This window comes from Meriones unguiculatus, chromosome 10 (assembly GCF_030254825.1).
Source record: "Meriones unguiculatus strain TT.TT164.6M chromosome 10, Bangor_MerUng_6.1, whole genome shotgun sequence".
NCBI classification, from domain to species: domain Eukaryota; kingdom Metazoa; phylum Chordata; class Mammalia; order Rodentia; family Muridae; genus Meriones; species Meriones unguiculatus.
Genome location: NC_083358.1, coordinates 83,536,234 through 83,668,318, shown reverse-complemented (window position 1 = coordinate 83,668,318; position 132,085 = coordinate 83,536,234). Strand labels below are relative to the sequence as shown.

The window sequence follows — 132,085 nt, the reverse complement described above, 5'->3', positions numbered from 1 at the left end:
AATTGGTTGGACACGGCGCACAGTTTGGAAAACATGAGTGCAGCTCTCTAGAACGTCAAGGGGTCAGCAGTGGAGCACCAATTTTAATACAGGACCCTCCGAGGGCACAGGCCTGTGCGTCTCCACAGATACACACTCCTGAAGCCCCCCTCAGTGGCTGACTCTGACCTGACCACTCAGAAGCACCCGAGTAATTTAAAAGGCTAAGATGAGCGGAGACTGCGCCCACATGATGAACAGACAGAGAAAGACCTTCTGACTCCTTTCCTAAGAAAGGAGTCAGAATTGAGATCTCAGGCAAAATTCCTGGGGGTGCTAATTATTGAACAGAGCTGCCAGATCAGGGCCTGTTGTTCCCAAATTCTCTCTTGGATTCTGAACCCCTCAAACCTGTGTTTTGGGGTCTTTGGATCCATTTAAGCAGCTCTTAGATTGACTGGGTTCAAAATGAGCCACATCCATTATCTAACGGGATGGCATGCAGTTAGGAGGCTCAGGTAGGTACATTTTGAGAATGGGCTTAAGTAATCAGAGCCATCTCCTGGGATTCCAGACAATTTTATGTATAAGAATTATAGACCCAAACCTTTTGTAGATTAAGAAAAATGTCTTACTCCTAATAGAGACTGAATCGTACTGAAATTATCCTAATGGGTTGGACGTGATAGTACCCACCTTTAGTCCCAGCATTAGAGAGACAGAGGCAGATCTCTGTGAGTTCTAGGACAACAGGGTTACATAGAGGAACCCTGTCTCAACAAACAAACACACACAATATCATTATGGAGAAATTTTAATTGGATGAAACTGATTACTTTGGGAGCACATTAGCAAAAATGGACCGACAACCCCCACAAAAACAGGGCACATTTTAACTGGGATACAGAGGCATCTAAAAGATGGGATGGATCAAAAATTTTCTCCCCAACAGAAAAACAAATCTTAAGCAGCAAACCAAGGACATTATACAAATTGACAGCTTTGACTAAATCACACTGCTCATTTCGTCTGTCCGTTGCTACCTGTATCAACCTTTCTGCTCACCATTTTCTTTGCATTCTGAAGATAATGAACAGGAGAGATATACAAAGTGAACCTTCCAGTCAGTCAGGCTTGCGTGGCATAACCGCTTTTACTCTATAGTCTAGAACTGAGCAAAACTTCTCAGTTCAATCTTAACAGGTTTTTTTCTGTTTTGTTTTGGTTTTTAATAGATTGGTCAGGCTGACAGGATAGCTCACTGGTAAAAGGCACTTGGTGCCAAGCCTGAAGACTTGAATTTGATCCCTGGCCCTCACATGATTTAGGGAGATCTCAAAAGTTGTCCTCTGACCTGCGTGAGTGCACTTTACCAACCGAGCTATCTTCCAGTCCCTGAATGTGTGGGACTTAGCTGAGCATTTTCAAAGGACTCTAAAATAAAAAAAAAAAAAAAAACTATAAAATGCTGCCAGATTACATTTCCCCAACTACAACAGTTACAGAGGGCAAGGCCGAAGGGATCTCCTTGTCTACTATGAGGTCCTACCTAAGAAAGAATGGTCTTTTTTTCTTTGCTTTTCTTTTTCTTTCCTTTCTTCCTAGATAGATAGATAGATAGATAGATAGGATAGATAGATAGATAGATAGATAGATAGATAGATAGACAGACAGACAGACAGACAGACAGACAGACAGACAGACAGACAGACAGAGATGTAGAGCTCTCTCAGGGTATCCACCTTCATTGCAAACAGTCAGGGATAAATGGTCTGCTATTAAGTGAGTCTACCAATGAGCCCTCTCCTTCTGGACTATCCACTGTTGTGCCCCCTCCACTAGGGGGAGCACATGAGACGATCAAGCCTCCAAGGAACTCGGGGGACTCTCTGCTGATTTGTTTTCCATAACATAATATCTTTAAATAACTATAGAAAAAGGTAAGTTAAAATAAATGAGTACGTGTACCTGCACAGTTCTGGTGAAGACTAGAATCATACTATATACCCATTTTACGAAGTCAATAGGCTTCTCAGATTATTTCTGTGGTAGAGGTGTCAAATCAAGTATGAGAGAGTCCTGAACCAGCCCAATTGGGGTCATGTACAGAAAGGCACATGTTACATTATATGATATCGCTCCTGTAAACCTGCTAGGATGAAACTTATCTTCCAAGCCAAAGGAAGTATACTTTTAATACTTTTTGATTAACAATCAAGATGCAAGCCTATAGATCCACGGGGATAGACTGCCAGTGTTCTTGACCTCACACACCTTCTCCCTAGAGGGTCTTCAGGGTGATAACACACAGATCTGTCACCTCCTACGACAACAATGTCTTCTGCTGGAATCTCTCACGAAGGCCTCGCCTGGTGCGCTTCATGAGGGACACAAGTCCTTTCAATGTGCAGCAGGAACAGTTGGTCATGGTGACTCAGCTCTTCTCCCAAGATGCTTTCCTGAAGTGCCATGCCAGCAAAGCCTTGCTTGGAGAAACATCTTTCAAGGTTTTCCTCACTGTTGAGAATGTTTCCCCACACCTCGCCTCTGTAACGGCAAGGCACTGACGGCACACTACTGAAGTGATATCTTCCCTCCAAACACTGCTCTTTCCTTTGCCCAAGCCATTGCTGTTGCATAAAGACACCAGAAAACATCATGGCAGTCCATGATGCTTTGCTTCACTTGTCCTCTTTTCCCTGTCACAGATTTGCTTTTAAACAGGCAACACACCTTGAATATTCCTCTCAACTCATGAAAATGTTTTCTTCAGACAGAGAAATAATCTGAGTTTTTCCAGTTCTCTTGAACCACATTTTTAATGTTTCTTTATTGGCAGAAATCAGTAGATCAAAATGATATCCCAAGCTTTATTAAAATGCTTGAATGGGAATCTTTTATAGTTGGCAAGAAAAGGTTAAAACGTGGAGCCTCCATTTGGATCATTTTAAACCTTTAAAGTCTAAAAAAATATAAGAATTGCCACAGTTGATAAAGCACATAAATAAATAAGAACTTAGATATCTATGTACCATACTTAGCCTTCCCGTTCTACTATTTGAAAAAATAAAATAGATGAACTTAAAGTTCTATCCAAGATTTCTAGGTAATTAATAAAATTGTGAGAGGCTGGAGAGATGGCTCAGTGGCTGAAGCCTTTGCTGCAGTATGAGGGTCTGAATTTGATGCTCTGTGGCCCACATAGGACACCAGAACCCACTCAAGAAGCTGAGAATCTGGTGGAAAAAAAAAAAGCTGAGTGTGTTGGTATGAGCCCACAATCCCAGTCTGTGCTGGGGAGACAGAGACAGCAGGAAAACTGGGGCTAGCCAATCCAGCCAAACTGGTAAGCTTCCGGTTCAGTGAGAGACCCTGTCTCAAACAATAAGGTGGAGGCTTTCTTCTCCTCTCTATCCTTTTTTCTCTCTTATCTAGTGTTGTGGTGGCGGGGAGGGTGTGGTAGGGAGGGAGAGGAAATGGTTAAAAGGATAGAAGAAAGGGGATAGAGAAGGGTAAAAGAAAGAACACACAAAGTAACAAAAGAACAGTTACACCCTAATTTTAAACCTGCCATATTATGCCAAACCTGTTAACCTTACTTGTCTATAAACATGATAATCACGAGGTTTTATGCCAGAGCCTGAGGACACCTATGCCCTCATATATTATACTGTGCAATTAGATTGAGTAGCTAAGACATGTCTAAACTACTTAAAAGCAGTGTCTAAAGCAGATTGGTGGAAGTTTCATCCTCACATTCCATGGAAAGTCTATTAAAATCCAAACAGCCCTTTTCAGAAAGTAGACTAGCAGCCCCTAAAATTCTTCTCCTGCCTCCATCTGATCTCCATCTAAAATGCTGGGTCTTGGACTGCCTCTTTGTTGCCTCTGTGTAGACGATGAACCAAGTCAACCCAATAGCATCATAAGCAATCACTCAACCATCAGGGGTGGGGCTCAGGTTGTGATTATACGAGGCTGGAAAGCACATGGTATTGTTTATAGATGGTTCTTAGGTAGGTTTTCTACATCTTATTACAATTATGTTTTGTTTTTCTCTTTCTCAACCCTGAAAATCCAACCCAGAGCATAGCATGTGCTGGGCAACTGCCTTACTACTTACTGAGCCACAGCCCAGCCCATATTTGGATATTTTGTGGGAGTGTGGGAGGGTATCTGTGCGCACTGAATTGAGTCTTTTTTTTAATTACAGATGTGGTTCTGTACCCTTGCAGCATTCCCTAAAGCAGTAGTTCTCAACCTGTGAATTTCAGGGGTCACCACACATGAGGAACTGTATTAAAGGCTCACAGCAATAGGAAGACTGAGAACCAGTGCTATAAATGGAAAAGTGACTTTCTCACTGGACTTTGCTCAGGAGCTATCTGGACTCAGAGGCAAACATTCTTCACCCGTCTCTGTACTAACATCCTGTTTTCCACCGCTGTGGGGGCAGGTAGGGTGAGCAGAGAATGTGAGTCCCCATCCCACGTCCACACTGCATTAGATTTACTCCTCACCCTTGCCTCTGACATTACTGTTTCTGAAATGTTTTGTCATGTATTAAATGGTATATACTCTGAGGAATCCATTAGTATCCAATATTATTATATGAATATCACAGAGCATGTTGATATAAACCTACATGGGATAGCCTATAAAGAACCTAGAGTGCATGAGCTAGCCTAGTTTTTCCTAGGCTACAAAGTATACAGCATGTTACTGTATGAACACTGCCAGCAAATGTAACACAGGGCCTAGGGTGTGTTTGTATAAACAGGAACGTCACTGTGAAAGCGCAGTTTCAAACTTAGAGGCTGCCAAACCTAACGGGTCAGTGGGGTCCAGGACTTCTGCACTCTTATAGACTTTATAGACAACATGCATTATTTATTTATTTATTTATTTATTCTTCAATAATAAATTCATCTTTCCGTACATTTTGCCAAAACTTTTTTAAACTTTCAACTTTTAGAATTTGCGCAAAAATAGTTTCTTTACACTCTTATTCTATAAGCTCTTTTTTCTGTTTAAAAAAAAAAAAAGGGTGGGGGAGGCTCTCACGTAGTCCAGGCTAACTTCAAACTTAATCTGTAGTCAACAATACCCTTGAACTCCTGATCCTTCTTCCTGAGTGCTGGGATTACTGGCATAAACCACCATATCCAACTAAACTTTTTTTTAATTTTTAGTGTTTTGCTTTTAATACTTTTTGGTTAACAATCAAGATGCAAGCCTGTAGATCCGTAGGGATAGACTGCCAGTGTTCTTGACCTCACACACTTTCTCCCTAGAGGGTCTTCAGGGTGACAACACACAGAGCTGTCTCCTACGACAACAATGTCTTCTGCTGGAATCTCTCACGAAGTCCTTGCCTGGTGTGCTTCATGAGGGACACAAGTCCTTTCAGTGTGCAGCAGGAACAGTTGGTCATGGTGACTCAGCTCTTCTCCCAAGATGCTTTCCTGAAGTGCCATGCCAGCAAAGCCTTGCTTGGAGAAACATCTTTCAAGGTTTTCCTCACTGTTGAGAATGTTTCCCCACACCTCGCCTCTGTAACGGCAAGGCACTGACGGCACACTACTGAAGTGATATCTTCCCTCCAAACACTGCTCTTTCCTTTGCCCAAGCCATTGCTGTTGCATAAAGACACCAGAAAATATCATGGCAGTCCATGATGCTTTGCTTCACTTGTCCTCTTTTCCCTGTCACAGATTTGCTTTTAAACAGGCAACACACCTTGAATATTCCTCTCAACTCATGAAAATGTTTGGTCTTGCAGTCATGTTTCCAAACTTTTGAAGATTACAGATGGCTAAAACACTTCTGTTAAATTCTGTGACTCTTCTTGGCCACCTTCTCCTTTTTTGACTTCTTTGGTCTCTCTCTCTTTCTTTTTTCTTGTCTCTTCTTCAGCTATGTGCTCCTCTGCTTGTGCCAACAATTCTTCATTAGTCACTTCCTCAGGAGTTCCTAGCTGTCATCCTCAGCCATGCCCAAGTCCACTTTGTTGCTAGAGTTTTGCAAGCTCCTCATCTTTGGTAAACCCTTTAAAACCATGGGCAAATCTCGTCTTCTCTCAGATGCCATCCTTACACACCTCAAATCCAAGCAAGCCATGATGCAGTCATGGATGCTTTGATCCCCCAAGAATGCACCTGTGCCTTTATATTACAGCAATGGCTTGGGCAATTGAGAGACTTCGATATTGTGATGTGAGCGTACTGCCAGTAAAGGGACAATGTGTGGGAACATTATTAACACCAAAGAAAGCTTTCTCCAAGCCATGTTTCTCCATTTGGCCAGCATGGCAGTTCAGGGGAGCACTGTGGGAGAAGGGCTGTGTTTCCATGGCTTGCTATTCCTGCTGCACATTTGCAGTGAAGATGCAGTGACACTCTTGAAAGCCCTGCGCAAAGTCACTATGACAGGTCACAGAGGGTTTCAACCTGTGGCCTGCACCAGTACCCTCCAGCCAGACTGTGATCTCTTTGGAAGACTTTAACCCAGCACTGACATGCCCTCCTAAAGGTGAAAGTCCTGTCAGGCATTCTTTTCCAGTACGGGAGATTTTATCTACATTAAACATTTGCCCTAGTAAATAATTTTTCCCTGAGGTCAACTAAGGCAGAGTTTCCAAAATTTCCTTAACTGCTTTTACATTGGTATTCAGAGACTCGGCATTCCTTACACATTACATAGTGAGTAAATTTTTTTTTAACCGCTTAATTCACCTGGGGCTAATAGTAAACCCAGCACCGTTGCCTGATCTTGCCTTTTCTTTCAATGTTGAGGTCAGCCTTTGTGTGTTGGTTTTGATGACATGCTGCTGGCAGCGGTGTGCCTTCTGTGCCTGGTCTACAGTCCAGATCACTGGAGTTTCTCCTTGAGTGAAGCAGGCCCTAGTGCAAGCATCTTAATCGCATCGCCTTCCATGAAGCAGATTATGTAACACTTGCGTTGCTCTTATTCTTGTCCATCAGGATGATGGCTTTGATTGAATGGGACTCAACACCATTACTCATTTCCCACCCTCGTAGTCCTCACTGCTTTTAATCCTGTTTCCAAGTCTGTCGTTCCTCTTGGTCTCTTGATGGTAAAATTAGCAGCAGGTTTTGAGGTCCTGGTGAACAATAACAGATCAAATCAAGTATAGTGAGAACTGTTGTGATCCAGAGATATGCGCCGGAGGAGACATGTGAGGTTGTTGCTGAGTTAACATAACCCACCTTCTTACAGGAAGCTTTTTTTTTTTTTTAGTTCTTTTTTTAAAGATTTATTTATTATGTATACAGTGTTCTGCCGGAATGACAGGCACTAGCACACATGGCTAAAGATGATGCTTTCTGTCAATTCACTATATTTAATGAATTTGAGAATATATTATTCATTTCTGTCTATGTCATGATTAAAGAATAATGCATTTTGACCTAAAATGTAATGACACCAGAAGAGGGTACCAGATTTCATTATAGATGGTTGTGGGCCACCATGTGGTTGCTGAGAATTGAACTCAGGACCTCTGGAAGAACAAGCAGTGCTCTTAACCTCCAAGCCATCTCTCCAGCCCTACAGGAAGCTTTTTTTTTTCCAATGTAGAAACAGCACAACCCAAAACGATAAAAATGATATTATACCAAATTCATAAAACAGTAGCATAGTCATTTACTATCACTGTCAAGTATTATGTACATTACATAATTATGATTCTCTTCTTTTTTTTTGGATGGGCACAGTTTAGGTATTCATACAATATGTGAGCAATGTTTTCTGCTGCAGCCTTACAATCACTGTGAGATCACTGGATGCCAAGAATTTTCCAGCTCCAGTCTAATCTTACAGGGCCATTGTATGCATGGCCTAACACTGGCTGACATGTCAGCAGGTGGGGCATGAGTGCATTTCCCATAACCAGAGCCCACCGCTGTCCACAGCCAAAACTAGAACCAACTTTGAAACAGAAGAAAGTGTGTTAGACTCCTATTGAGGAGTCTTTTATTTTATTTTATTTTATTTTATTTTATTTTATTTTATTTTTCTAGTTGGTTAGTTTCTTTCTTTGTTTTTGAGATAGAAGCTTACTGTGTAGCTTAGGCTGTCCTGGAACCCACTATATAGCCCCAGCTGGCCTCACACTTGAGGCAATCCTCCTGTCTGAGCCTTCCTGATATGTTCTATTCAAGCTTGAGAATCTGGAAGATTTTTATATCAGTATCTTTTGTTCAGCAATGGTCTCTATGACTAGAATGGTAAAAATAGGACCAGGCATGGTGATGCACACGTTTAATCCCAGCACTTGGGGGGCAGAAGCAGGTGGATCTTTGTGAGTTCGAGGCCAGCCTGGTCTACAGAGTGAGTTCTAGGACGGCCAAGGCTACACAGAAAAACCCTATCTTGAAACACACAGAGAGAATATAGTAAAAATATGAAGAAAACACAGAATCGCTCAAGTAATTTGGTATGATAAATTCATGTGTACTCCATACTGAAAGCCAATGAGCCCATTATGACAGTGAAAGAAAGTGGTATTGGCACACAGGGTGTTGACTAATCTCTTAAAAACAGAGGGGTAAATGACAGATTACATTTATCCCCTCGCTGTCTTCTTCTGCAGCAAGGTGTGACCCAGGAATGTCCAGGCACACTTTAATCTAATCTGAGAATACATTCTTTAGCAAGTAGTTGGGTCTTCACCAACCATAGCAAAAGAGCTTTTAGTTGACTGTAGACTGCAAACCAGTACAGGATATTCAAATAAAGCCACTGCTGCCCTGTATCCAGGCAGTTCTCTCGCTCTCTCTCTCTCTCTATGTCACTTCTGTTTTCTGCCCAAACTGTGGAGTAGAACTCTCCAAACTGCCTTTATCCCGAGTGATTTCTGATAGTAACAGTTGTTCTGGTCAATGTGATGGTATTAAATGTAACAGGCCTGAGGGTTTCCTTCTTTACAAGCTGCCTCACTTGTTGAAGTTCAACAGAGCAAGCTGGGGGCTGCTGCATTGAGAACATTGCACTACAGCATACCTCGGAGATCTCTGGGAATATCCAGAATCCCTACTGTAAACTTGGAGCTGGCTCCTCACTGGCGCGTTCAGAGGACTTACTCTGGGTACTACAAGCAAGATCACCAGGCCTGAAAAGCAGCTGGGCCTTGTCAGATGCGAGACTGTTTATGTTGAAACTCCAAAGACGATGAGTTCCCACCAAGGCTACGAGCAGTTCCCTAGGCATCAGGCTACTCCCTGGATGGCATCCAGGGATCAACAGTCAGATGTTGCGTAACGTAGCGCATGATCTCCCAGCAGTGCACACACACACAATCATCCTTTGGCAACAGGCCTCGGCTTTCATAACCACATTCTTGGATTTGCTTGTGAACTTTTATTTTAACGGCCTCAGTAAATGAATGTCCATGCCTGGTGATGCTATGAATTTTGCTATGGAAAAGTGAATTGGCTAACTGAAGGTGCTCAGACACATGCGAATGGGGGTATCTAGCCCTGAAATGTTACAAAACCAGATAAAGACGAAGGAATTTGGAAATCTCCAGAGAACACTTCTATACAGCTAAGGAGACATTTTCAATATTTAGCATTTTAAGCAATATTTAACATGCTCTCAAGAGACAATGTAAACTACTAATGAGAGCCAGTAAAATAAATAAATAAACAGCTAAGTAAACAAAGAAATGTATGTTTAGAGTGCTAACCTGAGGGCGACAGAAAACTCGGTGCCAGAGCTGTGGTCAGGCTCAGGTGCTAACAGCCCCAGTCTTGTCTCCAGCCCACATTCATACTTTGCTCTCTTTTAATGAGAAAGAGTGGCAGAAACAGGCAGCAATTGAACAAGGGCCAACATTGCATGTGTCTACTAGTCAGGGTCTGCACAAAAGCACAGCATTTCTACAGCAGCGGAAAGCGGGAAGGGGAGACAGAACAGTGGCAGTGCTTACACAGCTGGGGCTGAAAGGGCAGGGTGGGGTGGATGACAGAGCTGAAGGAGCCTCGGGCACCAAGGGCAGGTATATCTTCTTCTGAGAGTAGGTGAGGGACCAGACCACAAGCTTTCCTGGGATTCTCCAACATCATAATTCTATGAGAAATCCAAGGAGTGAGCATTGTCTTATTGACTTTTCCATGAGGGGAAAAGACCTGTAGACACAGGCCAAGCTGGAAAAACAAGACAAAAGAATTTCCAAAGGCTCTAAGAGTAAACTGAGACTGCCCATGTCCCTGGGAGCAGATTCAGCCAGCTCAGAAAGGGCAGCTCTTGGTCTAGCTAAAACTGAATAGCCTGGAAAACACAACAGGAGGTGGTGTTCTGAGGAAGGCTGGCCAAGAGTTTGCTCTCACAGGCTCTTGAAGCATCAGAAAGGCTCCAAGCCTTAGAAGTATTAGTACAGCTTCACCAAGCAAACTCGCTGGCCTGCCATTGCATAATATAACTTCATTTTGAGACAGCAACAGATTAAAAAGGGGGGGGGGCATTTATAGTCAGTAAGAGCAGCAAGAGGGATGGTGGCCATTTTTTAAATCATAAAAAATTTTGAACCCTAGCAGGTCAGAGAGAGTAAGCTGGGATGGGTTTTTTGGTTTTTGAAGTTGTTTTTTTTAATTTATTTAAATATATTTTTTATGTTACAATGTATTCACTTTGTATTCCAGCTGTAGCCCCACCCTCGTCCCCTGTCCTCCCTCCCTCCTTCATCTTCTCCCATGCCCCAACCCCAGTCCACTGATAGTGGAGGACCTCTTCCCCTTCCATCTGGCTCTAGCCTATCAGGTCTCATCAGGCCTATCTTTCATAGTCTTCCTCTGTGGCCTGGTAAGGCTGCTTCCCAGAGATTCTTAACCTCCATGCCTTCCCTCCCATTGGTATATGTTGCCAGGAACACTCACCCAGATCTGCCCATTAATTGAAAGCCCCAAATAAGGCCTTCATTATAAACCTCATAATGAGTTCTGCTAAGTTGGCCCAAGAGCTCCTGAAGAGCAATGCTGGCTGTGCTTTGTTCAGCTCTTCACTGTTCTTTGCCCAAATTTTGTCTGATCCCTGACTTGTGGCAAAGGTGTTTTATATAACCATGAATCTCTCACTGCTTGAGGACTTGGTATGATTAATGGTCTTAGTAACACTGCATCCTGGCACTGTTGTGGCAAAAAAAAAAAAAAAAAAAAAAAAACAATAACCCACAACTCTCACCTTGAAGGGAATAAAAGATTTTATTCTGGAGCCAAATATAAGTGATCTTGGCCCAGGAGTCAGGTTTCCCCAGAAACCATGTTCCACAGAAGGAGTGGTTCCATGAGAGATTATCAGTTACAGATCAAAGTCATAAATCAAGGGACTTTAGGAACACATGGGTGGGGCCATGGGTACATCGAGTAGGGGACTGTTCTAGGTTGCAGACGCTATCTGATGACATTCTTAGCTTTTGGATTGTGGAAGGCAGTGGCTTCCTCAAAACATTGAAAGATTGTGGTAGACACAAGGATGTTAAGCCTGAAGCAGAGGTGGACAATAGAAGGTTTTCAAAAAATTTCAAAGTGGCCCAAGACATTTTGGCTCCGGCCTGCAAATCTCCCATCTGAAACACGCAGCTCTCCACTTCCAGCCAAGCCAATACTCCTCATAAACCTGCCAGTCTCTCTCTCTCTCTCTCTCATTGCTTAGGAAACCCCTCTTCCAACTCCTCCTTTCTCCTTCCTCTTGCTATTATTCTTTTGTTCTTAACAACTGGCTTAATTACCATTTCCTTTGCTTCTATTTTTACCTCATAGTGGTATTCAGAATCATAGCCATTTGGCTCTCTCTCTCTTTCTCTCTGGTTGGACTACATGCTCCACAGAATGGAAATCATGGCATAGGGTTGGTTCTACACCTTTCCATAATAAAGAATTTCAGTCATTTGGTCTCAGAAATCTTTCCATAATACAGATTTTCAGTCATTTGGCCTTAGAAATTTTTCTGTAGCTTCTCCCATCCCCCATCCCTGCTAAGAACGTCAATTGACAGTGCCTTTACCAGCATTGACCCTGCCCTCTGCCTCCTCTTTCCTTGGAAGCTCTAGGATATGATGACTCTCTTAGCTCCAACCCCACCTCCCCCTCTATCCCAAGTACACCACCCCACCAGTGCAACACTGGCTCTGCGCGTGTCTTTATCGCCAACAACGCCTCTATTTGTAGTTTTTCCCATGTATTATGTCCAGCTTAACCTCTTATTTTTTTGGTTGTGAGCCTGAGCCATCTCTCCAGCCCCCAGCTTGATCTCTAGTAAACAGTACCTGGTTCTTCTCATAGCTCGTGTTTATTTCCAGTTGATCAATGCCTTGTCCTTTAGAGACCAGAGTTTGAAATGACAAAGCTCCAGGGCCTCTCACAAGATCTTGGTTCATTCCCACCTGTCTCTGAGCTACTACTCAGGGCCAAGAAGCAGCCACACGTAAGGCATGGTTTTCATTCTCTGGGGCTCATAGTCCAATGGGAGAAGGAAGGAAGGAAGGAAGGAAGGAAGGAAGGAAGGAAGGAAGGACCAACCAAATGGTTATGATTCCATGTGTGTGTCACCCAAGAGATAATACAAAGGAAATACAAAGGAAATAATGGCTAAGCCAATTATTAAGAACCAAAGAATAAGAAGAGAGAGCAAGGGACTGGGGAATGGCACAGAAGCTGTTTTAAACCACAAGAGTGAGAAAGACGCTCAGGCAAACTGTCTGCGATGCGTCCGTGTGGCTAGACGTAGAGAGCTGTGGTTCATGGGTGCCTCCAGCACACACAATGAGGTGGTGACAAACACAACCACATCCTGCTGGGCTTTGGGTGCCGAGTTCCGCAGCTGGGCTTTATCCCACGGCGTACTTTACTTCTTAAACTGTATTGAATGAAAGAACAAAGAGGGAAGGTTGTGTTCGCAGCCGATTCCTGTACTGTGCCTGAAGAAGTTCAGATTCAACAGGTCAGATAATGAGCCAGAAATCTGCAGTTTCCACAGCCCCTTACCCTCTCACGGTGATTTGCACAGGGTGGCTTCGAGGTAACTTTCCACACACAGCTGTAGGAGACGTGGACCCATGAAAGGGTCGCATGATCAGATCTGCTTCAGAAAAATCACTCTGGCAGAAAGTTGCCTGCGTACCTGCTCACTCAGCAAGAGCCCCTAATCCTTTCATAATCCTCCTGTAGCCCTCTGTGGCTTATGGCCTGCAAAGCTCAGAACTGGCTCTGAGAGTAAATCTGCTAACGAGGCCTCTGAGAAGACCACATCTGAGTTGTCTTGAATTGTTTTTTTAAACCTTTTGCATTCCAAATATAAATATAGTATGTCGGCAGTGAAGGGAGTGGTTCTGAGCCTGATTCTCTGAAGAGGATTCTGCCTTGTGGAGTACGGGCTGTACTGGAGCCCTGAGCCTACAGTGGATGGATCCTATTTGGTCTAGCCTGGGCTGCAGGAATGCCTGGCAGGACAGAACCTGTGCCTGTTAACACAAGTCCAGGGGGTATCTGGATACAAGCCACAAAGCTATTTACCCTGAAACACCAATTATATCATGTTAGAGAGCCGAACCCACTTGGATTAACATAATCTAGTCTTTTGCAGCCAGTAATGATTAAACACACTGATATATAGTTTGTGGCTTTCCAACAAAGAGCCTGTATGTCCACTTTTTGAAACTGCATACCAGGAGTTTTCAGCCTTTTGCCACATGACTTATCATTTTTTTATACTAGAGAACCACACAATCAAGTTATAAAATAGAAGGTAAAAAAAAAAAATCTTATGTTTTAAGTAAGTTACAATTTTGTGTTGCGCTACATTCATAGCTGTCTGTGGCTGTGTGTAGCCCACGGGTCAGTCTGGACATGCTAACACACATAGCTAGATTCTTAAAAAACTTGCCTTCTTTTAACCTGGTCATTCCACTGGTAAGAAACACAGGCCACTTGACACTAACTAATCACATAGAAGGCAAGGTGACCAGCTGCATGAGTCTTCCACAGAAGGCCTCACCTCTTCTGAAGCTGGGCAGTGCTGTTGAAAGTAACATTCTACAACCTCAACGGGTAACAGTTACATTGTGAGATTCTTTTTTTGTGACTGGTTAGATTTCTGAGGCAGCAGGCAGAAGAGACAGAACGCAGGAGAGAGAAGGGTCTGACCTTCAACAGAAGAGGACATGTGTATTAATGCTCTCGGGCAGTCTCTCTCCCTTGGAAAGTTGAGGGATCTGTCAGGGGGGAAAGCTGGTTGTGACCCTTCATAGGGTGGGCTGAGGGGCTTAGGAATGACATTATTGCAACATTCTTTTCTCCTGCAGTCTTTAACCCCTGTCTTTTTCTTTCCTAAAGTTGTTTGCTGAAAGCAAGATAGGCTGTCCCAACACACAGAGAATGACGAAGTGAAGTCACCTGTAATCTTGTAGGAAACCCGTTTTACGATGAAAGCCTTCTATGACCCCGTGCTCAGGTGAGTAGGGCTGGAATAAGCAAGAGGCTGCACTGAGAGCCCTTGCTTTCTTTTTTCTTTCTTGAGTTGAGGATTTATTTCATTAAGCCTGGCAAGGTGACCCACAACTGTGATCCCAACTTAGGAGACAGAAGCAGGAGGATCTCTGTGAGTTGGAGACCAGCCTGGTCTACGTAGTGAATTCCAGAACAGCCAGGGCTACACAGATAGATAGATAGATAGATAGATGATAGATAGATAGATAGATAGATAGATAGATAGATAGATAGATAGATAGATAACGTGCAAGTGTGTGTGCCTGAGAATATGCCTCTACACCACTTGTATGCTAAGTGTCTGTGAAGGCATGAAAAGAACCATTGGGTGTCCAGGAACTGGAGTTGCAGGCAATGTGAGCTGCCTGATAGAAGTGCTAGGAACCAAATCCAGGTCCTTAAAAGAGCAGCAAATGCTCTTAATCATGGAGCCATCTTTCTAGACTTATCCATTTGCTTTCTAAACATTTCACAGAATTCTTTTTTATTCATATGCTTAAGAGGGTTACCCCTGTAGCAGCTGAATCCATACTGGTTGGAATGCCATGATATTGACTATCTGTGTGTGGAGGTGGTAGTGTGGTGTATGCATGTATGTGCATGTGTGTGTTCAGGCTCATGCACCCATGTGTGCATGGAATTAAGGAGCTTCAGGACTAAGATGAAAAAGTAGTCATATTCAAGTGCTTTAACAAAGCTATAAGGAAATTATTCGATGTAATTCAGCTCCAGGGGCCTAATAAAAAATGGCCTCCCTCCTTCCCCTCTGAGATACGGACTATGTAGTTCTGACTGACCTGGGACTCACAATTCCCTTGCCTTGGCCTCCTGAATCCTGAGATTCATCCTTAGACTAATTGTTAGGCCACCAACATAGATGATGGGTAGCAGAGGTTGATTCAGCTATTCAAAAGAAACCTCCTAAGACTCAACATTGACGCTGAGAACCCAGGGGCACCCAGACGGCAAAGGGTACCGATACACATGAACAAATGGCTCTTTGCCACATCTGCCTGGAACTCACTTCCCAATCTTGCTTACCAAAGACTGGAGATACCACCTGTGGCTTGGACATTTGGCTTCCATGAACTTTTCCAAGCTATAGACACAACTGAGTAGGATCAAACACATGAGAACAGAGAACAGAGAACGTACATGCAATCTGGGTACTTCCAGAATTTTGAGCCCTGAGGGGCTGGGGCTGGTTTCACATAACCAGATGGGGCAAGGATAATGCCATAGGAAATGACCAGATGTACAAAACCAAGCACTGTTTTGAAGTCCAGAGGATAATGTTTGGGGAGTGGGAATGGGTAGGAAGCGGGAGATTTTCCTTTCTATTGTATTCAATTCTGGGATGCTTAAGTTTTTGTAAGGAACATGTTTATGTTCATATAACGCGTAAGAAGATGGTCTCATTTGGAACACAAGAGCTACACAGGTTACTGCTTCTGCTTCCGCGGTCTGAACCTTTCTCTGCAGCAAGGCTCAAGCAGGAGCCCACAATTATGCCATGTAGTACACGGCAGACCCTTGAAGGGGAGCAAAACATAAAGCAGCAGGAGGCCCACGAGGTCCCCTAGCACCAGTGTCTGGAATGGAATCATGCCCCAGAACAAACATCGGTGAGGGGCCATGATAAGCTATTATCTCCAGCATAGACACCCTGCTTTCAGAGCTCTGAGCGCACGTCTTTGAATGTTAGTCCCCATACGATGGAGAAATTCTCGTTCTCATACGTTAGGTTACGAGCGATGGGACAGATGCAATAATATCTTGTGCCCTGCTGCTGTCATGAAAACATCTGGTCTTGAAAGAGGCTCACGTGATCTGCCCCACTTCCCTCCCTACTCCCTGACTCCTTTCTAGCTCTCGGGCCAGCCACTAAACTAGGTGTAATCATTTTGTAATCTGAAGTTCTTTGATCTACACTTATCCTGTGACTCATCCTCTCACTACCTCTGTGTCATTGCCCTTTGCAGAGTCCTCCCTGGGTGCCCTCTGGGTTAGACACCCTCAGCTCTGCTCCCAGAACACACCGGGGTCACCCCAGGAAGCATCTCTGTAGAGTGGTTCTGATTGCTCGCAGGGGCCCCCACCAGACTGTTGGCTTGTTGTTGACAAGGGCTGTAATATTTACCACACTTGCCTCTGGTTCAGGGCAAAGGGCTCAGAAATGTGCTCAGGGAATAAACTGTTGGCCTGGCACCCTCGTCAAGTCAGGCACAGAGCAGCCATGGCCATGCTCCCTCCTCCCTGCCTCTTCACCTAGAAGTGCACACTTACTCAGATGTCTTCTCCTGAAAACTCGCACAGGGACAGCGCAGGATGCCGGCTGAGGTCCTGTAGACTGTAGGCTCCCAGCACAAAAGTCTCAGAGTCAGTCAGCTGGGGATGAATAAGGGTTGCAAAGCCTAGCTAAACAGGTTCGAGGACTAAGGTGGAAACCTGACCGTCTCCAGAGTAAAATACAGGGCTGGGTTATTCAGTGGCTAAGACCCTGGGCAGAGGGGAGCAGGGAAACAACTGACTAGTCTCAGGATTACACAGGAGTCTTGCACTGAGTCCTGGGCTCAGTCGTGGATATAGCCCAACCCAACTACTGCCTAAAACAAGCTCTCTGTGCATCGTACAGCCACATTCTGGGTTACAAGGCAACATGTCACAAAGGTCCTCGCAGTTGGTGCTATTTATAAAACAAGCAAGTCTGGACTAGGTAGGAACCACTTTCCTGTGATATGAAGGAATCATGCTTCCCCTGGCCCCATTGGCCAAAGTTGGAGCCTTACTTGGGCCATGGTATTTTTTTTTTCTTCAATATCAAACAATGACCAGCCCCATGGTACTGGGATATGTCAGTAGCCTAGAGCCTGAATCCCTGGGATTTTTACTCTGGAGGACCCCTCCCCAAAGAAACAGTACTTAGAAGGCTTTTGACTATTATAAGGGGAAGCTAAAAAACATATTTATTAGGAGTCATATTTATTGACTCCTCTCAGCAAGGGAAGAGGAGGGTGTGTGTTGGCATTTTATTTTTTTATATATATATATTTACCTTGCTGCTCATTTTCTTCTTGACTGGATACTGCTCCCAGCCCCAACAACCTGAAGTTCTTGCCTGAGTATACTAGCATCTATTTTCAAAAGAATTTCCTTATGCACCTTTGCCACTCAGTTCTCATCAAGACCAAATCCTGCTCTCACAGTGCAGGATTCCAGGCTTTTCGTGTCACTCTTTACCACCTCAGAGTTCGCTCCACCTTTGCCTAGATAGCGAAGAATACAGAGTCCTCTGCAGAGACTGCCCAATCCCCTGATCACAGTGGCAGATCTCCTACAGCCCAGCCCTGCTGTCTCCCTCCACCCTGACAGCCCAAGCCTGGTGAGCAGGTGGCCCTCATTCATGGGCCTGGCTTTAAGTCAGCAGGAGCTCTCTGCCTTGGCAAGTTTTTGCTTATTCATAGGGAACCTTTGCAATAGTTATACTTTAATCTCATTAAAAAAAAAAAAAAAAACCTGTAGCCTGGGGGTGGGGTCAGGACTATCAGGAATGTGGGAGCAGCGGTCAGGGTAGTATCTGGAATGAAGAGGCAGGTCCTCAGGTGTCCCTGCCAGCTCTGGAGCCAATACACTTTATCATTCTGTTTGGATCGGCTTTGGGTTTTTCTGTGTTCAGAAAACCCTAAAGGATCTAGGTGGATCTGGCAACAGGGTAAGTGAAGATTAATGACCCAAATGTTAAGTTAGGGTCCTCAGCTAAAGTTTCCCTGACTTGGTTAATAAATAAGCGGAAGATTATGCTGCTCTAGCACATTCTGCCCAGTAGCCCAGAAAAAAAAAATCTTCCTTATTGCCAGCAGACACAAAGACTAGATTTAGTAACCCCAGTCTCTGTCCAACCTCATTGTGGCTGTGTCTGCTCTAGAGGGGCATGGCAAGGCCACTCTCAACTACATCCAGTGTCACCATGGGAATTCCATGGAGACTCAGAGGCTCGGGAGCTCCACTGTGTGGGACTGGCCCAGGCGGGCTTAGTGTGTGTTGGCCACAGTTCTGCCATTGTGCCCACGATTGTAGCCATTGCCTTCCATACATTTCTTCAGTCTCTCTCATAACAACCCCATGCCACAAAATTGCTGGCTGTGATCTTTGTAACATACAGGGAACTTATAGCTCAGAAAGCTTAGATAACAAAAGCAAATTGAAGCCAAGCAAGATGTGCATACCTGTAATCCCAGAGTCAGAGGTAGGCAGATCTATGAGTCTGAGGCCGCCTAATATAAAAAGTGAGTTCCAGGCCAGCCAGCGCTACAAAGAAAAACCCTGACCCAAAAACCAAAAGCCAAAAATACAAAAATAAAAGCAAATTGGCAGAAGCAGAGGTCCCAAGTCCCATGACCTAATGTTGGAGGGTATCATACTACTATCCTGACTGCATTAGTACAGATCACAAAGGCTACAGTGTTTTCCCCAAACAGTTTGACCAGTGAGTGGGGGAGTGTCCTTTGAAGTTCAGTGAGTCAAGAAGAATGTGGAGGGGCCGTGGGAAGGGAAGAAGGCAGGAACCTACGGGCCATGCATGGCATCTAACCTGTAGCCTGAGACCTATCTGAGCATGTGTGGATACACGCTGTGACCTGCAGCCAGGCCTCAGCACCCAGGGAGAGAGCTGCGGAGCAGGCAGATGGTGCCCGCATGCCGTAGTTCTTGGCCAGCCTTTGTAGACATTCTTCCTGATATCTGGGGCATAGAGAGAACTGGGCCAGCTCATGACACTTCTGCTATGAAAGCTCTTTAGACCCAAAATCCTTTCAAAAAGAAGTTGATCTTTCCTTATGCTTTGAACATTTTGTTTGGATAATGCTGCAAATTTCATTTTGTCACTTTTGAAGACAAGTTTTTTGGTTTTTTAATAAACTTCTTTTACAAATCAAATACATATTCTCTTAAAAGTACAGTCTTTTGAGTGACTTGTTCAAGATTCAAAAAAGATACATCCCAAGTGTTTCATTTAAAAACCAAGGGATCCAACCATGAAGTCAGAGCCTTGTGAGAGACCTCTGAGCTCATACATTCAGCCCCGACAGCGGGAGTCTTCTGTTCCCCCAGGACCTCAGCCCAGAAACTGTCCTAAAATCTCCACCTGATTTCGTATGCTCTCTCTGTGACAGGACAATGACGCTGACGTCTCCTTAGGTGGCCTGTGCTGCATCCACACTTCAGTGAACATGCATCCATGCCTGCTAAGAGCCAACCAAATCTCCCCACCACTCTATGAAAGCTGTTTGCATTGGAAAGGCATCTGCTTTGATCTACAGACTCTAGACAGACTACCTGGGTCAGAGTCCCAGCTTGCTAGACATATGCCCTGAGCATGTCATCCTGTATCTCAGTATGGAGGTGACAGCAGTATTTTCTCAAAGTGATGAGAACCGCCTGAGTTCACAGATGTAAAGTGCATCAACGGTTCGAGCTAGCACTAAGTAGGTTCTGTGTATCGGTCACTTGTGGGGTCACCCCAACACCACACAAGTTAGTGTAATGAGCCGACTAATAAATACAACAAAGAAAAAGCACTTCCTGTAGCAGTAAACACAGGATGCTTTAGGAAAGCACAAAGAGGCACGTGCAATCGAGCAGCTTTCCCAGCGACTCACATCCTAAACAAGGATTTCAAAATCAGTTATAACAGGAAGGAAGTGCAATGACAGGGAAGAGAAGGTTCCAGATTGCTTCCAAAGACACGTAAGAACGTATGCTTGCTTTCTATGATGTGTCCATACAAAATGCAAATCACTAAGAACCATGGCTACAAAATGTGTAATGTGCCTTGTGTTTTTGTTTGGCATTATGACTAAAACACCTTAGAGAACAATTTAAGAGGAGGGTTTATTTAATGTTATGATTTCAGAAGCTTCAGTCTAAAGGAACAAAAAACCCACAAAGGCCTGCCCCTATAACCTACTTCCTCCAGCTAGTCCCCACATCCTCAAATGACCACAACCTTCCAAAACAGCACCCCAAACTGGGGACCAAACATTCAGAACACGAACCTGAACCATTAATGTAAAATCCACAAAAAATTCACATTTAGGTGTCAAAGGTTAAGTCTAAATCACATTTGTCTCCAGCAAGGTCAAATGGATCACACATTCTCTTTGTCTTCAGTGGCAAACAAGCATATACTGGCCTCCAAATAGTAGGTTAATTTACTGGTTTCTTGGAAAACTTTTATGTTAGGATCCCTGAGACATAGTATGATTGTTGCTTTTCACCCAGCACAATGCATTACACATAAAAACTGCCCAACACTGCAGTTGTACTTAGACGCACTGAGTTTTTGTTTGCGTTCTCATTTTTATTTTTTAAAGAACAACTGCTTTTATGGCAAATGTTCAGATGAGTCCTATCAATACTCACTACTTCTCTCTCCATTAAACTCACAAAAGGCAAATTTGGGCCTGGCTCCAACCTACAACAGTCTGCTGATCTTCAAGATGAAATCGCCACTGAGCTGTGTTGTACAACCAGCCAGCAAATCTCAGCACAAGCAGAGCGAACGCTAGAAGGACAAAAGAAAACTGCATTGTGGACACCAAGAGTACAGGAACTCGCTGGACCTGTGATGAATGTCAATTTTTAAAGAAACTAAAGAAGAAGAAAATTTCTCAGCATGTAATAATTCTTCTTAGAAGGCCAATAAAACTTCTTTCTTAATTAAAAACAAAACAGAACAATAAAAAGGAGATTACTATCCAGGGAGGAAAGGGATTTTGTAATTCATCTGTCAGTAATTTTCAAACAAGTTTGGGCTGAGGAACCCTTTGTTTAAAAAGAGGTGTGTGCAGGCAAAAACACCAATTGCTCTGGGTGGAATTAGGTCAAGGTTGCCCTTTTAACCCCTAAGTACATCTAAACCCTAATTTTAACCTACTACGAACCAAGGAGGGAGAGGGGATGGTTTGCTCATTAAAGGGCTCAGGGTACAAGCCAAAATGAGCTCCATCCTGGACATCCATGTAAAAAGCCAGGTATAGTCACATGTGCTTGTCATCTTAGTCCCTGGGAGTCAGAAACAGGAGGATCTCTGGGGTTCACTGGCCAGTCAGCCCAATCAGCGAGCCCCAGACAACAATTGAACCAGGAGAATAAAGTTCATTTTACATACAGTCTCTCTCCCTCTTCCTTACCCTCCCCCACCCCACAAATACATTTTAAAACCTTTTTTTTTTTCCAGTAAGTGTGCTGTCAGGTTGCCTAAGCTTGTCTGTAATTCAAGTGATACTCTTGCCTCACCTTATCAAATGGCTAGGACTATAGGCTTGTGCCACCACACCCGACTCAGAAGATGTGCGTGTTTAAGGAGAAGTGCTGGGCAAGACAATTAGACTCCTTGACAAATCTGTGACCAGGTATCAAAGAGAATCTGTATGCAAGATCAATGGTTCTCAGAGATATAAAAGATATTTGTAAACTTGTTTTAAAAGTAGATTTCCAATGTATGTTTCCCCAAAGGTAAGACAATCCACGTGGACACAATCCACGTTCTCTGGTTCTTAGCATTCAAATTATACTCGGTGATCCACATCAGGGCTAGCTCAATATGTGAATGTTAACATCACAACTCAATACCTTCTTACGGGAGCAATTCCTTATCATACGTGTAAATATTAGGATATAGCTTATATCTTTTGATACTCTTACGAATATACCCCTTTATGAACTTTGAGTTCTCAGATGCCAGCTGAGAAGGAGTCTTTCTTTGGGGAAAGTGAGGTAGATATGGAAAATAGTATTAGGCAACCCGACCCCTTCACTTCACAAATGAGATTCTAAACATCCTTAGCCTGCCCCAGGTCCTTCTGTTACTTTCCATCTCTGTCCCTGTTATGACTCTGGCTTCTGCAGCCTGGGCTTTTCTCTAATAAATGATGATGATTCTTAATTTAATGACAAATATATTTTCTGACTTTGTGTTCATTGTGGGGTGAGGCCCTATTTGGGGACAGTTAATTCAGAATCCAGGTTTCCATATTTCTTGACCAATTTTAAATACAGTCGATAGTAATAATCTCTCTCTCTCTCTCATCTCCCCGCTATCCCTACTGTGTATCCCTGGCTGGCCTAGAACTCACTACGTAGACCAGGCTGGCCTTCAACTTCTAGAGATCTGATTGCCTCTGTCCCTCCAGTGCTGCTATTAAAGGGATGCGCCATCATGCCCAGAAATCTTTCTCTTCTTTACTTTAGCGATTTTAGGCAATGAAAGACAAAATACTCAATATTAATTATTAATCAATATTAACTATTCTGAAAATATTCTTTACTGTAAGGAGTGGTTTGACTTTGTTAGTTTTTTTCAGACAGGGTTTTTCTGTGCAGTCTTGGCTGTCTTGAAACTCAATCTGTAAGCCAGGTTAGCTTCAAAGTTTGCCTCCTAAGTGCTGGGATTAAAGGTATTTATTTATTAGTCACCATGCCTGGCTTGTTTGTCTGTTTTGAAACTAGATCCTATGTATCCCAGAGTGGCCTCAAACTATCTACATAGCCAAAGATGGTCTTGAATGCCTCCTTGAGCCCCCCCCATTTCTTGTTTGGCATGGTTGATCCCTATCACACAGCCTTTAAAAATTCTTTTTCTTCACAGTTTATTCATTATATATACCAATTGAAGCCCCCTCCCTCAACTCATCCAGTCCCACCCTCCCTCTCTCTTCCCCTCATCCCCTTCCCCTAGTCCACTGAAATGGGGAGTTCTCCACTATTGCCATCTGCCCTTAACTTGTTAAGTCTCATCAGGACTGCCTGGATCCTCTTCCTCCATGGCCTGGCAAGGCTGTATCATCAGGGGCCCTGTGTCCTGGCAAGGCTGCATCATCAGGGGCGAGAGATCACAGGGCAGTCACACACCATTAATTCAATAACTTTATATTGTAAACAAATGATTATGGTGTTGTTCGCCCAACCCTAGCGAACACCTTTAATCTGAGAGCTTTCTGTATACCAGATCTAATAAAGTTAACCCTAGGTCAAGAGGCAGAGTAAGAACCAGCTGACAGGGATCAAAGAGTAGGAGGGACTTTGAGTTGAGGGGTATTTAAGACAGCATGTAGACCTAGAAAGGCTTTTTAAGCACAAGCTCTGTCTTTACTTCGGCTTCAGCCCCTTGGCTCCCTGGCTTTGGGGCTTTGAGCTAGCAAGCCTTCAGCTTGGGATTTTTTAGCCTTTTCCTCCTGGGCTGTCAGTTTAACCAGTGAGCCTTTTGGGTTTTTTCCATCTGGACCTGAACTGAGAAGGAAGGTCAGCTGAGCACTTTTTCTGCCTCTTTGAGCTAGCAAGTATTCACCCCAGCATCTGGCTTGTAGGTTTTTATTGGTAAAATAGAAGAGTTGGGATTTTCTTTCTTTCTTTTAAACAACAAAGAAAGTGTCTTCTTCCTTTTCTATCGCCTCTGCTACTAAGAGACTCTTCTTGGGTCCCCCTCATATCCTCCCAGGAGCCTACCCTGACTCAGGTCTCCAGCTTGTCACAGCGATGTCCCCACCTGCAGTTTCTTTTTTCTCTATGGGTCTTCTGTCCTCTCGCCCCTGCTCTCCCTAGATCTGATCTCCACCTTCATATTTCTCTGCACTTCCTCTCCTACCTTGTTCCCTCTTTTCAGTCACTCCTCTGTCTATCCTATCTTCCCTCAGAGTGAGATTTATGCATCCTCCCTCAGATGCTCCTTGTCTTCTTTGGGTCTGTGCCTTGTAGTATGTTTATTCTGTAGTATATGGCTAAAATCCACTTATAAGTGAGTACATACATTCGGGGTCTGAGTTACCTCACTTAGGATGGTCTTGTCTAGTTTCATCCATTTGCCCTACAAATTTCATGAGTTCTTTTATTTTAATAGCTGAGTAGTAGTCCATTGTGTAAGTGTGCCACAGTTTCTTTATCCATTCTTTGGTTGAGGGACATCTAGGTTGCTTCCAGATTTTGGCTATTACAAATAAAGCTGCTATGAACATAGTTAAGCAAGTGTCCTTGTTCTTTGGTGGAGTGTCTTGGATATACACCCAGAAGAAGTATGGGTCTTGGGGTAAAGTTATTCCCAATTTTCTGAGAAAGCACCAGATTGATTTCTAAAGTGGTTATACAAGTTTACATTCCCACCAGCAATGGAGGAGGGTTCCCCTTTCTCCACATCCGTCCAGCATGTGCTGTCACTTGAGATTTTGATCTTAGCCATCCAGACCAGTGTGAGATGGACTCTCAGGGTCATTTTGATTTGCATTTCCTCAGTGACTAAGGAAGTTGAGCATTTCTTTTAAGTGCTTCTCAGCCATTCAAGATTCCTCTGTTGAGAATTCTCTGTTTAGTTCTGTGCCTCATTTCTTAATTGGGTTATTTTGTTTTTTGGTGTTTGATTTCTTGAGTTCATTATATATTTTATATATTATTCCTCTGTTGGATGTAGGATTGGTGAAAAATTTTCCCAATCTGTAGACTGTCGTTTTGTTCTATTGACAGTGTCCTTTGCCTTACAGAAGCTTCTCAGTTTCAAGAGGTCCCGTTTGTTATCTTAGAGCCTGAGCTATTGGTTTTCTGTTCAGAGAGTTGTCTCCTGTGCCAATGAGTTCAAGGCTTTCCCCACATTCTCTTCTAATAGATTTAGTGTATCTGGTGTTATAGTGAGGTCTTTTGCCACAGACCGACCCAGCCAGGGTCCCACAACTGTGGAAAAATCAGAGGTTCGGATATCAGGAAGACACAGGTTAGGCAGATTTGACAAACAGATGCGCACACCAGTTAGTGTTTGAATCTGCTGCGATTTACTGAAGTCAAGCTAACACTTATATAGTGATTACATAAAGAAGCACCTTGAAGTTGACATACTTTCCGGAACATTCAGACTTTTACCAACAATACAAAGTTTACATTTTAACTGAAAGGGCAACCTGATATAAAGCAGTGTCTACAAAAAATCTTGGCCTAAAAGCTTTTAATCAAATACAAAACTTTAAACTCTTGGCTATTTACGCAGTTCTACTGCTGCTAATTAGTGAGGAAAAGGCCAGGGGCTGTCATTGCCCTCCGAGCTAAGTCAGCTAAAGATTTACAACCCTCCCTAGAGATAAGCATTGTTGCGAATTCCTCCTGTTCGTCTTGCTAAGGATTTACAATCTTCCTTTATAGAGATAGGATGCTTGAGCTAAAACTCATAAAATCTTCCGACCTCCTATGTTTGCCTATCTTCTTTCTGCCTCATCATAAACACCTGTGTTTGGTAATGGTTTTGTAGTAGTTTTACTGCAGTGGGAATATCCAGAGCATTCATCCTGGCAGATCCTGATTAAATATTTTCTTTATAAAGACCTAAAACTCTTGCCCCTTTATTACCTACAATGTTTGTTTTTCCCACAAGCAATTCCTGATGCTGAATCTGATTACCTCTCCTAAAATTTTATTTTCCTTCCATTCTTATTTGCTAAAGCTTTTAGTAATCTATCAGAAATGTGTTTCCTTGAATAGTTAATTGTGCTGTTCCAAGAATCATAGAGAAACAGCAAAAAAGCTCATCAATCCAACCCTGCAATCAAGGAAGCATGGGACTCTCAGAATATGTCTTTTTGGCTGAGGTGGCCATGGTGGGATATTTTGCCAGTGACCTCCAGGGAGCCTATTCCCAAGGAAAACGTATCTCCCGTCTAGTAGCACAATCTATTGATATGCTACACTGACGACGCTGGAGAGGGTGTAGCAGTTTTTGATCCACTTGGACTTGAGTTTTGTCCAAGGGAGATAAATATTAATCTATTTGCATTTTTTACATGTAGAAATCCAGTTATACCAGGCCTATCTTTTTTCCATTGTATGGTTTTGGCTCCTTTGTCAAAAATCAAGTGATCATAATTATGTGAGTTTATTTCAGTCTTAAATTCTATTCCATTGATCAACCAGCCTGTTACTGTGCTAGCACCAGTTTTTATTACTATTGATCTATAGTATAGATTGAAGTCAGGAATGGAGATGCTTCCAGAAGTTCTTTTATTGTATAGGATTGTTTGAGCTATTGTTTTTCTTTATTGGTTTTGTTTTTGTTTTTCAACATGTTTAGAATTGTTCTTTCAAGGTCTACAAAGAACTGTGTTGGTATTTTGATGGGGGGTTGCATTGAATCTGTAGATTGCTTTTGGTAGCATGGCCATTTTTACAATGTTAATTCTACCTATACACAAGCATGGGCGATCTTTCCATCTTCTGATAGCTTCTTCAATTTCTTTCTTCAGAGACTTGAAGTTCTTGTTATACAGATCTTTCACTTGCTTGGTTAGAGTTACACCAAGATACCTTATATGATTTTTGGCCATTGAGAAGGGTGTAGTTTCCCTAATTTATTTTTCAGCCCCTTTGTCAATTGTGTACATGAAGGCTACTGATTTTTTTTTTTTTTAATTAATCTTGTATCCAGCCACTTTGCTGAAGCTGTTTATCAGCTTTAGTTATCTAGTGGAATTTTTGGGGTCGCTTCTGTACACTATCGTATCAACTGAAAATAGTGATACTTTGACTTCTTCCTTCCTGATTTGTATCCCCTTTATCTCCTTTAGCTGTCTTTTTGCTCTAGCTAGTACTTTTAAGTACTATATTAAAGAGATATGGAAGGAGTGGGCAGCCTTGTTTTGTCCCTGATTTTGGTGGAATTGCTTTGAGTTTTTCTCCATTTAATTTAATATTGGCTACCGGCTTGCTGTATATTGCCTTTATTATGTTTAAGTATGAGCCTTGTATCCTTGATCTCTCCAAGACTTTCATCATGAAGGGGTGTTAGATTTTGACAAAGGCTTTTTTTTTTTTTTTGCATGTAATGAGATGATCAAGTAATTTTTTTTTCTTTGAGTTTGTTTATATGGTGGATTACATTGATGGATTTTCATATGTTGAACCATCCCTGCATCCCTGGGATGAAGCCTACTTGATAGTGGTGGATGATGTGTTTGATGTGTTCTTGGATTCAGTTGGCAAGTATTTTATTGAATACTTTTTTGCATCAATGTTCATGAGTGAAACTGGTCTGAAATTCTCTTTGTTTGTTTAGTCTTTGTGTGGTTTAGGTATCAGGGTGACTGTGGCTTCATAGAATGAGTTTGGCAATGTTCCTTCAGTTTCTATTTTGTGGAAGAGTTTGAGGAGTATTGGTATTAACTCTTCTTTAAATGTCTGGTTGAATTCTGCACTAAAACCATCTGGACCTGGGCTTTTTATGATAAGCCCACTGTCTGGATCCCAAGTGGGTCAGGCAGATATGGAGCAGGCAGAAAAATCACCAAGCCTGAGACCTAGTCAGGTGCTATACATGCCCCTTTGGGATGGAGAACAATGGGACTTGGGTCCTGCACCTAGCTCACCTCACCTCGCCTGGGCTCGCTATCTGTGACTCAGATGGAAGGTAGGTGGAAAGATCTCCAAGCCGAAAGCTGCGCCGGTGCCCCACAGGCCTCGTCAGGATGGAGGACAATGGGGCTTGGGTCCTTCACCCAGCTCACCTCTGCCAGGCTTGCTGTCTGTATGGCCAACACTCTTTAAATTGTATGATAAGTTACTCCTAAGTTACCAAGCACCTCATCTAATAGTCTTCTATGATCAGCAGGTACAACAGCATTCTCAATAAAAATGGCCTACGCTATGGAAAGCACCTGTACAAACCGCAGTTACTAGCTCTGTAGTGCCTGCAGCTGGGCCACTAATAAAGCAGAGGCTCTAGAGCAGTGATTCTCGGCCTTCCTAATGCTGCGACCCTTTAATTACAGTTCTTCGTGTTGTAGTGACTCCCAACCACAAAATTCTTTCCTTTGCCACTTCATAACTGCAATTTTGAAACTGTTGTGAATTGTAATATAAATATCTGAAATGTGACCCCAAAGAGGTCAATTTTAACAGGTTGAGAAACACTGCTATTGAATGAAAAAAAAATTAATTTCAAACACTGACAGAACATATAATCTACTCATTTCTTACATTATCCCAGCGGAAGATCATCAGGCTCCACAAATAACAAGCTCTACCTGTTTACACCAAACAGAATTAAGATGCCCAGCAGTGAGTTTGTCAAGTCATACAGAGCTAATTGTGGTCAATCTTGGCCAAACATCATTAAGCTTTACTGGAGCCACAGTCCTGAGAGCCCACAGTCACAAGCCCTCCTTGCTCTGTCTCACAGAATTAAACAATCAACAAATCCATAGTCAAACTATACTATCGGTTTGTCTATTCCAGATTTCCTCCTTTCATAGCAATGTGATGATCTAACTTCACTATTGTCCCCATAGGACTTAATATACTAGTTACGATACTGCCTTCCCACTACATGTTAGTCACATGGTAAAGAATATTCACATACTACTTAATAACATCAAGGCAGCCACTGCAACAGACAATACTTTGATGGTTACACATCTACCTCCTTTACTTGATGCCAAACTGAATTCTGTGAATTATGAATTCAATAATAGAAGTTTAAAATTCCTAAGTAACTGGCCAACAAATTACGTAAGAACCACTAAGACCCTGCCTCTATTTCTAACAATATGACCAACCCAACTTTAAGAGCAGTGTTGATATTGGAGCCAAAATATCAGTGCAGCTTCAAACAAAGGTAATAAACTATTTCTCTATCACCTACTCTCTTAATATGGCCAAATACAACAACATAGCAGCTCTCCAGTCACTCTTACAGGGCCATGCTAGACAATGGATTCATTTATTAATGGTATGAGTTTTATTATACCCAAAAATATGTGATTATCAACAATTAATAAATGTTTCTTTTCAATCCCAAAGCCTCACACTGTCCTGCTGAACCAGTCTCCCTTTAAAATCCTGATTCTTGGGAAAGACTTCTTCTATTTTGCTTGTTCTAAGTCTTTGTACTTCTTTTTAATAAGCTGGCAGTGTTACTTTCTCCTTTTGAATAGGGCACAATGAGGACACACATGCTGTTTTGTGAACCTTCTTAGCCTTTCTTCACTGTGGTTCTTGTTACGTCATGTTGGATAGTTCTTGCAGGACTCCAGGTCAAGTCATTCCCCACGGTAATTTTACAAGCCACTTGTGGGTTTAATATATTTGTTCCTTTTCTTCGTACCAACGACCAGAGTATAATTTGCCTTGCTTCTATTCTATGACTTGCATCAGCTTCCTCCACCGGATGGCAAGTTACAAAAGAATAGGAACCAGCTGGCACTTACTGGGAATTTGCCTGCACAGCCTCATACTGACAAATTCTGGACACTTGAGAAGCATCTACTGAGTAGTGCTTTTAAACAGAGATGCTCTGTCAGTTTATTGATTTCTGTCAACTCTACCTTAATCAAGTATAAGAAGAAACCCAGTGCCTCGGCCACCAAACCTAAAGCCTCCTTTTGGTAAAGGACCTCTGTTAGCCATACTTTTGTTCACCCTGATGAAGGGTACAGCTGCTCAAGGAAGGTGCCTCTCCCTGTCTTTAGTCCTAATCAATTGCTTGGCACTTACCTCGCTCTGTCACAGAGCACATGCTTAGGATGGTTTCACTTAGAGAGTCCTGAGCATGGAAGCAAAACCTTCGTAATTGAGGGAATTAACAGTTGAGAATTTCAATCCACGCTACTGTTCTAGTCTAAGAATAGCTGCACAAGCCACTAAGACTTTGGTCTCAGTTAGATATGGATGATTTACTGAATATTGAACACAACAGCCCAAGACTGGTCAGACCTGGGACACAAAAAGGAACTCACACAACAGGGTTTCTATAGAAAGGACCAGTGCAAAAGACATGGGAATCCCAGCACTCAGAGGCAGATACAGGCAGATCTCTAGGTTTGAGGCCAGCCTGGTGTACAGAGTGAGTCCAGGATAGCCAAGGCTACACATAGAAACCCTGTCTCAAAAAACAAACAAAAGACATGGGGAGGGCAGCAGTAACACATTTTGGCTAAACATACAAAGCAATTGTTAAGTTTTCGGCTAACCAGACAAAGTATCATTAGCTAACCTTTAAGCTGATTTGTCCTAAGTGAGGTAAGTGAGGCAGGGCTTAGGGTCTTCTGGAGTCCATACGAAGCACAGCCGGGTGTATGGTTAAGGAGGGGCATAGTGCGAATAGATAGTAAAACATCTAAGGGACTAGACAATAACCCATGAGTTATGACTTTGCTAAAAATGACTTTACTGTAAATTATAAGGTCAGCTTGATCCTCTGGCAGGGTCTGCTAGTGGCAGCTATGAACAACCACTTCCAGGAAGCAGAGTTGAAAAGTTTAACATTTTGAACTTAATTTCACCTTAGAAACAAAATGGAAGTTTAATGGCTGCAGTTATGTCTCGGACCAAACCTCAAGTTAGCAGGCTGCATCACAAACCACTTAGACTATGGTCTCAGTTAGATATGGATGGTTTGCTGAATACTGAACTAACACCCCAAGACTGAGCACCCCAGGGACAAAAAATGGAACTTGGGAGCCTAACTCTGACATTGACAAGGTCTTACAGCAGGCTTTCTATAGAAAGAACGAGGGTGCTGGAGACATGCCTCAGAGGTCAAGAGCACTGACTGCTCTTTCCAAGGTCCCGAGTTCAATTCCTTGCAACCACATGGTGGCTCACAACCATCTATAATGAGATATGATGCCCTCTTCCAGAGTGCAGGTGTACATATAGACAAAACATTCTATACACAATAAATAAACAATAAATAAATAGAAGAGAAAGAACCAAATGCAAAAGACATGGGGAGGGCAGTAACACATTTTGGCTAATCACACAAAGCAATATTACATTTTTGGCTAACTAGACAAATTATGATCAGCTAGCCTTTAAGCTGATTGATCATAAGTGAGCAAGCCAGCTATGAACAAACACCTCCAGGAAGCAGAGTTGAAAAGTTTAAAATTATGAACTTAATTTCACCTTAGGAACAAAATGGAAGCTGAAATGGCTGCAGTTATATCTTGAAGCAGACTTCAATATGGCAGGCTTCCACATTTGCCTTCTAAGAAACATACTTCAGGTAGCCTCCTAATGCTAGAAATAAGTTTGAGGTCACTGAGAGAGAGAGAAAGATGAGGGAGTGAGAGAGGGGGAGGGAAGGAGGGAGAAAAGGAGGGAAGGAGGGAGGGAGGAAGATCATGGTTCCAACTGAAGTGTCTGGACAAATCTTTACTCTTGATGAAGAGGTGTGCTTGGGGAGAGAGAACACACCTGGACAAGAAGTGCACCTGGTTTTTATTCTCAAGAAGGCGGTGACTGTGTGTGTTTCCCCACAAGCTGTGGTCAGAACTCACTGTTTTAATGGGCTAGTTTGGAAAGAGCTGGCACACAGGAATTGGAGAGAGCCAAGGGTGTCACTGCTTCAAACAGAAAAGGGTCACTGCTCTAGGCCGTCATTTTCCTAGAATAGAGCAGTGGTTTTCATGGGTGAGAAGGATTAAAATGTTTGCAAGTTAAAAGAGTCCTATTTAGTATTTCTTACATTAATGCCACAAAAATAATTTTAAACCTCAGATGTTGTTTGTTTTCAAAGATAGCAAAACAAAACAACAAAACAACCAACCAATCAAACAAACCAAAACCCCAAAACAAAAACAACAAACAAAAACTGGGGATGAAAATGTTCTCTTTCTACTGCAAGAATTCACCGTGACATTTTTTTCTTGTCTCCTTTGATCTAAATACATAGAATTGGTGAGTCTGTTAGGCTTTCAGCAGTGTTCCGTGGTTGCATGCATTGGGGGCATGGTAGAGACTGTCACAGGTCCAGAGGAATGGGATTGAAAGGAAAGCATAAACAACACTATCAGGCTGGACAAATGTCAAGGGAAACGAAAAGCAACAATTGAAAAGCACTTCGTGTTGGTGACTCCTCCTATTTACACAGCTCTTGCAGGAGAGTGTTAAGGCACCTGAAGACAAAGGTTACAGTGTATCTAAAGGAAGAGGCGTGGCAAGCAGGCACACACTCTTCTGGAGGCAAATGGGAAGACTCACAATGACTGTGCAACCCAGTTCTTCTGGTTTGTACTCCTTCCCTTAGCATTGAGATCACATTTCACCACGAAGCTGTGGTACAGCAATGGTATCGCTAAGTAAAATGTGCAAGGCACAAAATGCATATCAATCATGGGCAAACACACTAAAGAATTTAAATTACCTGTAATATGGAATAGTAAAGTGTTTAAAATGACAAAGCACTCGGGTCCCCGCACCTTTTCCACTGGATTGTTTTCGTTTTGAAATAGATTTCTCGTTCTGTAGCCCATCCTTACACTGAATTCCTGATCCTCCTGGCTTCAGTCTGCTCTGTGTTGGAATCCTAGGCGTGTGCTACCACGAGTATTCTCAAAAGGGTCTAGGCTTTGATCAGCCTCGGGGGGATTTTTTAAGAACGACTTAACTGCTCATTGCTAAGTATATACAAGTTTACATATGTAAATCTCAAACGTGTGCTGCCTGCTGTGCATTCATATTCTGTCAACCTGTGGGAGCTAGGTGGTAGGTAACAGGAGACAGTAGAACAGGCTAACACAGGTTCCAGGGCTAGAGACTCACTGTCGGAGTGCCTGTATAAGTTTTCATCCGCCAGGACCACAAATAATAATCCTCACTTACTGAGCATTAGCCAAGTACTGAGCTAAGGACTCCGCATACCTTCTCTTATTAACTCGGCACACCTACCCAGTGGAGGAACTGGTGCCCTCCTCTGGCCTCCAGGGGCCCTGTACACATACTGTGCCTGTAAACTCATGAAGACACACATACACACATTTTGTTTCTTTGTTTGTTTGTTTTGAGACAGAGTCTCTCTACCTAACTCTGGCTGTCCTGTAACTCACTATGTAGACCAGGAAGGCCTTGGATTCACAGAGATCCACCTGCCTCTCTCTCCCAAGTGCTCGGATTAAAGGGATGCACCACCACCTGGGGGCCAAAGAGATTTAAAAGACCCTAGAAAAGAGAACTGATAGTTTAAGGAAATGCAAGCACTAAGATTTAACCAAATATTGTTTACACAGACTTCAGAGAATATATAAAAAGTCAAGTAATTCAGCAGAAACATCAGTTGTATTAAGTAGGTCATTCGAGGGGATGCTTTGGGAAAACCCTTCTCATCCACGGTCTCTTATTCATTCGGCCCACAAATATTTACTCAACATCAGCCTCACTTTTTCTGTAAGGATCTTCGAGCCTTTCTTACTTCGTAATAGTTTGCTAACTCAAATTCATTTTTCTTTTTAAAAGACTGTGCCCCCTTACAGTGAAAATCTCCTTTGGCTCTAACATTCCTGATTCATTTCAACAAAAGTGAAGATTCCTTGAGTAAAGCTTAATACACGCTCATTTTGATATTATACTCAGCCAACCCCAGTGGGGATGGTGAGGGATCACAGCTTATGTGAGTCGTAAAGCATTCAGTTAACAACTGTTCCTTACGCTTATCTTACCTGGAAACTAACTGCCTTGTGACAGTCTCATTATTTACTGTTTCGTGGGCTTAGGGCTTTGTCTCTCGAAGGACAGGCTTCTGAAAGGGAAAAATTAAAAGTTGTGGTCTCTGATTTCACACAATACCAGCCGACAAGCCGGAAGGAAAAAATGATAATGGGGGGGAGGGGGGAGGAAGGTCCTTGAGCGAAGCAAAGCCAAAAAATAAAATAATAAACAGCAGGGCGCGGGGAAGGTCACACTAGCCCGTTCGCATCGGCTCCCGAGAGGTGAGAGCAGGCAAGCTTCCAAAGCCCGGGCGGCTGGGCTCTCTCCGGCGGGGCTCGGCGCGGCGGCCATTGGCGAGCGGCGCTCCCCGGGCGCCGCGAACCGTCACGAGGCGCCGGTGGCGCAGGCCGCGCGCCGCGCTCCGGCCGGCAGGGGGCGCCCCTCCGCGCGCTGCGCTCCCCGCGGCGCCGCCCGCGCCCCGCCGCCCGGCGCCACGCCCGCCGCAGGCCGAGGGCCAGTCACCCGCGGGCCTGCGCCCCGCCGGCCCTCCCGCCCCGCCCCTGGCCCGGCCGCGGGACGAGTAACGGTTACGAAGCACTTTCTCGAGTGCGGTTTCTGCTTAGTCATTGTCTTCCAGGAAACGACTCGGTCGTCTCTCTGGCCGCTCGACCGGGCGCCCGCAGAAGCCGCAGCGGCCGTCCGCGCCGGCGCCTCCCTCCGGGCCCGCCTCCCGGTCACCGCCCGGCCTCCTCGGGGCCCCCGAGCGCACACCGGGCTGCGGCCGCGCGGAGTCGGCGGCCTCGCGCTCGCCTGCGGGGCCTGGGGCACCGCCGCGCCCTGCGAGGGGGCCCGCCGCTCTTCCCGCCCGCTCTCCGCGTCCCCGTCGCCCCCCTTCGGTCCCCGCTCCGGGCGGCTGCTGCCATGGGCACCGACAGCCGCGCGGCCGGGGCGCTCCTGGCGCGGGCCAGCACCCTGCACCTGCAGACCGGGAACCTGCTCAACTGGGGCCGCCTGCGGAAGAAGTGCCCGTCCACGCACAGCGAGGAGGTGAGCACGGTGGGGCCGCGGGTGGCCTCGCGGGTCGTCCCCCCCCCACCACCACTGCGGGCCGGTAGGGGGACGAGCGGGACAGGGCTCGGGCCGTCCCCGGAGGCTGTCTCCGGAGCGATCGCGGTGAGCTGGGTGCGGATCCCGGCGAGGGGTGCCAGCGCCGGCCTCAGAGTTGGTCGCACAGCTCTCTAGCTCACGGGGATCCCCTGCGCTGCTGGGGAAGTTGGACAGAGCCACTGCAGCGCTGGGTCCTCCCCTAGCCAGGTGAAAGGAATATTGGCTTGGTGGATGAACTTGATAGTGGTGCTTCTTAACTTGGATGCTGTTGACATTGGTTTCTCCGTTGTGCTGAATTTAGATTTGGGGGCCAAGTACTTACTGGAAGTTAACATTTTATTTACTTCCAAACTAACCATGGTGGCGCACGCTTTTAATCCCAGCCCTTGGGGGAGGCAGAGGCACAGAGGCCTCTGGAGGATTTCTGAGTTCTTGGCCAACCTGGTCTAGATGGAGAACTCCAGCACAGCCAGGGCTACCCTTTCTCAACCCGCATCTCAAAAAACAAACAACAGAAAAAAAAAAAAAAAAAAAACCTAGTCACTAGTTAGAAGTGACAGAGGTTCAGCTGGAATTAAAAACGTGTTACCTTTGTGTTAATGGCCCATTTCTCAGTCGGTAGTTCTCCACGGACTGTGCAGCTAATCGCAGAGGCATATTGGTAAAGTGGAACACGTTTACCGCGTAAACGGAACAGATGTGCGATTATTATGTGCCAGAAATAATAAGCTGGACGTGCTGGTGCGCCGGTACCCAGACCCTGTAAGCCGAGGCAATAGAACGTGGGATTCAAGGCCAGCCTGACTTACAATGGGAGAGGCCCTGTCTCAAAAAATGAATAGGGTAACTAGAAACTCTTTACATTTATATGGTTTTGAGATCCCTTTCCTGTCCATAGCTTTAACCTTGAATAATATACCCTCCCATCAAGTTGTGGTAAGTAAAAGAATGCTGTATGAAAATACTCGGCTCACAGGCTTTTCTTTTTATCAACTGGATTGTCAGAAAGGTAAACAAATCCTGATTAAGGAGTACCTTTTCTAAGTTATGTCATATGGTAACGTGAGCCTCTGTGGTCAGAGACAAGCCTCTGATCTTTTCATGAGGCAGACTATACCAGCAGCACCTGGAATCCTAATGGTAAATTGAGAGCCTGCGCCGGTCAGATTTAGGAACCTGAGTCCCTAGCCTGCGTTCAGGTTCCAGCTAGGTTTGCGCATTTAAACTGCCCACTTCCCCTGTTTCTCCCAAAGGTGTCACAGCACTTTGGTCCAGAGAGCCTTAGTTCCGCCCAGCGCTGTGTTCAGTGCAGCATTTTGACAAGAGTACTGGGTGAAGCGTTCTCCAACCTTATCTCACCACAACACACTTGAGTGGCTCTCAGCGTTTCCTTTTTAATGTTTTATTAATTCTTTGAGAATTTCAGTGCATCCCTCAGCCATCCTCAGAGAGGCTTTCAAAGTTTTTTGACTGAAAAGAATTCATTTTGTTCATTCAGTCCAGAGGTATCTGATTATGTGTGTGCATCAACATATTAGAAGCAGGTTGCATTAAAAAGATGTTATTAACCATTGCATACTGTGTGGTAGACATTTTTCCTATCCTGTTGCGCTTTGTAAAAATTGACTTTTTTGAGCTGGGTGTGGTGGTGCATGCTTTTGATGCCAGCACTAGGGAGGCAGAGGCAGGAGAGCTCTGAGTTCCAGGCCAGCCTGCGTAGTCTACAGAGCAAGTTCCAGGACATAAAATAAAAATATAATTGACTTTTTAATTATGTATGTGTGTATATGAGTATGTGCATGTATGTCAGTTCCCCTTGGAGTGGGAATTACAGGGGGTTGGGAGCAGCCTTGTGGGTGCTGAGACTCAAATTTGAGTCCTCTGTGATAGCTGTAGCTACTCTTAACCACTGAGCTATCTCTTCAGCTCTTTAAGAATTGGTTTTTAAATGCAGTAATGTGCACAGTTTGAAAAATGTTGTTCACAGAATTAGTTATGGTTGGTAGTGGTTTTTTTTCAGCGTATTTCATGAGTAGGATGAAAACTAAAACTAGAAAATATTGAGGAAAAGCCCCCAAATATGTCAGCATATTGTGAGGACCCCAGAGCAGATTAGTTGGAATGCAGTGGGGGTGTTCTGTCTCTACATAAAGAACTGTCTTCTGTGTGAGTTCAGAGGCCAGAGGTTGGTGTCTGATATTTTCCTCTGTTATCCTCTATCTTGTTTTTTAGGCAGGGTGTCTCACTGACCAGAGGTCAGGGATCGGCTAGAGTAGCCTGTGTCTGCTCCCTCCTGTCCCAGCACCATGCCTGGCTTTTATCTAGGTGCTGGGATCTGGATTCAGGTCCTCAGTTTATGTGGCCGGCACTTCACCACCTGAGTCATCTCCTCAGCCTCTGCATGAAGAATTTTCTAACACCCAGAGATCAAAGTGGGATGTGCTATTTGAAACTGTACAACTTCACTGAACAGAATAAGGAAGTTGGAAAACAAAACAAAAATAAACACTTTTTTTTCCCAAGGCCTGGTCATTTTTTTTTACTTACAGATTGTTATTGTTTTATTTTAAAAATTTATTTATTTTTTTATACAATGTATTTTTATCATATTTCCTCTTCTGTGATTCCTCTCAAGCCCTCCCCATCTCCCTACCCATCTAATTTTATGTTCTCTCACTTTCAAAAAAGCCAGAAACCCCACAAAACCTCAAAATGAACAAGCAGAAGACCAGTAAGACAAAACATAACAAGACAAAGCAAAACAAAAAGTCCACAGAAAAGCCATGGAGTTTGCTTTGTGTTGCCCGGCTACTTCTAGGCCTGGGGCCTGCCCCGGAGTATGATTGATTTACCCACTGACACTCCACTGGAGAAAGTGGACTTTTTTTCCCCCTTACCAGTCGGTATCAATTGTAGATAACGTCAAAGTTGGGGTGGGAACTTGAGTTCACTGTCCTCGCTCAGTGCTAGGAACCCATCTGGCTTGAGCCTGTGCAAATCTTGTGTGTGGGGCCACAGTCTCCGGGAGCCCATACGTGTTTCAGCCCTGCTATGTCTGGAGGGCACTGCTTCCTTGGAGTCATCTGTCACCTCTGGCTCCTACAATCTTTCTCCCTCCTCTTCTGCATAGATCCCTGTGCTTTGAGGAGGGGGTTGATGAAGACATCACATTTAGGGCTGTGTGCTCCAAAGTCTTTCACTCTCTAAACATCGTCCAGTTCAGTCCCAGTGTTAGTCCACCAACTGTCAGAAGCAGCTACTCTGTCCTAAGTTGAACAAGGCACTGATCTCTGAGATTTTTGTTTGATAGCCTAAGTTTTTCATTTTGAGTTTTATTTTAGTTTGGGTTTTCTTGAGTGGTTCTGGTTCTCTGCTAACCTCTTCTTTCGTATCCTGAACTGTTTTCACTATTTCATTCAACTGTATTTTCACAGTTGTCATTAAGGCATATATTCATACCCTGTTTAAGGTTCTTGAACAGTTACTATTTTTAAGTCTTTGTGCTTCAACAGATTACTTTTCTCAGGGCCTTTTGCAGTAGAGTTGCTGGCTTCTGGAGGAGCCATATCCTCTTTGCTGTTCATGCTTGTCTTTTTGCACTGGGATCTAGGCATCTAGAGTTAGGATGTTTGAGGTATTTCTTGGTGTAGTTATCCGTCCTTTGGGGGGTATATGTTTTGTTCCTTGGTTGCTGTTGCGTCCTCTGGATCCTTAAGCACAGTGTGGTGGCAGTGAAGTCTCTTTGAGAGAGTGTTTCTGTGGATTGGTGTGTGGCACATTGGTTCTCAACCTTCTTAATGCTGTGAGCCCTTAATACAGTTCTCCATGTTGTGGTGACCCCCAAATCATAAAATTATTTTTGTTGCTACTTCACAACTGTAATTTTGTCACTGTCTTGGATAATAAATATTTGATATGCAGATGGTCTTAGGTGAAACCCTAACCCCTGTGAAAGGGCAGTTAGACTCCCCCCCCCACAGAGTCTGGACCCACATATTGAGAACTGCTGGAAAGGAATGATGACGGGCTAGGAGGGAAGGCTGAGAGGAGCAACAGAGAGCTAGGTGTGTCCTGGGTCCTTGCCAAGAAAAGGCTTCTGCAGGCAGACAGGACTGAAGGACGTTTACAGAGTAGAGTGGAGGAGCTGAAGGAGAAGCTGGAGACTCTTACCTGAGTCTCAACCCAGTGTGGCCTCTGGGGCCCTGGGAGAAAAGTATTTCTGTGGGTCAGTGGCTGACACAAAGGAGATGGGCTAGAGAGGGAGACTCAGAGATTCTGATTTCTGTTGAGACTCAAGAAGCAGCTCTCAGCAGGACAGCCTGTGGCAGCTCTGAGCTGCCAGTCTGGCATTCTTTGGCTTCCTTCACTCCCTTGGCCAAAATTCTGCAGCCCCCTCCTTGTTTTTCTTAATACATTGTTTCTTCAGAGCACTATGTTGTTGGTTATGTTGCAGGACACATGGAGTCTTGGGTGCTTCTGTCTTCCTTGTTAAAGGGCTTTATGACAGCCTGTTGGTGGACATCATCCTCTGCAGAGGGACTAAAAGTTCGAGGCTCCTACCAGCTGTCTGGGTTCCAGCTGGCGAGGCACGGCAGTATCTGGCATACATTTCCGGGAATACATTTCTCGATATTATTATTTACCAAGTTGAGAACACTCAGATTGACATGCAGAATGCATCCCAAACACTTTCACTTTTTCACTGTAGTTCCTCTTGAACTAGGTCTATAGTAAGAATGCCCCGTGCAGGTACATGCTGCCGTGTGTCAAGACAACATGCTTCACAAAAGACTCATTTGCCATTCCCATCACTGACAGACCACATCACCTTCCACTCCTTACTCCGGTCATTGACAGTAACTCTGCGGCCATGTATTCCTCATAGAAAGCGCAAAGTTTGCATTCATTGTTAGTGGCTGGTCCACCTAGGAGAATCCATGGAAAAGAGGGAAAAAATTGCTATAATAATAGCAAATTTACATGTTGGTGGAGTTCAATTACATGTTTTCATTTTATTTTTTGTGCGGATGTTTAGCCTATTAATATGTCCTGTACACCACATGTATGTCTGATGCCTGTGGAGGCCAGAAGAGGGTGTTAGATTCCCTGAGACTGGAGTTACAGATGGCTGTGAGCTGCCACGTGGGCGCTGGGAATCGAACCGGGGTCTTTTAGAAGAGGAACCAACCATCCCCCCAGCTCCCTAAACATATGTGGCCCAACTCAAAACTGTAAATATACTTAAAACATTTATTTGTAACTCTGCTGTGTGATTCTGGAGCCTTGACCTTGGTAAATGACAGCACTGTAGTGTTGCAAAGTCAAAAGTTGGACAGGAAAATCAAGCTTGGTGGTGCTCACGTATAATCACTGTGTTTGGGAAGTAAAAGCAGTGGGGGCCAGCCTAGGAACTGCCCCCCACCAAAGGACATGCATGGTGGATGTTTGACCAATTAAATTGTGGGCTAGTTTCTATTGTTTTTTGTTCATTCTTTTGAGACAGAGTTTCTCTGTAGCCCTGGCTCACCTGGAACTTACTAGTGTTGACCTTGCCTCGAGATCAGCTGGCTCTGCCTCCTAAGTGCTGGGATTAAAGGCGTGTGCTACCACCGCTCTGTGTGCAGTAGTTTTTTAAAGTTGTTACATAATTCCAGATCTAATGCCTGGCTGGATTGTGGTGATATTTATCTTTAGTGATATTGTATGAGTACCCTAAAAAACGGAGAGAATAGGAAACCAAAAATGCAATGTGACTATTCAGGCACTATAGGTATTTATAAGATTAGAAATCATTGTGCTAATGGTAAATCTCATGGATATCTCAAGCAGTTAACTTTGGAAATTTTCTGTAATCTGTCCAGAATCCAAGATTGATTAAAGAAATGGTTTCAGAAAAGGGAACCCTACTTTGAAGATAAACTTATCTGCTTGGATTGAGGAATTCACCAGCAGAGCCCTAATATGTAAACTAGTCATCTTCCCAGAGGAAAAGACCTTAGAATATTTGCAAGATTTGAGCTAAAGTACTGCTCATAGAACTGTTAGCCTCAGTCCTGCTGCTTCAACATTTACTAGTTTATAAGAGAATGTTGACTTATTGACATACATACATCGTGTAAAGAAGGTGTTATGAGAATGAATAGACCATGAAACTAGATGGCCGTGATGGCGGCAAGAGGTGCTGAGAAGAGAGAAAAGGTCATGTGTATCAGAAAATGGAGAGAAATTGAGGACTGATGGAGAGGAATAGGATATAAGGAGGAAAGAAACAACGGATACAAATTTTGCTTTGAAAAACACAATAATGAAACTTAATTCTTTGTAACCTAAAAACTTACAAAAACTTACAAAACTTACAAAAACTTACAAAAGAATAAAAAACAAAAAAAAATATTGACTTGTGATTTTCATCTGACCACAGTTTAATTTATTTATGCTTTGCATAACAATGCAGATCTTGTAACTTGAATCCAGATGAGTTATTGTGGGTGCACATAAAGTACTGCTGTAGATCGAGTCTCTGCTTCCTTGAATGGGTGCCCTCTTGCCCATTGTCATTACCTGTACTAAGAACTGTTAAAATGCATGTATCAATCTTTATCATAAGCAGTCATAGTTAAGGTAGTGAGTTAAAAATGTAGTCCCTTACTGCTGTTAAGAAAATTCTTGAGCTCCATGCAGTGGTGCACTCCTGTAATCTCAGCACTCAAGGAGGTAGAGGCAGGCCACTCTCTGAGTTCCAGGCCAGCCTAGTCTACAAAGTGAGTCCAGGACAGCCAAGGCTACACAGAGAAACCCTGTCTCGAAAAACCAAAACAAAAAATAAAACCAAAAAAAGAAAGAAAGAAAGAAAATGCTTTTGCAACTCAGGGCCTTTCTGTTACTCATTTCTTTTTTTCATTGCTTGCCCACAGACTGTGAACCACTGTGTCCTTAGTTTTCTTTAAAGCAGTGATTTATAGCTGCCAGAGTTGGTTAATTAGTGATCAAAAATAAGTTTAGGGTCAGACTATTAAGATGGCTCAAGCAGGCACTTGCCTCCAGGCAGAACAACTGGAGCTTGATCCCTGAGACCTGTAACATCAGAGAGAATTGATTCTTGAAAGCTGTCCTTCCACTACCAACACACAGTAAAACAATGTAATGGAGTTCTTGTTTTGTTTTGTTGTTTTTTAATGAGTTTGTGAGGGGTTGGAGAGATGGCTCAGCAGTTAAAAGCACTTGTTGCTCTTGCAGAGGACTAGGTTTGATTTCCAGCACTGACTTGGTGGCTCACAGCCATTTGTAATTCCAGTTCCAGAGGATCTAATGCTGCTTCTCTCTGGGCACCAGGCACATACATGGTGTTCATACATGCACGCAGACAAAACACACATAGAATCAAATGAATACATCTAATAAACAACTTAATAAAAAAAAGTTTAGTGAGTACTAAAATGGTGTATTTCCCCTAATAGAATAGTAGCCACTAGCATGCTTGATAGATAGTGATAAATAGCATTTTTAAATTTTTTTCTGATATGTATATGTAGGTCTTCATTCAGTAAGTATGCGTCTTACATGAGACCACTATCACTGACATTGAGATAAATACAAATGCACATTTTAATTTATTACATACAATGATGTTAGTATAAGAATATTTTATTTCAAAAACACTGAAGATAAGGTAAGAAATGTACTGTGTGTATTAGGAAATGACTTATGGGTCGTCATTAAGTTGTCATGAGCCATGCTGATGGTTTTCACACTATACAGTTCTATAGCCGTTACTTGGAATGTTTATTAGCATTGACATTTTAAAACATGTGTCTGAGTGTTTCACTTGTGAATATGTCAGGGCGCCACTGAGCCCAGGTCTTCTGCAGGCGCTAATGAGCCTCCCCCATTACGCGAGCCCAGGTCTTCTGCAGGCGCTAATGAGCCTTCCCCCATTACGCGAGCCCAGGTCTTCTGCAGGCGCTAATGAGCCTCCCCCATTACGTTTGCTTGCTTGCTTGGAGGAATGTCGCATAGTGACATAGTGATTTATGTGAACTCTGTTCCGACTCTCCATGCTTAGGTCTTAGCTCAGAACTTGCAATGTTCCTTCTTCCACCTTCTGGATGTTGGAATTACAGCTTTGTGCCACTACGACCTGGCCTAAGTTCTTTTATAACCATATTCTTGAAATGATCTTTTGTTTCTTTGTGAAGACTTTAGTTGCCTTAAAGTTTTATTGATACAAAATCACCATCAGAATAACTAGACTATCACTTTCAGCAAGAATGAATTGAGGGCCAGGTATGGTGGTGCCTGCCTTTAATGAAGCATTCAGGAGGTACAGGCAGGTGGATCTCTGAGCTTGAGGCCAACCTGGCCTGCCAAGTGAATTCCAGGACAGACAGGGCTATGTAGAGAGACTCTGTCTCAACCAACAAACCAAAAAGGAATTAAGACTAACACAAAGTAAGGTTTGCTTTTATAGTGTAGAAACAAGCCTTACAGAATAAACTGGGCTTGTGCAGCATTTTCTGTTACTGCCCCTTCGCCTTCACTTACTGATGTGTCTTTACTGAAGTGCTAGGTTTTAAGAACTGTTGATTAACTTTGAAATGCTTCTTTCTACAGCTTCGAGACTGTATCCAAAAGACCTTGAATGAGTGGAGTTCCCAAATCAGCCCTGATTTGGTCAGGGTAAGTGGAATGTGAATGCAGAAATCCTGCAGGCCTAAGCAGATGTAAAGTTAACTTTCCATTTACTGAGTGAAGCCCAGCAGGCGCTTGGCCAAAAAGCTCTGTGGCTCTTTTGCTGAAATGGTGGTCTGGTCTAGTAGGATCGAGCAGAATATCTGGTCTCTAGTCATTCCTCATATAGTTTCCTCCTGCTCTGCTCCCACCACAATTTCCTCAGCCACCAGTGTTTTGTTCCAGTTACTATTTGGTCTAGTATAAGAATGATTATCAGCCTTAGGTTGCTTTGGTAAAGTATCACTCCAGTAAAACAGGTAGGAACAACTTTTTAAATGTCAGTTTCTCATGAAGTAACTATACTTGAGTAAATGCGAGTAGGTGGCTATTTTCAAAAAAAGTTAACGGGCACAGTTAACTGTCTGTAGACACTCTGAAATCCAACAGACAAAGGCTCCTGTTTGGTCATATACTACTTTAAAAGTATGGAAGAGCAACCAGGCATCATGGGACATGCCTGTAATCCCAGCCCTTCGGAAGCTTGAGGCAAGAGGATAGAGTTTGAAGCTAGCCTGGCTACAGCAAAAGTTCCAAGGTAGCCTGGCTACATCGTAAGACCCTGTTTCAAACAAAGAATATATGCTGGAAATACTGGGTCCTTTGGGCATACTGTTTTTAACTTGTAGCTGCTGTACAGAAATTGGTTGTTTTCTGTTGATGTGACATAACCATTCTTCTCTCTGTGCCTGACTTTGTCAACACTTTGTATTGATTTGTGCTTGTTGTAATGTATGCAGGAGCCACAAGGAAGATATCATTGCTTTGTTAAATCTCATGCAGTCTGTTTCTGACTGATAAATACTATCCTTTTATCATTCTTATTATTTTATCCTTTTGTCATTATCCTAACATATTATTTATTGAATGGCCCCTGCTTTTTAAAAATTAAACTCAATAACTATTTTAACATAAAATATTTACAATTACAAAACAATATATTACTGTCAAATGGTCTAGCAGTCTTCCGCATTGTTACCTGCTCAAATGACTTGAGTATTTATGCATACAATACTTTGTGCCAGTTTGGAGTAACTTTGACAAGTTTGAAGTAACTTAAATGCTCTTAGATAGCAAATGGATATTAAAACTGGTGCATCCAGGCAATGATATTTTACTGAGTTTTGAAAAGCAGTGAGCTCTCAAGCCAGAAGAGACATGAAGGAGCCTGAAATGTGCATCACCAAGTGGAAGAAGCCAATCTGGAAAGGGTGCATTCTAAGTGATTACAGATGAAGCTCTCTGATGGGATGTTGATAGTGGGGCAGGCAAAGTATGTGTGAGAGCAGGGTAAAGGGAACTCTGCATTCTTCCTGTTCGTATTGCTGTGAACCTACATTGCTCTTTTTAGGAAAAGATCTATTGAGGGGAAAGAAGCTATGTTACCCTAACAGATCAAAGCTTGAAGACCTTGAAATACAAAAGAGTGATAAGATGGTTTGTTTGTTTGTTTTTAAGTTGATGTATTGGTTTGAATGAGAAAAGCCCCTCATAGCTCATGTTTGCTGGGAAGGATTAGGAGGTGTGGCCTGTTGGATGAGGTCTGTCACTGGGGAGTGTGCTTGGAGGTTTCAGAAGCCCATGCCAGGCACAGTGTTTCTCTCTCTTCCTGTCAATTCATCATAGGGCCCATCGCATGAGCCCACAGGTCTATGCTTGAGAGCAGAAGGCATTGTAACAGGAGTAAAAACTATAGACATTTGGGCAACTTCTCTGTGTACTTGCTTGTGCCATCAGGGCCTGCTTGGAACCCACCATGTATATGCTACTCCATCTGAAAATGGATTGCTGCGGTGCATGTCCTACTCTATGGTTTGGTGGGTCAGATAATACTAAGCTCATGATGGGCAGCTCAGGTCACATGGTAACCTGGGGGCCCATTGTAAAACGTTCAGTTACTACTAAGGTTCAAAGCAGGCCAAGAGCCATCTCCCTGAGGGAGAACAGTTGTCTGCAGATGATGATAGAACCTTATTCCAAAATCCCAAGGATTTCCTTCGTTGTTCACTTGCAGGGTCCTGCTAAAGTCTCCAAATAACATCCCTACCTGCCACTGACACCTCAAGTACCATTGGGTCTGTGGAGCATGTGGTCCAAGTGTTAGAGCAGCCTGGACCTGTTTTCTAACAGGTCCTTCTTCTGTTCCAGGCTACACTCATGCAGCTTTCCTTGTCACTTAGTATATGGACCAAAGTCACACGCTCAAATGAGTAATGTAATGTCCTTAAAATCCAAAATGTTGTGCTTCTCTCTTGGTGATGGGAGGGCCAGGTGCAGTAACGTATTCTTCACTTTAAAAGGACTATCTGTGCGTGCCCCATACCACTGGACTCCTAAGAATTTCACTGAGGTAGAAAACCCTTGAATTTTGGTTGGGTTTATTTCCCATCTTCTGATGTACATATATGCTACCAACAAGTCCAGAATGGTTGCTACCTCCTGCTCACTTGATCCAGTCAGCATGTCACCAGAATGTTGAATCATTGTATTATTTTGTGGAAGAGACAGGCAATCAAGATCCCTTCTAACTAACTTATAACACAGGGTTGGAGAGTTAATGTATCCTTGAGGTAAATGTGGAAAGATATACTGCAGGCCTTCCGAACTGAAAGCAAATTGCTTCTGGTGGACAGGTACTGAGAAAAAAGCATTTGCTAAATCAGTAGCTGCCTACTATTAGGAAGTGTTTTAATTTGTTCAAGTAAGAATACAATCTTCGGTATAGCACAGTCTCATAGTTTGCTGGGAAGGATTAAGGAAGTACGGCCTTGTTGGAGGAGGTGTGTCACTGGGAGTGGGCGTGGAGGTTTCTAAAGCCCAAGCCAGACGCAGTCTGTCTCTTTGCTTGTTGCCTGTAGATCAGGATGTAGAGCTTTCAGCTACTGCTCCAGTGCCATGCTTGTCTGCCTTCTTACATGATAACCGTGGATAACCTCTAAAACCGTAAGCAAGCCCCCAGTTAAATGCTTGCTTTTATAAGCAATGCCTTGGCCATGGTGGCTCTTCATAGCAATAGAACAGTAACTAAGACTGTTGATAATTAAGATAGAAGGTTTGAACATGTCATTACTCAAAATACATAATTTTCATTGATTTGAAGGCCTCACATAACTTAAAGCTCCTCCTTTGTTTCTCTGTGTTTGTTTGTTTGTTTGTTTGGTCTTGAATTCTTTTGAATACTTGGTCAAAATGAAACTTTTTTCTCCAGAAAATAGAAACATACACATACACATTTAACCTTTATATGTGTACTAAGCCTGTCAAGTCCAATAGACCTCGCAAAGAATCTTGTCCTCTGAGTTCTTTGCTTCTGAAGTGCTTAGGACAATAAGAAACTTTACAGTCAACAGTGCTAATTTTATGTCCATTGTATGTTGTGTTTCCTGCAGGAGTTTCCAGATGTCTTGGAATGCACCGTGTCCCATGCAGTCGAGAAGATAAACCCTGATGAAAGAGAAGAAATGAAAGTTTCTGGTAAGCTCCGCCCTTTACAGTCACTTTCCCGTGCCTGTGGGGTGGGGGCATGGGGTACACACACATGAGAGTAAATCCTTCCTTCTGACAGTAAATGACTCTGTCACTAATGTGGAAAACAGACTGTAACATAATTCTAATGTCGGATCTGAGGAGGGAGTTACAGGACGTCAGAGCTGAGTGTTGAAAGTAAGTCACGATGAAACTTTGACTTACTGTTCCTCATGTGATTTGTGTTTACTTGGCAATAGAAAGTGGAAGAAGCAGAGAGGATAAAGGAGCAGTCAGGAGCAGTGTGTATGCAAACCAAGATAAATCCTCCCTTGCTGGGGTGCTGGTAAGCAGGGGCCAGGAGTGCAGAAGGCAACAAGCCACGTGGACAGAGAGACAGGGAATATTAGTATTCTGTACGGCAGCATATGTCAGTGACTGCTGCATTTCAGAAGCAGCAGTGAAAGTTACCAGTATCTGCCCTCAGTTTACAGACAGCATAGCAGAGTCGTTAAAATCCCGAGTTTACCTAAATTCAGGTTCCTGGATGTGGAGACTACTGACTAGAATACTCTAGGGTTAGCAAGTGTTCAGCCCCTCTGAGCCTCAATCTCCATAACAGGATACAATTATTTCACAGGTTTTTTTTTAATAATATGGTTGAACTAACAAAAGAGGCACATAGCTAGGGCAGTACTAGCCACAAAGCTTTAATGGGTAGCTATTATTTATTAACATGTTGATATGGAGTTGTATGATGGGATAATGAGATAAGAATGGCCTTTTCATTCCAATCGAAATATCATCTGTTGAGTCCTGTTTTATACTAAGCACTGAACTGTCCCTTTATGATTATATTTGCTTATATAGTTATCAAAACAAATGTGCCAGGAAGGACTATTTTCCCCATTATACCAGTGACGTTAAAGAATGTGGAAGTTAACATAGACTTGGGTGTAGCTACACACAGTAGTTCCAGCTACTTGGAGGATGAGACAGGGGGATCAGAAGTTTCAGCTGGCCTGGCAACTTAATGAGACCCCACCAGTTTAAAAGAAAAGAAAAAAGAAAGCTGTCTTTCAGCCAGTGAATTGATGAACCCACAGGCTGTGAAGGTATGCCTGACTCTAAAACCTGTTTCTTCCGTGAACTTCACGTCACTGCTGTGTAGGAAAGGAAAGCCAGTATTCTTGTGTAGCTTCGGTGTTCTCCAAGTTGTCCTCTATTCCTGGAACTGTTTGAGAATTTTGATAAGAATACAATTCTCACCATAAGAAGCTTTCCTTTTCTTTCTCAGTGCACCCCACATGGCAAAATTTAGGGAGCAGGGATTAGTAGTTGGAGGGTTTTATTTAAGTCAAGGAAAGGAGGATCAAACCCAGGGCTTCACACACGTGAGGCAAATGCTCTATCACCCAGCTGTACCCAGCCGTGGAAGGTTTTCCAGGCTGTGTTGTGGGAGCTAAGGCTGGACCTAATTGAACACTGATGTATCTGAGAAGGGAGCTGTAACGGCTGCTGTCAGGAGTACGTCCAGGACCAGAACGTGCTAGGAAGATCTAGTAGTAAAAAAGGGGACAGATAAACAGGGTCACAGAGACATTTGTTGCACCTGTTGAACACTAGTCACTGTGTAAATGTTTGTTATTTCTGTTTCCTTCCATTGTTTCTCACTGTTTTCTGTCATTGTTGTCTCACTACTCTCACATTTATTTAAAAATCTGAATGTACTCAGTGGACAGTGGGTTTACATGAGTATGCACATACAGAGTTGAGTTTAAGTCAAGCCAGAGCTTCAGCCTTTTATGTGTAAGTTTCCTTTATTAAAAATTAACTTGCTGGGGTGGAGAGATGGTTCAGGAGTAAAGAGCTTATGTTGTTCTTCCAGAACGCCTGACTTGGTTCCCAGTTCCCACATCAGGCACCCCGCAACCACCTGGAGCCCTGGTCTAGGAGATCTGACATCCCCTCTGGCCTCCGTAGCCACCTTCCTCTACACATGCATATGAACACACATACATATTAGAATTAAAAGAAACTAAATTTCCCTAGTAACCAAAGAAATTTCAAATAATACAATCCCAGGAGGCTACATTTTATATCTGATAAATTTTAAGAAATTAGTACAGATTGACTGCATGGAGCTAGAGATGTTTCAGGTCTCAGAGGTTTTCAGATTTTCTGTTTGTGTAGATCTCGCTGGCTGTGCACCCTGCACCGTAGAGCACTGTTGATGGTCTGGTACACTGGGACAAGGCAGATGGCAGATAAGTAGAGGAAGGCCCATGACCTACACCGATCCTTTTACTCAGAATCACATACCTAACAGCTCTTCTTTGGGAAATGATTCAGTATAAAGTTGAATAAAAAGTGACCAAGTTGTTTATGTAACAAAAATTAGAGCTGCAGCTGGAACATTTACTAACATAGCTGTTGAGTAGGCAGGAGCCCATTTAGTGAACCACACCCTGTCAGATTGCAGAGTAATGCTCAAGATGAGAAAGGAAAATTGGGTGTGCAGGAGGATTGTAGCTGGAAGGTAGACGGGACTAGAAAAGGAGACCCCGTCTTAAAATACATTCAAAACATAGTCAGGGGACCAGGATTTATTTACCTCCATACATACAGGTCTCATGCTCAGCACTGAAGGGAAACCAAGAAATGATTGTATAAAAGCTTTGGGTGATAAGACTGCTTGCTATCTTTTTTGGTCTTTGCACTTTTATTGATCTTCCTCATTTGTAAAGAAAGCACATTGTCACTAAGAAAACTTTAAAATAACTACTATAACTACTACGTAGACACACATACAAAATATTGACCATATGGGGCTGGAGAGATGGCTCGGCAGGGAAGAGCACATACATACTCCTTACACAGGCCTGGAGTTTGGTTTCCAGTACCCATGCCATGCAGCTCACATCCTCCTGCACCTACAGCTGCAGAGGGATCTGATGCCTTTGAGGACACATGCACTCACGCATGACACACAGGCACATAACTTAAAATTTTGAAAATCAACCAACCAGAGCTTTAAAAACATTATACCATGCTTTCTATTGTAGACTTTTTTTTCAGTTTTCTTCTCATTGCACACTTTGACACTTTCTTAGATCTGTCTTATTATAGAAGGTCTATGAAACTCTCCATTATGCTTAGCTTATAAAAATAGATATTTAAAGTAATTTCAGGTCCTGTTTATCTACCCTGCTCTATAGTGCATGGATTTATTTTATTCTTGAATAACAGACATGTTGCCAACTAGCATATAATTTAAAATATACAGTGAATGTCAGTATGTCTGTCTTAAAGTGAAGCTATGCAATTACAGAAGTAGGTTAAAAAACCAATTCCTATCTTGGTAATCCTGTACAATAAGATGTGGATACACATGCACAGTAAGGTGTGGACATGTGTATGATAACATGTGGACACACATGAACAATAAGGTGACAACACACAGGATAATCAGCCTTTTCTTTGTTACCCAGCAAAGCTGTTCATCGTAGGATCGAATTCCTCATCATCAACCAGAAATGCAGTTGACATGGGTAAGCAAAAATTTATCTTTTTCGGCCAGGTGGTTGTGGCGCACACCTTTAATCCTAGCATTCTCCAGGCAAAGACAGGCAGAGCTCTATGAGTTTGGGGCCAGCCTGGTCTACAGAATGAGTTCCAGGACTGCAAGAGCTACACAGAGAAACCCTGTCTAGGAGAAAAAAAAAAAAAAACAAACTTTTTCATAATAATGGGTTTTTAATTATCTTAGTTATAACAAATCTAGATAAAGAAAATAAGCTGATTTCAATTTTACCATTTAAAATTCTAGCCTAATTTTTAAAGACTTGAATGGAATCAGTTTTCACTTAAAAGTAGAGATAGTTTGATAGAAATGTAAACAATGTGTTAATGTTATGTCTGAGGATAGAAATTCCTGTTAATCATTATTAGCTCTTTAAGTGTTGAATGATAGATGAAATACTAAAAAAGATAACAAAATACAAATACTTTGGATTCATTTTCAGCACCCGGTTAGTTAAAAATAAAGGAGGGAAAACCTCAGAGAAGAGAGCAGGCCAGAGGCCCACTGTCTGCTGCGCAGGGAAGTAAAGAACACTCTCAGTGACAAGGAAACTGCGCAAAATCTGTTGTTCAGAAGACAAGTTAACGGCGGACAGGATTCAGTGGGGTATGCTGAAGGCACTGAGGGTTGGTTTTAGTGTGTAACACATTTTCCTTTTGTGTCTCCCTTTCCATCAGCGTGTTCAGTCCTCGGAGTTGCACAGCTGGACTCTGTGATCATTGCTTCGCCTCCAATTGAAGATGGAGTTAATCTTTCCTTGGAGCATTTGCAGCCTTACTGGGAGGAACTAGAAAACTTAGTTCAGAGCAAGAAAATAGTTGCTATAGGCACCTCTGATCTAGACAAGACACAGCTGGAGCAGCTGTACCAGTGGGCACAGGTAAAGGACATGCAGATCATGACACGGCTACAGCTGTGGAGCATCATGCGTCTAGTGCATGCTTGCCGTGGGCTGACTTCTAAGTGGGAGCTCTGAGACAGGCTCTATCTAAAGTGTCAGGAGCTTAGGGTTTTTGTTTAATGTTTAATTGAGTATTCATCCACTTAAAATGAGCAAAGAAAACACTAAACACTAAGTGTTTTCACAGCAAGTGAAATAAGCCATTCATTCAGTTTTACCTGTGATGAAAATATTACATTTTGTGTATTATGCCTCTAATTTCTTAAGTAAGGAAATGTATGTTAACATTTTTCTGCCAAGTAAAGATGTTTACACTTGGTTTCTAGATAACCTCATATTGGGAAAGGTATCATAAAACCATCATCCCCCCACTCTTGCTCTAAGAACCTACAGAATTATGAGGGAGGTAACCAGCACGTTACCTTTACTTTTCGTATTTTGTCTCTGTTCCTTTTATTTCATTTTCGGCTGCTTCCTCAGACCTTTCAGAATTGATGACAACCAGGAAGACCATAGAAAGCATTGTCCTTTCTCTCATTGACTTGGGTAGTAGTACGTGGCCAAGAAACAGCAGGAGACGTAGTGATTCAGAAGTACATAACCATTAGCCAGTGCAGCTCCTGAAGTCACCAGTCTTGTTAAACGCCTGATTAGCAGCCGCAGCTTATACCTGGACAGTCAGTGTCTGCCTTGAAGGTAGTTTCCCTATTGCTAAAACCATAGGCCTCAGAAGCAGATGGGCTAGATTGCTAATGGTTATAGCAGGCTTTATTTTGAGTCTTTATATTAATAGTGTAATTCTGTATTATCTTTCTCTCATCCTAAGGCTGTTTTCCTTGTTATCACTAACATGGATTAGAAAGGCATATATTAATAGAGATAGTCAGGCAAAAATATTTTATAAATGAAAAATTATCAGATATGGTTATATGATCTAAAGTTTATTGCTCTCTTCTAAAAAGTGGGGTCAGGGAAGTGGCTTAATAAGGTACTTGCTGTATTAGCCTGAGGATCTGAGTTCAATTTCTAGTATTCACAAAAGCATACATAAAAGTACCTAAGCAGTAGTCCCTGCCTCTGATATCCGGGCCTAGAGAAGGCAGAGATAGGAAGATTCCCTAGGGATTGATGGATGGCCAGCCAATCCAGCTGAATTAGTGAGTTCAAGGTTCAGTGAGGGTCCCTGTCTCAAAAATACGGTAGAAAATGACTGAGGAAGACACCTGATATCAACCTCTGGCTTCTGCATGCCCCAGTACACACATGCGTACAAAGGCACAAAATTAATTGTCTAACTAAACATGCAAAGCAGTAGGCTTCAGTATAGCATTTTATACATAGGTCATTATACCAAATTCTCATTAATTCTCTCTCCACTTTCAAGTGGCCCCTTCCTTTTCTCCTCATTGTGTTCCATTCTCTCTTCATTCATCAAGATGTCTTCCTTACTCTTTGTAGCTTCATGACCTAGACACACATGTACATGTACACAGAGTCTTCGATTGAAAACCTGAGAGAAACATGCAGTGTTACTTTTCTGAGTCTGGCTTATTTCAGTTCACGTAATAGTTTCTAAGACGATTTACTTATCAACCAATATCAGTTTTCTTTCCCTTTTGGTGACTAAAACTCCATTGTGTTCATGACTTTTTCTTCAGCCATTCTGTTGATGGACAGCTAGACTAATTCTGTTTCCAAGCTACTGTGAATAGTTGCTTAGTGCTTTCTACTTTCTTTTTGTGTGTGTGTGTGTGTGTGTGTGTGTGTGTGTGTGTGACATAATTTAATACAGTTCTCTTTATTTCCACATTTAGGTAAAACCAAATAGTAATCAAGTTAATCTTGCCTCCTGCTGTGTGATGCCACCAGATCTGACTGCATTTGCTAAACAATTTGACATACAGCTACTGACTCATAATGACCCAAAAGGTAAGACTGATATTTTTATTTATAGGCTTTTATCATGAGGTTTTGGAAGACAAAAGCTATTTGTTTAGTGGGCTGGAGGTGCAGGCCAAAGACAGAATGCGTGTCTACCATGCACATGGCCCAGTGTCATACACACAAATTTAAAAAAGAAGAAGACAATAAATGTTGAAATTAATTATAAGTGTGTACTGTGATATTAATTTAAAACATACACGCCTTTATATTTGTCTCTGTGTAATGATGGAGTGGTAAACCAGTTGGCAGGATCCTGTAAGTATTGTGCTGTGGTCAAAGCAAAAGTTAAAAGTAATAGAAAAACTAGATCTCCTTTTGCCAATGATAACGAATATGTTATGCTGTGTAGCTAGTATACTAATGGGGAAGCTAAATGAAGTGACTTCAAATCCTCATGTAGTTACCCTTTTTTGCACTTATTAATATTTTTCCATGTAATTAAATATAATATTGTATGAACATTCTCTCTGTCTCTCGTGTGTGTTTGTGTGTGTGTGTGTGTGTGTGTGTGTGTGTGTGTGTAGGTGTAAGTGAACCCATACCTAGGAAAAAAACCTTGATGAAATACACAGTAATAGAAATACTGTAAGAATACGGTTAGGATGATTTATTTTCTGTATATTCCCTGGTTGTACATTAGAGTTCTCAGGAGATCTTCAAAAATTGCAAATTTTATCTCCACTAACCAGAAGTTGGAACGGAAGAGGCTAGTGTACAGGGATGTGTTTAAAAAAAAAAAACAAAAACAAAAAACCATTTTAAATATTGTGGCTCAGTTTAGAGGATACATATATATTATATTCAATTTTGTTGTTAGGGTCTCCTGCAGCCATGCTGGCTTGGAGGTCATTATATAGCCAAGAATGACCTGAACTTCTGGTCCTCCTGCCTTGTGCCATCAGAGCTGGTTTATGTGCCTGGGGTAAACAAGGTGCATTCTCAGCAAGTATTCTACCAACCAGCTAACCCCTGGCCCAGTATTCAGTTCTGTTGTGTTTAAATGTTTACTTACATAGTAACAAGCTTTTGTCTTCAAACCTAACCTGTGGGGTTGCTGTTTTAGAACTGCTCTCTGAGGCAACTTTCCAAGAAGCTCTTCAAGAAAGCATCCCTGACATTGAAGCCCAGGAGTGGGTGCCGCTGTGGCTGCTGAGATACTCAGTCATTGTGAAAAGCAGAGGAATCATCAAGTCAAAAGGCTACATTTTGCAAGCCAAAAAGAGAAAGGGTTCTTAACTGCAACGCAGCCTCCCAACTCGCTGCTGACCCTATATTTATCTTGAACACAAGGTAAAAATTCATATGATAAAATTGAGATGTGTAAAAAAAGCTAGCTATTACCTACAAGAAGTGTCACTGAGGCATGTACTCAGTTGTTTTGGCAGTGTGCTATCAAGTTCTGAGTACTTCTCCCACCTCCGCGTCAGCACACCCACAGGAACCACTGTCTTGTTTTCATTAAACTATTGTTTTCTAATGGAAATTGTCTATAAAGAAAAATACTTGCAATATTTTTTCTTATTTTTATGAGTAATAGAAATCAAGAAAATTTGTTTTTAGATATATTTTGGCCTAGGCATCAGGGTGATGTATATACATATTTTTTATTTCCAAGATTCATTAATTGCTTCTTACTATATACTTGTATAACTAAGCAATTAAATTACAATTGTTAAATACTGGAAGAGATTTTTTTTCTGTCATTGGCAAAATAATCTATCTCAGAGTAACTATAACAGCTGGGATCTACTAGTGATGTAAATAAAATTCATTCTTTGATCCATGAATGGAAACTTAGTCTTGTGTGTGTTCTTGCTTACAACCTAGCTGTGCTTTTTGACCATATGTTCTGGGTCATGTTTCTTCCACCTCTTATTTACAAAAGCAAGCCAAAGTGAATCTGAGAAAGAGGCCTGCAGCCTTAATGTTATTGTTAGGAAGTTTCATAAAAATGGCTTCTGCCACCTTCAGATTCTTTGGAACTCTTGCTGCATTCTTAGTGTGTTGCTGCTTATTTGAGAAGCTTCACTAAGTCAGTTGCACTCAGCATGTGGTCTCTAGAGAGATGGATTAAGAATCATCGGAAAACTTGTGATTTCTGTACCTATGAATTACTGACAAGGAGGGAATAAAGCCAGAAAAGGCTGGGGGCAGGGAATCATTTGATTTCATACTAGCTTAAAAACCAGAAAACTGTAAAGAAGCTATGGTCCTTACAGCATCCTAAAGGGTCTTAATCTATAACTGTGTCTGCAACCCAGTTTCAGTTTTTCTTTAAAAGGCATATTGTATGCCAGTCTTTTAAACCATAGGTCTTTGTAAAGCAAATTTTGCTCAGAATTTTTCAACTTAGGTCTGTGTTAAGTCAGTGCAGTAGACCTTTTTCCTAAGTAAGGCTTTGTAGTTACTGATTGGATAGTTTTCCCAGTTAGAATTGTGTGAATTCAGCTGATTTGCCTACTAAAGCTTATAGAATTTTAAGTGGAAGCCTATACTCACATTGATTGTATATAATGCTAAATATAAATTTAACTTTTAAATCTGGCAAGGATACATGTTTTCATGTGGCATGAATTTTTAAATATGTTTTATCTTAAATCTGTAGTGAGCTGGCTGAGCTGCTCTGAAGGGAAAGTTTAATGTCACCCTTTTTATTTTTAAAACACAAGTTGGGGGGTAACGTTTTTTTGATGGGTTTCTTTGATGATGTGAAAAAACAAAAACTAACCCTTTTGCTAATGGATCCAGATGTTGTTAATTAGAGCTTGTTTGTGAATGTCTCTTCCACTCAACAGAGAAAGAAGCATAGTTAGGGTTCACTTTGTGAAGGGATCATGTACAGAAGAAATTTTTCAAGGGTAGAATTTTTAAATGATTTTGTTGTTTTTATTCCAAATCCTTGTGTTACTGGATGACCTTTAAAAATTAGTCTGTTGCTGTTAGTTTAAAGGTATGGTCTAATAATGTTTATTATTAGCCTATAATTATCATGGCGGTATATCTAACCTGCAATCACAATCAGTAAACGACAGTCACCTAACAGATTTTATAACAGCCTAATATCACCTCAGACAGGGCAGATACTGACCCTCTAAAACTACCTTTATGTCCCAACCCCATCCCAGGCTACCTCCCATCCATAGTTCCATAAATCCTTGCTTCTTTTTCAACGGGCTGCTTCCTCCATCCTTGTCGCCATGTGCTCTCACATTAAGCTACAGTGGCTCTCCCTTCCCTTCCCCTCCTCTTACCCCTTTTCTCCTGTGATCCTCTCCTGTCCCCCAAGCCTGCAAATCTCAGCTTTACCTACCTCCTGCCCTTCCCGGGTTTAGGCCTTTTAAACAGCTCATTAAGGATAATTGGTGAACAGTCCTCACGTGAGTAGAGGAAATAGTACAACCTTCACAACAACGCCTGTGGCAGGGATCTCAAAGCATTACAATCAGCATTTGAATGCATAGCACCAGACCAACCCCCAACATGAGTCTTTTGAGGGCTGGAAAGGTGGCTCAGTGGCTAAGAGCATTTGCTGTTCTTGAAGAAGGTCCCAGCACCAACATAGTGGCTCACATATATCCCTGACTTCAGTCCCAGGGTATCCAATGTCCTTTTCTGACCTAGAGGCACCAGTCACACACATGGTATACATACATACACACGTGCAACACACACACACTAAATATATGTATATCTATATCCTTCAGAAATACTCCCCAAGTAAACTGCTTAAAAGGCCAAGTTATCAATAGTTTGTATGGAAGATATATTTGAATGCAGTGACCCAAAGTAGAAAGGTTTTTGTGTATAATTGATTGCTAAATAAACATTGGAAGGATTTTTAGCTCATTACATTTCCAAAGTCAAGTTGCACCTTATTCCGCAGTGCTCTCTAACTTCCACAAGTTTACCTTGAATTTCCATCAAAGAACCTGTGACACCAGGACCAAGGTCTCTCAGAAGCTAGATTCAGGGGCTGTAAATTCTGAAGACCTTTTTGTTGTTGTTTGAGACAAGGTCTGTATGTTGTCCTGGAGCTTGTTACATCAACCAGGTTGGCCTCAGACTCATACATTTGCCTGCCTCTGCCTCTCCGGAGTGCTGGGTTTAAAGCCAAGAGCTACTACATCCTGCCCCTGAAGACCATATTGATGCTAGAACATTAATATAGTGTCCATGTAAGGATGACCAGCCTTGGAACAGGAATCATAAATAGCTGATCAGAGTTCAGCCCTGAAAACTGGTCACCTGGACATTTGAGTTGTGTGCTTTTATTTGGTTGTGTCAAGGATGGGAACATCCAGGACCTAGAGCATCTCGTTAAATTTGAACTATCTAAATTTAAACTAAGTATGAATTATTTTTTTAAAATATATAAATGTAAAATGAAACCCAACATTCTGTATTGTACAGGCATTTCAGGTTTTCTGCGGGGGGAGGAAGATAAAGCTTTTTTTGTCTACTTTCCTTTAGTAGTTCAGACTTTACTATGTCAGGGCCAAATAGTAGCCAAAATTGGGATCTTGCTTTTCAGAGATAAAATTCCTAAGGCTCATCTTAATTATATGTCTATTTATTCTAGGCTGCATACCAAGTATTTTAATCTTTGAAATGTAATGATCATTGATGTATATTGGCTGGTAATTCATCCCTCTGCCAAATGTACATATAGAGAATTGTGAAGTTTTTAAAAGAATTTAAATCGCTTGTACAATTTGTGTTCTTATTCTCAAATACAGCAGCTTTGATTCTAAACCTATTTTTCCAACACTGATTTCCAATGTTTCAAAATTAATTACCTCTTTTCATCGTAAAATTGATGGACTGTGTCAGTTTGATTTTTTTAGAAATATGTAACAATATTTTCATAGTTTTCAGATTGATGGAAGCAGAAACTGGCGATAATTAACTGTACTTATGTGTCTAGTATACTAAAGCAAAATACAAGGCATTGTTAAAAATAATTTTATTTTGTTTATATTACTGACATGTGAGTTTAATGTTTTTCTATATGGGTTGTTTGAATGATGGGAACATCCTGAAACATCACATTGATTTTGAACATTTAAATTCAAACAGTATGATCTGAAAATAAATTGAGTTACTTGAAAAATATCTAAACCATAAAGCTATTCATTCACTCTGCAGAGATGTGTACTGTGTGGGGTGGGTAATGTCAAGGTAAGCCTTTTGGAGGCCCACAGGGAACATCGAGTAAAGCCTCAGCTACTCCAAGACTCTTCAAAAGATCCTGATCCACTGCACACAGTTTTGATCTGCCAGGGACTCCTAACACACTAGTAAAGACTCAAAATGGATCTGAGGCTAGGGTGGTGACTGCTTCCCCCTTCTTTAAGGCAGTCTCCCAAGGTGACCTTACCCTCATCCCCTGCCCACTACATCTCCCGCATTTCCTTAGAGTTGCACCAAACTGATTGTTCCTGGTGCTTGAGGCTGGCATGGGGTCGTCTGACTGGCCTTTCAATCATTTAAAAGCTGTTACACTGGATAATAGTTAGACCTGCACCTTGAGTCTGGTCTCCGGAGTCTGATTCCTGGAATTCTACATGGGCTTGCATCAGCTCTCACTTCACCTTCCCCGCTGGTTTCTGATGCCCAACAGAATTCCAATTGCCCCTAAAAATGGTAGGGAATTCTGATAAGCCTGTGTGGGTGGATCAATGGATAGCAGAGGAACAGCAGGAACTGCTGAAACTTCTCCAAGAACAGCTTGACAGTAATCATATAGAGCTTCCTACTAGTCCTTGGAATTCTCCTGATGTATATATATATAAAGTCAGGCAAGGTTAGATTCTCTTATGACCTCAGAGCTTTCAATGCAGCTACCCAGCCTGGCCTCTGAGCATTGGATTGGATTGCACCAATTGGTAGTCAGTGTTTACCAATGAATAGATATCAGTGGAAGGTGTTGCCTCGGGGAATGAAATACTCCCACTATTTGTCAGATTTCTGTGTGGGAGGCTATAAAAATGTGGCCAGTGACTGTTATGTGATCCATGACATGGATGATATCTTGATTGGTCACCCTGAGTAACAAGCCTTACAGCTCACGCTCCAGGAGGGCAGCTGGTCCTCACATTGCAGCTGAAAAGGCACAAACTCAAGAACCGTATTTGTGTTTTGGGAGCACACGGTTACCTCCAATGTTATTAAGCCCCCCAAAATTACAGTTCTTCTTTCCCACACCCCCTCCATTGGCTTCCATGCAGACCTTTCTGGGGAACTTGGCACGGATCAGACCTTGGCTACCTGGTATCACAGGACAGCTCACTCTCCTCTTTCTCCTGATTCCTGGTGCCAAATGGCCAGAGGAGATTTTAATCATTGCAGAGGAGGCAAACAGGCTTTGCAAGATGATAGTGCAGGCCTTAATCAAGCTCTTCTACATCTGTTTGATTCTGCTAGTGAAGTTTGGGGCCTTGTGATGCCAACAGAGGGATTTCCTACTGCCCAATAAAATATTATACTGGATTCATATGGCATATTCTTCTGCTCCTAATGTTACACCTTTTAGAGATAATATTTTCACTCTTGCTCTAAATGTGATTGAATCATCCCTTTTATTGTTGGGTAAAAGGACAGATACAATCATTCTTCCAATTCCCCAGGACTTACTTGCCTGGATGTTTCCATCCCAGTGTGTTGCTCAGCTTTTCTTGTTAAATTTCCGGGGCAAAATAGATAACCATTTCCCTAAAAATAAAATCCTACTTATTCTAAGATTCACAGATGCTACTTACTAGAAAAACCCATTCCTAATGCCTCAAAGACATGTTTTGGCTATGTTATTTACTCTTACCATTCTCATAAACCTAAAGTGTTTACTAGTTGTTTTGAGGAATCTGTGCAGTTAGGAGCATTATTGGCTATATTTTCAGTGACAGCCAATGACTAATGTTGTTAAGGCTATACTTTTAGCTGTTGTTAAACTGGCTGAGAGTCTTCTGTGTTTCGCCATGACTCAACTTCAAATAATTATTGAACAGACAGGCCCCTTTCTTCATTCAGCACGTATGTTCTCTTTTGGGGCTCCCTGGAGCCATTTCAGAGGGAAACAGGGAGATTGTCTACTGATGGCCTTCCGTGAGAACAAGCCCAGTTACTCCGTTCTAGATTTCACAATTCGGCTCTACCACTCCATAAGCTTTTCCCACAATTATCCATAAATTCCTGTAAGCATTTACTGCATCCCTGTACTACTTGTGTGCCCTTGTTGCTTTCAGGTCTCTTTCAACCAGCTAGAACTAATCCTAGAGGTTTTTGTCCCAACGGTTGTGGCAAATGGTTGTCATCTGTGTTCCAGAGTTTAGTCTTCTTAAGCTAAATAATGACCTGTACACGTCATTATTAACACTTCTTCCTCATTCCTCTTTGTGGTGGCTCGGCCTAAAGAAAATGCCAAGATGGTTGTTGCTGCTTTTAAAACTGCCATGTTGGTTATGGGAGTGCCATATTCAATTAAGATTGACGATGGGCCAGCGTATGCTAGCTCTGCTTTTATAGCCTTTTGCTCTAAATGGAATATAACACACACCTTTGGGATTCCTTACAATCCTCAAGGACAAGCCATAGTGGAAAGAGCCCATGCCTCACTTAAAAAAATAATTAAAAAGGGGGACATCAGAGATACAAGCACAGGATAAATTAACTGAGGCTCCTTTACCATTAATTTTTTAAAATTTTGACAAAATGGTCTATCTCCGCCTATAAACACTGGGGAGTGGGGCTTCCCTGGATCACCCTTTTACCATTAGTCTACTAGTCGGAGCCTATGGATAATACATGGAAGGGTCCTGCCCGTCCCTCTCCTCCCCCTTAACCATGGGATGAGGGTTCCAGAAGGAACAGACAAATGGTTTGGGTTCCTGGTTGAGCCATAAAGCTGTACATCTTCTCCGAGGGAAATGATCGAACGGCTCCAGATGGCTCTGCTGAATCTATTCCTGGGTGAAGGAGAGGATGGCGACCACCAGTCCATGGTTCCAGAAGAGTAGTGCCATACAACTCCAGCGCCAGTATACAGAAGGAATTCATCCTTTCTCTCCTTCATAAGCTCCACCAGAGTGGATGTAATTACCTATCTGATCTGGGACATTTCTCCCAGGATGCGGCCTCCAAACTCACCACTTTATTTTCACCCAATAGCTTGTTTATGCCATGGTAATTGTAGCTTTACTTATTATAGTTTTCCTGATACGGTTTAAAGATTGTATACACCTCCAAAATCAGTGCACCAAAGTTCTCCAACTAGAGATTTTAACCTTGAAATTAAAATGGGGAACCTGTGGGGAATGGTGAGTGAGGTGTCACCTACTCCTACGGCTCCTAGAAAGATCCTGATCCACTTCACACACTGTTGATCCACTAGGGACTCCTAGCACAACGGTGAAATTTCTAAATGGATCTGAGGCTAGGGCGGTGACTCCTTCCCTCTTTATTGAAGCCTCCTAAAGTGACCTAGTTCCCCCTCCCCCCATCTCCATTTCCTTATAGTTGCACCAAACTGACTGATTGTTACTGGTGCTTGAGGCTGGCATGGGGTGGTCTGACTGGCCTTTCAAACATTTAAAGGCTGTTACACTAGATAGTAAAGTTAGACCTGCACCTTGGGTCTGGTCTCCAGAGTCTGATTCCTGGGATTCTGCTTGGGCTCCATTGTCACTCAATCCCCACCCCCACATTCCTGATCCCCACAGTGTGGTATGCAAGATGCTACACATAGACACACACAAACAATCTTGTCTCTAAAGAGCTTACAACGTATTCCCAGGGGAGGAGCAAGTCATGAGTGTTATACCCAGTTCGCGAGCCCCCAAAAGATCTACAGGAATCGACTCCATTGCAAAACACATGAGGGTCTTTTTATTGTAAATTACAAGCTGCAGCTTGGGCCCACAACACCCACTGCTTCGGTGGGAGCTGAGAGTGCTGTGCCCAGGTTAGTTGGGTGATTTAAAGATTCTGGTCCATCCCAGCATGCCCAGGGCAGGGGCAATTCCTGCCTGGCAAGCATCTATTGGTCAAAATGCTACATTTTGAATTGATTGGCTATAGGAAGGTCTCCAGACCATAATGATCTGGTGTCCCTCCCTAGGGGGATGGGCCAGTTTCCTAGCAACTGTTATCTCTAGTGGGTGGGGAAAGAATGCAGTAAGGCGGTCCTTCCCCTCAGGGCATTACTAGACTTCTTTCGGAACCTACTTCAGGTCTTAATAATAGCTGCTAATTTATCTTTTGGTCTCTCAATGAGGAGCAGCAAAAAGCTATCTTGGTTGTTGTCAGAAATGGAGGAAAAGTTGGGGGAGTGCTGAAGAAAGTGGCTTTGTGTAGAGGGTAAGAACAAGACTCTTCCTAAAGGAATCAACTTTCAGGGTCAGGTTGGGACAAGGTGTGCTGATCATTGTGGGTAAAGACCCTTCTCGGCCTGAGCTGTAAATAATCATTTTGTCAAACAATTAACAGTTTGTATGTAAGCACGTCAGTGCAGTGAGAGCATCTTCAAAATTGTATTCTGGGGCTGGGGAGATTGAGAGACCAAAAGATAAAGTAGCCGCGATCGTTAGGAAGTAGAGTAGGCGCGGTATAGTAGTAAATTCCCTGAGGGGAGAGCTACCTCGCTGTTTTCCCCACCCACTAGAGATACAGTTGCTAGGAAACTGGACCCTCCCCCTAGGGAGGGACACCTGGTCATTAATGGTCTGGGAACCTTCCTATAGCCAATCAATTCAAAATGTAGCATCTTGACCAATAGATGCTTGCCAGGCAGGAATTGCCCCTGCCTTGGGCATGCTGGGAGGGACCAGAATCTATAAATCACCCAACTAACCTGGGGCGGCGCGCTCAGCTCCCACCACTTCGGCGGTGGGGCTGTGTAGGCCCAAGTTACAGCTTGTAATTTACAATAAAAAGACCCTCATGTGTTTTGCAACGGAGTCGATTCCTGGAGATCTTTTGGGGGCTCTCGAACTGGGTATAACAAGATGACGCTATGGTTACCTCCCACAAAGGATGAAGTTTGCACCTCCAGCTTCTGCAGTGGGGCAGTGATCCCGGTACTGGGAAGCAGTCAGCCCCACCAATCGGCAAGCTTTAGGATCATTAGGATTCTATCTCAAAAACGAAGGCAGGATAGTATGTACTAGAGAAAGGCAGCTGCTGAAGAACTCCTCTGGTCAGTGCATGCATATGTATGGGCACACAAGCCCATAAACACACAGTTACACATAAAAAAAGGCCCAAAGGTCTCAGATAAGGTTGGAAAAGTTAAGTTGTATAAAAGAGACTAGCTGCATGGGGCTAGCACACACCTTTAACCCCAGCACTCAGGAGGCAGAGGCAGGCAGATTTCTGTGAGTTTGAGGCCAGCCTGGTCTCCAGAGCAAGTTCGAGGACAGCCAGGGCTACACAGAGAAAAACCCTGTCTTGGAGAGAGAGTATTAAAACTTGTCAACGTTCCCCCCGCCCACACACACACACACAGGATATGTATGTCCATTTCCAGACAATTAAAACAAGATGTGTTTTGTTAGCATGTAAGTCGTATATGATTTTGGTATGTTCACCTCCCATTATTTTAAGATGGTTCATATCTTAAAATAATGATTACTTTGCATCAGCTCTTTTTCCCTTTCTTTGCTCAGTCCTGATTCTTGCACTGTGCTCACTGAATTCACTTTTCCCCCTTATATTCTAATATGGTAATTTTTTTCACCAACGTCTTTGGAGTAGTGTTCTGGTTTGGCTCTTCAATGCCCGGCAAAAGCCTATGTGTTGGAGGTTTGGCCCTTCGCTAATGAGCTCTGCAGTGTGGTAGAAACTTTAGAAGTGGAAGTTAGGTCATTGGAATTCTTGAAGAGGGATGGGGCCCTCCTCCACGCACTTCAGCCACTATAACTTTCCACCATGATAGTTTGTCTTGCCGTCAAAGGGACAGAGATAAGACGCATGGACTGCAACCTTTGAACTATGAGCCTAAATAAATCTCTGAAGTTGTTTGTTTAAGTCAGAAATTTTGTCATAGTATCAGACAGCTTGACTAGCACATGCAGTAAACTTTGTGAGTTCTGCTTGTCTGAAAATGTACTTCATACTCAATCTTTATTTGTAATGATGCTGGAGATTGAACCCAGGGCCCCATAACTGCAAAGCAGGCAGTTTATTACTGACACTTTATTACCCATGCTCAAATGATAGTTTACATAATTCCCAGGTAGTTTTTCTCAGCATCTTCAAAATAGTACTCTACTTCTGGAATATACATACTCTTGCAGATGAACATCTGAATTTTTATTCCTAGCAGCAATCTGTCCTCTCTCTAGTTGCTTTTTTTCCCCAATTAACATTTTCTATTTATTTTGGTGTCAGTGGCTTTATAACAAAGCAAGGAAATGAAAACTTCAAAGCTTTCTCATAAAAACACTAACTCCAAAAGAATATACTGATGAATACAAATGAACTTAAAATTTTCTTCAACTTTTTAATTTCTTTGTTTGTTTCTGTGTTTGAGTTGGGATTCTCTGTGTAGTCCCAGCTGTCCTAGAACTCACTATGTTGTCCAGGCTGGCCTCAAACCCAGATATCCACCTGCCTCTGCCTCTCAACTGCTGAATTAAAGGTATGCACCACCACAGCCCTCTTTGACGTTTTAAACGAAAATAATGGACTTGGAAATATTTGGAACAAATTTAAAAATGGACACAATTTTCTGAACCTGAGCTTCAAAAGACAGCATCAAGATAACGAAAAGCTAATTCCCAGAATAAGTAAAAATATTCAGAGCTCTATCTGATAAGGCCATATACTCAGAGTATGTAGGGCTCTTTTAACTTGGTAAGAATGCCCAATTAGAATATATGAAAGATTAGTGCAGCCTGTTCTCAACAACAACAAACGCTGGGCAGCCAAGAAGACTTTTTAAAATGTTCAACATTTTTATCACTAGGGAAATGCAGATTAAATTATAGTGAGATGTCACCACTGAAAAATGTTGACATCAGCCAGTGTTGATGAGAACATGACACAGCTATAACTCTCAGATACTGGAGAGACTGAAATGATCACTACGGAAAACACCCAGGCATTTCTTGTATTGTTTGAGACACAGTTTCCTTATCTCACTCAGACTGGCCTGGGTCCTCCTGTCTCAGCATTACAAGTGCTGAGGCTGCAAGCCATGTATTACCACGCCTGGCTTTGGCATTTCTTATAAAACCAAGGGTACACTTAACATACGACATTATTCCATTCCTTGATATGATCCTCTCCTAGACAGTTCTTCAGGCTGAAGATCTCAGGCTCTCAACGGCTATTTTGGCCAGAAACCTCCCTCATAGTCCCCATCATAGAGAAACTCACATCGTGCAGTGGGCTACCCACAGATGGCTGAGAGAACCAAACTGAACCCTTTAAAACTCAAAACTGAAAAGCACGGCCCTCGCTGTTGTCATAGGGTTTTCACTAAGGCTAGGCTGTCTTCATGAGTGTGAAGACAGGAGGTGGACTCAAGCTCCGCCAATGAGGAGGAACTTGTGTTCTTGTTCTTCACTTTTTGCCACTTCCAAAACATAGACTGTATCCTCATGGCACAGGATGGCTGCTTGAAAAGACGGAGCACAAAATGGCTCCATCTTTTACCCGAAAAACAAAACTAAAAAAACTCAACCAGGCTTGGTGGCACAAGCATCCCAGCACTTGGGAGGCAGAGTAGGTATCTCTTGTGAGTTCGAGATCAGACTGGTCTACATAGTGAGTTCCAGGACAGCACCTTGTCGCAACAAAGTAAACAAAATTTATTCTGGTCAGTCGCTTCCTTCTTGTTGGAGAAAACAAAAACTAATCAAATCTCAATCTCTTCCCCCGTCCCCCGAGGCATTTTAGTTAAATAACAAAGCTTTCTAATTATTCCCCGAAATCCTGGGTGCATTTAACATACATCCTTGTATCCCAATCTTTGGCTTCAGTCAAGACTCACGTCAAAAACCTTACAATCACTGCACAGGGTAAGACGGATGAAAGCAGGGTAAATGATGCAACTTCCCATTTAATGTAAACCGCGAGGAAGGCCTCTAAGGCTGCGGAGAGAGCCGCGGGAGCCGTTCGGGACTAGAAGGGGGTCTTTTTTTCTGCACTCGGCTAACACGAACTGCAGCAGAGGCGCGGAAGGAACGATTCTCCCTTGCCGCGGTTTCCGCGGGGAATCGTAAGTGAGGCCCCTTGGCTGACGCATTTCCGACGCGTCGGGACAGAGGAAACCGCTCTGGCTTCCGGGAATACAGAGTCGTGAAAATGGTGGTCACCAGGTCCGGACTGACTGGGACTCCGCTCCAAAAAAGCCCCAAGTCGAAGGTGAGCGATCCCAGGTTCCTCGGATCTCCTCGCCGCTAGGCAGAGCGGCTCGCCGGGGTCGAGGAGAGCGAGGAGGCTCGGCGGGGCGGAGGAGAGTGAGGTGGACCCGAGCCTTGCGCACTTGGCACTGCGTCGGGCCCGCCCGGAACCTGATTGGGCCCCTGGGTCTTTTAGGGCACTAACGAGAGTTTAGGTAGCTTGCCCTGAGCAGATGAGGCCTTTTAAACTTACTGCTAAGACAATACCGGGGAAGGTTAATTTCAGCCACCGCACCCGAGGCTAATTTGAGGGATAGGAAGGAGCGTTAACAACTACACGTGGGGAGGCTGACTGTGGCCCAGCACCAACTCTTGTGGCATATGCAGGGCGGCTGTAGAGTCTCTCGGAGCCTGATTGTCTCCTGCTGTTATGCTCTTTATATTGTAAGGGATATAGAACAATCCTTTCCTGTATGTAAAAACCCAGGCAAGCAGCGGATTCTTTTATATACTCTCCAAAGATTATGTATACTGTGTTCTGCCTCCATGTACACCTGAAGGCCAGAAGAGGGCACCAGATCTCTTTATAGATGGTTGTGAGCCACTATGTATTTGCTAGGAATTGAATCCAGGACCTTTAGAAGAGCATTCTTTGCTCTTAACCTCTGAGCCATCTCTACACCGCCCCGCCCCCATACACTCTTAAACATACCTGCACAATTAGTACTTAACTCCCGAGACCCCTGGGCTTCTATGAATGATTTAATTTTTTTTCCTTTTCTTTCTTTTTTTTTTAAGCTTTATTTATATAACATTCTGTCTATGTGTGTACCTGTGCACCAGAAAAGAGCACCAGATCTCACTATAGATGGTTATGAGCCACCATGTGGTTGCTGGGAACTGAACTCAGGATCTTTGGAAGAACAGCTAGTGTTCTTATCTTAACCTCTGAGCCACCTCTCCAGCCCCCCTTTTTTTTCTCTCTCTTTCTTTAAGTGGAGAAAATTGTCTTTTCGCTTCTGCTTTCTGAAGTCTAGGATGAAGCAAGTAAAGAAAGAATTATTTTATTATGAATTTGGCTTTGTTTAGTACCTTCTTAACTTTTGCTCCTGGAGATCATGCCGTGTTTGGTTGCTTTTGTCCCAGCCCTATCCAAACTATGTTGTGTTTGTTTTTGGTTCGCAGGGTTCTGTTTCTAAAGGAATTGGGACACATTTAAAAAGCAAGAAAGAATCAGGATCCAATGGCAGCACCACTGAATCACAGACTGATGAGAAACGAAGTTCAGTCCTCTCTAGAAAGACAAAAAGCAGAACTACAGGCCCAGCAGAGATCACTGAACTGGCTACTGAGGGAGAAGCCTCTGAGGCGGAGTCTCATACTTCAGGGATTTCTTATGTGTCTGAGGTCCAGGAGCCCATTATAAGAATAACTAGGAAAAGACGGGTTGTAATTGCACCCACCCCAAAGTCCATTGTTAAGAAAAGGCAGAAAGTAACTCCTCAACATGAATCTCTTGATGGAGAAGTTGTTTCTGAAGCAGAATCTCATGCTTCAGGGGTTTCTATGGTTATATCTTCCACAGAGCGTGGAAGAAATAGGGTTAAATCTCAGAGATGTTTAAGCCAAGAGTCGCATGCAGAAGCTCTATCTGATGTTGAATCATCATGCTCAGGCATTTCATCACCTGGGATTGCATCTAGAAGAACAGCCAGGAATACGCAGAAAAAATTACAGGCCCAAGATGAGAAGAAGGATACTAAGATTACACCAGAAAATAAAAAGCAAAAGCAAATTGTGGATACATACATGGATTCAGAGGAATCAGATACTGAACAGATCTCTCAGTTAGCAGCAAGACCAGTTTCTCAGATAAATATGCCAAATATTTCTAATAATGAAACTTATAATGACTATGATTCCATCCGTAGAAATTCAAGGAAAAAACTAACAACGCAAAACCATCAAAATTCACATATACAAGAGGAAAAACAAGCTGATGATGTGTCTCTTACAGAAATCAGAAAGGAGAATTGTAAGAGTCTGGATGAAGAGGACACCAAAATAATAGAGGAAAAAGAAATTAATAAGAAAGACTTCAAGTTGAGTCTTTCTGAAGTTGAAGACAGCAGCCTTCAACAGTCAGTTTCTCAGAATCATTCATGCACCCTAAATAATTACAAAGCTGAATCACAGCCTTCAAGTCGACAATATGGGCCTAAAGTGAAATCATTAAAGGTCAAGTCTGCATTTGTGAAAATAGAACGATGGAATGAAGAGAGAGGGGGCAGCGTGGAAACGAATGGCTTGGCACAATTCAATAATCATGGTGATAGTAATGCTGAACCCACAAGTGTAGGTGTCAGTGAAGACCAGAACAACCAAAATGTAGTTCTTGAATGTGATACCAGCGTATGCAAGCCTGATGTCAACATGTCCCAGGATATAGATAGTCCTGTTTTATTATTTCTTAGCAGTGATGAAAGTGAACAGTCTGGGTACGGTGAGAATGAAAAGGATATTTTGTGTCCTGTTGAAAGCAGCCAAAAGGAGTCATCAAGTGAGGACTTGCAAGAGGCAGCATGTGATAGTGCGCTGTTTGTAATTGACAGAACTCCTGGATTGAGTTCTGATAAGACTTTTTACCTAGAAGACAAGGCTCCAAGTGAAGTTGCTAGTGAAAAAGAAGAGGAGGAGGAAGACAGAAACAGTGAAGACGAATCATCAGACGGTGATGAAAACAAAGATGAGTCTAGTGATGAGGAAGACTTACTAAATAACACGAAGTCTAAACTGTAAGTACTGCCTTTAAAGGTAAATAGGAGAGGTCTTGCTGAGGATTAAACCTTAGCCTTAGCATAACAAACCTGCCCTTTACCACTGAGTTATACCTCAACCCCAAAGTAATTTTTATTAGCATATATTATACATGGCAATGTTTCATTATGTTTTCGTATGTGTATATAATGTATTTTGAGGTTTAATTACCCCTCATACTCCTCATCAACACTGATGCCTCTTTTCCCACCTAGTCCTCTTTCTGCTTTCATGTCTTTGGGGGATTTAGGTGATCCAGGGAGTTTAATTGCTTACAGGACTGTGGATTAGGGGTTATTTACAGACTCGTGAGAAGCTTACTAGCGCTATACCATTGAAGAAAATCTGTCTCCTTCCCCCAGTAATCATTAACTTCCTGTAGGTCCTCAGGGAGAGGTGGGGCCTCATGAACTTCTGGACCCTCCATTACAAAATGCTGTGAGTTTCACATCATCACTCTAGTCCCTCTCATCTCCCAGCCCCCAGTGTGAAATTCACAAGGAATCTATAAAAAGTTAAAAATGCTGACTCATCTAGTCTTGTGCAGGTAATCAACACCGGCTGTGAGTTCTGGGTGCAACTACCATGTCATACACAGAAGACAGTTCCTTCTTATCACTGTTTCCTGTCCCCTTCCTCCCACTTTTACATTGTCTGACTCCTCTTTTGCAAGAGGTGAGATAAATGTCCCATTTAGAAATGACCATTTTGAGAAAATTCTCAGCACTTTGACCAGTTTGGGTGTTAGTAGTAACTGCTGCCCACTGGGGGGGGGGGTGTCTCACCTTACCTGAGCATAAAACCTACATATTTACAGGTTATTTTTAAAGGGTTCAGAGTGTCCAGCAGAAAAAGTAGTAGGTTCTCCACTAGGGCCTATGATCAACCACAGGCTTTTGTTGAGCTTTCCACTACCAGGTACGAATTTCAGTAAGTGGGCCTCAAATCCAAATAGAAAGTGGTTCGTTACCCCAATAAAAGTGCACCGACAGGCAGGTGTAGCTTCTCTGACAAGTCACTAGTATAACATGTAGGGTCTATAGCTGATTAAGACCATTGATGACTTTTCTTCCCAAGCAGCCTGCATAATACCTTCCAGCACTCGAAAAGTTAGCCAACAGGAAAGATGCTTCCAACTCAGTTCCAGCTTCATTTCTATATCCTGCAACCCAGAGTCTGTGATGCCTTCAGCAGTAGGGTTTTAACATCTAGTTCTTGGTAGGCAACCAAGAGTCGTGGTAATAGCCTTTGTTGTTTTGAAGGGTCTCAAGGATCCTCCTTGACCAACAGCTTATATGGAGATGAATCTATCCCTGTTCTGGGTTCAGCTTTATTCATCATTTACAACAGTCAGTTTTTGATATGTATGTCAAGTGGTTGATTTGCCCTAAAAGTACAAACAATAGTATATTAGTATACACATTGGAATGTGTATGAGTTCCACCTGGCATTTTCCTTGTATTTATTTGTGAAACCTTTGGCAGTTGTATTTTTCTCACCAGTGATAGCTGAAAGTATTCCTTTGGTAATCTGTTAGAAATCATCTGTGGGAGCTGGGGAGATGGCTTAAAGGTAAAAAGCTTGCCATCCAAGTATGAAGACTGGATTCAAATCCCAGCACTCACATAAAATGGGCCAGCATGATGGCCTGCCTGTAATGTCAGTGCTCCAGAGGTAAAAATGAGATGGGCAAGCAAACCAGCCAGCCAGACTAGCTGGGTCTGTGAGCTCTGGGTTCAAGTGAGAGACCTGCCTCAGTGTATGAGGTAGAGAGAGATCAGGGAAGGAGACCCAAGGTCACGTATGTGGATGCACAGTCACACATACATGCAAACACATAAATGTACAAAAGGTTAGTAAGAACAATCAAAACAGGAACTTTTTTTTTCATGTTAATTGTAGAAAGATCTAGAAATACAGAAAAATATGAGAGAAAAATCACCTGCAATACCATTCATTTTCTGTTGAAAGCACTAATGTTTGAGACTTCTTTAGTAGTCTTCCTGTTTTAAACTTGCTATTCCTAGTTTAGGCCCTGGTTAGCATTAGCCACTAGAAATGTAGGCAGCCATATAAGACTGTCTTAATAGGTACACTGCTGTGGTTGTGCCCACCAAACCATGTCTCAAAAAGCAAACAAAAAAGATGCCCTGTCTCTGAGGTTGTTTGTTGTTATTGTTAAGAGAACAATTGCAGGATGTAGGTGTCTCCGCCCTGGGAGTCCTAAGGATTGAGAGCCAGGTGAGTGTAGAGATACAGTGTGTCTTTCTGAACTGTGTCCTCTCCAGTGTGTGAAGTTGAACTGAATTGCTTTCTTCCTGTTTTAATGAAATCTGATCTTGGGACTCTGGATGTCTTCTCTGGTGGTGTTTAATTATTTATCCTAGACTTTCTTCTGAATGAACATAAGAGCTAAACGTGTTCATTCAGTGTTTCAGGAACTACATTGTAAACATAAGATGCTCGGGATAGTGTGTGTTTAAACATGCAAACTTGTTTCCATTTTGTCTTAATTCATCTTTAAATCTTTTCTTTCAGTCTGAAGTTGACAAGTAGCAGCATAGACCCTGGACTAAGTATCAAGCAGTTGGGTGGTTTGTATATTAATTTCAATGTAGACAAACTGCAGCAGCCTCACAAGAAAACGCTAACACAGATTAAGGAGAAAAAGGAAAACGAGGTAAGCTACATGAATTGCCACATCCTCTTTGGAAAATGACTACTCTTCCTACGGCAAAACTGCATTGGTCTGTTGTACTCTTTTTCCATTTTATTACAATAGTTACTCTGGATGGAGTTTTATTTGTAAGAGATAACACTTGAAATAAATTCTAGATCAGCATTATTTCTTTTTTATGCACCACTTAATGAATCCCAGAGGTCCTATTTTCTAGCTATATATATATATTTTTTAAACAAGGCATGTTTTTATTCTTTAAGATTTCTTTATGTATATGAGCGCTGTATTTGCACATATGCCTACATGACAGAAGAAGGCATCAGATCCCATTATAGATGTTTGTGAAACACTATGTGGTTACTGGAAATTGAACTCAGAACCTCTGGAAGAACAGCCAGTGTTCTTAACCTCTGAGCCGTCTCTCCAGCTCAGGAGCTTGCCTTCCAGAGGTCAAGAGCAAGCCATGAGGTTTGGCAACAAGTACCTTTAAAGGGCAAAAATCATCATGAATAGATTAGTGGATTTGCCTATACAAAATTTTAAAGCCTAACTTTAAATGGGGAATAAAGATAAATTTATTATTTTGTATTTTTATAGCTTCTGCAGAAAGCTGTCATTACACCTGATTTTGAAAAAAACTATTGTGTCCCACCATATAGTGAATCAAAGCGTCAACTTCAGAAACAGCGCCGGGTGAGTATAGATTGCTTACATTTGTTTCCATTTTTTATTTTCAGGTTTTAGAATCCAGTGATTGTGCAATTACACTGTATTTGTGTATTGATCTCTTTATTATACTAAGGGCCATAAAATGTGGTTCCGTCAGCATGTTTAGTGTGGTTTTTCATGTCTTTGCAGCCAGGTGGCACATGTAAATACACTTTTTAGTTTTGTGTGTGCTTGGGGATAAATACTAGGGTCTCATGCATGTTGTAAGCATGTGCCCTTATCACCGAATTATGCCTCCAGCCCACAAATACAGCTTTTGAAAATAGACCTTAAATGCTTGATGCCAGCATAAAGATTCACCATCCAAACTATTTGGCTTTTAAATACATTACTGTAGGCAGTGAGCTTTTTGCATAGGGTTAATGCAGCCAACTTAGAACTTGAATCCACTTAGTCTGGCAAAGAATAGCTGTTTTCTTTTGCTTTAGACATAATATAAAGTTCTGGACTTGTTGAGAGTTAAGTAGTGTCAAAGACCCTTATGTAACTGAATTAAAAAATAATGCTTATTTACCAACTCCTAAAATGTTTTTATACATTACCTCTTTCTCTGTAAGTCATTGCCAGGGAGCCTTCCTTTATAAAACTGATGCTATGCCAAAGAAATGTTTTGGGTTTTTGGTTTTAAGGATCCTGGAGGTAAATGCTTTCTGTAAAGTTGGGTTTAGGGTTGTTTGTTGTTTGTTTAGTTGGTTGGTTAGGTTTGTTTTTTTTTTTTTTTTTTTTTTGTTTTTTTTTTTTGAGACAGGGTTTGTCTGTGCAGCCTTGGCTGTCCTGAACTTTGTAGACCAGGCTGGCTTCAAACTCAGTGATCTGCCTGCTGCTGCCTCCCTGAGTGCTGAGATTAAAGGTATGCGCCACCATGCCTAGCCCAGGTTTTTGTTGGTTTTTTGTTTGTTTATATCCTGGCTTTGCTAGATACCAGGTGACCACCTTGAACTTCTGATCCTCTGACCACTAATTACCAAATTCTGCCATTATAGGTGTACATTACCATGCCTAGTTCATGCAGTACTGAAAATCTAACCCTAGGGCTTCATTTATGGTGGGCAAGAACTTTCCCAATGGAGTTACATTTCCAGCCCCTTGTAAATTCTCCCTTCCCAGAGTCTGAATGGGTAGTCCATGTTGGCATCCTGAATTCATAATCATCTAAACCCCAGTCTGCCCCACAATCACAGGTATAACACAGCCACACCCAAGTAATTCACACAATTTTCTGTTTTATAATTTTGGGGTGGTTACCTTTATAGCATAGTAGGCAATGTGTCTAATTTAGGGGAAATTAGTTTCTATACTCTTATAAAAAGATAAGTTAGAGTGTTTACTTTGGGCTCAGTGGTCAAGAACACTTGCTCTTACAAAGGACTAAAGTTTGGTTCCCAGCGTCCACATCAGGCATCTCTTTAACTGCCTATAACTCCAGCTCAGGAAATCCTGCACTCTTTTCACCTTCACAGGCATCTGCACACATATGCATACACACATACATATAAGCAAAACAAATCTTTTGCTTTTTTTAATGTTTATTTTTAACTTGTATTTCAGAAAGAGCGACAAAAAACAGCCGGTAATGGTTGGTTTGGCATGAAAGCTCCAGAACTGACAGATGAACTGAAAAATGATCTCAAAGCATTAAAGATGAGAGCAAGCATGGACCCAAAAAGGTTTTACAAGAAAAATGACAGAGATGGTTTCCCCAAGTACTTCCAGGTATGTTACAAAGAGAATAGTTGTTATGTTCTATGGAGAGTAGCATAGCAATGTTGTGTTTACTATTAGAATAAGAAAAAGTTTACACATGCATACCAAACCTGAGGTCACTGACTGCTTAGGCTTTATTATATTTAGAACACAACTCAGACAGCCACCATTTTGTAATGGCTCCTCAATACAGAGAGGCAAGGTTAAAAATGGTAGCTAGGATTAAGGTTAGCTGTACCAAATTTTGTTCTGACTGTATGGAGAGTACTAACCTAAGAGTAAAAGTTTACACAGTTTGTACAGAAAAGGGAAATTATTTGTTGCATTTCTTTTCTTTTTTTCAAGGTATGGGGTCATCCCTGGACAGGTGGTGAAAGATATTCAAAAGTTGCTTTTTGGTGTCTCCCTGATAAGCTGAGCATTCAAGTTGATCATGTTTCCACTCTTCTCAACCCTTTTCTTCTCATTTGGCTTATAAGCTTCCAATTTTCTTTCCCTCTGACTTCATTGTATCTAGTTTTGTATTCTATAATTTATTTAAATTCTTTTTCATGTTACACTTCTAAGAAGCTAAGTAATTCTTGGTGGTCTTTGGGGTAGTCTATTACTTCCTTTGGACCTTCATAATCTGTACCTAACCTAGTTTGCTAACTCGATATTGACTGCTCTTAAATTTTCCCACTCTCAGCTACCGAGCCTTCTCAGCCTATGTAGTCTTATCTGTTCTTTGACTGTACTCCCTTATTTGCTTGGTAAACCTTTACCTATGTAGAGCCAAGGTAAAGGTCATCTTTGTCATTCTTAACTCCTTTAGTAAGCCTAGTCACTAGGTCTTCAGAGCCTTGTTTAGTTTTTGTTCCATGTGTCATTTGTACTGTAATGTGTTTTAGTTTCTGTCTGCCTCTTCATAAGATTGTGACCCCCTCACCGGCCCGAACTAGATGTTCTTCTTAGTCCTTGTTTTCTCTGTCACCTAAGCACAGTGCCTGACACATAGTGATCATCCTATAAACTGCAGTCAATTACATAACAAATGTAGAACTTTTATCAAACAGGTTCTAGGCTGCAGTGTTTATGATAACCTCTAAAATCAAATACACGTGTAGAATTTATATGTACACCATTGAATTAGAAAGCAGAATTTATTTTGTATTGTGTATTCATCCATGGATTTTACTGTTTAGCACTGCAGTATATAAAATTTGGACTTACTGTTTACTCTGGGTAAATGTCATCAGTAGCACCAGTATACTGCCTAATAGGTGGTTTGTTTTTGCTTTTAAAAATGGGCTAATTTTAATACATGTATAATGTAAGATTGGGCTTTCTGTTCCATTCTACAAAAAACCTTTAGATCTGAAATATGGAGCACCTTGACATCTAGGTACTGCTTGACTTATTTCTATTAACTTCTCTTAGGTTGGAACCATCGTTGATAATCCAGCTGACTTCTACCATTCACGAATTCCCAAGAAACAGAGGAAAAAGACTATTGTGGAAGAACTTCTGGCTGATTCTGAGTTCAGGAGGTAATTTACATATTATTTTTATAATATGTGTGCTTTTCTTTAAATACACATGCTTGTAGAGTGACTATGTTTTTATGAGAACAATAACAAAAACAAGTTAGTGTTTGGCATAAAAAAAGTTAGAGCCTCATATCTGTTTCTGCCAAACCACAAGTCATGTAGCCTTTAAACTGCACTTGTACCCTACTGAGAACGAGGGTGGAAGGGGGTGCCTTGGTGTTCTTGTGAAAATATATTTTATCAAACCTCTTATCACTGAGCAGACTTTTAAAATCATTTTTGTTTTGTTTCTTGAGACAGGTCTCTTACTATGTAGCTCTGGCTGTCCTGGAACTCAAATTTCCTGCCTCTGCCTCCCATGTATACACTATTAATATTACTGTTTTCAATAAGTAACTGTTTTGCTTTGTCCTTTTTATATTTTTACCTCATATCTATACTTAGATCGACATTACCTGGTAAATGAATGATATTGGTTTTTAACTTAACAAACTCTGGTTGAGTTTAGTGTAGATCTGCAACTCCAATGATTAGGAAGCTGAGTAAAGAAGTTGTCAGTGAGGTCAATGTAGGATACATCAGAGTTCAAGGCATAGCAAGACACCGTCTGAAAACCTAAGTAAAGCAAGTTGTAGACTGAGGACAGAGACCAGGCTGCTGCCTTGTCCACTACTGTCCTCAGCCTCCTGATGCTTGCTGGCGATGTGGCTTATACAAGATGATTCTATGCAAAGCATTGTGAGATTGAACCTCCTCCTTAAAAGTTGTATTAACTGCGAATACCTGATACACTAATACATTGTGCTTTAGAGTAAAGGCTTTTTTCTTCCTTTCAGATTTAATCGAAGGAAGTATTCAGAAATCATGGCTGAAAAATTAGCAAATTCAGCAGGAAAGAAGTTCCGGAAAAAGAAGAAATTTCGAAATTAGATCCCACAAAGCAAATCATAGCATTTTATAGATACCCTTCATTTGCTGAAGAGCATCACATAATTTATATAAATATGTATAAATATTTAGTGATTTCTGTTGGAAATAAAGCTGACTGACAAAATCAACCATATGACCCTTGGAATAAAAATAGGTGTAATATCTGGTTTTAGACTGTTAAAGGGAAAATAAATATCAACTATTTTAGTATGTTTTCACTATTTGGTTATTTAAAGAAAATACAATTAGTTAAATAGTACAAAATCTGCTTAAAGAACTTTTTGAAATGATAAAAAATGTGTAAATGTTATTTTAAAAAAACTGCATGGGGGTGGAGAGTGTGCTGAACGTAGGCTTGTGCTTACTTGATTTTCCAGCGTAGAAGCTACAGAGTGTGGGGGTGGGTACGCTAACAGGGTTCCTGAAGCAAACCGTTGAGACACACGCAGAAACAGCTAAGCAAGCTCATCCTGGAACTAAGCTGAGACCATCCCTGGAAAATGTAGGATAAAAGAAGATGCAAGAGGCCTGGAGCTTTTTCCTGGCAAATGAAACAAGAATGAATCATTCCATTCAGTTCTAAGCAAACAGGATTAAACAGTAGGATTTTCTCTTGGCCAGTAGGTCAAATAACCCAATTTACCTCCTATTGCTCAGGCAGGCACCCAAGCTTCCTGGTACCTAAGCAGTGTTGTCAAGGCTTCTTAGCTGTAGCTCCTTTATGTTAACAATTGGAACCCTTATTTCAGTAGCTAGAAAAATCTTAAATTTTACCTTCACTCTTTGGGGTCACAAGCAACCTAGCATCTGTACTTCCTTTAAAAAAAACAAACAGTAATTTATGTTGCCTCTGTGTGATAACTGAATGTGGGAGAGGAAGGGTAAAGAGTATACATCTACCAGGAGACTCTCCGTAAACATGTCTTAACTAAGGCTCAGGGGGAACCTGCTGCTCTATGATTTCTGTGCTGTGAATACTAGCACACACTGAATAATTCTTTGCTTCAAAACAGTGACAAGCGTTTTTGTGTATTTACTCAGTTACATTTCCATTAATGCTTTCTGTCTTTGGCTTATTTTAACTTTTTGAAAAAAAAATTTTTTTTTTATAAGCAACTTGTCGTTTGTCTTAAATGTACCTCAGAGGCCTATGGTACTACTGTGGGGGTAAGGACCTTTAGGGGGTGGGCCCTACTGAAGTTAACTCTTTGGGGACAGGTCCTTGTAAGAGGGAAATAACCCCCTGTCCTCTTCGCCTTTTATTCTTTGCAGCCATGAGATGGCTGGTTTTACTTCTATACATTTCCTTCCTACTATGAACTTCCTGCCATGGGCCCAAAGTGACCACAGATTGGCAACCTGTGAAACAGCCAAAACAGGGAATTTAGTTACAGCAGTGGAAAAGTTCCTCTATTTCCTACTTATTTGTAGTAACGTAGGGAATGCTTAATGATTCTATCACGTAAAATGAAGTCAAGTAAGAATAATCTAAAGCCTCATTTCAAGTTTATTTTAAATCTTCCAAAGCAGAGTAGTGGTAGAAGCCTGAAATCCTAGCACCCTGAAGTGGAAGCATTGAAAGTCAGCTTCAGCTACATTATGAGTTTGTTTTATATGCAATGCTGTCCCAAATAACAAAAAATCTTCTGAACCATAAAAATGATGTCTTAGTATTGTAATTATAAGAAGGTATTGTGAGGTATCCACCAGAGAAGATTGCTCAGGCATGGGTTCCAGCCATAGAAAGCATTACTCAGCCAGTGACTGTTGTAGTGCAGTCCTGAGCCTTTCTCAGAGTGGGCTTTTAAGCATAAAAGCCACATCCTGGGTTGAGAACACCTCAGTGAGGACAGCCAGATGTGGAACTACAGAAGCCAGAAAGCAAGGTTAGTATATGATGGATTAGGTCCTTGTTTTGGAAGGTGTTGCTGCCTATGTGCTGGATTTTCATGTTTGAATGGTACTTCCGTCATGGTGTCAGTTGTATTAAGGTCTGGGGTCCTGTGAAAGAGGTAGGAACTTGTTTTTGTTACATTTTTGTTTGTGGATGTGCATGTGCTTGCATTGGCGGTCAGAGGACAACTATGAGAGATGGGTCTCTCCTTCCACCATGAGGATCCCAGGGATCAAACTCAGTCCATCAGCCTTGGACACAGCTCCTCTTAACCTACTGACCCATCTCATCTGCCTGGAACATCTACTTTTGGTCTTGGTCATCCTGGCCTGCAAATATTTGCATATTTCAACTTGGGTTGGGGTTCTGTTCCAATAAACAGTTTAAGTTGAAAATAGTGTAATATGGAGATTCATCTGATCTAATGTACGAAATACAGGCTTACCTACTTTCCCTGAAATGCTCAGAACATGTGTGTTAGTCTACAGTTGCACACATTCATCTAATCCATGCCCAGCATTACAAGAATCCTCACTGTCCAGGAAAAGAACTCAAAGTACAGTTTCTGCTCAATACATGTTGCTTTCTCTCCAGTTCTAAATCAGACTTGTAAGGGACCATCTGCATTTGAAAAATGGGCAAATTCGACTTGGTTTAATTAGTGTACACAAAACATAACTGAACAATTATTAGGCTTAATGACTACAGCTGGGTGTGAAAAAGTGGAACAATTAATATAGTCCAAAAACCTGCATCTGCCTCCTTAGCGTCAGTTTTTCCTTCTTTTACACTTTCTATTTTTCTTTGCCCATTCCATTCTACAAACATTCATACAGAAGCTGTTCTATTCTAAGTACCAACACTACATCTTTAGGATGTTCCAGAAACCTCAAAGTCAGCATATGCATGTCTGAACTCATCATTCTTGCACTCATTCCTGTATTTTTAATTTTTGTTTCAGTTATGTCAGAATTCATCCACTGACCTGTAGTGAGAATTTTGGTTTCTTTAAAAACAGATATAAGAACATGTTTTTGTTTTAATCCCAGGTGTGGGAATATGCAGCTGCTTTGCAACAGCTGATTATGATTTGCCTCATGCTCTGGCAGGTTTGTGATTTTGTCAGCTGCAGAGAGTTTCTGTGACTGTGTGATGTTTGGAATTCTGGGGACTTTTTATGCTAGGGCCCTGAGAGGTGGGATGGGTTGATGGTTGCTGTTGGTTGAGGTTTGTTAAGTAGTTGTGCGAAACAAAAAGAAATCAGATATCCTGACAGAGAAGATCAAAACTGCCCCAAGGAGCCTGACATCCCTAATCAGCAATAACGTGGTCTAGCAATAACGTCCTTCCCTTTCTGACCCTGACTTTATTCATGGGTCTCTTACCTTTCCTCTCTATCCTTCTTCCTCTCATATCTAGTGTTAGGCTGAAATGGTGGGAAAAGTGAAGGGTGGAAAAAATAAGAGCCTACAAAGTAGCAAACGTAGGCTACACTGGCCTAATTAGAATCGGCAAATCTATGGCATGGAACTCGCTACCTCTGCTCACCTACGTCCCTTAGTTCAAGGCTGGTCCTGGTAAATAGCTCTAGTTTATATTCTCAGCCTTCCCCAACCACCTCCCTCATTCCAGCTCTCTACATTTTCGTGTCTTCAACAGCCCTAGTCCATGGTCTACACTGCAGCAGAGGAATGATACAAAACAGGTCATACTGCTTCCCAGCTAATAACTAGTCAACGTTTTCCCATGGCCTTTAGAATAAGTACACACTCAACAACGATGGATGAAACATCTGGATATGGTCCTGCGTGGACTCTTAAAGTTTGGGGGCTTTGTTTGTTCATTTGAGTGTTTTGGACAGGGTCTTACTTTGCAGCTGTTGCTGTCCCGGAACTCACTAGACAGACTAGGCTGGCCCGAGCTTACAGAACCACAAGACTCTGCCTTCCAAGGGCTGGGATCAAAGTACTCCACCATAGCCAACCAGTTCTCTAGTTCTTAGTGACAGGGTCTCCTACAGGTGCTTATCAGATGGCTCCTATACCTTAGTAATTTAAGAGGTGGCTTCCAAAGCATCCATTTATCATTTATTGGCCTGTATATAGAGGCCAATAAATGCAGACTGGGATGAAGCTCAGTTGGTAGCTTGTCCAGCATGCACAAAAGCCTGGATTTGATCCCTAACATCACAGGAACTAGTGACGATACTTGCACTCAGCAAATAAAGATAGGGGAATCAACAGTTTAAGGTTTTTCTTCAGCTGCATAGTTTAAGGCCAGCCTGGGCTACATGAGATGTCTAAATAAATGCATTTGGAAAAGATGCTTTGGAAAAGAAATTATACCATGAGGGCTTTGAGCCATCTTTGGATTAATCCTTTGATGGGCTAATAGAAGATGGTGGAAACTTAGGACCTTATTGACAGCAGGTTCTTGAGAACAAGCTTTTGGGAAATCTGTATCTTCCTTCTGCTACCCCTACCCCACCTTCTGTCTGCTGATATGGCCTGCCTTGTTCCATATACTTTCCCCTGTCATGGTGTTCTGTCTCAATACAAATGGGGAAACATCCACACCACAGAACCATGGGCTAAATTGAGATTGGACAGCACAATTTATGGTTTGGGAACAACAGAAATGAGACCAAGTTACAACACTTGCATTTCTGGGTAGTGTACATGTTCTGAGCTGTATTCTCTGGCCTCTTTAGACTTTCTGAGTCAGGGTCTTTCTGCAGGCAGACCTTGAACCTGTGAAGCTTTTGCCTCGGCCTCCAGAGCAGTTCAGATTCTAAACCTGTGCCTTCAAGCCAGGCTCCAAGCATATGGTGTAAGCACGAACAGGGAAGGCAAGGCTCTCTTTATTGGCTTGTCAGCATAAGAGCAAAAGGGAGCTAACACTGACCAAAGAGGTGACTGGGCTGCTAGTTCAATGAAATCAAACAGTAAGCTTTTGACTTTTCTGGATGGACTAAAGTTTAGTCATTGTCCATTAGTCCCAACATGGTTTCAAAAGATCACACACACACACAAACACACACACACTCCTTATTTGGTGTGCTAATAAAACACCCTGATCTCATGGTTTATAGAGACTGTAAGTACATAAACTGCCTAGAAAGTACAAGTGTAAGATAGAATAAGCACCAGCTCCAACAGGCAACAGGTTAAGTTATACTAGTGTTGGACAAATTGGACAAAACATTATAAAAACAATAAACATTTATCTAATGTAGAGCTGACTGGGGAATTAAGACAGCAAAGGGACAGACACTACAGGCAGACAGATGCCAAGCCTTTCTATCATGTTTATCCATCAGGTATTTGTAGGCTCCAGTGAGGAATAGCTCAAGTTCATTCATGTTTCTGCAGAGTAACCCCGGCAACCATTACCAGAACCCATGTGTCGGAGTTGTTACTTCTCTAAAGCTCTCAGGAAGTTAATATATACTGCTCAGCTGCGTGAGTCCCAAAGTTAGCTAAGAGTAAATGTTGTGGTTTCACAGACTGGTGGACAGCCAACGTGAGCTATCTGGAGGCCTACTGGAGAAGTCTTGGGGTTGAAGATTTTCCCTTAGTCAGGTTCTCTTTGGCTTCCTTGTGAAATCTCCTCAGTCTCCACCAGCTCTCAGATAGTGAGGTCATAAGGAACTCCTAGTTCTGTAAATATTCTGGCCTTGTAGAATGATCCAGTGTTATGATGAAGCTCTTGAGAGCATATCTGTAATGAACACAGAGTTAAGGGCCCAGAATTTGCCTTTTGTTTCTTTGGACAACAAATTGGTTGTTTGTTTTCAAAACCTCTAAAACCATGAGTCAAAACAGATTTAAATTTGTTAATCTTGTTTTGTCAGAGATAAAAACTTGAGAGCACATTCATTTTAGTCTTCCCAGCAATGTGTGAGAATGCCTGCTTCCCACAACACATATTACCAAAAAAGTGGAAATTGCTGATAATTAATAAATCACAGCATGTGTAGCCTTGGTTACACTACTTAATTTTTATTAATGAATAATTCATGATTATGCAGGGAAAATCTTTAAAAAATAACAAACACCTAACCTGCTAGGCTGTGAAACAGCAATAAAAATTTCAGACCAATGCAGCAAACTAGAAAATCCAGACACGGGAGAATATACAGGAATTTAGATAATGATGAAGGCAGCATTGCAAATTAGTACAGAAGAGACAGAGGGATTAGCATCAAAGAGACCATCAACTCTGGGACAGAACTCCCATTACATAGACATTCCAGATGGAGTAATATTTACAAATATGTTTAAAATGTTTTAAAAATGTTTAAAGGTTTAAAAATAAAACTATTACAAGGAAATTGTTTAAGAATCTGCGGCCTTCAAAGCTAGCAAATATTGGTAAATCACAATATGTGAATTTTCGTGTGATGAAAATAAAGTTTCATAATTAAAACCAGCATAAGCAGACTGGAAAATAAGTGACACTTATTGCAAACACAAGGCCGTTTTCTCTCATAGATAAAGAACTACAAACTAATTTAAAAAACATCTTATTTAGCCATCCTAAATGGGTGTGATTGACACAGGACAGACACTTCACAGAAAATACAAGTTACTCTGTATATGGAAAAGTGAGTTTAAACCCACGATTACTGTTTCCAGGTGTTTGTTAATGAGGGCTGTGGGGAAATGCACATTCTCACACACTCCTGGGGAGAATAAAAGTGAGTAGTAGGATCTATGGAGAGAATCTGTCAAACTTTATCTAACAAGGCACAGATTAGGAATGTTGGAGTTCCTAATGTTGTACAGCCAGCAGTACAACTTCCTGGGAATCTGTCTTAAAGATAACATTTATGCAGAGAACAGGGTGTTCACTGAAGCACTCTAATGGGAAAATAATAGCGGTCTGTGTGTCTGAAGACTAGGGGTATTAAGTCAGTAGGATACAATGGCACAAAGCGGCTCTACCCGTATTAATAGAAATAGGTGTAACCTACTGCAAAATGCGCTTTAGAATATTACATATGATTAGGAATACTAGCCAATGTACAAAAGTGGTAACTTCTGCATTTTTAAAATTAAAACGTGAAAACATTTTTAAGTAGCCATTATCACTACTGGCTTGTGGGGAGAATTTCAAGTCTTGGACACAGGAACAAGGACATATGCTCTTTCCTGGACCTTTACAGACAAAATTTGACTCTTTTTGTTTTGCGTGACTTAGGGGTTTTGCTGACGCAGTGAATTTTTTTAAACTCCACTCATTCCCACGCTTATTTACCTTTGGTGGAGTGGTAACCCTGTGCAAAGTTAGACTTGCCAGAAGGGGACAAAACAGTAACCCTCCCCTCTAGCCAGCAGGCTGAGTGTCCCCACTCCAAACCCCTTTGCAGTAAAATCCTGGAGGAAGAAAGCAGGCAGCTTGGCGCCTTCCCAGCTCCACCGAAACGGCATCCTGAAGTAAGGGCAGAGGTCTACGTTTTTGTTTTTGTTTTTGTTTTTGAACAAGATCCACTGGAGATTCCGGAGGTGGGGTGGGGTACCTTGAATGCTCTCGGGCTTGCCTCCCGGCGGCCAATCTTAAACTCTAGATTTGAGATGACCCGAGGCCCACACCTAAGCGTCTCGCTTCTCCACCGCCTCCTCGCTTCTCCTTACTGGGATCAGTCCGGGTCAAAGCTGCAGCTAAGGGTTACGGAGAGGCAGCGGGAAGGCCCCGTGGCTGTACTGGGAGTTAAGCTGTTTAGACTACCGAGAAAAAGGAATAATGAGGGTAGAGGTTAAAAATAATAACAAACAAATTTAAAAACATTCCCGACTCCGCCGGGACTCGAACCCGGAACCTTTGAATGCCTTCAACCTCTAGAAGTCCAATGCGCTATCCATTGCGCCACGGAGCCACCTGTTGGAGTTGCCGCGCATCTGCCGTATTAAGCCGGAGACAACGGCCCCCGCGCCCGGCCCCACCATTTGCGCGGTTACCTCGGGCGCCGGAGCCCAGCCGCCGCGCCGGACGCCCCTCCAGCTGTCAGGGAAGGCCGGCGAGGCCGGCCGGGAGGCCGAGGGGCTCCGGACCTCCGGGGGGCCGCGGAGCGAGCGCTCCGTCCGCCGCCGGCCGCGCCCGCCCGTGCCGGGCTCCCGGCCCGCCCCTCCCCCGCGCCTACCCGCTGTCTCCGGCGGCCGCTCCCGTCCGGCCGTTGCGCCGGGCCGGTGTCGCCGGGCCCTTCCGTCGCGCCGGCGGGCGGCGAGCTCCGGGGCCCGCGGCTGGCCGGAGCGGCGGCGGCGACGCCCGTGTGCGTGCTTGTGCGTGTTTGATCCGCGCGGGGCTCCGTGGGTGGGGGCGGGGAGCCGGGAGAACGGGGCTCTGGGGTTGCATTTCGCTCCCCACAGACCCAGAGCCGAATTTCCGAGGCCTCCGGGCTCTGGTGGCCTGAGGGGGGCGACGCGCCCCCGCACCGACGCGTCCTCCCCGGAGCTCGTCCGCCGGGCGCCGCCGCCGCCGCTCGCTCCCCCACGCGCGGCCGAGCGCGCGGCCTCCCGAGGCGGGCGGCGCGCGTGGGGGAGCGCGCGGGCGTGGGGCCGCTCGGCTCCGGAGGGCGGGGGATCCGAGCGGCGGCGTGGAGGGGAGCGGGTCCTCGGGCCCCCCCACCCCCATCACCGGCACCGGCGACCCGGAAGCCGAGCGGAGAGAACTGTCTAAAGAGAAATCCGGTTGCTACGCAACGGCCGCTGCCAGACAAAAGCCCCGGCCGGGGCTCCAATCAGTGAGCGGCTCTCTGGGCCCCGGGGCTGCGGAGGAATCGAGGGGGGCGACCTGACCGTGACAGCTCATGGTCAAATGATGCCAAACCGGCTTCAGCCCGTGGCCGCTGGCGTGGTCCCGGCCAGGCAGAGCTAGGCGTGGAAGGATGCGGTCCTTGCCTAGCGCGTGCTCTGAAAGGGAGAGGGAAGGTCAGGAAGCGTCCAGTGGAGGAGGACGTTTTTATGCTAAGTATCAGCGTCCCCGTTACAGGAAGGAAAGCCGCACCTACACGAAGTTAAATCACACATAGAGGGCACCCGGCTAGAGAGGCCAACTGAGACGAGTCAGGCTCCACTCCACCTTGCAGGCTTTTTCCGTACTGACGGAACGCGTGTGGACTACTGACAACAAAAGCCGTAGCCGGAGAGTCAGCAGGTTCACGCTGATTCTCTCAACTCGGATTATCTCAGGAACAGGGCGTATGGGCCCCAGATGCATGCTTGCACACAGAATGGTTTTCATTATAGGAGAGGAATGCTGAGCTCGGAAACTACTGTGTTTTATAGTGAGCAGTAAGCAAGCCTGTTCTTTGTTCTACCGGGAGACATTACCTCACCTCTCAAAATTGCTCCTTGCAAACACAACTCCGAAAAAGAGGCCCACAGAAAGAGTGATCAATCTTGCATTCTTGGCACACCCAACAGGGTATACAGTGACACTATCGTGAATTGCCTCTTACAGAGAGTAAGTGACATAGTTCTGCCTCATGCCAGGCCTATTTCATTCCATATGAACAATTTCCTTAACAACAAGGGTTTTAAACATTGTCATGCCTCTTAAAATGGACAACACCTCTTAAAATAGAATAATAAAATAAAACCAGCTATTTATAGGTAGATACTGAAGGCTGCAGCGTGCCTTCTTAAGGCATCTTAAGTTCTTCAGTGGTTCTTAAACTGTTCATAGCTCAAGTAGGGATAGAGCTGCTCAGTGGTCTATGGGAAAACCATACACAGGAATTGTGCCCGGAGGCATTGGCCCAAATCTCACATTTTGAGAAGTCATTGTCGCGATTAACAATTGAGATTCATACCCAAAGGTTCGGAGAAAGGGGAACAGAGAAAACTAGAATTGTAAGGAAAGATGTGCAAGTACTCATTTCAACTTGAAAAGATTAAAGAATTTGTAGGTATTTGATTCCTTCCACTGGTTGAGGCTTAAAAAGTCTATGAAAAACAATGCTGAGACAGCACTAGCAGAGACTGGGGAAACCGGGCTTGTGTGAAGCCCTCTGGACAACCAAGGCTGTACTTTGTCACAGCAGGACATATGTCAGGTATGTGGTGCTTCTCTGGCAAAGAAGCAGAGTCTGGCTTCAGGGGCAGGTGTGTTATCCTAGAAAAAGAAGGGGATGTTGCTATATAAGGAGAAAGATTCAATGGGGTTTTGTTCTCCTTTATAAAATATTTGCTGACTGGGAATATTTAATAAACAGTAATTGTACACCTGAACCAAGAGTTTCTACAAGGCCAAAAAAAAAAAAAAAAAAAAGCAAGCTCTTTCTGTCAGCAGAGGGAGCCAGAGCATAGGCTACCTTCCACAGAGCTGAGCTCTGCCCTTCCCCAGAGTTTCCTAGACAAGACAGCTGTAACTGAGCAGTGTTCCAAAACCCAGCGCAAAGCTTTCGAGGTCTGCAGTGACACTTCCTGTTTGTCCAGCAGGCTTATCTTCAGGGCGCGGTGCTGTTCTAGGTGCAGCACTTGGAAGCCATTTCTGCATTCTCCTGACTCTCTAAAAATCTGTATTCCTAGCAATTTTCATTAGCTTTGCTTTACTTGAGAGGGTAATGTTGGTTAGTAATTTGGTATGAAACAGGCCTACTGTGGGACATAAAGTATAAATTTAAAACATAATTCTTACCTTCAATGACGATGCAAATTCCCTGATATGTGGCCTATGGCTATGAAGCAATATGAATATAATGCAAAGTAACATATAAAAAAGTGCCAAGTTGAAACTGGGTATCCCTCCCGGCAAAATATCTTTAAGCCTGAATCCCAAGTAATAAACGCAGACTACTATACTGATTATAAAATATACCCAAAAAGAAATTTGCAAAGGTTAAATTTTTAGCAAACAGAAACAGTGTCTCTGGGAGAGGAAAGAAAGAAAGAAAGAAAGAAAGAAAGAAAGAAAGAAAGAAAGAAAGAAAGAAAGAAAGAAAGAAAGAAAGAAAGAGAAAGGAAGGGAGGAAGGGAGGAAGAAAGAAAGAAAGATAAGAAACAGACACTGTCTGGAAGTAGTGTGGGATCTGTGGAGTTTGACTGACAGGTCTTAACTCTGCCTCTTGTTTTCAAGACTTGATTCCTAACTTTCCTGAGTCTTCTTTTCCTAATCTAAGAAACTATAAAGCTGCTGTGAGGATTAATGCTTAAATGCATTTATCTCAGTCCTGGCTCAAGGTAAATGTGACAACTAGCTTTTGACACTGTCATTAGCAATCATCTCTCAAGAAAGAACTCTCAGATCCTGGAGGAACAAGGTTCAGCTTGGAGCTGGGATCATCAGTTAAATTTGTTGCAACCCTAGTAACATTCCGTTTTTCTACACTACCCCCACACACCATCTAATGTATTTGTTACCACTTACCTCCTCTGCCTGAAACATCTAAATTCAATTTCAAGGTTTTCCCACAGTTTTTCTGCAAAAAGTCTGAGCAGCTAATTGTTTTCATTTGTTCAACTACAATTTTCCACAAATAAGGGTGTAGACCACCCCTACAGGACTTTTGAAGACAAGTGTCTTGCCAGACCAAATCTGGAGCCGCATTTAAGGGATGAAACTTTTTATTCTAAAATATTTGAGTGCTGAGTTTCAGCCAAGGAAATAACCAGAATATACTAAGCATCAAGATGAAGTAAAGGAAAGAGAAGAAAAGTTCCAAAGGTGAAGAGATGTAGACACTGTGTCCGAGAGAAATCTCAGCTTGTAAAGGTACCTGTTGCCAAGCCTGAGGACCCAAGTTAGATCCCTTAGACCCATATGCTGGAAGGAGAAAACTGACTTCTGAAAGTTGTCCTCTGATCCCTGTCACACTACACACACACACACACACACACACACACACACACACACACACGATAAACTTAAAGAAATTCAGACATCAAGGGGGAGTGAGAGCAGAAAAAGTGAGGTTAATGGATCCTTGTGGAAGGTATGGGGTGGGGTGAGGGGAGGTTGGGAGGAGGAAGATAACGGTGGCAGGTAGGAGTGCAGGCTTGGCAGACGAGTTGGAGCAGGCTTGACTCTGATTAAATGTGGACCTAATGCAGTAGATTGTGGGGAAGCTGAGTAGGGCTGTCAGAGGCCAGTGAGATGTGACACCTCATTTTGTTTGTAGTTAACGTTTGTCTATAGTTTCTTCATCCCTTCAGCAAGCAGGGATGGGCATCTGGTTGGCAAATTAGTGACTTTAGGGGCACACAAAGATGGAAAAATAAGTGCTTGGTTCACACCTGAGGAGGGATGGCAGTTAGATGGACAGTCGTGAAGCAAGGCAAGGGTCTTTAAGTGAGGAACCGGTGTGGCGGTACATGAGAAGTGGGGGTAGGAATGAAGCTCACATTTGAAGTGAGCTGTCTAGCGCTGGGTGGATCTGTATGCAAGGAATGCTGGGTGGGGGAGTTGTCCATAAACAGTTTCTGGGATGGGATGAAGATGACGGGACGAAGTCAGGGAAATGGTAGAGGCTATGCATTGAAAGCACAATGTGGGTAAGGGTGCTACACACTTATCTTTGGTCACAGCAGACAGAGGTCTCGAAGGTTCAGAGCTGTTGGAACAAAGTTGGCCATGGACTCCTTCCATGGTTCTGTGCCATCAACTTACTTAAAAGAATAGAATCAGTTGAAGATAAAGAGTGGCGTCCAGACCATGAAGGGAAGGGCTGGGGAAGAGCTAGTTGAATGTCTCATGTGGGCTTTTGTTCAAAGAAGGGGTCTCATCACCAAGGGGTGAAGCAAGTGTAGAATATAGCACAGCTGAATCAGGCAGCATGCCAATTTGACTTCATGGTTAGCAGTCTATGGCTGCTAACCAGGTTTCAAAGCCTAGTAGAGCTCAGAAGGGATGTAGGACCAGCTTAGAAATAGCAGTTGCCTCTCTGCTGCCAAGAAGGTTGGACCAAGGTCCAGACTGACCTAGATTTTCCAGACTGGACAAGCATTGTACCTAAACAAACCAGAGGGCACATGTGTCCTACTGATCCCTGGGAAAAGATTCCAAATTAGCAATAATTGTGCCAGGAATAAAGTTCATTGGTGATGATATACTGCCATTGCACTAGGCTTAGCCTTCTGGAACAAGCAAAGAAAGCTAGTTTTGAAGAAGAAGAAGAAGAAGAAGAAGAAGGAGGAGGAGGAGGAGGAGGAGGAGGAGGAGGAGGAGGAGGAGGAGGAAGATGATGATGATCATCCTACGAAGTGTCTGTCTTTTCCGGGCTTCAACTGTTTCCCTGTGCCATGTTTCTGTCATAACCCTCCACAGATGATCGCAGCAAGCCCTTGTCCCAGTACAGGTGTTTTTTAATTTGTCATCAGGTCTCTCTCTCTCTCTCTCTCTCTCTCTCTCTCTCTCATTCTCTCTCTTGTTCTCCTTCCTTTCTTTTGTTTTGGTTTTTTGAGACAGGGTTTCTCTGTGTAGCTCTGGCTGTCCTGGAACTCACTATGTGAGCCGGGCTGACCTTGAACCCAGAGATCCACTTGCCTCTGCCTCACAAGTACTGGGGTTAAAGGCCAGTGCCACCACCACTTGGTTAGGTTTCTTAATCTAACTAAAAATAATATCCATTTTTAATTCCTTCATGCATTTGCTAGTACTTTGTAAGAATCACTTCTGTTTTCTTTGTTTTTTATTATTTTATGCACATTGGTGTTTTGTCTGCATGTGTGAAGGGATCAAATCCTCTGGAACAGGAGTTATGGACAGTTGTGAGCTACCATGTGGTTGCTGGGAATTGAAACCAGGTACCCTAGAAAAGCAGCCCATGTTCTTAACTGCTGAGCCATCTCTCCAGCCCGCACTTCTCTGTTGTGTGTGTGTGTGTGTGTGTGTGTGTGTGTGTGTGTGTGTGTTTAATGGTTTCCTCTATTGGCTTAAATTGGCTGTGTAGCCAAAGATGACCTTGAATTTCTGATCCTCCTGCCTCTACCTACCAAGTGCTAGTATTACAGGTTTGCACTTGCACCACCAGGCCATTTGTATGTGGTGCTGAGGATGAAGCCAGCTTTGCGTGCATGCTAGCCAAGCACTGTACCAGATAAGCTACATCCTCAGTGTCCATTTACCATAGCTTTGAAATGCCATTTGCTTTACCTTGTCTTTGCCATGTTCCAGCAAGTTATGAAAGAACTGGATTTTTGTAGGCAGTGGTAGTTTTCAAAACCTCATCCATTTCACCACCCTGTGATCATATAATCTTATCATTAAATTTAAGATCAACTATTGTTGAGGTAGCCTGGCTCTCTCTGGAGAGAGCTGAAGGAGAGGAGGAGAATGTCTCAGATTGGCATGCATGGCTGGGAGCAGGGATTAGGAGCAGAATGATAGGTGGGTTTTGAGGCAGCCTATGATACTGGGACATTAATTTTTTTTCACACCCCTAAGAGAGGTGAAGCTTCATCCTTTCTTACTTCCTCCCTCCTTCTGGGGATCAAACAGTTCTTTAGGTTTGCCCAAGAACCTTTGTCCACTGCTGGCTTGTCTGTCCACCCCCCCCACCCCCCCCCACCCGCTTTTTTTTTTCTGATAGAGTTTCTTTGTAGCAACCGCTGGCCTGGATTTCACCATGTAGTCCAAGCTGGTTTTGGATTTTTTATGCTTGTGCCTCAGCTTCTTAAATGCTGGAATTACAGGCTGTGTCTCTGTGCTTGGGTACAGAATGTCATTTCTATTTCTCAGGGTTGTCAGGAAGATGAGCCGAGATGCTGACACGGTGAAATGCCTGCAAGATCTAATAATAGTGATTTATCATTGCCGCAGAGATTAGCCCAGGCTTTAGCAGCTTAAAACAATAAAACTGTATCATCTCTGTTGCTGTGGGTCTCCCTTAGCTGAGGGATTCTGGCTCAGGGTTGTCTGGGGCGGTAATTATCTGAAGATTTGACTAAAGCTGGGGATCTGTTTCCAAGCTGACTCACATTGCTGCTGGAAGGAGGTCTTGTTTTCTTGCCATATAGACCTCCTTGATAGGGGCTGCAAGAGAGCTTTATCTGACAGAGGGAAGCAGGAGCAGGCATAAACAGAGGGAGGGAGGGAGGGGAGGGAGAGGAGAGAGAATGAGAGACATTTGGCTTAGCTTTAGAAGTCACAAGCCCTTACTTTTACCTACCATGTCACAGTATGGAAGGTATCACAAAGGCTACGAATAAGGCATTAGGAGTCAATCTCAGAGGCTGGCTTTCGAAGTATTTATAATGAAAAGGTTAGATCCTATCCTTTTTTTGTTTCCTTTCTCCTTCCTTCCTTCCTTCCTTCCTTCCTTCCTTCCTTCCTTCCTTCCTCTCTCCCTCCCTCCCTCCCTCCCTTCCTTCTTTCAAACAAGATTTCATTATGTCCCAGACTGGCCTCAAACTAACAATTCTCCTGCTTAAGACTTGGGCCCCTAGTGCTGCTGTGACAAGCCTGTGCCTAGCTCAGCTCCTGCTCTCTTAGAACAGGGCACTTACATTCTTCCCACTTCTCTCCAGTCAGCACACACACTAAAAAGGAAGACAGTTGAAATGATTTCATCTTTTTTCACGCTTAATTACTTTGAGCTAAAAATACCCATCTTCATATCAGGTACAGCCATGATTCAGAAATTTGGGAGTAGACTTAGCATTTATCTCAGTCAGTTTGAAGGCCGTGGAACATACTGGGCCATTCCTTGTTTCATGGGTAATTTATCGCTTCCCAAAATAATCCAGTTTATGTTTTTTATTATTTCTTTAAGAAATCAGGTTACACAGTCATAACCAGTAGCAGATATGCAGGCTGAAGTTTCACTCTGTGTTCTGGAAAGCCACACAGATGATTCTTTCAGTTCCTAATGCTATGGCTGTGTCACTGAATTCACCTGCAGAATGGAAGAGGCATCCTGTTTACACATCTTCCCAGTAGCAGTCGTGAAATGATCAGGAAGAAAGGAGCTGTCTCCTAGCAAATTCTCCAGTACAGCAATGGAAGGGCCAGCCTTTGCCCCATTTCCCCGAGATCTTTCCTGGTAGCCAAGGGTTTGTGTTTTTAAGCCTGTGGAAAACAATAGCAAAAGTGGAAAGACCTTCAAGATACGGTCCTAACAGATTCTGTGCTTGAGTCTTAAGGCTCATGGAGATGTTGATGCATTGACTGAATGGATGGATTCATTAATTCAACTACAAAGTAACCCAGGTTGATACTGAGCTGGCAGATGCTCATACAACACAACGGCTAAGATTTCTATTAGATCGGCTTCTGTGTTGTTGGGTTGACCCCCATATGGATCCTCATTGCAAACCAGGCAACACAAAAATATTTCAAACCAATGTGTTATGGCTTACTGATAGGACTGGTTAAGGGAGAAGGGGTCGAATTTGATTTGCTTTCGATCTGGAAGGGGTGGGACATGGGAGTCTCAGATGCAGTAAGTTGAATCTTGGAACAAGAATGAGAACTCAAAGTAGATCAAACAGATTAAGGCAGCTCTTCAGCAGACCCAAAGGCAAAACCTGGAAGTATTACAAAGGAAGGAGAGAACACTAGCCAGAGTGGAGTAGGCAGAGACTGGCTCAAGTTGACGAAAACAGAGAAGTAGCAAGAGGAAGAATAATGCATCAGATTCAGCTGTATGTAAACAAGACCTTCATTCTAGATTAGGAGACATGGAAAAAAGCCATTCATCACTAGTATGGTAAGTTCAGGGTCATCAGAAACCTAGACTCCTATCCATCACTAGCAGATGGCTTTTTATCTCATGGTCCAAGACAGCAGCTCAGACTCCAACCATCATGTCTACACTTAATAGTACAGAGGAAGGAACAAGAAATGTGTGTCCTGTCCTCTTTGAGGGGCTGTAGGACACTTAGCAGCCTCCCTAGCCTCTACCACCAAATGCCAGTATAACTTCTACTTCCCCTAGTGTGGCAAACAAAAGTGCCTACAGGCACTGTCAGATGTCAGTTACGGGGCAAATCATTCCAGGTTTGAGAATCAGTGCTTTTAGATGACTTCTCCAAGGCTGTCCATGATTACCCTGCTTGTAGACTGTAGACTAGCACTTAGCCACAAAGGCAACAGCCTGGAAAATGCAATCATCATCCGAGGCAACCATTTGCCCAGCTAAAAGTCAGGAGTTCTGGTACTAGAGGGGAGAGAGATTGGGAGATAATACAATGACAAGGACTCAGCTGAACTTTGGCTGCTTTGTTCCAGGTTCTAGCTACTGGGTGAGACATGCCGTCCCAAACAGCTGAACTTTGGCTGCTTTGTTCCAGGTTCTAGCTACTGGGTGAGACACGCCGTCCCAAACACAGCCAGTGGCATCACAGCTGTATGAGTGGGGAGTCTCTTCCCCACTCCTCTCACAGGAGCATCGAGTAGAACTTGCTACCTTTCCACTTGTGATCTATAACTCAGTCTAAGAATATGTGGCAAGTCACCTTTGTCTGTAGATCTCTCTTTAATCTGAGTTCACATGAGATAATACAACATACCATTTTCTTTCTCCCTCCCTCCTCTCTTTCTTTCCCTCTTATCAGCCCCCCTCGTCTAATCCTAACTCTCTTTCTCTCAATTTCTCTTCCTCACAACTCTAAAATGATTCCATCCCTTCAGGTCAGGTCCACCAAATAGCAGAGAGAGCCCCTTTCAGCTGCACCAAGATGGAGCCTGGCTAGTCTCTGTCCCCTCCTCCAACCCTCCTACCAAGTAAAGTCCAGCCTGGCAGATGTCAGGTATCCTGTACCACCACCCCCACCCCACCCCCACATGCTCCAGACAGGCCAGCTTTGGATGAATGACACATCTGTCCTAGTAAACATGACCAACTCAAATCACGCCATATGTGCCTCATTGCCATCCTGTCCCTGTGGTAGCCAGATGGGCATGATACTCCCTAGATGCCAACTAAGGGATGACATGGCTCTCATGGTGGCACAACTAACTCGGAGACATGGAGGGGTGGTTTTGTTAACTCATCAGGGCCCCCTCTCCTATTTAAATTTTTCGCTATTAAACTTTTTTTACTTCTTTATTTGATCAACAGACACTTCCCAGGCACCTGTTTGTGTTGGGTATTTTGTGGGGTTTATTGTAAAAGCAAAGCACTGCTTATCCTTCCGGAGCTGGCACTGGCCACAACCTTCCTGGTGCCTAGCGTCTCTTCCTTCTGAACTATCCTGGCTCATGTCCCGCACTGGGGACATTGCTCTGCCACACTTCGTTCCTCCTGTCCCTTTCCCTGTGGAGGTTTTGTACATGTACGAGCCCACCCTTAAAGGGACCTGTGCCCTCACTCCCAATGCATGACACAGTTACCATATACCCTCGAGCACGTGCGTACGAGCACAGGCACGCATACACATAAGTATGAATGCACACAATCGTGTTCATGCATTCATATACACACATACATGCTATTTTTTAAAGTATTTTATTTGGGGTTCCTTAAGCCTCTACCTCTCTTCCAGTCTCCTGTCTTTAGGGAGGAGAGAAAGAAGGTTAGAAGGGATAGGGGATGTAGACCTCTTCAGACTTAGTTCCTTGGGGCAATTCCAATCTTCGTAGTCAGGATATCCAGCAGTCCAGCAAACCAGCAAATGCAGCAGCAGGACAAACCAGCAGCAGCCTTCTTCTCCAAACCTCTCCTCAAAGCCTCCTCCTTCTTCTCTTGGCTCTGGTATTTACACCCTCCCAAAGACCTCAGAGTTAAACTATTTCCAGCTGGCAAAGACCACACCCCTTGCCAAGCCACATGAGGCAGTTATCAGCAATGGGTAAACTAAAAGCAGATCCATATCCCATACTTAGGGTTAAAACAAAAAGCTGTTTACATAACATAACTGTGTTTTTAAAGAAACTGAAACTTCCACCACGGTCACCTCCACTTTCCCCTTTCTTTCTGGTCCTAATGGCCTCATTCTTCTCTCTTCAGCTTCAACACTTCTTCCTGAGAGAGACCATCGTTGTTTTTAAACAAAATCCCAAATGTTCGATTTTACCAATAAGGACTCAGGAACCAGATGCTGGGGTGAAAGCCCAGAGAGGTAGAGAAAGCACCCAGATGACCCTCCTACTCAGCTGATGTCTCAGAAAGAAAAACCCCCTTCTGCTTCTCCATACTGTCTTAGAAACCCTTCAACTCATGTCCCTCCTTACCGTGTTTTCATATGCTCACTCCCTGTAAACTATTTGTTTGCTCCACCTCTTGGCCTATGGTTGGCTTTATTTAGCTCTTGCTTACAAAAAGCTCTTGGGTTAAAGGTGTGTCCTAGGGCTGAGCCACACCACAACAAGAAACGGGTTTTTGTTTGCTTGCTTTTATTTTTTAGTTCACAATCTTGGGGTTCACAGTGTGATCAGATATCCTGCAGAAGACCAGTCCAAACTTCTTCCAGTCTCCAGTCCCACGTGCCACCCTTTCTTACACATCCCTCCAAATACCCACTGTCTGGAAACTCCTTTGTGGGTTCCCCCTCACTGGACTGTATTCTACCTGACAATGTGAGAATCCAAGTGTCTTGGTCACTTTCGGATCGGCATCTGGCACTCTTGGCACAAAGCAGATATGTAATAAACGAAGAACTGGTGACTGTGGGTGGTTCTACCGCAGAGGAGAGAAGTGTATGGGCAAATACAACTTGTCAGGTGTGAGAAATGGGCCTGACCACTGGGCTAGGGAAGGGATGGGTGGCAGGATCTCAGGAGAAATGTGTTTCCGTGTTGAAGCAGGAGTAGGAAATAGCAAAGTGGAGAGGAGAAGAAAGAGCAACCAAGGCAGAGGAAAGAGTCTAAGTAAGGACAACAGGCAGAAACACTCTGGATCAAGAGTCTGGAGAGCTCAGAGAGTGGGAATGAAGCAAGCACCGGGGAATGGCAGGACCAGAGAGCCCTGGGATACTGGCTATTCCTTTCGTTTGCTCTCCTCCCTCCTCTCACTCCCCTTTTCCCTGGGTACCTTTTTGAGAAGCTTCCAGAATCTTTGGCTCTAGAGTCCTTTAGGCGACAGGACATTTTATAGAGAGAAGACTTCTTCCCCATTTTTCTCCTTTTCTCTCTTTCCCCTCCGTGGCCCTCTCTTTCTATCCCCTCCCCTCATCTTTTGCCAAACTCATTCCCATTTGTTGTGTTTCTTCTACATCCGAAGAGTTGGAAAGAGCATTTTCTTCTTACTGTGTTTTAAAAAGATGAATCGAGCCCTAAGATAAAATTGCCGCTGCCTCCCTGCTACAACAGTGGCCAAAGAAGCAGAGTAGGTCCAGCAGAGTAGGCTCACCAAGAGCAGAAAGAAGGCTCATGTTGGTTCCCAAAACAGGCACAGATCTAGAGGGGCCAGGTTAGCTGAGCAGAAATGTGGCAAAGAAAGGTTAGAACAAGGCTGTGCCCTCAGGCGACCGCCACTCCCTGGTCCCACTGTTTGACAAAGTGCCAGCAGGCAAGGTGGTGCCTCCGAAGGTTTTGGCATGGAGAAGGGCATGGAGGCCTGGCTTAGGCCAAGGAAGGGGCATCTTGACTCTCAGGCTAAGAAGTAAGCAGAGACACAAAGCCAGAGGAACAGGGCCTCATGAGCTTTCCATGTCCCTGCAAGAAATGTGCCGGGGGTGGGGGTGGGGTGGGGTAGGTAGGTTCCCTGGTTTTCTCTCTTCACCCCAGAGTACTGAGGTGAGCCCCAGCGCCTCGTGTTTGCTCAGCAAGCTTTCTGTCCCTCAGCTGCACCCGAGCTAGGGCCTGATGTTTAAAGGTGCTGCTTCTCCCTGCCAGGGAGGAGCCTCCAGTGCACACCAGCTCTCGCAGGAAGGAGGGAGACTCTGCGAAGGGAAACTGCATCCCTGCAGCAGTTCCTGATAGCAAAGCATGACGGGATAGGTGTTGCGGAACCGTTTTGGTTTATGATATGTAAACATGTTTTTATTAGAATTCCAAGTTGGGGATTTTAGTTTGTCCACGCCTGTTAAGTGTCTCGTGCAGAGTGTGGTCTTTGCCAGGTGGAATTAGTTGAACTCTGAGGCCTTTGAGGGGTGTAAATATGACAGCCCAGAGGAAGAAGGCGCAGCTGCTTGGAGGAGGAGCGCTCGCTGCCTGTTCCTCCTGCTGCGGCGTCGCTGCCTGTTCCTCCTGCTGCGGCGTTTGCTGTTTGCTGATTTGCTCGTTACCTGGACTTCTGGATTTCGGGACAACTGATACTGGCATTGCTCCCAAAAGAATCCTACAGCTCTACCGGGAAGTAGCAGAGAGAACTCCGCCCCCTGTCCTCACTAACTTTCCTTACGTGGTGTTGAGGGGTTGGAATGGAGTGTAGAAGCTTTTAATAGCCCCAAATAAAGTAGGTTTCTTGAAGGTGTCAAGGTATACAGCTAGGCTGCATTCCCAGGGCCTGATGGCATAGCGAAGGCGCTGCAGATTCCAAGGCCAGGGCTGCTGGCTAAGGCAGACACTCAACGGTGACAGCCCTGGAAACTTGACCGTGGTCCCGAGGTGGGTGGAGGGATGTGATTGTAGCACTTGTGTGTGGAGAGTGTCATACATTGCTCTCTTCCAGAGCCTCCATGCCAGAGCTGGCTAGAACCCTGAGGGATCTCGGTACCTGTGAGCTTTGATGGATTGTAGGGAGCTGATGAAGATGATGGCTTGGAGCAAACCCAGGCGTGTGGCCCACAGTGAAGCCCACAAAGCTCCCCTTACAGAGAGCTCTGCTTTGGATGGTTCTCCTGTGGAAAGCGCCCTTCCTCCCCCCAGGTACCTGGGCACACAGAACAAAGTGCCAGGGGAAACAAGTTTGAATCTGAAATAGGTGCTTTTTTTTTTCTTTTTATGAAACAAAAGAAAGGAGGAGGAAGAGCCTTGGGAGGCACTTGGGGCTTACGGAGGGCACATGGGGGTGGGTTCACTCAAGGAGTGAGGACTGAAGACAATGAGGTTAGTGTGACAGAGGCCTAGGAGGAATACAGCCAGGAAGCAGTGTAGGTGGGAAAGCAGGTCTGGGAGAATGTAGGGCCTGTGCCAGGCGGAAGTGGGAGAACAAAGGGAGAGGGGATCATGTGAGTAGTAGAGGGAACACGATGGAGGACTTCTGAAGGACCGCGCAGGGCACCTCAGAGATGTCAGCAGCAGGGAGCTGAGCGGAGAGCAGGAGAGATGTGACCTCCATCTGCAGAGCTTGTTCTTTGGGAGTCCAGGCTGTTCCCTAACCAGTCCATGGGGCTAGTGCAGGGTCACTGCAGCTGAAACGTGGGAGGGGAGGGCAAAGGTTCGGCCAGGGTGCTTTCACTAAGCCTGGAGTGATGGTGCGGTGTTCATTCATTCAGCAAACTCCGTACTAGGAATACAGCAGACAAGACAAAATCCCCAATCTCTCCAATTCATGCATGCATGTATATATGTATGTATATATGTATGTATATTTTACTAAGGTGTTGAGCAGGGTTGGCCATTTCGAACCCACGATCACTTGCATGCTAAATAAACATTACTGCTGAGATTTTTTTTTTTTTAACATGGCACTGGTGATCAAACCTAGGCCGTCACAAATGCCGGGTCAGTGCGCAGGCCCCAAGCCACACCCACAGCCCCTATAGTCTATCACCTTTTAAGGAGGGGTGGCAGACAGCGAACGACGGGACACTTTTTATGCATATTCAATACGCTGCTTGTTTCTCTTCACCCTACCCCCACCCCCAACCGGGTCAAAGCTGCTTGGAACCAGCTCTGATGACAGAGCAGAGCACAGCCGGGACTTTGAGTGGTGGTGCTCTCCGGGGTCTGCACGCCACTTCTGTGTACTTTCTTCTCACCAACTCCCAGACGCAAACCCCTTCAGAATGAAGGAAAACGAAGAGCTGAGATGTCTGTCCACTCAGAACTGCCTAACTTTGCCACTTCTGGCAGCTGCTTCCGCTGTTTTACCTTCTCTCTCCAGAATAGTCTTTAGGACAGGCTAGGGTCCTCCTGGAACTCCCTGCTTGAACACGTTTAGATGATCAATTGGCTGAAATGTGTTTGAGTCCCAAGACACAGAAAGCTCAGGTACTTAGCCTCACTTATCACCTCACTTGACAAGTAATGGGGGAGGGGGTGAAGGGAGGCATGACCCGGGCATCTCTAGGCTGGACTCTGTCAGAGTTAGCAGGGTGGCTGCTGTATCCTGATAGATAGCACCGGGTAACAGGAGATGAGGTTCTTTGTCCCCCACACATCTGCAACAGACCTTGATCCAAGGACTCAACAAATTGCCTTTATGACTATTTACAATACTAACTAACTAACCCTGAGCCAAACCGCCACCATCTTTGGGAGACCTGCTGGCCCCGCCCACAACTTCAGTCACAGAAGAAAGCGGGTATGGAGGACCACGGGGACCCTCGCCTGAATATCCAGCCACCTTTCCCGACCAGCTGTACGAAGTTCTGCCCTAATCGCTCATGGCTCTGGGGGAGGGGTGAGAGGCTATAGGTGGAGAAGGGTGAGGGGAGGAGATTTGGTCTGTAGCCCATGGGGAGGCCATCATCCCAGCCGGGTGCAGGCCTTCCAGGGTGGCTACTTTAAGGTCCTATGTTCCTGCCTGTACTCCTCACTCACTGCTCTGTAAGTAAGCCTAATGAACTCTTTGGTTCCCCCAGGTGAAACTTTGGTGGATCTGTACCCTGGTTTGTCAGTGGGAGGAGGGAGGGGGTACACACTGTTTGCTCTCTCCCAGAAAAAGATTTTAGCTACGGCTATACCTGCGAATGCCTTCCTAATTCCTGGCAAGAAAACAGGTACTCCATGGCTCCCTCGGAGAAGCGAAGGCCAGGTATAGTGTAGAGTTCCTGCCTTTAAAAAAAAAAAAAAAGAGCCCGGAGTGCTCCCTAATCCGGGTGCACGCCTTTAATCCCAGAACTCAGAAGGCAGAGGCAGGTGGACCTATGTGAGTTTGAGGCCAGCCTAGTCTACAGAGTGGATTCCAGGACACTCTGGAATCCAGGACAGTCAGGGCTACACAAAGAAATTCTGTCTCAACACCCCTCCCCTCATATATAAAATCTTTTGTTACCCAACCTCGGTGTCTGTCACAGGTGACTTACTCTGACTTTCAGCACAGAAATCCCACTTTGTAGCAAGACATCGAAGGCCCTAGCCCATCAGGTCCCTGCCTGCAGCTCTAGTCTCGGCTTTGTCAGTTTCGCACAGCTGTGGTCTTCGGTCACCGGGATGCTATGCGCCTTTGCCCTTTGATGTCTTGGTCCTGCAGACGGCTTTCCTCTGCTCACAGTTGGCAGGCACTCAACACCTTCCCACACCGCCTGTGGTTGCCTCCTTCATGCCAAGTTGTAAGTAGCACAGTGGTTACACACACAGTCAGACCCAGATCACCTGGCTGAAATTCCAGCTCTGAGCCTCACCAGCTGGGTGATCTCAGGCCAAAGATTTAACTTCACTCAGCCAACTGACTGATTCTTCTGTACAACCGTAAAAGCGAGTTTGTCATAATAATGGGACTTACTTTATTGGATTTTTCTTTTGCTGTTTGGCCATTTTAGTTGGTATATAGTGTAACAGATTGCATTGTAACCAGTTTCATTTCCATTCGCATATGTCATGATACTTTACGTCTATTTGCTGCCATTATTGGATTACTGTGAGGACTGTCATGTATGTAGCATGCTCAGTGCAATTTTCTACCACATCAAAACTGATCAGTATATGCCAGCTCTTATGGAGCTTTGGATATGATTAGCATTCTCACAGACGGGCGTTTGTTGACTCATGCTCGGAGCGGCCTAATACCAGAAGGAGGCTCTGAGGCTTTTGATCACTTTGCAGATAGTCCTCACATTTCACCACCCAGAATCTGTGCATTGAAAGATAGGCCCCTATAATTCTTTTGTTAACTTTTGTTTTTCTTTTCAGTGTGTAGGGCTTAAAGCAAACCCTCAAGCATGCTGTGCTATTCTGCCATTGCACTGCACACCAGCTTCCCCTGTGGCCCTTAGGGCGCTGGTCTTCAGGGTCGAAGTCTCCCTTGGCCACCACCTCAACCTAAGGGCTGTCTCCCCTTTCTCCACCTCTCTTCTGGTGCCCCTTACTGGTCACCTAGATGAAATCAAGGAGGCTCCGCTTTTGGTCCTTGTGGGATACACTGAGACTCTCATCTCTGAACTTCGAGGGATTCCAGGTTAGCACAATCTCTAGGGAAGTCTCAATCAGACACCCTTCACTGGAGGAGGGAAAACCCCCAAGAAGTAGATGACAATCGGGAAGTCCGATTGCCTGGTGAGCACTTGTGGTCTCTACCCAACCCCCTAGAGTTCCTAAAACTCTTGTAGGGTTTAGCATAATCAGTATGCTAAAGGCTTTTTTTTATTGTGCCACTGGGTCCCCGGTATCTGATTCCTGATCCCTTTGGATCTTGCAAAGAGGTAAGTGGGACTTTTTATATGCTAATGAGGTACCTTGATAGAAGGGAGGACCAGCTGCACATTAAGATAGTCACTCGAGGAGCCAATCACAGGATTCAAGGTTTACAACTTTCAGGTCCACTCTCTGAGGTGGGGCTGGAGGCTGAGCTCAATCACCGGTGAACTTTGAGTCATGCCGTCATGCCTTCATCACAAAATTACTGTGCTGGGTTCTGAAATAAGTTGGTTCTTTGATCTGGGCTCTCGGGCACATCCAGGAGCCGATGAGGGTGTGTGCTCCGGACAGCATAGATACCTAGATGTACACCTTAATCTTTTTTCATTTGATTGCTCATTACTGCATTCTCTACCATGAAGCAGTCAGAGTGAGCCAAGTGTTTCCCTGAGCTCCCAGGACCATCTTAGCAAATCACGGAGCCGGAGGAAGGGAATGTGGGAGAACCTGATTTAGAGCTGGTTAGCTAAGATTTAAGATGCTTGGGATGTGTGATTGGATGTCTTGTGAGGCAGAGCCTTAACCTGTGGGTAGAATCAGAACCAAGTTAAATTGTAGGAAGCCAAGTTGAGCCCTAAAGAACTGTTTGCTGAGGAAGAGCCCACATTTGATGGCAGAATTGCTGGGTACCTGGGGAAAAATGTATTTTTGTATTTTTATTATCAATTTCTGCAGAAATCGCTGGACTCTGAGTTCTCTGGTACCATCTTAAGCTTAATTTGTGGGAGGATGTTCTGGGTTGAGATCAACTCTTTCAAGTTTCAAAAGAACTAAGTTGTCAGCCTGTGTCTGAATTTCCTCTATACCATTGGTTCTCAACCTGTGGGTCCATGACCCTTTCACAGAGGTCGCCTAAGACCATTGGAAAACACAGATATTTACATTACAATTCATAACAGTAGCAAAATTACGGTTATGAAGAAGCAATGCAGATAATTTTATGGTTTGGGGGTCACCGCAGCATTAGGACAGCTGAGAAGCACTTCTCTGTGAACTCGCTGTGAAGGCTGATTCTGTGACACAGGCTGTCTCTGAGAGTTTTCTCTTCTCTCAGGTAGTTACCTAATCCTTGGAGGAAAGAAACACTAGAAAAGGACCAAGATCTCTAAGAGAGAGGTTGGTAAAATAAACAAACCTCTGTACCCTTCACGAGGCACGTGTATTTGGACGGTTAAAAGTGGGTGGAAGATGATCCTTAGCACGAACTGATCAGCAAAGTCATTTCCCCGCGGACAGCCCACAGAACGTGCAGTTGTACCAAAAAGCCAACTGGTCTATTTCTCATAAGGTGATTGTAATATTTAATTGTTACTCTTTTTTATTATTATTATTTTATATGTATGGGTGTTTTGACTGCCTGAACGACTGTGTGCCACGTGTGTGCCCACAGAAGCCAGGAGGGGGCGCATGTGAAGAAAGTTACAATTGTTTTCTGAGAGTTGAACCTGGGCCCTCTAGAAAAGCAGTCGGTTTGCTTAACTACAGTGCCAGCTCTCCAGCATCTGCTTCTCTGTTTGCAGCATCAACAATGCCCAACAGGCAATCACTGTCTAATACTTACTGACTTCCAAGTACTGTTGTAGGTTCTTACACTTAGTGGCTTGTTTTACCATTTCAGAATCCTGTGGCCTGTTTTTCAGGGTCACCAGGTGGTTTAAAACCAGAGGTTGGTTTTTTGTTGTTGTTGTTGTTGTTTGTTTGTTTGTTTGTTTCCTAGCCATTTTTTTTCTCCTTCACAGCACTTAGCAACCTCAGACACACTTTGTGTTTGCTTCAAGACTTGCCCCTGACCCTGCACTGGAACGTAAACTGGGTGGCGAGGACTTTTATAGCCACCAACTATAAAATACTGCCCTGTGTAGAACAAAGGCTGGCTACGGTAAATTGTCAGCAAATGCTTAAAAGTAGCAGTAATACAGCTTTTTTTTAAAACAAAAACAGGTTTTCACCCAAGGAGCCAAGAAGTTTTCAGAATCCATAGCCACAGACAAGAACACAGACTGAACTGGTGTGCAAACCCAGACAACTCAACCCTGGGACGCAGACAAGCACGACAGTATGTTAGCTCAGGTGCACAGCACCGAAAGTCAAGGGCAAGCCTGAACGTAGATCTGAAGCATTTAATTAAATAGCAAAGTTCGTGGTGATGAGGGCGTCAAACATCACGGGCTTCGTAGAGGCCTAAGAAGCAGTGTTCCACAGGCCTGCAGTGGCTGCAGTCTGGGCAGACTAGGAAGCTGGAGAAACAGGGAGGTTCCCTAGGCCTGGTAGCGCCAGAGGCACTGGGAAGATTAGGGAAAAGTGAATGTCCGGTGTGTGAAAACAGGCTTTGCAGAAAGCGTTGCCTAGGCTTGGGCTGGGGGCAGGAGGGTAGGATGCTTCTGTAAACTGGCACCTGGGTTTGGGAGGGTGGAGGATGGCTGAGCGGTGGAGCAGGAGAAAGAAAGTCTGTAATGTGTGTGGAACAGTACCTATTTTGAACTAGGCAGAGCCCAGAGTCAGTTATAGAAAGGAAGAGTGGGACTGCGTCAAGGGAAGCTGTGGAGGCCACAGGGAAGGCCCAAGGCCTTAGAGCACTGGCCACGGAGGCAGGCTCACCTCAGACTCCTCAGCTCTCACTCTCCCTGACTCATTCCTCATCTGTAAAATGATTGTCAGGGGAGGAAGGGGAGAGGGAAGCAGGGAGGGAGCAAGAAGAAAGAGAAGGGGAGAAAGGGGGAGGGGAAAAGGGGAGGATGGGGAGGGGGAGGAGAGAAAGAGGAAAGAAAGGGGGAGGGGAAAAGGGAAGGATGGGGAGGGGAGGGAGAAAGGTCGCTTGAGCACTGGCTATAATATGATAACATGCAGTGCTCACACAATGGACTTTCAGCCTCTAGAGCCAGAGAGTAATGTAAGCCACCAGGCCCATGCACGTACAGGCTAAGTCAGCCCTCAACAGAACCTACACAGGAAGCCAGCAGATACCGCAAGGCAACAGCAAGGATTCCTGTCACCCTGTCAGTGCTGGTTTAGCAGCACTTTAGCAGGGTGTGTAGGGATCAGGGAACAGATGGCTGGAGAATGCATGTTGTAGAACAATCTGGGAAGATGTTGCCCTCCCAGGCTCAGGAGAGACACCCTAGTTCTGTTCTTAGGAGTGTTTCTTTTGTCTTCGGCTCTTTAACATTTAGGTTTCTCGTAGTGTTTGCTCGCCTGCCTCAGAAGGGAATTTCAGGACTTTGGCAAAATACAAGTTAGTACCTGTTTTTATAATTATACCTTAGGTGGTTGGGGTACTTGATCCTGTCTTCGTTTTTGTTGCATTCCTGAGTATCTTGGTACTATGATGATTGTTTTGTCGGGCAACAGCCGAAATGCCTTCAGAGTGACCATCAATTGCTTGTTGAGCTTTCATTTCCAAAAGACTTTATGAATTACTCACTAGTGAAAGTAAAGCCAGAAATTGCAACACAATTTTAAACTATTACCCCAGGGGTTACTATTGGGAGAACACACAAAGCTATTTTCTCAGTTCCTCAGGGAAGTTATGCCACCATAATAGAAGAAACTAGATCATGGTGTGTATGTGTTGTAACTAATACAAATGTCTGCTCTGTGCCAGATAGAGCATTAGATTAGGAGTGACCAGGACACTTATTCCCATGGTCTTGTTCCCCTGTGCTTTTGCAAATAGTTGCCAGAGCCTTGTAGTATCACTCAGTAGAGACAGCTTGCTCAGCACGTGTGAGACGCCACGTCCAACCCCTGGCATCACTGAGAAAACAAAGTGGCTAATCTCTTCCTTAACAAGCTGACCCACGGTGCTACGCATCCACTTATTTTTTGAGAAATGGGGATTTAAAAGAATTAATTACATTTTCTGGTAAATGTGCCATTCATGTTCTTCCATACTTCATTTATGTAAACATGGATGGGGATTCAGGGAAGGGATGGATTTGGTCGGTGTAAACCCGATATAGATCTTGACCGTTGATGTTTAATGGGGCTCCGACGACATCTCCTGACCAGTTGAAGATGAGCGTGCTCACCAAAAACAAACCACTATAAAATGATACTGGAAGGTGACTCTTTGTGGGTCAGATTTTTGTCACTGTGACAACATACTCCGAGAGGAAACCATTTAGAGTTTTTATTTATGGCTTTATTTATTTAAAGATTTATTTATGGCTTGTGGTTCAGGGGTCCACAGTCACTGGGGCTATTACTGCTGATCCTGTGGTAAGAGCACAAATCATGGCAGAGGGGCAGGAAGGGAGAAAGCAGTCACTTCCTGGTAGCCAGGGAACAAAACGATCCTGACCAACTGCATGGGTCCATAGACAGGATTTTCTCTTTACAGGCTCCCCCTCAGAGAACTGCTCATCCCATTATCATCTCTTGAGCCTTTTGAGGGAAAACTTCGTAACTTTTTTGTTTTCATTTTGGGGGTGTAAACATCTGTTCATGGATGGAGCTTCTCTACACAAATGCACGACTTTTCCTCCATTTCACTCTCTCTCAGAAGATGCCTGGGAGGCTGGCTGAACCTGACCTGACCTGACGGTGGAATCCCACGTGCGCGTGAGAAGTGGCTTCCATCTGGTCACTAGGTAGGCCTTGGCCGGTCTGCTGCCCACGCTACTGCCCCACCCAGCCACGCTGACCTCTCACCCCCTGCTGTGACTGTCAAGTGACAAGGTGAGGCTTACAGGCACTCCACACACACATACTGCCCGCTGTGTGTAGGACTCCACCTTTCAGGCATTTCACTAATTCTTTCTGTTTCCACCCGTTCTCAAGAATGCCAAGGTCCCTAAGACATGAAGGGCCCCTCGGGGGTGGGAGATAGGTCAAGTTCACTCCTCCAGACGCTTCTGTTCTGGAGGTAAATAGGAGACAAGAACCAGGCACTGGCCCCCTCTAGAAACAATTATCTCTGTGTTGAGAAATGTTTTCACTCTCTTTCTTAATCTGCTTAATTCTTCTTCTCTGAGCTCCTTGGAGCCTGTGAAGTAAATCTCGCTTGTGTCCTGAGAGAGCATGAAATAAATAGAGAACAATAATGAGGAGGTTTTGGGCCACCTGGGAGGTAGGTGAGTGTGACTAAGAAGCACGGCAGGGGAAAAAAAGAGAGAAAGCCCGCTCAGGAGGCTCAGGGAGCACATTTATCTTGTGATTAAATCGCTGCTCTGCCTGCTTCTGTCATCCTATCATCTATATTCACTTTAAGGAGGCAAATTGTCTCCCCCGGTTTTTCCATGTAGCCCGATGCCGCAGCTGGAGGACAGCTGGCACTCAATAAATACTTGCCCTAAGTAGGAAAGTAGGGTAGCAGGGAGAAATTGTGTGGAAGGAGACCTAAGCTTCTGAGAAGAGGGCAAAGAATTTTTACTCATCTTGGTACAGATTTCTCCAGGTTTACTGTCGTCGAAAACGCTGAAGCCAATGCCTGTTGAGGAGATGCGTTTGGCGGGTGTCCGAGGGTGCGTGCCCTTGCTCTTGCCGCCTGGTAGCAGCAGTGAACTGAGGGTGTAATGGCTGCTGCCCAGGCCAGCAGTGGCCACGCTAGGCCAGAAACACGACGGCCGGTTCCCTATTTCCTTGACCCATGTTCATGGATGCCTCAGCAGGGAGATGGCTCTTACCACTGTGTCCATAGAGCCCAAACCCACCGGAGGGTTTTCACACAGCGAGCGAGACTCGTGAAGAGCAGCTTTGACGCTCTAGGGACCACTGTTCTGGGCCCATCGAAAAGTCATAGGCTCCAGTATGGACATTAGCTTGACTATGAGACACCCAGCGGTCTTTGTAAACCTCTTCCACACTCACCCACCTTGTAATCTGTAAGGGAAGCGAGGAGACACTGCCACCCACCCCCATTCTATCAGTGAGGGAATCAAAGTTGATAAGGAGAACTAATTCCTATTGTCACACAACCAGTAAAGTGTCCGTCCCAGTAAAGTGTCCGTCCCTTCAGGGTTGATGGGCTCTGGTTAGAGGTTTACAGGTGCGGTGCTGGGAATTGCCAGCAGAGGGCACCCTTCACAAAGTGGCTGTTAGTGGCCTTTCGTCTGTACAGACCTCAAAGCTAACGTAGGAGGGTAAGTCAAGGGCTTTCTCACAGAGGCTTACAACTGCCTTGTTGGTTTTTCCTCTCAGAGAAAGCTTACCTAAACTGATTTCTGAAATACCGGGTAAAACCAGACTCAAGGTCAGTCTGCTGAGCAACCATCCGACAGCCTTCAAAAATATCAAGGGCCAAAGAGTTAAAAAAAAAAAAGCTGTTACAGGTCAAAGGAGATTAAAGGGAAAGACCAACTAGGTATAATAAATGAATGAATGATTTGATTGGGTCCTGGGATGGGAAAAAAGCTGTAGACATAAAAGATGTTTTTAGGTGGTTGATGTCATCCTAATTTGGACTGTGGTTTAGATAAATTGTGTCAATATTTTGCTTCCCAAAGTTGATAACTGTGCTGTGTTTTGATATGTTTCTCTCAAAAATATTGAGGGGGAAACGGGCACAATGTCTTTAACCTGTTTTAAAATGGTACCCCTCACCCGGAGAATGGTAAAGTCATAATAGAAGTAGAACAAAATGCAAGCAAAATGTGAATCTAGGTAAAGACTAGACAGGAATTCCATGTACTAGGCTTGCAGCTTTTCCATAGCTTTCAAACTATATCCTAGTAAAAGCTGTACACACACAGAGAGAGGGAGTTGTGTGTCTTCATGTTCTTGTAGGGCTGGGCCTTGTGGCCCTACCTGATTTGAGACTGGAAGGTCCCTCACTGGGGTTGGGAGTGCAGAGAGGCCTCTTACTAAAGTGTGGCTTTGGCCGACTGCAGAGTCCTGACTTTTGCCCTGGGCTGGCAAGAGTGTCTGTGTGCAGAGTTTATCTGATAACGAAACTACCTGACAAGCAGACGACCTTTGCTGCACATGTTTTGTGAATGCAGCGCATGCCTGTACTTGGAAGGGGAGCAGGGACCTTGTCAAAAAATGCAGAATAAAGCTCTGGGGTTTGGAACACAGGGGGCACTCTAGGGTCTGTACAATAGAGAATAAAAGCACTACCTTAGCTGGGTTAACCCTTGCAGAGCGTGGGCTCCTAGGATCTGAGCATGGCTAACATTAATAGTGAAAGATTAACAGGAAAACAGTGCTGTGAGGAACAGCGAATAGAAAAGACCCAGAATAGAAAGGTAGAGTGAAGACTAGGCAGAGCCCAAGGCCTACCTCTCCCACCTACCTTCCCCAGGATTCTGGTTCACTTAAGCCTGAGACACAAGAGCCAAACATTTACATCTCTGACAAGCCACCAGACCATCTGGTCCGGTCCGTACACAGTCGCAATGGCATAAGGCATGACTGCCATGACCATTTGTGGGTCTTCCTACCACGGCTGTAAACTGCACAGGGAGGACTCAGGACTAGACAGCATCATGGATGAAATGCACTTGAACTGAGATCAAGGGGGGACTCGATAGAGACAAGTGCTTGAGAGAGAAGCAGCTGCATCAGGGAAGCTCAGAAGGTCCGAGATCCTCATCTTGTTGATTTCCTCATCTTGGGAAATAATGGGAAGAAAGGCAGTTGGAAGGCTGAGGTTCAAGGTTGGAATTTTGACCTGTGATTAGTGGCTCAAACAGAGCGAGCCTCTAAAGGAGCTGTGAGCAGAGGCAGCACCTTCAAAAGCTTGACCTGGCAGGGCTATGAAGACTGGTCAGGGGGTGGGGAAACTAGATAGGTGATTGCAGCCATAGGCCCCAGTGAGATAAGGGCCTGAGGAGGGGGACTGGCACCAGCATTGTAGCTAGGCAGGGAAGTGAGCTCCACAAAGGGTTACTTGCTTTCTTAAAGACTCCCATCCTTGTGACCACCACAGGTGACATGAGACATTCAAGTTTGGAAAGAGAATATGTATACATATATACATACATATATATGTACACACACACAAATATATATATATTTCTTTTTCCTTTGTGGTGCCAGGGAATCAAACCCAGGGCCACTCGTATGTTAAGCAAATGTTTTTACCAATGAGTCAAATCCACAGCTATATAGAGAGGCCTCGTGTTAAAACAAAACAAAACAAAAACGAAAAAACAGTGATTGGACCTTCAGGGCTCTGACGTGATCAGTGGATCATTCCCCTGCGGGATTCATAATATGATGACCTTATTGGGAGGTGGGGACTAGCTAGAGGGAAAAGGTCATTGGGGTCAAGCCCTGGAAAGACAATGCCATTCACATGACCCCTTCTGCTCTCCCTGCCTCCTGTCCTCTTCAAGGTAAACAATGTCTCTCAGCCACATCCTTTGGGCCTGAGGGTCTGTCTCATGCAGACCAAAAACAAAAGGCTGCCTGTTGGCTGGAATCTCTGAAGCCACAAGCCAAGATGAATCCATCCTACTTTGAAATGGTTTCTCTCAGTTATCTGTCACTAATGGTGATTGACATTCATAGCTGCTGGCTCCTGGTAGCATAGAGAAGATGATGCTGAAAGGAGACGAAGTTTTTAGACAGATTTTTTTGAAGCTATTCACACCTTCTAATTGATCTGACTGGGTCTCTGGGTAGGGATAGGGTAGGCATTTTGAATCAGGCATAACTACCTTGATTGTTGGCCATACGCAATACTTTCCCTATGCCCTACCAGAAACAAAATGTTTTTTGTTATAAAAGTAAATTAATTATTTTGGAAGATAATATATCAATTATGAAGAAGAAAATAAAGTGTTATCCAATGACCTAGAGATAACTTGTAATGTCTGTTTCATATTTATCCTATTTTATATTTCATATTTTATCTTGCAACTAGTATATTCTAACCTTACATTCTGCTTATTGTGGAAATTTTTGTGAGTTCTCCATTAATGACTCAATTTTTAATATATGCAAATAGTATAAAATTATGATAGCAAAGACCTCATAATGAGAAATAAGCATAACTTGCCCTATCCTTTGCCACTCTTTCTTTTGTTAGATTTATTTATTTTGGGCATATGAGTGTTCTATCTGTGTTTACATCTGCCAGAAGAAGGAATCAGTTCATATGATAGATGGTTGTGCGCCACCATGTGGTCGCCAGGAATTGAACTCATGACCTTTGGAAGAGCAGACAGTGCTCTTAACCGCTGAGCCATCTCTCCAGCCCCCTTTGACACCCTTATTCCTGTTCTCAGGCAAATTTTAAGCGTTTTTTTGTTTTGAATACATGCGGTACTTAATGCCACATTTCCAAATAAGATACTATCTAATTAAAAAATACAGCAGCTCCCTCGCTTCCTATTGGCTCCTTACTGTATAGGGGAGTCAATTCACTTCTATTCCACTGGGCTACAAGAACAAGGCAAAACATTTATGGCCCACTTTCAGAGGTAACGCTATTTACACTATCATATCATTGTTTTGGGAAATTATAAGTCCCACTCAAGTTCAAGGAGAGGAAACGTAGCCCTATCACTTGATAGAAGGTGTTCCATGGTTACAACTTAAACACAGCACACGGCGTGGGAGATGCTGTCACAACCATCCTTAGGAACACCACTTTTTTTAACTAGACACATTTTGTATTATGTTTATAGATTTTTCATATATATTCACAAATTAATAATTGCAGAGCCTGTCTCGCTTTAATTCACTTTATAACCCTATGATATAGGGTATGAAGCTGTAGCTCTTTCTACATATCTAGAGGTAACTCGTATACATGCTTGCTTTAGCTGACACATTATTTAAAGACTGTGACTTTGGGACTTCTGGTCACAATCAGAAGATCAAATACATTGAATGAAATGTTCCCCATGATAGCATGTTAGCTGTAGGCAAAGTTGCGTGTGGGGTGGCCCCTTCAGAAAGTTTTCTCTATTTGTTATAGCCCCCAACCAATATCTTTTACCACTTTTTTTTTTCCTGTATTTTGTATCTCATAAGTATTTGACTTTGAGGCTTTCTGGTTTAGAAAAAATAGATCCATGTTCTACCTGGAAAACAATGGTGATATTTTGCATTTGTGCTTTCTTGCTCGCTCTCTCTGTCTCTCTTCCTTTCCATCTGCTTTTTCTTTGGGAGAGACTACCACAGAGATGTTTAAAGGGTACCCTTGGCTCTCTGCTCATCTGAAGAACAGGAACAAATAATGTGCCAAGGTCCCAGACTGGCCAGCTGCTCCATTCCAGCTCCACCTAAGCTGGTCCTGTTAGGAGTTTCTGGGGTAGAACACAGGTCTCCTGGAGTGGTTGGATTTGATGTCATTGCTGGATCCAGTGTCTTCGGATTCACACCAGGAGTGAGGGAAACTCACATGGGGACACAGCCAGCTGCGTTCCCCAGCACCAGTCTCGCCTAGGGAGTCTGTGCACCAAGAACTCGCCCTGCAGGATAAGTGTCCTGTGTTCCCAACACTGCTCAGAGCCAGACCTGAATGTCCCTAACAGCTCAGAGACACAATGCTCACTTTGTCTTTTCAAGGGTTCTTCGCTGTTTCTAAAATGTCAACAGATAACTGCTAAGTGCCGATTAAACAGCTGAAGGCATTGGCTAAGAACGGTGGCTGTGCTGCCTTCTCTAGGCCCTCGGAACACTGGGGCTGCGAGGGGAGGCTAGCAGGGAGGTTGTGCTGTCTCCTTAGGACACCCTTGCCCTTTGGACACCAGAATTTTCTCCAGTGCTTTAATATTCAAAGAACCATTTCTTTTCTGCTTACGTGGTTTAATTGCTCTTAAATGTCAGAGGAGGAGCTGCCATTTTGTGGACTAGTCTGTATTAGGTAGATTCCCTCTGGCTCAAATCCAGCATATTCCATCTCTTCCCCCACCTGTAGCCAGGCTCCTAAACTCTGTTTCTCATTCCTTCAGTGTTCATTAGAGTTTCTACCATCTTTCACAGATGCATGTTGTTTAGCAAGCTAATGGTGTAAAATAACAATATCTTTTCCTTTGTCTCATAAATCTATAATTGGGGCAAGATTTCGTACAGATAACTCATCATTTCCAGGGCATCTCAGCTGTTGTTGGATCCACTTCTAAGATGACTCACTGCTGGCTGACTGGTTGCCTGGTTGGCTGGTTGGCTCCAGGTTTAGGCCCTGGGCACTTGTTCTTCTCCATGTGGGCCTCCTCATGTAGACTGGGCTTCTTTACAACGTGGTGACTGATTTCCAAGTCTGAGCAAGACAAGAGAGAAAACAAGGCAGAAGTTACCCTGCCTGTTGTGACTTAGTCTCGGAAACATGGAGGATTATTAGTAGAAGCAATAACAAAGTTCCACATGGATGTCAGGAGAGTATAACAACCCAACTCTTCTTGAGAGAATGGTTCTGGAAGAGAAGTAGGAGCAGAAAAATTTTACCAGCCATTTTAGGTATGTGTGTGTGTGTGTGTGTGTGTATATATATATATATATATATGCCTGGGTATATTGCTCAAAGGGAAAGCTCATACCTAGCATGTGCAAGGACATAGAATTGAACTCTAACATCCTCCACACACACAAACACAAATACAAACACACAAAAGATATGTGAATATGTGAATATGCATTTTAGAAGGGGAAAAGCACTGGTGAAGAGTGACAAGATGGGTAGATATGCAGCACCCTGTCTGGGTTGGAGTGTGAGCTGGTCCAACAAGTTGGTCAAATTATTTAGGATTACACAGTAAAACTGAAACCATAAATACCTCAGATTTCACACCTTAATTATATACTCTGATTTTTCCAGTTCGGTACATTGATACCTTGGATCGGATATTCTTTGTTAAAGGGGCTATGCCTATAGAGCATCCATGGTTTGTACCCTGGTGATGAAAACCAAAAGTGTGTGAGACATTTGCCAAATGTCTCTGACATTGCTAAACCTTACCCTGGGTTCAGAAGTGCTATTTTAGACTCCTATGCACTTTTCCCAGGTTCAAAACTCCTATAATAGGCTTACATGCACTGTCAGATTTATTGAGACTATTCAGAGTAGCATGATACAAAATTGAAAGAGAAATACATAGAAAAAAACTTGTACACATAGAGTGAGAGAGGAAACAAAATTAAGCTAATTACTGTGAGATATGATACAATTCTAAAAATGAATGAATTTACAGTAAGGAATTAGCTGGGCTTGGTAGCAAATGTCTGGAATTCCAGTACTCAGGAAGCAGAGACAAGGAGGTCATCAGTTCAAGGTCATCCTAATATACATATATACATACATATGTATATATGTCTAGGTCTTTGTTTTTCTGCGGTGTTTTGTTTCTTTGCTTTGGACAAGATTTCACTATGGAGCCCTGTCTAGCCTGGAACTTACTATGTAGACCAGGATGGCCTCAAACTCACAGAAATCCACCTGCCTCTGCTTGTTTTTTTTTTTTTTTGTTTTGAGACAGAGCCCCATTGGCCTCAAACTGCTTCAGTCTCTCAAGTCCTGAAATGCCAGGTGTGTGCCACCCTGCGAGGCTCATTTTTTTGATAATTTGAAGTTGTTCTACAGTAGTCTATGATAGCATTGATTAGCCCTTTACACCGTCTGTATCCTGATCCCTTATTAGCTGTATGCATTGAAGATATTTTCTCTCATTTGTGTTTTTTTCTTCTCATTTCTTCATGGCTCTTTTGCTGAATAGATGCTCTTAGGTCTTCTGTTAAATCATCAATCATATTTTATCCTTTATGGTCCAGGGTATTAGTTATGCATGCCTTTGGAGCCCCGAGGGCCCTTCTGCTTCCTGAGGCTGTTAGTGCATTGTGGGGGAGGAGGTCATACCTCTTCTTGGTGGTGAGACCTACAGTTCCAGTTGCTCATGTCATATATATCACAATCTCTTCATCTTCTGTATTTTCCCAGGTTTTAAGCAATTTATTTCTTAATGTACTCCACTTTTCCTGTTGGCATTGGACTATTTCTATGATCTCTCTATGGGCTGTCTACCTAGGACTGGATTCTACTGTCTGGGAGCTGACTTCTCCGAAGCCACGGTATCCCACTCAGAATCAGCGCTGATGAAGATATTTCTTCATCAGCAGCCTTGCCAGAATCAAGTCCCAATTTTCCAAATCATTGGACTATTTCATTTGCACTAAGCTGAAACACTCTCTTCTGGGGATGAAGTCAAGAAGGGGTGGAGTCAAAGCTGCTAAGTGATACCTAGAGATACTGCTTCTCACAGGAGGATGCCCTCAAGGTGAGCCTGTTTGTTGTGACCACGGGCTTTTAAGCAAGGACTCCCTGCTCAGTCAAAACTGACCCCAATGAAAGGATAACATTAGAGGAAAATCTAACAGCACTGCCTCCTGCTCCGCCATGTCCTGACATGTGACATTCCTTCTCTTCTGGAATCCTCTTTCCACCTTTCAGGTTTCATTTCAGCCTGGGTTTCCCTGGCTTCAGCACTCAGTGCTTTGTTGAAGCTTTGGAAGGAACTCAGCTTTTGTGTCTAGCACCTCCTGTGTGCACTGAGAGATCCAAGGTGCCCTGGCTCAAGATGTCAGGACCCAGATTCAAGGTCTGGATAAAACAGAAGAGATAAGCTTCCTGGTGTCTCACCTGGACAATCAATCGCCTGGCCGGGGAGAAGTTAATCCTTAAAGTGGAAGACAAGGAGAGGTGAAACAAGAGTCAAAGAAGCTCAACAGGAAGAAAGAGGATGGATAGAATGAGGGGATCTGAGAGTCAGGTGTTTGCTTGTGATGCAGGGTGAGTATGGGTGCACTGTGATACTCAGGAGCACATGAGGGCAACGGTAATACTTGGGGGTACAGCAATGCTGGGGAGCACAGGTTTTGTAGGAGATGAGGATCTTCTAACATTACAAGAAACCTGTTGTCCTGATCTGTAGCTTGGGACAAGTGTAAGAACTTACACGACCGTGTAAAGATTAAGTGATCATCTTTGCGTAGCGTTGGGAATAGAGTAAATCAAGGGGTGGTGGCTCTGATCAACACTAGCCCATGAACAGAATGTAAGCTGTGCAGTTCCCTGATGGTTGTATCGGCATCCACAGGGGTCAAGGGCGTGTGGCTTATGTGTATGGCTGTGGGGGTCCAGGAACTGAGAATGGTTTTTACACTTGAAAATGGCTGGAAGAAAACTTAGAAGAATATCTCACGACGTGCAAGGATGTTGCATGATGTGAACGCTGCTGGCTGAGGTGTCTAGTTGGAACATAGCCATGCTTGCTCCTTATTGTCTCGCCCTCTGTCTTTTAAAGGAAACTTGCTGATTTCTTGGCATAAGCCCAGAAGGCTGAGGGCAAATAAGTGCTTTCCTCAGCTGGACCTGGCTGTCTTTCCACTGTGAAGCCTCCCGACACCCTCTCTCCCTACTGGCCTTCCCCATGGGTCCCAGAGAACCTTTTGGTCAAACCTGCCTCAGTTGATCCAGCTGACCCAGCCACAGCCATTACAAAGAATCCCCCAGGGAACCCAGACAAAGCTGCTTTGACCCTGAAAGAAATGCACAGTACAATTTCCCAGAGGCAAGGGATATCATCACTCAGCAAACAACACTTACATTATGTTTGGATGGACTTTTTCCTTCATGTTTACAGAACATAGACAAATACATTTTTAAAGCTACATGTGGATATTAAATTTTATTTATTTGTAGGGGCTGAAGCGATGGCTCAGTGGTTAAGACCATGGCTGCTCTTCCAGAGGATCAGGGTTCAATTCCCAGCACCCTCATGACAGCTCACAACTGTGTAGAACTCCTCTTCTGGCCTCTGTAGGCACTACATGCACATGGTATACAGACATACATGCAGGAAATGCACCCATACACATTAGATAAAGAAATAAAATTTAAATGGAGTTTTGCTTTGTGGCTTTCAACTGTCTCCATACTAAAGCTGACCTTGAATTTGAAATAAACCTACCTAAGCCTCCTCGGAGCTGAGATTATAAGCTTGCACGACAATGCCTGGCTTTTCTCAAATGCATTTTTAAATGAATCACTTTTCGAAATGTGTCAAACCCACCCCCAGAAGGAATTTTAAACTACCCAGCCCTGTGTGTTAACTCTTTACTTTGTTTGCGCCTCTCCTCCTCTCTGCCAGTGTCTGTGATCGACCTTTGGGTAGCTGGAATCGAGATCAGATGACGGTCACGGTACCGGAAGAGGCTGTGTAAATGCAAACCAGGGTTCGAAGAGGATTGCTAGGTAGATAAAGATATTTCCTGCGATGACAATGGAAGGTAGGGTGGAACAGTAGAACGGGGAGGATCAGACAGAGAGAAGGAGGAACACTGAGGAGGGCGGACTGGTGGCATGAGAATCGAAGGATGGTTCCCAAAAACAAGGGGACAAGAAAAGTGTTGTGGGAGTCAGCACCATCCTGAGGCTGCACAGGACGTGGAGAACTGAGCAGGTTCCCTGGAGACCCTGGTACAGGGGTACCCTCGTGAGTGACAGAAAGAAGAGCCCTGGGGTATTTTGACTCTTTCATGGGGCCCTAGGGGACATACTGGGGAAGGATAGAGGAATTCCAGGACGGGTAGATGTGAGGCCTGTGTGAAGGACCTTGAAAACAGTACAAAGTTGGCGGTGAGGAGACTGAGTCCTGAAGGGTTTACAGTGGAGGAGGAGGATAAGGACAGAGGAATCTGAGTCACCTAGGATTAGTTGACATCTAATTCTTAATATTGGAGTAAGGTGGTTTCATCCCAGGGTTAAGGAAGGAGGCAGAGGAAGTGACGATGAGGAACCTGGCAGGGCAGGAGGTGGGTATTTTGGCTGTCACACAGCATTCCCTTCATAAACTGCTAAAGCAAAGGGCTTGCTACCCAGCAGTGAGCTCGCGCATTGCTCAGTGAGTCCTCATTTCCTGAACAGCTCACAGAGTAAAGGTTTAAAGTAGTAAAGGAAGAGGCTCAGATTCCTAAAGATTTTGTGTCAACATGACTAATGCCAGACGCCCTGCCCCCAGGTGCCTCTGAGGCTCTGTTCCTCCTCAGCTAGCTTTCTCTTCAGCAGACCCCAGAACTGAGAGGGCCCTACCCCTCCCTCTATGTTCTCTTAGCCTCATGTATTGTTCAGCTTTACTTCTCTTGCTGCTTCCTGTGTCCACTTGGCACTTTCTTTGTTTCTGAGTTGCTACCTTCCATTCCCACTAGAATATAAGGCTTCCCCCCACACACACCTAAGGTCAGAGATTGCTGTTTGTCAGTCTTAAGTATCTGGCCTCCAGCAGAGTTTAGGTAGTAAGGAAGAACAGATAACTGAGTGAATGAACGGATGAGGACCGACTGACCTAGGTGAACATGGCTTCAACCACACACATGGTCATTGGGGATGTCGTCACACAATCGTCACTCTAATGATTTGCTTAGCTCAGCTCCTGGGTGGTCGCTCTTCACCACGGCTTCTAGACCAGGGAAACTTCCCTAAAATTCAGCATCCACGGCTCTGTCACGCTTTTGTACAATCTAGCCTGACAGCCGACACTTCAGCGACTTGACTTCCTCACTCCTAACCCAAGTCTTGCCCTTCCTGCTGATCCGGTTTTTCTGATATAGGTCAAGATAGCAGAGCCTAAGATTAGCTCAGAAAGCTGTGCTCCTACCATGACCCCTTTCAACGCCTGTGTGTGTGTGTGTCAGTGGGGGGGGGGGGGGGAGTTGGTCCTACACACATATGATTATAAGATAAGGGCAGGAGAACTGTTCCCTTCAGAAAGATTCCCCTCAAGGAATGACCCCATGATATATGAGTATACAGTAAAGGATAAACAGGATTTCGCTGAGTAATAGACTGTTGGAGAAGCATACTTCAGGTCAAGTTTCTGGAGTCAGAAGCAGAGCCTGTTAGAAGAACCAGCTATGTCTTAGAAAACCAGTAAGTCCATAGAAAATGGGAATAGTAGGGTAAAGCTGGGGAGTCCTGGATCCATGGCTTACGATGTGCCCCTGTGCAAATGAATGATCCCTTTTATGGATCAGTCCTAATTGTGAATGAGGATGTCAGTCTCTAGGGCAATTTTGAGGTTGAGTCAAGGCACACACAAGGCTTAGCAAAGTGCCTGCCTGGCAAATGCTCAGTCAGCACCCACTCCTTCATGGTGTTTTTACATGCTAACTGCTGGGAACTCAGTATCTAGTGCACAGTGCCGGTACTGCAGTGACTGCCAGGCCACTCAACGCTCCCACCAAGAATCCTCTTCCCTTGCTACAGGCTCAGACCTTTCCAGGGCACCTACCCCTAAAGAACTTGCTGGTCAACCCATCGGAACTTTTCCCACTACAGGCCACGTGACCTGCCACCTTACCAAAGCAGTAAAAGCATAGACTCACCATGAGGCTAGAAGGCCAGGTTTTCTTTGGTCAAGCTCTATAGACTTGAGCCCACACCTGATGGTGTCAACTGGGGGATTCCAATCAGGCAGGACAGAGTGGTCCCCGCACACAATTCAGTTGTGCTATCTCCTGGTCAGGTGTCTCCTTGCTTTTCTTCTAGGTTTAATTTCGCTTAAGACAGACTCCTGAGAGTTGTCACAGTGAATTATAGCCCCCATGGGTTCCATATGTCCCATGGAGAAAAGTCAGGGACCAAGGGCGGTAAATAAGTTCACACAGAGAGCTAGTGCAGAGCATGCAACAGCCCTGGGCTCCATAAAAACAAACCTCTAAACCTTTAAACAAGTTGGAAGTTTCAACTTCAAACCTTTAAACACATTCAAAGTTTACTGTAAGTTCAAAACCCAACGAACGCATGTAGTCCTTTGCCTAGGATCATCGATTCTAAGTATTTTGCCACATTTGTGGTCTGTAATTTGTTTGACAATGAGCTGTGGACCTATGGCATCATCCCAAAAATTTTCACCATATATAAGGAAGGCTTTCCGTGATGTAGCCAAAGTGCCAAGATCACACCTAATGAAATGCCACATTTTCCAACCGCCCTTACCCTCAGGTCAGTGTAGGGGCACCACGTGCTGCTCTCGCTCACGCTGGGACCCTCCAGCTGGCACTGAGATGGGGCGTCAGTCGGCCCCACAGCTGTCATGGCCTCTCAGCTGCTCTTTCCTTCTCTGGCCACAGAGGGTGAGAGATATTACCTGGAGCTTGTGCACTCATTCGTTTTTTTATCCTCAGGGTAGTGCTACACTTATGACACAGTAGCCGTCAAAACGAGAGTTATCGATGTCTTATTCAAGAAATTGGTTTAACTTGAAGTTTAAAACTTTAAAAAAAAATCACCTAATATTCAGTTCATATTTAAATTTTTCTACGTGTCCTCAAAATGTCTTTTATAGCTATTTTAACCCAAAATCTAATTGTGCTACATTTGCATTTGATTGTTATGCCTTGTTAGCCTATTTTAACCTAATATATATATATATATATATTATCTTTCTTTTCTCCCCCATGACATTGGTTATTTTGATCCTATGGAATGTCCCAGGCTCCAGATTTTTCTGATACTGTGTCTTTATAAACCAGTAAACTTTAGTTTTTAAAGAAGGGATGTCAGCTGAGAGCGCATGCCTGTAATCCCAGCGCTCTGGGAGGCAGCTGCAGGTGGCTCACTGTGATTTCAAGGACAGCCTGGTCTACAAAGAAAAACCTCTATCTCAAAAGAACAAAAAACAAAAACAACAAAAAGAAGCAGGCTAGCAGGTGACAATGGCCTTGAATTTATAATCCTCTGTCTCCACCTCTAGGGCTCAGGATTATAGGTGTGTCACCATACTCAGTTTACACAATATTGGAGCTGGGACCTGGCGCTCTGCACTCTTAGCTAGCACTAATATACGTTCCCAGCCCAATCAACAACTACTTGAGCTAATTATTTATTCTTTTTACTAAAAAAAAAAAAAAAAGGAACTAAGCATGGCTGTTTATGCCTACAATCCTAACACTCTGGAGACTGAGGTAAGAGCGTCACTCTGAGTTGGAGGCCAGCGTGAGCTACAGAGTTGAGTCCTAGCATTATGTCAGTCTAACATCCTTTCACCCGAAATCAGACATCAGTTGCAGTAAACCATGTGTCCTTCCAGAGCAATCACGACAATGCTCGCACACACGGATTTGTAGGGTGAGTTTTCCACCATCTGAATTCTTCTCAGACTTAGAGTTGGGGACCATGTTACCCACTCTTTCTCACTTTTCCATTTAATTTATCCTAAAGTATGTGCCATAGGTATCCAGATTGTTTTTATTCTTTTAACTATCTATATATTTTTCTGCTACATGGATTGTCATAATCTGACTAATCTAGGTTTATTTCTTGGCTTTCTTTTTTTCTGTACAAGTAATGTTACAATAAACATCCTTGAGCACAAACATGCCATGGTTGTGTGATAAGGCAAATTTGTGTAGATGAAGTTGCTGTTTGCACTTAGAACCGTGTAAGAGCACTGAGCGCGGCATCCTAACACTTGGGAAGTTGATATAGGAAGACTGTGAGTTAAAGCTAACCTGGGCTACATAGAGAGTTTGAGCCCAGCTTGAGTTACATTGTTTTTGTTTAAAAACAACAACAACGACAAACAAATCTTTAACAGTTATGTGGTTGATTCTACTTGCAAAGAGCTCAGAGCGAGTAAGGTTGCAAAGCTGGACATAGCCCTTTCTGAGCAGTATGCTGTCAGGTGGCTAGAAAACCCAGCGATACCATCCCCGTTTTCCAAGAAAATTGGCAGCAATATTGACTGAAACTTTCTCCTAAAATGATCTTTAAGATATGGAATACAGATCAAATTGCATTCACAGTTGCATTTGAGGGAAAGTCGTCCAAGGTGAAGCATCTTTTCTCTGTATGACCTTAGGAGTTGAGGACTAAATCTATTTCAACGCTTTGTTATGAAGCCATGAACTAGAAATGAATGCCCGGGTGAAGGGGTGTGTTTAGGGAGCCCAGCATAAGGGGCGAGGAGCATCTTAGGTGGAGGGGAATTATCTGACTCCAGTCAAGCCAGAAAGATCACAGCATGTTGCTATAATCAATGACGAAAACCCCAGCCTCCCTATTTCGCCAATAGGGACTCAGGAGCCAGATGCCAGGGTGAAAACCTGCTAGCTCAGAGAGGCAGAGAAAGCACTCAGCTGACCTTCTCAGCTTAGGTCCAGATGGGAAAAATCCAAAAGGCTCCAGTACAACTGACAACCCAGGAGGAAAAGGCCAAAAACCCCAAAGCCCAAGTCTTGCTCAAAGTCCATAATCCAGGGAGCTGAGGAGCTGAAGCCAAAGCTAAAGGCAGAGCTTGAGCTAAAAGCCCTGCTTCTTCTCCATGCTGTCTTAAATACCCCTCAACTCAAGGTCCCTCTTACTCTTTAAGCCCTACCAGCTGGTTTCTTGCTCTGCCTCTTGACCTAGAGGTTAACTTTATTAGATCCAGTATACAAAGAGCTCTTGGATTAAAAGTGTGTGCTAGGGCTGGGTGAACCACTCCATAATCACCTGTTTATAATAAAAAGAAAGTTCTTGGATTAAAGATGTGTGTTAGGGCTCAACCAAAGCAAACAAGAAACCGGGTTTTTACAGTTTACAATTTTGGGGTTCACAGTGGGATCAAATATCCTGCATAACAACAGCATAACCATGACAAGGCCTTGCCAAGTTGATACAGCTCTGCACTTGGTAGAGGGAAGGCCAAAGGCCTGACTGACTCACCTTCAACAGACATACAACTGCTGAGTTCTTCAGGGGCACAACACTTTTTCAGATCTGTGAAATCACTTTGTGCAAAGTAATATTCTTCAAAACTCTTAAAGGGCACATGGTAATTGTGCATATTTATAGGCACAGTGTGGTATTTCAATACCTTCATGCAATGTGTAAAGATCAGATCAAGGAAATTGGTACCTCCTGATATTTATTACTTACTTATGGGAGGAACACTCAAAATCGCCTCTTCATGCTATTTTAAAAGAAGTGGTGTTATCAACCATAGTTACCCTACTACATGCCACAGAACATTAGATACCTGTATCGTCACAGAAGTAATGTGCCTTCCTAGTGAGCAATCTCTCCACACACTTAGAGATGAAGGATAAGCTCTTCAGTAAAGCACCAGGTTGACCGTGGCTAACACCCAAATAAGAGTCAGCACTGAACAGAGGATTTTGCAAACTATACACACCTTAGGTTTATGCATTTCACAAACACTGTCATACCTAAACCCCTTTCAGGTCCCGGCTCTAGGTTCCCACGTCAAACAACTTCAACAGAGATATAAGGCTGCAAGTCTGGGTGCTTAGGCCGATGGGGGATTTCCATGCAAAGAGGTTGCCAGGATTATCTTTAAGCACACCAGTGTTGTTTTCAAATTGTTTTCACCCAGGGTCAGTTTACTGACCTGGGAAAACTGTACTTTTCCTGGTAAGAGCGCAGGGGACATAATGATTGATAAGGTTAAATGGTTAAGACCCTGAGCTGTCTTTTAGAGGTATGCCTCTGGGGATGGTATAATGGCTGATGAATAAACATTTACCCATTAGCATCCTAAATTCTATTTACCTCTAACAGGCCTGAATAGCCTTCTTCTTATCTTTGGGATACTTTGTGTGGTTTACTGTCCCCTAAACAAATCTACTAACCAATCCTTTATAACATCAATTCCGTTACTTTTAATTTCTTCTACATCATATTCCATTGACCATCTTGTCTTTATGTCCCCTCTCCTTTGCCCTTCTCAGGCTCTGGCAGCCACTCTAATTTACTCTCTGTTGATACAAGATCAAGTAAAAAGCAATATTACTTCTATATGTAGCTTGTTGCAATATGCTCCGAAATATATTGCTGAGTGAAGAAGCAATTCAAACATGTGCTATATTTATCTAAGAAAACATATGTAAGGCTTACTAATGGCATCTGATGCTAGGTACATGAGGGCTTATTATAGTCTCTTCTCTTTATGTTGAAAATTCCTAGCCAATAAGATTTCTTAACCTAAATGTTTATGTTGTTATGTGTTTGGAGTTTTGCCCACATGCATGTCTGTGCACCACATGTGTGCTTGGTGTCCAGCAAACTAGGAAGAGGGTGTCTGATCCCCTGGAACTAGAGCTGTAGTCAATTATGAGGCTGCGAGCCACCATGTCGGTGGCTCTTAACTGCTGGGCCAACTTCCTCATCAAAAATATCAAATCAAATCAAATACAGCATGTTCAGAGATAATGTTGCCCAACTTGGGGGCGGCATTAACACCCGCCTGCTGAGGGCACCTGTCTCAGCTTCACTGATATGGAATGGATCTGGATAATTTTCTGGGGAACTGGGTTTCTTCCAGGGCAGTTAGGTTGCTGGAACAGATCTTTCATTCACTGAAGTGTCTCACTGACCCACAGGCTTTCATTGGGTAAGAAAGGAATGCTTTCCAAACCCTCTTCTTTTTATTATTATTGTTATTATTATTATAATTATATACAATTTAGTCACTTTGTGTCCTGGTTGTAGCCCCCTCCCTTATCACCTCCCGGTCCTTCTCTCTTTCTCCCCTATCCCTCTTCCTTAGTCCATTGATAGGGGAGGTCCTCCCCCCTTACTGTCTGATACTAGCCTATCAGGTCCCATCAGGACTGCCTGGATCCTCTTCCTCTGTGGACTGGTTAGGTAGTCCTACCACAGAGAAGTGATCAAGAAGAAGGCAACCAAGTTCATGTCAGAGACTGCCAAACCTTGTTCTTATAAAAGTAGTATGCACACACAGGGTTGAAAAAGAATATCCGAGACTTATAGGAGTCATACAAAAATTTGTCCCCAGTTCTGCTGGGTCTCCACTCTTCTAAGAATGTGTGTGTGTGTGTGTGTGTGTGTGTGTGTGTGTGTGTGTGAAGCATCCACACCTCGAGAGTCACTTGCTCATGACACCAGCTAAGCTTGCTGGCTTTGAAAGAGAGGCTCTGGGCCAGAGGGATGTTAAAAAAATAGAGACCTGGAAGTACCCAGTTGGGGTGGTATTGTAGGTGGCGATTAATATTTATTATTGATATTACTTTAAGTAAAGCTGTGGTTAATCCTATACAGCTGTATAACCAAATCACCACACAGACTGGGATTTATTTAATTAACCTAGATCATAATGCTGGGCAATAGTTATTCCATCCTAAATCTCCAAGCCCACATAGTTTCTTACTATTCAGATTTTACCCATTATACTTGCTTTTAATGATATCTCTCCACATTGTTCCAAGACCTCTCCTCCAGCCTCTGCTCTTCCAGTTTCTCTCTTGACGTCCTCCTCCTCCTCTGCCTCCCCTCTCCCTCCTACTCCTTCCCCTTCATTGTTCCACATTGTGGCTGGTTGTTTTATTTTTGGCATGTTTACACAAAGTTGAGACAGGTGATGCTTAGAATAAGTATCACAGTGCAATGTCTGGATTGAAACCAGAGAGCTGGGGAGAGAAATCAGCATTTGAATGAACAAGGGTAAGGTGTATACATTCCTAAAGAACGTTATACCAACAGGGTGGTGAAGAGGGGACCCTTAAATGCTAATGTGGACCATCACCTCTGATGATAGACCAATGCCTCCAATGGTGGACCAATCCCTCTGATGATGGACCATTGCCTCTGATGGTGGACCAATGTTTCTGATGGTGGACATTGTGCCTCTGATGGTTCAGCATCTTTTCTACAAGTGTGTAGCCAGAGTAAGCTTTCCTTTTTAGTTCATTCTCTTGAAGGTGTGGTTTATCTTTAATCCCTCAAAAATCCTCACTGTCAGCAAAGCTTTTCCTCCCAGCTGTTTGGGATAGTATGTGGGGCATCTCTTGCCAGATTGTGGAATTTCCCATCAAGGAAGAGAGTTAATTTGAGTAAACCAGATACAGACAATGCATTTCAGGTGCCACCAAAGAGCTTGTGAGATAACAGACAGAAAGCTACGGAAGAAAGTTGCCCTTTAAGAAAGTAGTCTCTGTGCTGAGGGATCTAGTGAGGTGATAAGGAACTGCATAGCATGCAGGACGCCCTGGATATGATGCCTAGGGTCCTAACATGCACTGTACTGAAACTACTGCATTAACAGCTACAGTGTGGGTCTTGAGTGAGTCTGCACAAGGTACAAAGGCCGTTACTCTGTTGGGAGAGATTAGTGGGACCACTGGGAGAGGGAAGGCTTTGGAAACAGCCAGCTACTTTAGACTCATGGCTTCTCCTTTCTGGCCTGAGCAGTGAGTTTTGGAGTGAAGTTTTGGTTGGAGTAAAATATCCACAATTTGATTTGCTATTGAACAAACAAAACCCCCCAAAACTTATGCGCCAGGTACTTGGGAAAGGTTTACATAGTCTCTCCATGAGGAGTATATTTTGGAATCATTCCTATTATTTTAACTGCCATTTGAAATCTAGACAATTGAACACTATCAAAAGACAAGCATGTGCTCAACTTGAAGAGACTCACTCACTCGGGAGGTGGAGGCAGGAGAATCAGAAAGAATTTCAAGCTCATCCTTGGATACTACTGAGTTTGAGGCCAGCCTGGGCTGCCTGAGACCCCCATCTCATATAAAAGAAGAGGTCCAGTTGCTTAAGTTGAATGTTAAGCCAAAGGGAGCTGGGAAGGCCAGTGTGTCTCACCATCACAAGGGTCAATACAGCAGAGCTCAGCACCTAGAGCAACGAGGCTGAGAGTTCGGCTCTGCTGCAGCCATAGCATTTGTCTAGCTATAGAGTTTCCTGGCTTCACTCTCTGCTTCCAGCCCTCTGTCTATTTTGCCAGTAGAGTGATTTTTCTTACAACTCAAATGTGACTGTGTCACCTTCCCCTGCTTCTAAGCCTTCCACAATCCCCATTGTCCTCAGACAGTGTCCTTCACGTGGTGTCCCTTGGGATCTGGTCCCTACTGATCTTCCCAGCCTCTCTCTTTATGATCTGTAACTCTCACCCTTGAAATTCCAAACCATTGGCAGCTCTCAGAATAATTTTAGTCATTCACTCTCCAATATCACCCTCCCCACACATCCCCACGCTGCCAGCCACTCTCTCCTCTGGGTTTCACACCTCCTCAGGCTTGAAAACAGCCCTTCTCTCACCACATTGCCATTTCTTAAGAACATTCCACTCTCATACCTCAGAAAAAAAATGGGCTTCTCAAAGCAGAGATGATGGCATTTTCTGCAAACTCTCGGTAGACAAGCTTGGTAAATATCTAAGGCATCAGCAGAAGGTTAGGCATTTCAAAAACATGTGACCCCAAAGCATTCAAAGAAAGATGAGGGCCACAGAAATCAACAGAGTGGGAGTGGGAGTGGCAGATAACTGAAGGGGGTGAAACATTCATAAGAGATATAACCACTCACCTTGGTGTCAAGGGCTGCCATGCAGAAGTAGGATATGCTTAGCGAGGTTCACCAGAGGGCAGCAGTAAAGCTCTGGTGGGAGAAGAAATGGTTCTGGGGTGAGGTAGGAAGCAGCTTGGCAGCTACATAGAGTGCTGTGGTGGGTTGCATCAAAAAGGAAATGGGCACTGAAGAGGAGAGATGGCTTATTGGTGACCTGAAGCTCTTCCTGGCTCTCAAAGGCACCAGTGTTGTCTCAGGAATGTGGTTGGAACCAGTCTTCTGTGAGTTAGGGACTCACCTAATAGCAAACTCTTACGGAACTTGAGTTCTGATGTGTGATGCTCGACAGCCCTAACCATCCAATGATGCTCTCTTGTAGCCATTCCTCCGCACAGCTCAGAAACCTACACATGCATCCTGGCCATCCCTTCTTAGCAGCCTCAGGGTTCCAAACTTATTTAAGAGGTCTGGTCTGGCTGACTGGTCCACTGGGAAAGGAAAGAAGGTCATGGAGAAGTTATGGGACTTGTCCTAGATTTGCAAATGACAATGAGACAGGCTTAATAAAAAAAATGGAACTCTTGGTTCCTAGGCTGTGATGTTGATGAATTTTCCAGGTGTGATGATTTCACACGTGAACTTATTCTGTGAAGTTCTGCTTCTCTTGCTGTTTTTCCATTCCTCAAATAGAGATCAAGAACACAGCCTACTGCCACACCCCCTTGAATGTTCTCCATTTCATCTGATCATGGAAGCTGATCGGGTCAGGCTGGTTAATACTTGGGAAATCCAGAGAGGCTTTGGGGATGGGCTTTGAAATTCAGATTGCTTATAGGACCCCTAAGAAGCCACTGAAGGGCTGGGGCAAAGTCTCAGAGGCCAAGAGCATTTGCTGCTATTGCAGAGGACCTGGGTTCAGTTCCCAGCACCCACATGGTGCTCATAATCACCTGTAACTCCAGCTACAAGGGGTCCCATGCCCTATTCTGAATCCTTGGGCACCAGGCACAAACACGGCACACAGGCATACCAGCCCACAAAATACAGAAATAAAACGTAACTAATAAAGGTAGTAAAATAATGTTTTCAAGATCCACTTAATTTCTGTTTTCATCATCTTTCAGTTTTCTTATCGATAAAATCGGTAAAAACAGTACAAGACTATTGTAGGGGTTAGTATGAGCACATAATACAAGGGTATACTACATCTGAGCAAGCACCGGCTGGCATTGCTGGCACTGGACGAGGACTAGAACTGGGAACAAAGAGCTTAATTTCTCGTTATGAGCTAAAGTATAACGCGGTGGTCGTCAGACCACGTAACCTTGGAAGTTCTTACAGCGTCCACTGAGAGCCTGCACTGGTGTAAGATATAAGAGAAGATCTCTCGTCAAGGAGCCGAGTGGGGGCACCCAGATAGTGTACCTCTGTTGTTGTCACCGGTCCTGAATCCCAGTTTGTCATTAGAACCAAGGTAGTTCCCAGGTTGGAGTGAGGGTTACATCTCCCATCTCTATATCCTTTCTCGCTCCACCACACTTCTGCAGACTGGAACTGGGCTAGGTTGAGAACCCTTTGGTTCATCAGTTTATCTCCCTTAATGTGTGATTTCCCCTTCCTTTGCAAGTCCACGAGGATGTAGCAGTTCAAGTCCATCCTGTACACTTAACTCTTCCCTGTCTGATGGTCACACAGGAGACGAGAGAGCGGTAACAAGAAAATGTTTTTTGACTCTGGATTCCTGCCTGGTAGTCACCGGAGCACTGAGCCCAGGGAAGGTGTGGAGCGGCTTCAGACAGAGTCCAGGATCCATATACGGTTTTTCCTAACAGGTATTCAACTTTTCCAGGGGCCAGGATCAGAGCCTGTATCAGCCACCACCACCTGCCTCGCCCATTACCAATGGCTCCTTTCCCTTCTGACTGTCTCTGGCTGGAACAGGCGGAGTCTCCCTAACAAAGCCATAGCTCTTATGTTAGCTGCTTCAAAGGGTTTTTATTGATATTTCAACTTAAAATCTTAATGGACAGGGGCTTAGGATAGATTCTCTGAGGATCTAGAACAAGAGACAGATGAACCACCCGAGGATCTTACTTGAAACCTTTCCTCCTTTCTCCTAAGCCTACCCAGCGCAATCTATTGCTGTCTCAGGATAAGTCCCAGCTGCCACCAGCGCCCCTCCCCAAAGGTGCTGCTTTTGTCCTCTTGCTTGGCATCAGAATTCTCTTTGACACGCTGCTGCAGCCCAGCCATGTACCCAACACCCTCACTGAATAAACTGCCTTGCTGACCTCCGAGGTGGAGGTGGGTAGAACCGAGGGCAGCCTGCCAGCTGGGCTCTCTCTGCGACCTCCAACCTGAGATAGGTGTGTACTGTAGGTGTGGCAGGCAGAGCCGCAGAACTCTCCCGACCCAGAAAGGGTGTCATTTCAAGGAAAGAATTACAAGTTTTCTTTTCACCATGGATTCACAAAGCAGAACAAAATTCTTGGTACTGATTTGGCCCATTCTTCTGTCCCAGGCTGGGTTAAACGAAAACAATAACTGTTAAACTTAGAAAGAAAGAGAGGAAAACACCTCCCTTTGGGAGGGAGGGTGGTTTTTTTTTTTTTCCTCCCCTCTGGCCACACTCATTCCCTTGGGATGCAAGTTGAGCCTATTGTTCCTGCTTTGGCTTTTTCTATCCCACGACGTTTCTCTGCCCGAGTTCTTATCCAATCACCATCCCCCACCCCTCCCTCAACACACACACACACACACACACCCCTCCACGTGCATTTAGTGCTACACTGTAATCACTCCACTGAACCCTGGAAATATAGGCAGAGCCCTGGGTTTGCAAAACCAGGAACATCTTTTCCCAGGAGATGCTTATGCAGCAATCCGGACATTCTCCTGGCTCTACCTTTTAATTAGTCGAGGGAGTGCAGCCTAATGGTGTGGGTGTGCTTGCCAGCTGTGCTTTTCGGGAAGTTATATGGTTGGCACTCATCCTGTCTCCTCCCTGGGTTAGGAAATTATAGGCTGCTTGCTTGTCTTGGAAGTGTGAGTGCTGACCTTACCCCACAGAACCTTGTCTACTCCAAGGCCCATTCCAGCCAGCACTCAGCGATCCTTAGGGACCACTGTGGCAACACTCAGCTAGCTCTCAGGTCTTGCAGCCCATTCAAGGGATGGATGGCCTTTCATCTGAAAGGGATTGCTTTCATCTGTGACTGTTCAATCCACTTGGGTGCCCTGTTGCAGAATCAGTGTCTGCCAGGGGCCAGAGAAAAGATTTCATGGCTTGAGGGGTGCCTGTGGCTCTCTCAGGCTTGCTTGCTCGGGGGCTCTGTTTACACTATAGGCTGCTTGATACCTTGTCCTCATGAAATGAGAAGCTGGGGTGTGTGTGTGTGGGGGGGATCCCTTCTGGCCTCCCTCCTGAGAGGCTGCCCCATCTGCACTTCCTCGCAGGGGCCCTGTGGGCTGCACTGCTGAAATCAGATCCCTCATGACTGCTGTCGAATTGAATGTTTCTCCTCGGCACAGTCCACTCTTATTTTGTTTACGGGTTCAGTCTCCAAGTGACGGCATCTCACTTTCAGGTCCAGTGTACTCTCTTTAAGCAGGCAGATGCTGGTGGCTTTCCTTTTTTATTTTTATTTTTTACATAGATGCTTTTTTAGCTCTGTTGTAAGCAGCCAGTGTCTCTCCAGTTTGCCACTCCCCCACCCCGTTTCTACCTGACACTTCCAGTTCAAACCATCAGAGCAGCTTGTCCAATTGTCTCACACTTTGGCATGGATTTACTGTTTATTTTTCTATCTACATATCTGCTTTTATAACTATTAAGCATAGATGCTCATATACACACAGAAAGAAACATATACATACATGTGAGTTCCAGCATGCACACATGAACACAGACCCCTATCTCACACTTGCTCTTTGGGGAAGGGACTTGACCAGCCTCTTTCCATGGCCTCTGGGCTTCTCTGGCAGAGAATTAGTCACTGTCCCACTTAATAACTACAGTTCTTTTTCCTCTCTCTTTCTCCTTCTTCTTCTCGCTCTCTCTTTGTCTCTCTCTGAAGAAGATGTCACTTCTGGAGAGATGGCTCAGTTAAGAGCACTGAGGTCCTGAGTTCAATTCCCAGCAACCACATGGCAGCTCACAACTATCTATAATGGGATCTGATGTCCTCCCTGCCATGCAGGCATATAGGGCACTCATACATATATATGCAAGCAAACAGAGGACTCACAAAAATAAATAA

At 43.7% G+C, this 132,085-nt stretch overlaps 2 protein-coding genes, 2 long non-coding RNA genes and 1 other non-coding gene across 6 annotated transcripts; 3 read left to right on the top strand and 2 right to left on the bottom strand.

The window, feature by feature from the left end:
• Positions 1-11,177: 11,177 nt before the first annotated feature.
• Positions 11,178-34,347, bottom strand: LOC110553219 (uncharacterized). Of its 2 annotated transcripts, XR_002476696.2 has the most exons (3): positions 17,539-17,949; positions 16,770-16,871; positions 11,178-12,855 (listed from the first exon to the last, which is right to left on the bottom strand). It is a non-coding gene; the product is annotated as an uncharacterized LOC110553219 (long non-coding RNA). The 2 variants fall into 2 exon arrangements; XR_009594705.1 differs by lacking the exons at positions 16,770-16,871; positions 17,539-17,949 and adding an exon at positions 33,944-34,347.
• A 145-nt stretch (positions 34,348-34,492) lies between these two features.
• On the top strand, positions 34,493-58,771 carry Gclm (glutamate-cysteine ligase modifier subunit). Its single transcript, XM_021645006.2, has 7 exons — positions 34,493-34,979; positions 43,650-43,715; positions 47,156-47,240; positions 50,723-50,782; positions 51,492-51,694; positions 53,530-53,644; positions 54,723-58,771. Exons 1-7 carry the CDS (start codon positions 34,854-34,856, stop codon positions 54,893-54,895), a joined length of 828 nt encoding a protein of 275 aa, XP_021500681.1. The 5' UTR covers positions 34,493-34,853; the 3' UTR covers positions 54,896-58,771.
• An 8,106-nt stretch (positions 58,772-66,877) lies between these two features.
• On the top strand, positions 66,878-77,598 carry Dnttip2 (deoxynucleotidyltransferase terminal interacting protein 2). Its single transcript, XM_021645012.2, has 7 exons — positions 66,878-67,021; positions 68,185-69,794; positions 72,355-72,496; positions 73,094-73,189; positions 74,774-74,938; positions 76,349-76,458; positions 77,295-77,598. The coding sequence occupies exons 1-7, from the start codon at positions 66,962-66,964 to the stop codon at positions 77,386-77,388; spliced, it is 2,277 nt and encodes a 758-aa protein (XP_021500687.1). The 5' UTR covers positions 66,878-66,961; the 3' UTR covers positions 77,389-77,598.
• Positions 77,599-85,075: 7,477 nt separating this feature from the next.
• Positions 85,076-85,160, bottom strand: Trnar-ucu (transfer RNA arginine (anticodon UCU)). Its single transcript is given in 2 exon segments — positions 85,076-85,111; positions 85,124-85,160. It is a non-coding gene; the product is annotated as a tRNA-Arg (tRNA).
• Positions 85,161-102,132: 16,972 nt separating this feature from the next.
• LOC132657050 (uncharacterized) lies at positions 102,133-107,297 on the top strand. The gene is made up of 5 exons (XR_009594890.1): positions 102,133-102,386; positions 103,680-103,913; positions 104,567-104,681; positions 105,796-105,857; positions 107,127-107,297. It is a non-coding gene; the product is annotated as an uncharacterized LOC132657050 (long non-coding RNA).
• Positions 107,298-132,085: the final 24,788 nt, after the last annotated feature.

Coding starts and splice junctions, on each gene's coding strand:
- Dnttip2 (XM_021645012.2), top strand. CDS start 66,962: ATGGTGGTCACCAGGTCCGGACTGACTGGGACTCCGCTCCAAAAAAGC. Junction 69,795..72,354: donor AATAACACGAAGTCTAAACT/GTAAGTACTGCC, acceptor CTTTTCTTTCAG/TCTGAAGTTGACAAGTAGCA. Junction 73,190..74,773: donor AACTTCAGAAACAGCGCCGG/GTGAGTATAGAT, acceptor CTTGTATTTCAG/AAAGAGCGACAAAAAACAGC.
- Gclm (XM_021645006.2), top strand. CDS start 34,854: ATGGGCACCGACAGCCGCGCGGCCGGGGCGCTCCTGGCGCGGGCCAGC. Junction 47,241..50,722: donor AGAAGAAATGAAAGTTTCTG/GTAAGCTCCGCC, acceptor TTTGTTACCCAG/CAAAGCTGTTCATCGTAGGA. Junction 51,695..53,529: donor AGCTGTACCAGTGGGCACAG/GTAAAGGACATG, acceptor TTCCACATTTAG/GTAAAACCAAATAGTAATCA.